This window comes from Oncorhynchus mykiss, chromosome 2 (assembly GCF_057628025.1).
Source record: "Oncorhynchus mykiss isolate SJ-2025 chromosome 2, ASM5762802v1, whole genome shotgun sequence".
NCBI lineage: Eukaryota > Metazoa > Chordata > Actinopteri > Salmoniformes > Salmonidae > Oncorhynchus > Oncorhynchus mykiss.
Genome location: NC_143023.1, coordinates 37,304,155 through 37,448,333, shown reverse-complemented (window position 1 = coordinate 37,448,333; position 144,179 = coordinate 37,304,155). Strand labels below are relative to the sequence as shown.

General features: G+C 41.8%; 2 protein-coding genes, 3 long non-coding RNA genes and 4 pseudogenes across 8 annotated transcripts; 8 read left to right on the top strand and 1 right to left on the bottom strand.

Annotated features, from left to right (window-relative positions):
• Positions 1-3,286: 3,286 nt before the first annotated feature.
• Positions 3,287-4,366, bottom strand: LOC149985094 (uncharacterized; annotated as a pseudogene).
• Positions 4,367-19,204: 14,838 nt separating this feature from the next.
• On the top strand, positions 19,205-19,659 carry LOC110489123 (uncharacterized). 2 transcript variants are annotated; one of them, XR_016490380.1, is made up of 3 exons: positions 19,205-19,311; positions 19,386-19,451; positions 19,545-19,659. It is a non-coding gene; the product is annotated as an uncharacterized LOC110489123 (long non-coding RNA). The 2 variants fall into 2 exon arrangements; XR_016490379.1 differs by having other exon boundaries at positions 19,386-19,444; positions 19,545-19,585.
• A 12,624-nt stretch (positions 19,660-32,283) lies between these two features.
• LOC149985093 (uncharacterized) lies at positions 32,284-35,467 on the top strand. Its single transcript, XR_016490966.1, has 2 exons — positions 32,284-33,778; positions 33,896-35,467. It is a non-coding gene; the product is annotated as an uncharacterized LOC149985093 (long non-coding RNA).
• Positions 35,468-38,648: 3,181 nt separating this feature from the next.
• On the top strand, positions 38,649-42,192 carry LOC149985092 (granulocyte colony-stimulating factor receptor-like; annotated as a pseudogene).
• Positions 42,193-47,714: 5,522 nt separating this feature from the next.
• LOC110489095 (small ribosomal subunit protein uS15m-like) lies at positions 47,715-58,956 on the top strand (annotated as a pseudogene). The gene is made up of 8 exons (XR_016490452.1): positions 47,715-47,865; positions 53,294-53,359; positions 53,443-53,518; positions 55,302-55,350; positions 55,546-55,630; positions 55,739-55,797; positions 57,967-58,159; positions 58,447-58,956. The product of XR_016490452.1 is annotated as a small ribosomal subunit protein uS15m-like (transcript).
• A 159-nt stretch (positions 58,957-59,115) lies between these two features.
• LOC110489105 (PLAC8-like protein 1) lies at positions 59,116-61,135 on the top strand. Its single transcript, XM_021561685.2, has 5 exons — positions 59,116-59,334; positions 59,447-59,517; positions 60,120-60,260; positions 60,415-60,551; positions 60,821-61,135. Exons 3-5 carry the CDS (start codon positions 60,149-60,151, stop codon positions 60,917-60,919), a joined length of 348 nt encoding a protein of 115 aa, XP_021417360.1. The 5' UTR covers positions 59,116-59,334; positions 59,447-59,517; positions 60,120-60,148; the 3' UTR covers positions 60,920-61,135.
• Positions 61,136-61,397: 262 nt separating this feature from the next.
• Positions 61,398-72,377, top strand: LOC110501529 (protein OSCP1-like; annotated as a pseudogene).
• A 6,582-nt stretch (positions 72,378-78,959) lies between these two features.
• On the top strand, positions 78,960-105,394 carry LOC110489088 (serine/threonine-protein kinase 40). Its single transcript, XM_021561660.3, has 11 exons — positions 78,960-79,299; positions 83,297-83,423; positions 83,792-83,877; positions 84,762-84,905; positions 86,029-86,259; positions 86,910-86,962; positions 96,387-96,502; positions 98,530-98,674; positions 99,193-99,312; positions 99,553-99,637; positions 100,919-105,394. The coding sequence occupies exons 2-11, from the start codon at positions 83,306-83,308 to the stop codon at positions 101,138-101,140; spliced, it is 1,320 nt and encodes a 439-aa protein (XP_021417335.1). The 5' UTR covers positions 78,960-79,299; positions 83,297-83,305; the 3' UTR covers positions 101,141-105,394.
• Positions 105,395-107,884: 2,490 nt separating this feature from the next.
• On the top strand, positions 107,885-138,206 carry LOC149985091 (uncharacterized). 2 transcript variants are annotated; one of them, XR_016486379.1, is made up of 3 exons: positions 107,885-108,270; positions 108,414-108,559; positions 137,636-138,206. It is a non-coding gene; the product is annotated as an uncharacterized LOC149985091 (long non-coding RNA). The 2 variants fall into 2 exon arrangements; XR_016486380.1 differs by lacking the exon at positions 137,636-138,206 and adding an exon at positions 110,327-110,642.
• The last annotated feature ends 5,973 nt before the right edge of the window (positions 138,207-144,179 follow it).

The following is a 144,179-nucleotide window of genomic DNA, read 5'->3' as shown; positions in this document are numbered from 1 at the left end:
ACATCTATACCCAAGTCAGTCATCTTCTCCGATGGACAGCTGTGTGGCTGCTGCCGCTGCTCTGGATTAATGGTGGTCCCTTCCATAGATGCCTCCTACACACAACAAACTGCAGACACCATCTGGCCCTGCCCTCTGGACACAAATATATTTTAAAAAACAGGGTTTTAGAGGAAGTCATGGCTACAGTGCATTCGGAAAGTATTCAAACCCCTTGACTTTTTCTACATTTTGTTATGTTACAGCCTTATTCTAAAATTGATCATATCATTTTTTCCCCTCATCAATCTACACACAATTCCCAATAAATGTTTGCATATCTATTAACATTTTTAAACTGAAATCTTGCATTTACCTATGTATTCAGACCCTTTACTCATTACTTTGTTGAAGCACCTTTGACAGCGATTACAGCCTCGAGTCTTCTGTACGGCTGTGCCACTCAAGTAAATTCAGAGACTTCCCTCAAAGCCACTCCTGCATTGTCTTGGCTGTGTGCTTAGGGTCGTTGTCCTGTTAGAAGGTGCACCTTCGCCCCAGTCTGAGGTCTTGAGCACTCTGGAAGAGGTTTTCATCAAGGATCACTCTGTACTTTGCTCCGTTCATCAGTCCCTCGATCCTGATTAGTCTCCCAGTTCCTCCCAGTTCCTGCCGCAGAAAAACATGATGCCAGGTTTCCTCCAGACGTGACGCTTGGCAATCGGCTCAAGAACATCAACCAGCTCTCTAAAAAAACACCCTTAACTAACATCTCTCATAAGTGACTGGCAGAGGGGCAAGCCAGCCATCCTCATACAGTAAATACATTTACATTTGATACCTTCCAAAGAAAATGTTTTTTTTTGTCTCGACCTCTCAACTTTCACACTTTTTTTGATGTGATGCCTAGATTGTGGTGGATGAACAAACCGTCTTCAACCACAATCCACAAAGCTTGAATTACATATGGTTGAACCACAGCAATGGGAATAGGTTGACATGAGCAGTTTGTTTGACAAATGCAATTTAGTCTAACAAAGAAAAAGATCAGCAGTTGTGCACAACATCCATTTTTGAACACAACTGAGGTAATATTTTTCTGAGATTGTGTAGTTAGTTGTGTGATTATCAATCTGTTCATAAAAAAATTGGCCGTATGACTCCACAGGCTGGGACGGGACATATTCTGTAATTAGTTCCTCTCCAGCAAGTTTTACAGAAGCTGTGAGGTGAAGAGGTAGAGGTTTTCCAAGAGTTTTGAGGGAGCCCGATATTTTTTCTCCTTTCAGTCTCCTGCCTGCAAGCTTTGTAAGGAATATACCAAACTCTGACTCTGACTAAAACACTAAGGCGTTCGGGAATGTCTCACCAAAGAAGGAAAAGCTGGCAAATTTGTTGTGGAACACACTGCATCCCATGGAAAAGAGATTTCAAACTTCCATTGTTACCCTCAAAGGTAAAAGATGACGTTGCCCATAGAGACCCCCAGTACAGTACACTATCAGTAAGGTGGATTAGCTGATGACAATTGAAAGAGAAATGTTCTTGTCTATATAATTCTTCCATTTTCTTGACAAAGAGGACTAAAGAAATGTGAGCTAATCTAAGGTTACGCTGTGAAAAAAAGATCCTTGAAGCAAAATATGCATGCTGAATGTACAGTGCCTTGCGAAAGTATTCGGCCCCCTTGAACTTTGCGACCTTTTGACACATTTCAGGCTTCAAACATAAAGATATAAAACGATATTTTTTTGTGAAGAATCAACAACAAGTGGGACACAATCATGAAGTGGAACGACATTTATTGGATATTTCAAACTTTTTTATCAAATCAAAAACTGAAAAATTGGGCGTGCAAAATTATTCAGCCCCTTTACTTTCAGTGCAGCAAACTCTCTCCAGAAGTTCAGTGAGGATCTCTGAATGATCCAATGTTGACCTAAATGACTAATGATGATAAATACAATCCACCTGTGTGTAATCAAGTCTCTGTATAAATGCACCTGCCCTGTGATAGTCTCAGAGGTCCGTTAAAAGCGCAGAGAGCATCATGAAGAACAAGGAACACACCAGGCAGGTCCGAGATACTGTTGTGAAGAAGTTTAAAGCCGGATTTGGATACAAAAAGATTTCCCAAGCTTTAAACATCCCAAGGAGCACTGTGCAAGCGATAATATTGAAATGGAAGGAGTATCAGACCACTGCAAATCTACCAAGACCTGGCCGTCCCTCTAAACTTTCAGCTCATACAAGGAGAAGACTGATCAGAGATGCAGCCAAGAGGCCCATGATCACTCTGGATGAACTGCAGAGATCTACAGCTGAGGTGGGAGACTCTGTCCATAGGACAACAATCAGTCGTATATTGCACAAATCTGGCCTTTATGGAAGAGTGGCAAGAAGAAAGCCATTTCTTAAAGATATCCATAAAAAGTGTTGTTTAAAGTTTGCCACAAGCCACCTGGGAGACACACCAAACATGTGGAAGAGGGTGCTCTGGTCAGATGAAACCAAAATTGAACTTTTTGGCAACAATGCAAAACGTTATGTTTGGCGTAAAAGCAACACAGCTGAACACACCATCCCCACTGTCAAACATGGTGGTGGCAGCATCATGGTTTGGGCCTGCTTTTCTTCAGCAGGGACAGGGAAGATGGTTAAAATTGATGGGAAGATGGATGGAGCCAAATACAGGACCATTCTGGAAGAAAACCTGATGGAGTCTGCAAAAGACCTGAGACTGGGACAGAGATTTGTCTTCCAACAAGACAATGATCCAAAACATAAAGCAAAATCTACAATGTAATGGTTCAAAAATAAACATATCCAGGTGTTAGAATGGCCAAGTCAAAGTCCAGACCTGAATCCAATCGAGAATCTGTGGAAAGAACTGAAAACTGCTGTTCACAAATGCTCTCCATCCAACTTCACTGAGCTCGAGCTGTTTTGCAAGGAGGAATGTGAAAAAATGTCAGTCTCTCGATGTGCAAAACTGATAGAGACATACCCCAAGCGACTTACAGCTGTAATCGCAGCAAAAGGTGGCGCTACAAAGTATTAACTTAAGGGGGCTGAATAATTTTGCACGCCCAATTTTTCAGTTTTTGATTTGTTAAAAAAAAGTTTGAAATATCCAATAAATGTCGTTCCACTTCATGATTGTGTCCCACTTGTTGTTGATTCTTCACAAAAAAATACAGTTTTATATCTTTATGTTTGAAGCCTGAAATGTGGCAAAAGGTCGCAAAGTTCAAGGGGGCCGAATACTTTCGCAAGGCACTGTAAGTAGGATTTTTGGGGGTAGAAATGGAGCCAGAAGGATGCTAGGCAGAAGACTGATTGAATAAAACAAGAAAAGCACAACACTCCGATGCTTTCCAACATTTTCTAATATGCAGTGATCGCAGAATTCTTGTGATTTCCTTTGGTGGCTTGAGATTTCGCAGTCGAGAGTCTAATTCTGTAATTTGTCAACCTATGTACCATGGATTCAAACAGTGTCCAACCAAAGAGACAGAAGTTGTAGAGATGCCGAGGAGAACAGAATGCATGTAGTCAAGCACAAAACCAAACACAATGTTGAACAATGGAAGCAAAAACAGTGTTAACAACCCCTTTACACCATTTGGCAGAATGTCGAGTAGTGTGAATGCATTATCCTCAAATTGATTGTGTGATCTTTTTTTGCAGTTGTTGACTGTAAGGATAGGATCTTACATATCCTCTGCCTTTGGGGACAACTTTAGCAGGGTGCAAGCACCAGCCATAACCATATTCACCGTTGAATTTCTTACAGTAACAAAGGATTGGCCGGGCAATTGCATCTGAGGAACAAATCAAAGAGAAGACCTTTGTCCTCTTCAGAATCCCACTCTATCTATCCAAAGTAATGGGTTTTGGGCTAAATTGCAAAATTCATCAATAAAAGGTTTTAAAAAGCTATCCATTCTGAGTTTTTCTGGGCCAAACCATCACATTTTCTTTCCGATGTATGTAAGGCAGTTCATTTATGGTAAATTGAAGGGGACAAACAGAGTAATTTGAGGAGTTAAAAATGGGTACTCCATCACAGTTCCAGGTTAATGTTAAATCATCAGCAGATAGCCTATTCTCTTTCAGTAATGTGGTACATCTTTCCATCCATGACATCCTCGATTTCATATTCTTCTTCCTTCACTGTTTTCCTCAAAATATATATTCCATGGTTCTCCAGCGTATCTCGCAGAAGGTCCCTGAAAGGTGTTGACAAAAATAAAAGTTTTGTTTCTCTGATGGACGTTCCACAATGTGAGCAATTTGTGTCTTCTGGTTGCTTTCCTAAGAAATTTTGGCATTCATAACAAAATAATTGAGAGACAGCTGTCAGGGCTGGATTACCCAAAAACATTTTAACAAGATATTTAGATGTTGGAACCAAGTTGGGGACAAGCAAATTCAGCAAGGCAGGTAGGTATTTCAGGGCAGTTCCAGTCAGGTGATGACGCAGAAAAAAGAGCATTATTGCTATAAGGCATTGGCCCTTTATTACTGATGCCCCAGGGTAAATCCTTCCTTCGTTTTGAAAAGACTTAGAGGAAAGGTATATTTAGACATTTGTTTAAGCCAGAAGGAAATGTATAATAAATCTGCAAAGGTAGAACAGACTGCTAAGGCCTGAGCTTTGTGTGTGTTTGTGCATTGACACTAACCATCTCAGGGGCATCATCAAGGTCTAAATCATCAGAGCCAGGTCGATTGGGGTGTGCCAGGGGGTAAATTAGGAATACATGGAAAAAACCAACACAGAACATTATCTAACTAAAGTATTTGGTAGAATACATAACATTGACTTCACAAGGGTGAGGCTAAGAAACTGTGTGTGTGTGTGTGTGTGTGTGTGTGTGTGTGTGTGTCTGTGTGTGTGTGTGTGTGTGTGTCTCTGTGTGTGTGTGTGTGTATGTGTGTGTGTGTGTTTGATGATGTCCCCACATGTATAAACAGCTTGACAAAATGGACCTCATGGGGACATTTGACAAGTCCCCATGAGGTGAATTGTGATTTTTGGCTCAGGGGTTAAGTTTAGGGGAAAACGTACAGTTGGGCATGGTGTTAGAATGGGGGTTACTATTATGTTAGGCATTACGGGTTAAGTTTAGAGTTAGGCATTAGGGCCAGGTGAATTTTAGGCTTAATATTTAGGTTATTGAGGTTAAGATTATGGTTAGCGTTAAGAAAGGGTGTGGTTAATAAATCTTCTTTGGGATAGGGGGTGGTATTTTGACGTCCGGATGAAAAGTGTGCACAATGTAAACTGCCTGCTACTCAGGCCCAAAAGCTAGGATATGCATATAATTGGTAGTTTTGGATACAAAACACTCTGAAGTTTCCATAACTGTTAGAATCGTTGCTCCCATATTGGCTGTAATGTTTCCAAGCGCATGGCTGAGACAGCACGTTATTTTTGTTAATCTCCGGTAAAGACAATAACGATTATCCGTCTTAAATTGTATTGTTTATTTGCGTATAAAGGTACCTAACGTTTGATTATAAACGTTGATTGACTTGTTTGGATAAGTTTATTGGTAACGTTTGGAATTCATTTTGTATGCATTTTGAAGGAGGGAAAACGAGTGGATTATTGACTGAAGCGCACCAGCTAAACTGAGTTTTTATGGATATAAAGAAGAACATTATCGAACAAAATGACCATTTGTAATGTAACTGGGACCTTTTGGAGTGCCAACAGAAGGAAATCTTCAAAGGTAAGGCATATATTATATCGCTATTTCTGACTTTCGTGTCGCAACTCCCTGGTTGAAAATGATTTGTTATGCATTTGTGTGCTGGGCGCTGTCCTAAGAAAATCAAATGGTTTGCTTTTGCCGTAAAGCCTTTTTGAAATCTGACACCTTGGCTGGATTAACAACAAGTTCAGTTTTAGTTTGATGTGTTGCACTTGTGATTTCATGAAAGTTTAATATTTATAGTAATTTAATTTTAATTTGGCGCTCGGCCATTTCACTGGATGTTGGCCAGGTGGGACGCTACAATGTACCATCTAGCTAGCATGTTAACCAGCTACTGTATCTAGCTAGCAGATATATAGCTAGTGTATACATACCAGTAACAGCATAGCATAAGCAGTTGAAAACCCCAAGCAGTAATATGGTTGTAGCTAAATCTAGTTTTCTAGAGCTCACACATAGCTAAGGCAATATAACAACAACAATACCTTAATATTCCTGCTTGACCTGGTCTGTCTTGGAAAAGGGAAGTTTTCATCACGCATCCATTTTTTATATGGTCCCATTATCACTCAGACTGGAGGCATTTCTTACAAGGGTAATCAAATTAGCTAATTGTTGAAAACTGCTCGCATCATGTCAACTGCTAATGAAACTGATTCCATAGCTATCTATAAAAAAAAACTTTGCGGCAAAGCATAAAAGGCGCCAAGCTCTACGTAACTAAATTAAGCGCATGGGCGAAAGTTAAAAAACAGTGTGATCAAATAAAATAACAGTTCTCAGTTTGCACTTTGCAGCACAAGCAAAATATCACCAAACATGTGTGGATTTTTTTTAAGGGAGGACATCTGTAAATTGTTCCAGATTAAAACATTGAAGAGTTAGATGGGACGTGCAACAATTTGAAATAATGTACTGTTAAAACCTCTTAGGGATAGTGAGACGCTAGCGTCTCAAGTGGCCAATAGCCTCGGGAAATGCATAGCGCCAAATTCAAATAAAACGCGATAAAACTCAAACTTTCATTAAATCACACATGCAGGGTACTCAATTAAAGCTACACTCGTTGTGAATCCAGCCAACATGTCAGATTTTAAAAATGCTTTTCGGCGAAAGCATGAGCAGCTATTATCTGATAGCATGCACCCCCCCTGAACCACCTGAACGAGTTGTAAACAAAAGAATTAGCGTAGCCGGCGCTACACAAAACGCTGAAATAAAATATAAAACATGCATTACCTTTGACGAGCTTCTTTGTTGGCACTCCAATATGTGAAAATAAAAGAGAGCCGCACACTCTAGGAGCTCAGATGCAAAAATGTAATACCAACGTTTCGACAGCCAAGCTGTCTTCATCATGGTATCAGGGCACTCCAATATGTCCCATATACATCACAATTGGTCCTTTTTTTAAAAATTAATTCCATCCATGTATACCCAAAATGTCCATTTATAAAGCAGGTTTGATCCGGAAAAAAACAGCTTTCCAAAACACAACGTCACTACAAAACATTTCAAAAGTTGCCTATAAACTTTGCCAAAATATTTCAAACTACTTTTGTAATACAACTTGTAATAGGTATTTTTAAACGTTAATACTCGATCAAATTGTAGACAGGGCAAACTGTATTCAATAGAGAAAGTAGACAAAACATGCCCCTGTTTCCCTCTTGCGTAACTATCAACAGTGTAACGTTGTTCCAGGAAGTTAACTTCAACCTAATTCCAAAGACTGGTGACATCCTGTGGAAGTCGTAGGAACTGTAAAATGGCCGCTATCTAATTTCCCTTGGCAAAGACAACTGAGGGAACTGTCAGAGGAAAAAAATGTTTTTATTCTGAACAGTTTTTCCTTGGGGTTTTGCCTGCTACATAAGTTCTGTTAAAGTCACAGACATGATTGAACCAGTTTTAGAAACTTCAGAGTGTTTTCTATCCACACCTACTAATCATATGCATATATATATTCCTGGCATGAGTAGCAGGAAGTTGAAATTGTGCACGCTATTTATCAAAAAGTGGAAATGCTGCCCCCTATCTCTAAGAAGTTAATTGGCAGCGCATGGGGAACAGATATCCTACCTATAAAACAATAACAACTAATGTGGCTAACGTTAGCGAGCTAAGGAGCTAGTTATATAACTTTGGTTCACAAGTATGTGTAGGTAGCACTGGCTAGTTATCTGTTCTCTTCAACACAACCAAATACCTTTAAAAAATAGTTCTGGGGTTAATAATTATGTCTGGAACACCTCCAAACATTGAGACTAAAAAACACCACAAATAGTTTCAATTGGTGAATTTGTCTTTAACAAATATGTCCCGTATTCATGTCTAAATTTGTAACTTTGTCCTTCCAGGCCAGAATTCAGTGACACGAAGATGATTAGAAGTTGGAAGGGGGTGGTTGAATGAATCTGTATTCACTTTCTCTAACTGTCTGTCATATTGTGTGTTCCCAGACATCATGGCTAGTGGATCCACACCCATCTCCAAAATTCACAATGGTGAGAGATGAAAAACAGTTTCTAACGGTGTGTGTGTTCAGTTTAAAACCTCTCTAGGCTAGGGGGTGGTATTTTCACGTCCGGATGAAAAGTGTGCCCAAAGTAAACTGCCTGCGACTTTAGCCCAGAAGCTAGGATATGCATGTTATTAGTAGATTTGGAGTTTCTAAAACTATTTGAATGATTTTCTGTGAGTATAACAGAGCTTATTTGGCAGGCAAAACCCAGAGGACAAACCATCCAGGAAAAATACTCTCTTTTCAATGGATTTTCTATGTGAATCTAGATTTCTAAGGCACTTGCTTGCAGTTCTTATCACTTCCACTAGATGTCAACAGTCTTTAGAAATTGGTTGATGTTTTTCCTTTGAGAAATGAAGAAGTAGGGCTGTTCAGAACGAGGGTCGAGTCTAGTGTGCTGTTGTGGTTGGGGCGCGTGACCTGAAAGCACGCTCCACTTTGTTTTTATCCGCTATTGAACGCAGTTTATCCCAACTTAAATTTTATCGATTATTTACGTTAAAAATACCTAAAGTTGTATTAGGAAAGTTGTTTGAAATGTTTGGACAAAGATTACAGGTAATTTGTTAAATATTTTGTAGTCATGTTGCGCGAGTTGGAACCGGTGTTTTTCTGGATCAAACGATATAACGATGGAATTAATCGAACAAAAGGACCATGTGTGATGTTTATGGGACATATTGGAGTGCCAACAGAAGAAGTTCTCCAAAGGTAAGGCATGAATTATATTGTTATTTCTGAGTTTTGTGTCGTGCCTGGTGGGATGAAATATGATTGTCTGTGTTTGTTTGATGGGGTGCTGTCCTCAGATAATCGCATGGTTTGCTTTCGCCATAAAGCCTTTTTGAAATCTGAAAACGTGGCTGGATTAACAAGAAGTTAAGCTTTATTTTGACATATTGCATGTGTATTTTCAAGAATGTTAAATATTTACAATTCTGTAGTTTGAATTTGGAGCCCTGCACTTTCACTGGATGTTGGTCTGATGGGACGGTAGAGTCCCATCTAGCCTAGAGAGGTTTTTAAGCATGATTATCAGAATATGAGGAGTAGAGATTGAGAGTAAGAAATAGGATTAGAAATTGGAAGGAGGTGGTTGAATGAATCTGTATTCACTTTCTCTAACTGTCTGTCATACTATGTTCCCAGACATCACGGCTGGTGAATCCACACCCTTCCTCCAACCCCCAAAAGCAGCACCCCGAGACATAGCCGTCACAATCCTACCAGACAACGTGGTAGGGTGACTTCAAACCTTGAGCTGTAAAGCGGGGATGCAAACTAGTCACAATTTGAATACAAAAGCAGGTGCATTAACATTGTAACAATACAGCAAGCAGAAAAAGAATGTATGCATGTGCAGTTTTGCTTAATTTAACGTAAATGTTTTAATGCATATTGTAGTACAATGATAATTTGTTTTATACGTGTTTTAACTTCTAGAGCGCCATATAGGACTATGCAAAAAATATTCACAAAACTACTAAATCTATCTATAGGAGTACAGCAAGCAAACAACTTCAGTCATGGCAGAAAGGACTACGAGAATGGTTTTATAATTCAAATACATTTACTTACTTAAAGTGGTGGTTCATCGAAAATACTTTTAACCTCATTACAACATTTGCCTAGGCATTAGCCTTTACCAGAGACAGTTTTTAGATTAGTTGGATCAGTATTTAGACTTCTGAAATTATATTTCAAAATGCAACATTTACGATTTTTATCTAGAATGTATGAAAAACTGTATGTATTTATCCTCACTTTATGCAACAAATGTTGTCTCGTCATTGTATTGCCCAAAAACAATCTGTTTTGCTTTAAAACATGTTACTGAAATCAACCTACTAGAGCTATGTTTTCTTCCGTTTGTGTCATCTGGTTGATACTCTTCCTCTTGGTTCAAAGATTTGTAAGTAAGTTCTGACTCTGACCCAAGTCATGGCTCGGCGCGAATTAATCGAAAATTACTTCCTGGATTTGAATGAAAACATTACTGTTATCATTGGGAAATATAAGGCTAGGTAAATATTTGAGCAAAGTAATCTTATCGAGATTTTAACTACAAGGGCTATTACTGTGATTGGAGGCACCGGTGGTGTCTTTCGGAGGTATTTATGATAAACCTTGACATTAAATGGGGTTTCTATGGGAGAGCTAATCTCAATAATGAGCGAGACTAAATATTTAACCAACCAACCGAAAAACTGTCTCTGGGGAAGGCTAATGCCTAGGAAAATGTTCTAGTGAGAAAAACATGTTTTTTAATGAGCTACCCCTTTACATAGTTGATGAAAACATTAAACAAGGTAATACAACCATTAACATTTCAAGATAATATTTTACGACCAAAGCATTTATCTAAACATGAATCTGAGAGGTAGGCAGAGAACATATGCTTGACTAAGTCCAAAACTCATATCTAATATACTGTGCTTAGAATTGGGCGAGAAAGATAGAAGGGGAGAGTGACAGTGAGGGAGACAGAGAGAGAAAGAAGGAGATAAGAGTTGTATAGTTACCACTAGTGCTGGGGGATAGGGCTACATCCATCATCAATGGCGATGATATGACAATGTCAAAAACAATGTTTTGTTAAATTTGTAGTCGACTCGAGAAATTCTGTTTTCAGAAACTTTTTACAATCACGGATAATGATGTTAATTAATAATCTATTCATATTTGTGTTCTGCAAAGTCCTAATATCGGTAACAATTATGGTTTTGTCCGAATACCCGGCACACCCCTATTAAAGACAAACTAACAAGCCAAGGGGTTTTTAGAACCGGTGCACACAAACTGGAAGTCAGAGCAAATCCTAATATTAAAATACTGTATTGATTTCGAATATACTTTTTAAAAAATATTCCAATATCATGCAAAAACAAAGTTTCTGTCCATCACAAAGGAAATAATGAATACATTGTTGATAACTACTACAGTATTGTACAAAGACAAAAATGTTGACCGCAGCTTCTAAAGGCCCAAAATCATGCGTAACAGGTTTATTTTTTTTTCTGTCTTTGATTAAAGTTCTTGTTTTATGATGTTTTACAGGTGCAACTGGCAGATGGTGTTAAACTCCAGGCGAACATTATCACTCGACTGAGCAAAGAACCATCAAAGTGTAACGGGTGTCGTCGTCGGATGAAGAGGAATCAGCGTGGTAAGTGTTCATGACTTTTTATTGAAACTGAACACTAAACAAAAATAACAAAGTGACTAACCGAAAACCGAAACAGTCCTCTCAGGTGCAAAACACTAAACAGAAAACAACTACCCACAAAAATCATGTGGGAAAGAGCTACTTAAGAATGGTTCCTAATCAGAGACAACGATAGACAGCTGTCCCTGATTGAGAACCATACCCCGCCAAAACAAAGAAATACAAAAACATAGAAAAAAAAACATATAGAATGCTCACCCAAATCACACCCTGACCAAACCAAAATAGAGACATAAAAAGCTCTCTAAGGTCAGGGCGTGACACAAAGTGCATTTCTGAGCTCAAGACAGCTCTTTTTCCCAGAGAGGTGATGGCCATCTCTTCATTGACAGGAAAAAAACGCATTCCGGGACCAGGAGGTAAAGAAACAGCTGTGCCCAACCAAAGTGTCTGCCATTCGAAGTAAGTTGATTAGTTATTTTTTACTATAAATACTGTACAACAACATGTAGAATTATGAAAGACTTTTACTTCAAAATACAGCAGAACTACTAGTACTGCAAATGGCCAAAAAGGGGTTTTGTAGTTTATTTTATTATTTATTACAAGAGTGTGAATGTGTGTGTGTAACCTGATCTCAGGTCTATTAGTTTGTGCCAAGACTGTTGATTAATTTGGGTTAGGCAGGCTATTCTGTACTCAAAACAAATTTGTTAAAACACTCTTTACTTTTTCTCCACAGCCTTTTTAATTAGGCGAAACCAGATGGAGGAGAAGGTTGGCTTAAAAACAATTAGATCAAAGCTCAACAGTGAGTCGAAATTGCTTAAGAAGTCCAAGATTTAGGTTTAAAACTGCTATTTTTTACTTAAAGGGAGTAACTTGGAGGATAAGACCTAGCTTTTTGATTTGTTAAGTAAGTGAAAATGTATTAAATTGATAATTTTTCAAAAACGATGTCTTCGTATCTATATTACTTATTGTTATAGTATAACTATAAGAATATGTTATAGTATTCCTTTAAGATTACTATAGTCATACTATAGTATGTCTGAGTTTCCCACAAGAATACTATAGAACTTTAAAAAAGTTTCTGTGATATTTCTATAATATTTTTTCTATGGTAATCTTATAGGATCACTAAAATAATGCTATAGTTATTGCTATCATTTTACTATAAGACTACAGTTATTCTATAGTATGTCAGAATTTACTACTGTTTTTTAATGATATTTGTATAATACTCTTTTATAGGTAATCCTATAGTGCTTTTTCGTGAGGGCAGCAATGAGACACGAGAAATTATGGAGAAAAAAGGCAGTAAACAAAGGATGCTTCACCTCCAAGTTACATCTTTAGGCAATAGATAGCTAGCTAGCTAGTTCATCTGATCGAGCTAACATGAGCTAGCTAGCCAACATGCATTGTTTCTGATACATGCCAAGATCATGCTTTCTTTACATCTGACAGATATGTAATAATGGTTTATGATAATTGCAGTTTAGTTCATTATCTAGTTATCTAGCTAGCTAGCAAGCTAAGTGTAAACTGCAACTAGCTAGCAAGCTAGGTAAATGACAACCCTCTTAATTATATTAGAAAATATGCTTCACCTCCAAGTTACATCTGTAGGCAATAGCTAGCTAGCTAACCAAATAGGCAGTTTTGAAGACACTCACTCCGTAGCTTACCATGCTTTTCTGACCAACTCGACATACTTCACACCAATCTCAGCCTACTCCTTCTTGCCTACTCCTGTCTCTCTGTCTTCTTCTAGGTTCAAATATATGGCTTTAGTCCGGTGCTTCATTGACATTGTCAAAAGAAACACGCTTGCACACAGTCATCCGGTGCAGCCAGGCAGTCAAATGACTCAACGTTCAACAGTCTTCAATCTACAGTACCAGTCAAAAGAATGGACACTCATTCAAGGGTTTTATTTATTTTAGCTATTTTCTACATTGTAGAATAATAGTGAAGACATCAAATCTATGATATAACACATATGGAATCATGTGGTAACCAAAAAAGTAAGAAATAAATCAAAATATATTTTATATTTGATATTCTTCAAAGTAGCCACCCTTTGCCTTGATGACAGCTTTGCACACCTTTGGAATTATTTCAACCAGCTTCATGAGGTAGTCAACTGTAGGGCATTTCATTTTAAAAGTTAATTTGTGGAATTTCTTTCCATCTTAATCCGTTTGAGCAAATCAGCTGTGTTGTGACAAGGTAGCGGTGGTATACAGAAGATAGCCCTATTTGGTAAAAGACCCAAGTCCATATTATGTCAAGAACAGCTCAAGCAAGCAAAGATAAACAACAGTCCATCATTACTTTAAATCATGAAGGTCAGTCATTCAGGAAGATTTCAAGAACTTTCAATATTTTATTCAAGTCACGAAAACCATCACGCGCTATGATGAAACTGGCTCTCATTAGGACCGCCACAGGGAAGGAAGACCCAGAGTTGACTCTGCCGCAGAGGATAAGTTCATCAGAGTTACCAGCCTCAGAAATTGCAGCCCAAATAAATGAGTTCAAGTAACAGACACATCTCAGCAGACACATCTCAGCAGACACATCTCAGCATCAAGTGTTCAGAGGAGACTGCGTGAATTCCTTTTATTTTTTATTTCAGGCCTTCATGGTCGAATTGCTGCAAAGAAACCACTACTAAAGAACACCAATGAGAAGAAGACACTTGCTTTGACTAAGACACACAATCAGTGTACATTAGACCAGGGGAAAACTGTCCTTTGCTCTGATGAGTCCAAATTTGAGATTTTTGGTTCCAACCGTCATGACTTTGTGAGACGCAGAGTAGGTGATATTGTTCACCTACTCTGCGTCTCACAAAGACATGACGGTTGGAACCAAAAATCTCAAATTTGGACTCATCAGACCAAAGGACAGATTTCCACCGGTGGTTCACACCATGAAGCATGGAGGAGGAGGTGTGATGGTGTGGGGATGCTTTGCTGGTGACACTGTCTGTGATTTTTTTCAAATTCAAGGCACTCTTAACCAACATGGCTACCACAGCATTCTGCAGCAATACGCCATCCCATCTGGTTTGCGCTTAGTGGGACATTTGTTTTTCAACAGGACAATAACCCAACGCACCTCCAGGTTGTGTAAGGGCTATTTGACCAAGATGTAGAGTGATGGAGTGCTGCGTCAGATGACCTGGCCTCCATAATTACCTGATCTCAACCCAATTGAGATGGTTTGGGATGAGTTGGACCGCAGACTGAAGGAAAAGCAGCCAACAAGTGGTCAGCATATGTGGGAAACATGGCCTTTAACATTTTGAAAGAATCCATGTGTCCTGGCTAAATTCCCAATCTGGCCTTCATACCATCATGGCCACCTAATCATCTCCAGTTAACAATTGTCTCATTCATCCCCCTCCTCTCCCCTGTAACTATTCTCCGGGTCGTTGCTGTAAATGAGAAAGTCTTCTCAGTCAACTTACCTGATAATATAAGGGTTAAATAAATCAAATATAATAAATGTTACACAGAACAAAAATATACCCAAATTATCTAACCTGGACTTTTTAAGGTAATAGATTGAACATCATTTTGACAGATGATGAGTTAATTTGAGTTGTTACATAACCTCATAGCATTTACCAATATTCAGTCGCCTGCTGTAGCCGTGCATCTAGAGAATTATCCTGATATTTTCTTAGACGGCAGTAATACAGCAAAGAACACAAGACAACGTTGTTCATTAATGATTATTTGTTTATATGCCTCTTGCTTGAGTCTCATGCCCTCTGTATAGAGCAGCCATAACTAATTAGTCCCTGAATGCAAAGTTATGCTGGGGGAGGGTGGAGGAGGATGGGGGAAGGTAGGACATTGCAGATGTGGAATTCACAGCATCTAAATTTGGCCTGACAGGTGACTGCATCCCTGCTGCACCCTGGCTCAATGGCGGGATATTTGTTTTGGGATATCATTGGTGATATTTGACGACAAGTTTTCTTCCCTAATTGGGACAGAATATAAAGGAGCCATCACATTGTCACTGTTAATTATCACTGTGTGTTGTCGCTATGCCGTGTCTCAACACCGTTCTTTGCCAGTACAGGGATGACGACAGATTGTGTCCCGACAGTCATTGTTCAGTCGGTTTAGAGAAGGGTAGAAAATAAGATTTCCAAATGAATTGTTGTGCGAGACTCTGCTGGCCCGATATCTTGCTTTTCACTTTAATGAATGTTGTTTGAGCACAGGATGAATTGGATGACTTGGTAATGTGGTAGTGCAAAGACTAAATAGATTATTCTCTCTCAAACTCACCCACCCACAAACACTCTCTCTCGCTCTCTCATACTTTGCCACCATTCCTCTCTCCAATACCATCTATTTCTATTTTATTCTATCTCTATTCATCTTCCCCTCCCTCTCTTTTCCCTCCCTCCTTCTGCTGATTGAAATTCATGCTGTGGGCTAGCTTCAGCCCTAGAGCCTCCAAGAGCCTGGTGTCTGGTGACCATACCGTCAGGCAGCAAAGGTAGTGGGAGGAGGAGGGGGGAAAAATGTGAAGACGAGTTCAAGAGAGGCTATCCTGCCTTTGAAATAAAGATGATGACCACACCGCCATGCACTTCGGGCAGTGGGATGAAGAGGAAGAGGAGGGGGGAGGAGGAGGATGAACAGGATGAGGATGGGGCGAAGATGTGAATACAAGTTCAAGATTCAGGCTACCCTGCCTCTGAAACAAGAGGGTAATAATGAGTAATCTGCCAGAAGGCCAGTGGTTACGTGGAGTTGCCAAGGGTAGTAAGGGGGGTACTAGGCTAGGCAATGTTAAAACTCCAATACCTCCTCAGGCCTTCTAACTCAGTGGGCAGCGATGGAGTGAGCAAGGCAAAACAATTTACACACACACACACACACACACACAAATCCACTGCAAAAGACACGCCTGGGCAAATATTGTTTACTGATTTGGGGATTTGGGCTTAAGAGGGCAATGTTCAGCATTTCAATCTACACAGTAAACACTCATAATTGGATTGTGTGCATATGGGCTTTGATGTGTTTCAAACCTCGGAGGACAGCATATTATAAGGCCTGATTTTCATACATATTAGCATGGGTTTAGGAAAATTAGCCGAAAACAAACCTCTGGTAGAGAGTTGTAATTATTTGTCTAATTGTGAGTTTAAGGTTTTACTTGGTGCACTGTACAACCCAGTTACAGTCCTTTATTTTTTTATTTCCATAATAGATGTGGTTGGTTGTCGACTGGTGGTTAACCAGAGAAGTGTGGGTCTAAGTGTCTTCCAGGGCCAATCCTGTGGAGGTGACATCGAATACCCCCGGCTAGCTACAAATTGGTCCCCAGAGGCGAGACAGAGGCCAGGGGGGCCAGAGTGAGGGGACCAGCTTCGACCCTCCACGGCTGACACTGTATCCCCGAAGGGCTCAGCCAAGCTCAGGCAGGAATGTCGGTGAAATAAGCCCACTCGCTATACCTCCACTTGGGATATGAATTGTGTTAACACAGTCCACCAATCACAGGCTTGAGGGAAAGAAGGGAAAGCAGTCTGAAGGTAAAACAATTTAACTATTTTACTTTCTTTTTTTTCTTCTCCTTCACGAAGATAATTACATTAGAAGTCAGTTTGGGCTATACTTTTGGACACATTTATTTATCCTTTATTTAACCAGGCAAGTTCATTGAGAACAGGTCAATTAAAGGGATACTTCAGGATTTTGGCAATGAAATCCTTTATCTATCTACTTCCCTAGCGTCAGATGAACTCATGGATACCATTTCTATGTCTCTGCATCCAGCATGAAGGAAATTAGAGGTAGTTTGGCAAGCCAATGCTAACTAGCGTTAGCACAATGGTTGGACGTTTATGGTATCTACTTGCATGCTATCAGTTACTATAGACTTCCAGTCATTGTGCTAATGCTAGTTTGCAATTGTGCAAACACTAGTAAGAAACTTCCTTAAACTGCACGCCGAGACATAAAAAATGGTATACAGATGTGCATCTGACTGGGGAAGTAGATAAAGGGCTTTCTTGCCAAAATCCTGTACTATCTGTTGAAGAACATATGCTTATTAACACAGAGTAATGTAGGTACAGTCGATCTAACCTATGACAATGTAAATATGCTTTCTGATTATAAAGGAACAATAGTGTAGGCTGTCCTTGGTCCCTCGAAAGGTTGCACCATTACATTTGGCTACAGTACTTCCCCAGTGACACTCCGGCCAGGAGAAATGTGAGCTCCTTGGCTTAGTAAGCATTCACATCCTTGGTTTCACATCACCTTCAATTTGAATTCCATTACCTGCGGTGCCACTTTTCAAATAATGGTATTACTATTTCCCATTTACCTAAAGATTGTAACCTTCCACATTCAAAAGACCTATTCAATTCATACTTTACAGCTTACTTGCATGCAACAAAAATTGTCAAAAATGGTGGCAGTGTAGCCTAGTGGTTAGAGCGTTGGACTAGCAACCGGGAGGTTGCAAGTTGAAAACCCCGAGCTGACAAGGTACAAATCTCTCGTTCTGCCCCTGAACAGGCAGTTAACCCACTGTTCCTAGGCCATAATTGAAAATAAGAATTTGTTCTTAACTGACTTGCCTAGTTAAATAAAGGTAAAATAAAAATAATTAATTACCAAGGTATGGGTCCAGGGTAAAGGTGAAAGTGCAATTACCGAATTAAATCAAGCTGCCATTTAGCTTGTCAGTCCTGACAGAAATAATTTGGGTGAATTATTAAATGCCTCTGCTGGTCTCCTTAACTTTAACGTCAGACATCCCCACACTGCACGAGTCAAAGCAAAGTATTTTTTCCCTTTAATGAAGCAAAATTATGAATCATGTTGTTTTTTTCTCACACTAGCTTGATAGTCTTCCAAAGACTGAAGTAACCCCAAAACAAGACTTTACTGTGACTCCTATTTGTATTTTTACTGACATGCTGTTACCAAATATATCTTGCTAGAAGGGGGGGATCTGTCGTTCATTTCATCTGAGGCAATTATGGATTTTTAAGTCTAATATTTCCAAATTGCAGATTGTTATCATGATTTTCTGTCCATTTAATTGAAAAATGCAATTACTGCATACTACCATATGAAAGCAGTGCCTTGGTAACAAAAAAAATGGGAGAAATTGTGTATATTTGGGAATTATTGTGCGCACCTATGATTACTCAGCTTTTTACCTCATTCTTATCAATTTTAATATGAAAGTCAGGCCCCGTATTCACATGATTTATTATGAAATAAAAAGCCAAACTGATCCTAGTTCAGCTGAGACGCTTTGGCTGTGGTTAGACAGGCAGCCCAATTCTTATATTTTGTTCCACTAATTGTTATTTTGACCAATCAGATAAGCTCTGAAAAAGATCTTATGTGAAAAGAGCTGATATGATTGGTCAAAAGACCAATTAGTGGAAAAAAGCCATAGTCTGTAATAATGATAATTTTTATCGGATTATTTATATCATTTTTTCCCATCTACCTAAAGATTGTAACCTTCCACATTCAAAAGACCTATTCAATTCATACTTTACAGCTTACTTGCACGCAACAAAAATGGACGGTTAAACCACATATATAGAACACTGTTTAATATTGATGGGTTAAACCACCACAATACTGCCGCTGAGCAGACATTTCTATCTAATCAGCTCGTGTAATAAAGCAATTTGCCTAATGGTTGAGTAAATTAAATGTTTGGGTTTGGTTTCCATGGCAACCAGCTGTCCGTAATTAGTTAATCAGGACAGGCAAGGGTTGAGGCTCAGAGTGGCTACATATGTCAAGAGGTTGTAAGGTACTTGAATCATTTGGTCATCAGGTAGTTTGTGTCCATACCACAGAAACAATGCATCGAGCTCTGCCCATATATCTAAGGTAAAACTTGTGGCTCTTGAAAAATGTTTATCTTATTAGATCATGTATTTCTATTGAATTTCTTTCTCTTGCAGTGTCTTTTTGATTAGCTCTGTCTTTGCTGGAGGTTCCTGGTGTGCCAACACGGCAAGAGGTACTCTGTGCGTGTCCTAAATGTTGTCGCTTAATGCCATATTTTGGCTTAAGATACATAAACTAACATTTTCTGTTTTGTTGCTGTCTTTTCACTTTAGCCCGAGCAGCTGCCCTGGGTTTGGACCTCCCTAGGACCCAGTTTGTCCCTTACCATCTTCGACCAACACGCCATAGAAGTTTTGATCCCATAAAAACTCACTATGAAAATAATTATGGCCCCAAAGAGGCTGAGTTTGAGCCTATCCTTCCGCACAACGGTGAAATCCAAGGGGATGGATATCCAAATGACTGGGCCTATGGACAAGTCTTCCCCAGAGGCTTTCAACCCAAACCGTCTACACTAAACCATCACGGTTCTGATCTCAGTTTGGCTGACTCCTCTGTCAGCCATTCTGTCTACACTCAAAAGGGACAATTTGTTAGCAGCCACAAGCTCAACTTTGAGCAGGTCAAGAATTCTGTGCCTCGATCAAATGTAATGGTAGCCCCTAGTCAGTTTGAGTACTCAGAGAAAGTGGACAATCGAGGCTACTATAAGCCTGTTGTCGTTCAGCCTGTCACCAGCAGACGTACAACAGCCCAGAGTGTGGTTTCACGACACCAGAGCAGAGGTGCTGTACCGTATGGAAAAAGTATCCTGTGGTCATGGCCACAGTAGACTTTTCCTCTAAATCTGCTCCACCATCCCAGAGTGGACTCATCAGCCGTCGAGCTAAGAAAATTCTGATCCCAGGGCATGGTGCTGTCCATTCTGTGATCAAAGAGCTGAAATATGAAGCAGTGTAAGTGTCAGAAAAAACAGGGATCCGGTTGGTTAAGATCCTAACGGACAAACTTTCCTTTGCAAACTACCTTTGTCTGAGGAGCCAACCATACCATTGGTGAGCAAATCGGTGACCTTGTGCACTTTTTAAGGGCAAAACATGTAAGTTGTGTTTGTAATCCAGTACATTTACTTATCTATGACCTCACTGTCCCCCCCCCCCCCCCCCCCCCACTGTCCAGTGTTTATCTTTCAAATAAAATGTCCATTATGTTTTGAGATATGTTTTTTTTTATTACTAGGAAAAATTTAACTGCTAGACCAAGTAAAGACTAACAATTTGCTACATTTATAGAAGTTTGGTGTAAGACAAATTATCCAGCAGTAAGCGATGCACCAGAAGTGTAGTTTAAAATATACACTTTGAACAGAAATAAGATGTCCTTTTGAAAAATTGTTCAGTTTGCTTGTGAGCTTCAACTTTTGATCACCTTAAGTGATTGTGTCCCTGTAAACCAATAGAAACTCAACCAGAGATCATATCCAATCCTAAATACCTACTCCAAAGATGGTGGATAAATTAAATTGGTTAACTCAAGCTGTTTAAAAATATTCCTCTAAGTGGGTGTTCCCTCTCTCGTGTGAGCATGCTTTCCTATGTGAGCTTACAGTTTCTCCATATCAGAGCCCCACAGTGGAGGTGGCATAAGACCCATGTATATCTCTGTTGGACAAGGTGACTTTTATCAATCTATTCGGCTCTATTTAATTATTTGATCATGCTAATTAGCATCAAAGTAGACATGCAAAACTACAAGTCCCTGCAAGCTCATGCACGTCATCTCTAGCTGACATCTTTGCTAACAGCTATTGTTTCAATTTAAAACTTGCACAATACAGTTCATAGAATTGTCCATTTAAAGAAATGTAGCCAATTTATTCTTTACTACATTTAGATACAATGGTGTAAAAATACTATAAAGTACTACTTAAGTTGTGTTTTGGGGAATCTGTACTTTATATTTTTGACAATTTATTTTATTTCATTACATTCCTGACGAAAATAATGTACTTTTTACTCCATACATTTTCCCTGACATCCAAAAGTACTCATTCGATTTTGAATGCTTAGCAGGACTGGAAAATGGTCCAATTCATGCACTTCTTCTAATCTGGTCGCCTCACTATACACATATGCTTCATTTGTAAATTGTGTTTAAGTGTGTTAGAGTGCCCCCGGCTATCCATACATTTTAAAAAAAATCTAATACTGTGGTGTCTGGTTTGCTTAATATAAGGAATTTGAAATGATTTTTACTTTTGATACTTAAGTATATTTAAGTAATTACATATACTTTTAATACTTAAGTATATTTAAAACCAAATACTTTGACTTTTACTCAAGTAGTATTTTACTGGGTAGGCTTTTACTTGAGTAATTTTCTATTAAGGTATCTTTACTTTTACTCAAGTATGGAAACTGGGTACTTTTTCCACCACTGATTAAATAGTTAATCCAGAGATTCTTACCTTTTCCTCGATTTGGCAGTCTCGTGTAAATCATCAATGCATTTGTAGTTCTTTCTGATAGCGTATTAGCAGCTAATTAGCATTATCTTTTGGGGGGATAAACGCAGGTGAATAAATTGCTAAAAGTCACCTTGTCCTAAACTTATAGAGATTTACATGGTTATCAAAATGTCACGGCCAGGGTAAGCCTACACTAAACACAGCTTTTATTTTAAGTGTTTCTAAAATCCCCTATGGGAAAATTGAATGTTGGAAAAACGATTGGAACCATTTCCCTATTTGACCGCTAGGTTTTATGGTTAATATGACTCATACTGTACTACTCTATATCTGGCATGCTCACATGAGCGAGGGAACAGCTGGCTCTGGTCTACTTATTGTCCCCAAAGTTGCCAGGATATCATGTGCATCACAGTATATCTGTACACTCGTAACAAGCCAAGCAGTACAAAACTTCTATTAGATCAAATAAGTGACACTTATCAAAATATAAATATTTTTATCTTGACTAAATTCAACTCTCATTTCCCCCCATACAAAAAACTCCTCACTTGCTTAATAATTAATGATCTGCTTAATGTGGGCAGAATTTGAGCAGAGTACATCCTCTCTCTTAGCCTCTTCCTCTCTGCCTACACTTCATTAATCTCAAATGTATTTGCTGTAGGACTCACATCTACTGTTAAATGTGTCCAACCTTACTGATCTCAGAATGCTCGATGCTACCAGAGTGCCATCTATTGGTGCAAGCAAGCTGGTGTCATATTCGATTACACTGCTGTCCAACCAGTACTGTGAATCAAACATATTACCCTTGGCAAATACCATAATGTCAGTCTCTTGCTTTACCAACAGGATTGTGATGTTAATTTCACCAAGTAGACTTGATCTTTCAAAGGCTCAAGGTTTGTTTTCTGACTTTTAACATTTGAACAAAGGCATACATTAATTTGCTTTACAGAGTTCTTCAGAAATATCTTATGGGATTTCAAGATGTTTGGATTCACTGCATAGGCATTTTACAAGATGTTAAAGGGACATGACACTCCAAAATCAAACCTTGCCACTTTTTTTCAGACCTTAAATGTGTACTTCTGTTAATATAAGTCCACTTCCCACTGGCCATATGTTTAGTAGATCCAGGACAGTATAGTGACATTAAGGACAATATACAGTATGAACATTTATTTCTGCCATTTTGAATGGAGAGCAGGCATGAGAAACACAATTGAATTTGCCATTGGTGTGATTAATTAAAGCAAGACTTTCATTCCCTTTGCCTTCAGTGAAAGGACCTCACACATCACTCCCAGCTTTCATCTCTCCCTGAAAAGCAGTTTGAGGAGTGCAAAGAAGGAGAGACAGATAAGGTTACACTGAACGCGCCATAAATCAATCTCAGGCGCGCAAAGAGAGCCAGCTATGAACACTCGTCCAGAACGCAAATAGGAAAGTAAGTGACAGAACAAAGTGAAGCAATTAACTGGGTTTTTAAAGGAGGGGTGGGCAGGAGAGTGTGGTCATACATCATTTGTCAAATGGGTGGTGTGTGGGCAGGTGTGAAGGGGTGAGGGACCTGTCATCCACTAGGTGGGATGACTAAGTGAAAAACACCTGGTGAAGGTTCACCTGGCTTGGAGTTATCAAATATAATGCATTTGTATAGCCCTTCTTACATCAGCTGATATCTCAAAGTGCTGTACAGAAACCCAGCCTAAAACCCCAAATAGCAAGTAATGCAGGTGTAGAAGCACGGTGGCTAGGAAAAACTCCCTAGAAAGGCCAAACACCTAGGAAGAAAACTAGTGAGGAACCAGGCTATGAGGGGTGACCAGTCCTCTTCTGGCTGTGCCAGCTGGAGATTATAACAGAACATGGCCAAGATGTTCAAATGTTCATAAATGACCAGCATGGTCGAATAATAATAATCACAGTAGTTGTCGAGGGTGCAGCAAGTCAGCACCTCAGGAGTAAATGTAAGTTGGCTTTTCATAGCCGATCATTAAGAGTATCTCTACCACTCCTGCTGTCTCTAGAGAGTTGAAAACAGCAGGTCTGGGACAGGTAGCACGTCCGGTGAACAGGTCAGGGTAACATAGCCGCAGGCAGAACAGTTGAAACTGGAGCAGCAGCACGGCCAGGTGGACTGGGGACAGCAAGTAGTCATCATGCCAGGTAGTCCTGAGGCATGGTCCTAGGGCTCAGGTCCTCAGAGAGAGAGAGAAAGAGAGAATTAGAGAGAGCATACTTACATCCTTTATCATCTCTGCACCCAGAGCCAAATATTTTGTGAGCTGGCCAGTTACTCCATGTTAAGGCTCTCCTGGGAGACTATGTTCTTAATTGTACCGACAATATTTAGACGGGTAATTTGGTTGTCACTCACAATATTATCTCACCAAACTTCTGTACCTGTACCTTTCATGTAATCTTAACCTATCATACATGTTGGTTCATAGACTTCACTTTCTCTAAGAAAATGAATCATCAACTACTAATTGTCTAATCTCACAGCGAAATTAGTGCCACACAGTATCTACTATATGACACCACCAGTATGCTTCTGTTTCTTCTCAATCAATGAATTAATGACCCGGTTCCTTCATACAGCACAGGGAGAGACTACATTGGGGCTGTTGGAGCCAACCTCTGCCTAACCTGAGTGAGGCTAATTAAGCACACTTGTTTCACAAACACGACAAACACTCTTTTATTAGTACTGTGACTCACTCTCAAACACCATGTGACTCATGCTTCAGGGGAGCCCTCAGTGTGTGTGTGTGTGTGCTTCAAGGTGTGTTTGTGTGTGTGCTTCAAGGTGTGTTTGTGTGTATGTATTTCCAGGAAGGTAGCAGGCTCTCCAAGCCCTCCAGTGGAGCACCTCTCATCCCCATAACTAGGGAAAGGAAAGGACAACATTATAGACGGAGCTTGTTATGTAAAGGATGTTGTTTATTTACTCTGGGCAGGCACACGAGTGGACATAGCCTGAGAGATGGAGGCTGCGTCCCAAATGGTATCCTCTTCCTTATGAAGTGAAATACTTTTGACCAGAGCCTCATGGGACCTGGTCAAAAGTACTGCGTTATATCGAAAATCAGGTGCCATTTGGACACTGGCGGAATTTATATGGGCCATATACACTGAGTATACCAAACAACTAGGAACACCTTCCTAATATTGAGTTGCAGCCCCTCCCCCACTCACATCTCCCCCTTTTGCCCTCAGAACAGCCTCAATTCGCCGGGGCATGGACTCTACAAGGTGTTGAAAGCATTGCACAGGGATAATGGCTCATTTTGACTAACGCTTACCACAGTTGTGTCAACTTGGCTGGATGTCGTTTAGGTGGTGGACCATTCTTGATACACACGTGAAACTGTTGAGAGTGAAGAACTCAGCAGCATTGCAGTTCTTGACACACACTGGTGCACCTGGCACCTTCTACCATACCCCATTCAAATGCACTTACATTTTATGTCCAGCCCATTCACCCTCTTAATGGCACACATATACAATCCATGTCTCAATTGTCTCAAGGCTTAAATATCCTTCTTTAACCTGTCTCCTTCATCTACACTGATTGAAGTGGATTTAACAAGTGACATCAATAAGGGAAAATAGCTTTCACCTGGATTCACCTGCTCAGTCTGTCATGGAAAGAGCAGGTGTTCTTAATGTTTTGTATACTCAGTATATCATTATATTCCAGCTACCCTCTTCAAGTTGTTGGTCTCTACTCATCATTTTGAAGAGAGCGGTCCAGTTTGAAGCTGGGAAAGTGAAGTTCAGGTCTGGCACATTGTCAGCATTGGTGTACTCATCAAGAGGTGAAAGCTCAAGTGTGTGTGTGTGTGTGTGTGTGTGTCCAACCATCCATCCCTGTGTGCGTGCAAGCATTACTTTATACAGTATGTGGTCTATATCAGGCCTTTTGTTCACCTATAGGTACACAACTGGGAGCCAAGGTGAGACTGTGAGATGGAGAAATGCTGAAACAATGAGATGGAGGTGTGATGTGCCACACCCAGTATAAATCTGGTTCGCCCCTAGTTTCTTCACCCTCCTCCTCTATACAGCAAAAATACAATTTGGCCTGTTTCTATTTCCATGTTTTTTATCTGAACATTTGAAGTCAGTTTTGCATTGTAATCAGTCATTGTTGCTCTGGTTTTGGGCAACATTCTCTAACATAGTTGACTCTTTGAATGCGCCTTGTCTTTCCTGGAACATGTCGACAAACCCTCAAACACCTCTTCAAACGTAATTATCTTCTTAACACGCAATCCCAGGAGGCACAGTGTGGTTAATAAGACTGTGGTTATCCCCTCTATCCCCAATCCATCCCTCACTCCCTACCTCCCTCGTCCCTTCTTTCCTCTTGTCCTCCCTCCCACAGCAGCCTCTCTCTGTGAGCCCAATAGGCTGCCAGCGCCACTGACCTGTGGTAAGGGGGAAATCAATAGTCAATTCCATTTTGCGGCCCAGCGTTTGACAGGTACTAGATACGAGTGGATTGGATGCATGTAAGGAGCAGGACCGTGAGTCTGAGCCTGTCTGACCCTCCCTCCCTCTCTCTCACCCTCCCCTATGAAGTGCATGCAGCCACAGTCCTGTTTCCTCTAACTACTGCCAGTTCAAAAACACTATGCCAGCCAAGCAGCAGGGGGCGGGGGGACAAAATATGTTTTGATGTCAAACAAGTGAATCACATATTGTAGTTGTTGGATAGTAAAAATGTATAGGTAAATCCATGAGGGGAGCTTCACATGTGTATGGGTTTATCTTGAATACATTATGGGTTCATTACCCGTTGCAATAAGAGCTTTGATGTACATGTATCTATTTGGGCTCCCGAGTGGCACAGCGGTCTAAGGCACTGCATCTCAGTGCAAGAGGTATCACTGCAGTCCCTGGTTTGTATCCAGGCTGTATCACATCCGATCGGGAGTACCATAAGGCGGCGCACAATTGCCCCGGGGTAGGTTGTCATTGTAAATAAGATTTTTTCTTAATTGACTTGCCTAGTTAAGTAAAGTATAAATACAAATAAATGAAAACCAATATACACTGAGTGTACAAAACATTAGGAACACTGTCCTAATATTGAGTTGGACCCCCTTCTGCCCTCAGAACAGCCTCAATTCATTGGGGCATGGACTCTACAAGGTGTCGAAAGCATTGCACGGGGATGTGTTGTACACTCCATGTATTTCACCAGAAAAGGGTCCTGGAAAATATACGGTGCCGAATATTTCCCCTGCAATGTCTAATTTGTTAATTTGCGTAAGACGCTAAAGGGGAGAGACAGTCAGTGAACAGTAAAATACAGTACATACACAGGAACCCCAATCAAGCGAGGACGGTTCATCCTCAGCCCGTGTTCACTCAGGGCCCCAAGCTAATTTTACTGCTCACTGAGATGTAACATGTAATACCCAATAGATTGAGAGCACTCCGTTCATTAACGCTGATTAAAGAAAATGATCAAGCAAAATATGTCAACTGCACGATAATCAGTTAATGCATTTTTAATTAGTGTCTACGTTTCTTCTCTCTGTTGATTTTCACCCAATGACTTGGTTATGCATTCCTGCAATTCTCTCTCTGGTGCCCTCTGATTAACAGTTAGGTTTCATTATGGTTTGTGAGGACGCAGGAGAGCGGGAGAGTGGGGATATGGTAGTTAGATGAAAAGTTGAGTGGGTAAGCCTCTATATTTGAAACCGAGGCCACTGAAACAAAATAATTAAAAAATGTAATAAGCTAATAAACATGACACAGTGACTTGCTCCGAGTGCCCATGAGGGTCAAGGCACAGTTTACAATCATATTTAAGAGCTGTTTCTATTAACAAAGCAAGAAAAGGTTAGACAGAGAGAGGGACCACTACACATTGGAGAAGACAGTGGTGTATTTGACACTTAATGGAGGAAACTCAAGAATAGGAGTTCATATTAAACTCTTATGTTGTTCCTAGATAAGGGAACTGTAGATATGCAACATAGTCTCATGCTGAACATGTTCCATTTTAATGTTTTTTCTAAATAGTTAAATATGGAAAATGTGTTTTTTGGTTTCCAATAAAACTTTGCATATGAACGGATTGAGATTTGTGTTCTGTACAATATTACTGGAATCTGAAGCCATGTTTCTTTATGAAAAATATTGTTTTTAATGTGACAAAGAGGAAGAGCGAATGCCTTTAATGGCCAGTCAATAGTTCTTGTCACGCCCTGGCCTTAGTATTCTGTGTTTTCTTTATTATGTTGGTTAGGCTAGGGTATGACATGGGTGATTTATGAGTCTTGTTTTGTCTAGGGGTTTTGTAGTCTATGGGGTTGTGTTCAGTTGAGTGTTCTAGGTAAGTCTATGGTTGCCTGGAGTGGTTCTCAATCAGAGGCAGGTGTTTATCTTTGTCTCTGATTGGGAACCATATTTAGGCAGCCATATTCTTTAGGTATCTTGTGGGTGATTGTTCCTGTTTCTTGCACCAGTTAGGACTGTTTCGGTTTTTCCACGGTTTCTTATTTTGTATAGTGTTCACGGTTTCATCTTTCATTAAAGATGTTTATAAATAACTACGCTGCATTTTGGTCCTCTCCTTCCCAGGAAGAAAACCGTTACACTTCTTATACCTCGTTTCTCTTTGGGAGCAAATATAGCAGCCTTTGTCAAGGCCATACCAGAGAGGAAGAGGCAAAGCGAGAGGAGGCTTATACTGTAGCGTTAAGAAGACCAAGAGAGAAGTTATTGTATGGGGGGCAATGAGAGGGTGTCAAATTTGATAAAGTGTCAATGATGTGCGTACTGGGAGTGGAGTCAGATGCAGGAGAGCAGAGAGTTGTGAACAGGCGCACACTTTCTTTAGGCAGGAGAAACCAACAGACGGACGCCACTGCGTTGAAACCTCCATCCAATTGGCAAAAGTGCAAACGTACAAACAAATAAACATACCTCGTGAAATAAAACACAAAATAAACGCATACCAGTATAGCACGTCAATATAGACACGTAACACAAAACAATCTCACACAAATACATGAGGGGGAACAGAAGAATAAATACATGTAGTGTATTGAAAACCAGGTGTGCAGGGAACAAGACAGCAAATGGATAAATGAAAAATGGAGCGGCGATGGCTAGAAAGCCGGTGACAACGAGAGGAGCAGACTTCGGCGAAAGTCGTGACATAAAGTTAAAAATGAATTGCTATTTTGATAGGTGAGGCTTATTTGATCAAATATAAGTTTTGTAATGCTTATGCTTATCTCAGTTTACATTGGCGTGTTATGTGCAGTAATGTTTTGATTCCAAAACATCCGGTGATTTTGCAGATTGCCACATCACATCCCAGAAATACTCATAATAAACATTGATAAAAGATGAAGATGAAATGTCAAAATAGACTTCTTAATGTATCCGCTGTGTCAGATTTTTAAAAAACTTTACGGAAAAAAGCATAATCTGAGTACGGTGCTCAGAGCCCAATCCAGCCCCAAAAATATCTGCCATGTTGGAGTCAACAGAAGTTAGAAATAACATAAATATTCGCTTGCCTTTAATGATCTTCATCAAAGTGCACTCCCAGGAATCCAAGTTTGACAATAAGTGACTGATTTGTTCCATAAAGTCCATCATTTATGTCCAAATAGCCACTTGTTGTTAGCGTGTTCAGCCCAGTAATCCATCTTCATGAGGCGAGAGCACTACGTCCAGACAAAAACTTGAAAAGTTCCGTTACAGGTCATAGAAACATGTCAAACGATGTATGGAATCAATCTTTAGGATGTTTTTAACATAAAACTTCAATAATGTTCCAACTGGAGAATTCCATTGTCTGTAGAAAAGCACTGGAACGAGTGCTAACTCTGTCGGGACCGCGCGTCACGAGCGTGAGACACTTTGCCAGACACCTGACTCATTCAGCTCCCATTCCCCCCTCCTTTATAGCAGAAGCCTGAAACAAGTTTCTAAAGACGGTTGACATCTAGTGGATGCCTTAGGAAGTGCAACTTGACCCCATAGACACTTGGTAGGCCAAGCTTTAAAAAACTACAAACCTCAGATTTCCGACATCCTGGTTGGATGTTTCTCAGGTTCTCACCTGCCATATGAGTTTTGTTATACTCACATACATCATTCAAACAGTTTTAGAAACTTCAGAGTGTTTTCTATCCAATACTAATAATAATATGCATATATTAGCATCTGGGACTGAGTAGGCAGCAGTTTACTCTGGGAACGCATTTCATCCAAAAGAGAAAATGCTGCCCCCTATCCCAAACAGGTTAAAAAACAAAGCAGGTTTTGGCCTCTTACATGTTAATGTCAGAAGTCTACTTCCAAAATAAGACATGATTAGAATATGTGCCAAAGCGACAAATGCAGACGTAATGGTTTTCTCAGAAACGTGGCTAAAGAAAACTGTGTCAAATAACTTGATTTATATTGATGGGTACATGTTTTTTTAGAACGGATCGCATGAGTAAAGGAGGGGGAGTTGCAATTTATGTGAAATCCGAGTTGAACTCCTCTGAAATTCTCTGGATTGCCAAACATTTTCAATTGCTTGCGGTTAAAGTGAACATGTATAAGGACCCCTGCATCACTATAGTCGGCTGCTACATACCGCCCTCGGCTTCGGGAAAAGCACTTAACTCTCTGATGTCCTCCACAAGCTAAATGCTATTTTTGGAGATTTGAACTGGGACAGACTTACGTCTGTATCGGACTCTTTTAAAGAACTGAGTGACTCTCTGAATCTCGTTCAATTAATTAATGAGCCTACAAGACTGAATAGCAGAGCACCTAACAAATCAACGCTATTGGACATTATTCTAACGAATACCCCTCACAAATACACATCGATTGGGATATTCTGTAATGATGTCAGTGATCACTGTGCAATTGCTTCTGTTAGAAATACAAAAATGACCAAAGCCAAGCCCCATTATATTAAAAAAAAAAACAACATTTTAGACAGTTTGATGAGCAAGCGTTCTTACATGATCTGTACCATAATATTGACAGAGTAAGTCTGATTCCCGATGTTGACACTGCCTGGGACAATATTTACATGAAATTTGTGTCGATTTGTGATAAGCATGCCCCTGTGAAGAAATTTTGAATAAGTGGAAGGGACAATCCCTGGTTTTCAGATAACTTGGCAGAATTAATTAGAACGAGATATCTCTTAGGCTCAAGCTAGACATACAAATGTTCAATAAAATTGATCTGGTGTGTTAGAAATGCCGGGGACGATTCTGTTCTCAGTCCGCCACTGCATTTAATTAAGCACATAGTTTTGTCATTTGAATACACAACGGAAAACAATCACTTTAGGCTTAGGAAGGCATGTTCAATATGATGCTTGGAGTCTGAACAACATCTCTCCAAACACTCAGAATATACTGCAAACAAAATACATTATTGAAGTGGCATAACTTAATAAAGCAAATATTTTGTAATATTGTCAAACTTAGATAAACAAACATTGATACAGATGAACAAACATACCTTCTCACAACACTCGACCACACCCCAAACATTTCTTCAAAAAGACTGCATGGTCCCCAAAATGGTTGCCTTCAGAGAAATCTTTAAGAGGTGCTTTTATATGCCTACATTTGACAGAATGTTCTATGAAAGAGCTCAAAACAAAACCATTTCAAGTAATGCATGGATATCTATAGATAACATAATAATCAATAATATATATTTGACAGTCTTTACTTTCCAGCTCTAAAATGTACATTTTGTCCTCCACAAGAGTTGGATTAGCTTGTCCTTTCTTTGAAGAGGACAGTGACAATTGACACCTATGATCCTCCAAATGTGAAATACTTAAAATATAATAATAATCTTTATTTCAAATAGTTTGACAAATGTATTCATCTCTTGTGGACAAACGCACTGTCACGTTCTGACCTTTATTTCCTTTGTTTTGTATTTATTTAGTATGGTCACGGCGTGAGTTGGGTGGGCAGTCTATGTTTGTTTTTCTATGTTTTGGGGCATTTCTATGTTTCGGCCTAGTATGGTTCTCAATCAGAGGCAGGTGTCATTAGTTGTCTCTGATTGAGAATCATACCTAGGTAGCCTGGGTTGTACTGTTTGTTTGTAGGTGATTGTCTATGTTGATGGCTTGTTTCAGCGCAGCTCGCATTAGCTTCACGGTTGTCATTTTGTTTACTGGTTTTGTATAGTTTTCAGTGTTCAGTACTTTCTTGATTAAAGATTGACCATGGACACTTACCACGCCGCATATTGGTCCTCTGATCCTTTTCGCCTCTCCTCTTCAGATGAGGAGGACGACCGTGACACGCACTGAACATCAAGCATCTGACTAAATTACGTGAGATTTTCCTTCTGGGTTTCCAAGATAACTTAATGAGCAATCTCAAGACGTTTAACTTGACTTCCCTATCTCTACTGTTATGGGCCCCACCACCCCACGTCATGTTATCTTTCTGTATATGGTGAATTCAAAATAAGGATGTGGCTGGCTGTTCAACTCAAGTGGCCCTGGAACCTGAGCTCCATTCTGCCACTGTTCCATCTGATCCTGTCTACACCAGAGTCGGATGACAGTCTTTCTGGGTGCCGGGGCTGTGTGGTGAGGGGTGTTGCTCTCTAATTGATTTTCTTTATCACTGAATCACTCTACCCACCAAGCCTTTCCTTCTGATTCACCTGCATCTAACAGAAGAGAGGGGGGAATAGATCACAATATCTGTTGTTGGTGAGTGAGTTTGAGAAGCTCCAATTAGGAAATTGAATCTCCCTGTTCAACTTTGTGGATATGTCAAATGATTGAATATGATTTAGTGTATATCATCAGTATTTGTATCTAATTTGAAATGTTTTGAATCCAAACTGATGCCATGACCTCTGACAATTATACAACAATTTTGGCACTACTAGCTGATCTGCCCTCATACCACTTATACTCTTTTGGAATATTAATGGGAAAAAACTATATCTCATTCTGGGACAGGTATAACATGTTTATGTGCTGTGAATATACGCTAAAGACGATGTGAAAGAGATTATTTTCCTCTTTCTGACCTTTTGTTTTTATGACAAATTATTACTGATTGTGAGGTCTACTGTCTCAGGTCACGTTCCAGCAGAGAATATACCTCTAATGGAAAATTAAAGGACAGATTGTCAAATAAGGATTTGTACATATCTCTCTGTTCACCACATTAACTAAAAGTACAATTGAAGATTTGCAGAGAAATAGTCATAGCTTTAACTTTGTTACCCTGTTAGAGGTTATTGCCTAATTGAGAAAGAGGTACTGTTGTAACATTTACCACAATGGCTTAAGAGAAGAACATGCTTAAGGAGAGACAGAGGAACAAGGTATAGAACATGTTGAGATGTTGTTCTTGACTCCATTCTATCTTTATCACACATCCATTACACAACAACGGGTGTCAAAATCACTGAAACAGTAAGATGCTTTTGTGAGAATGTGCCAGTATAGGTAGTTTGGGAAACAACCTTTTAGGTCACAAAAGTCCACCTCATAAATGACATAAAATCCAAAATCCAATCAAATCCAAAATCCATGGTTATAGGCATTCCATAGAATAACCATGGCATCTAAAGGTACTCAAACATTTACATAAATTAAGCTTGTTTATTGAACATTCTGACATTTGTATTACACTGATAAGTTAGCCTATAGATGGAAAATATATCATAACCCTGCTTTCCTTTAATGGAAAATAGGAAAATGGCATTCTCATTTGCGTTCAAATGTAATAACTTTTTTCTGTCCATCTTGCTCTAGGTCTCTCGTTCTCCCACACTCTGTCTGTCACTCTCTCTCTCTCTCTCTGTCACTTTCTCTTTCTCTCAAGGCAGCAAGGCACATTTAGGAGCCGAAGGCAATTAGCACCCTGCAATAATAATTAGGCGAAATACTGCAAAGGAGGAAGAGCGAAGTGGAGGCCTTTATGCAGACAGCTGATAAGCAGTAAATAGAAGAAGACTTCAATGGCCTCGCATCATGCATCCACTACATAGGTGCGTCCCAAATGTAGAGTGTACCTGAATACAATCCAGCAGCCCCCAGTCAACTCCCAGAAGGGGACAGTCCCACATGACAGACAGGAAATAACCATCCTCTCTTTTTCCTCACAGAACATATGTAAGAACATACACAAGCATGACCTGAGGGAATCAGCTGATGGCCACCTTGCCATTGGTGACTGGTGCACTCATCTTTAGACTTTAGAATCAAAGTCTTTAAGTAATTAACACATTTCCTATGACTGTGGAATTGTGAGTATCCCAGTGTTTGCTTGCTTGTTTGTTATAGACAGCTGTCTAATCTTTTTTTTTCCCTCGTAATTTCCGTGTCAGTTGTGTATGATGCATCTTCTCTCATGTCAGCTTGTAGTGTCAAACAGTATGTTCAACAGTATAGTCATTATTGTTTCCATTGCTATTTATACACTGTTGTCCATCAATAACAGCCCCGGAATTTCAAATGTTGTTTTGATTCCATTGAATGCAATGTACTTTCACCCTTCTTCAAAATCAGTCATTTCACATCTTCCCCTCTCACAGGTTTGTATCGCCATGGCATCAGCCTGGATTACAATGTTTGCTACGCTGCTGCTGGCATTTGTGAATGGAGCGAAAGATGTGTGTGCCGTCTTTGTAATAAATAACCTTCTCTAAATGGCAACACCTTGCCAGCAGTAGCAAAGACAATAGAATAGACACTTCACATCCCAATGTATTAAAAATGTTGTTTTGAAATGTAAATCTTGAAAATATCAATGTAATTTGAGTTTCACTGAGACATGGGAATATAGGCAAGAAATATGGAGCTGTATCTCACAATAAGTAATTTATTTGGTGGCTTAAAGAGCCCTTTTTCCACCTCCCTCAATGTTGCTGATGAATTGATCTGCTCTTGGCTCTCTTTCCTTTCCTGACAGAGGTTCACACATCTCCATCTGTGCGGGTACACACTTCCACCCCTGTGGTGGCCTTGGGGTCACCAGTGACTGCCTCTTGCGTCATCAGAGATGACTGCCCCCTCATAAAGGGACAAGCCGTTCACACTGTCTGGCACCTCAACCAACTCTTTATTCCCAGCAGTTCTGCAGCAGCCAATGAGAGTGGTCGGATCTCCACAGTTTTATATTCTGTGGCCAATCAGTGGCTGGAACTCAAGTGTTTATACCTAGCTTCACGGACACCAGTGGATATCTCACGTGCTGTGTCCTCCACACCTTCCCGTGCCAGATCGTAGGAGCAGTGGAGATAAAAGCTGGATGTGAGAGATTTTTTTCTTTCTTTTTTTCTTTCTTTGTTTATCCCTGTTCAGTGGTGTGCTGTATGTATAGTCTACCATAACTCCATTATCATTCAGAGTAAGTGTCACGTTCTGACCTGTATTTCCTTTGTTTTGTATTTATTTAGTATGGTCAGGGCGTGAGTTGGGTGGGCAGTCTGTTTGATTTTCTATGATTTGGGGGTTTCTATGTTTCGGCCTAGTATGGTTCTCAATCAGAGGCAGGTGTCATTAGTTGTCTCTGATTGAGAATCATACTTAGGTAGCCTGGGTTTCACTGTGTGTTTGTGGGTGATTGTTCCTGTCTCTGTGTTTGCACCAGATAGGACTGTTTTTGGTTTTCGCACATTTATTGTTTTGTTAGTTATTTCATGTATAGTTCCTTCATTAAAGAACATGAATAACCACCATGCTGCATTTTGGTCCGCCTCTACTTCACCACAAGAAAGCCGTTACAGAATCACCCACCACAACAGGACCAAGCGGCGTGGTAACGGGCAACAGCAGCGAAAAGAGGAATGGACATGGGAGGACGTTTTGGACGGCAAGAGTATGGACTATACTACGTGGGAGGAGATAGACAGGTGGGCGGTCAACCCAGGGAGAGTGCCGGAGCCCGCCTGGGATTCGCTGGAGCAGTGCGAAGAGGGGTATAGGAGAATGGAGTTGGAGAGACAAGCACTGCGGCGCGGAAGGAAGCCCGAGAGTCAGCCCCAAAAATGTCTTGGGGGGAGGCACACAGGGAGTGTGGCGAAGCCAGGTAGGAGACCTGCGCCAACTTCCTGTGCTTACCGGGGGGCTAGAGAGACCGGACAGGCACAGTGTTATGCTGTGAAGCGCACGTGCGGTACATTCCAGCTCCGCGTATCGGCCGGGCTAGAGTGAGCATTGAGCCAAGTGCCATGAAGCCGGCTCTACGCAGCTGGTCTCCAGTGCGTCTCCTTGGGCCGGCTTACATGGCACCAGCCTTGCGCGTGGTGTCCCCGGTTCGCCTGCATAGCCCAGTGTGGGCTATTCCACCTCGCCGCACTGGCAGGGCGACCGGGAGCATGCAACCAGGTAGGGTTGGGCAGGCTCGGTGCTCAAGAGCTCCAGTGCGCCTGCACGGTCCGGTCTATCCGTCACCACCTCCACGCACCAGCCCTCCGGTGGCAGCCCCCCGCACCAGGCTGTCTCTCCGGCTCATCCTTACAGGGGCTCCCGCCTGTTCAGCGCTGCCGGAGCCTTCCTCCTCTCCAGCGCTGCCGGAGCCTTCCTCCTCTCCAGCGCTGTCGGAGTCTCCCGCCACTCCAGCGCTGCCAGAGCCTTCCTCCTCTCCAGCGCAGCCGGAGTCTCCCGCCTGTTCGGCGCTACCAGAGCTACTCAGTCCAGCGCTGCCAGAGCCTTCCTCTCCAGCGTTGCCGGAGCTTCCCGTCTGCCCAGCGCCATCTGAGCCACCCGTCTGTAGGGGGCCGCCAGTCAGCTGCCAGTCAGCCAGGGGCCGCCAGTCAGCCAGGGGCCGCCAGTCAGCCAGGGGCCGCCAGTGCCGCCAGTCAGCCAGGGGCCGCCAGTGCCGCCAGTCAGCCAGAGCCCCTCTGCCCAGAGGAGCCAGAGCCCCTAAGCCCAGAGGCGCCAGAGCCCCTAAGCCCAGAGGCGCCAGAGCCCCTAAGCCCAGAGGCGCCAGAGCCCCTCAGCCCAGAGGCGCCAGAGCCCCTCAGCCCAGAGGCGCCAGAGCCCCTCAGCCCAGAGGCGCCAGAGCCCCTGCCCCTCTGCCCCGAGCAGCCGCCCCTCTGCCCCGAGCAGCCGCCCCTCTGCCCCGAGCAGCCGCCCCTCTGTCCCGAGCTGCCCCTCAGTCCATTGAAGGGTCGCCATGGTTAGAGAGCCACGGAAGCGGACAATAAGTCAGACTAAGACTATGGTGAAGTGGGGGCCACGTCCAGCACCAGAGCCGCCACCGCGGACAGACGCCCGCCCAGACCATCCCCTATAGGTTAAGGTTTTACGGGGTACTGTCACGTTCTGACCTGTGTTTCCTTTGTTTTGTATTTATTTAGTATGGTCAGGGCGTGAGTTGGGTGGGCAGTCTATGTTTGATTTTCTATGATTTGGGGATTTCTATGTTTCGGCCTGGTATGGTTCTCAATCAGAGGCAGGTGTCATTAGTTGTCTCTGATTGAGAATCATACTTAGGTAGCCTGGGTTTCACTGTGTGTTTGTGGGTGATTGTTCCTGTCTCTGTGTTTGCACCAGATAGGACTGTTTTTGGTTTTCGCACATTTATTGTTTTGTTAGTTATTTCATGTATAGTTCCTTCATTAAAGAACATGAATAACCACCACGCTGCATTTTGGTCCGCCTCTACTTCACCACAAGAAAGCCGTTACAGTAAGGGATATCCCTTACCCCACATAAAGATATTACAGATGGGGACCATGGTAAAGACTGACATTTCTTTATTTTATCCCCCAAAAATGTAAATGTTGGAATGAAAAAATGCAGGTCTGTCTTGCAGTGCCACACCTCCCTGAGAAATCTAAGTATACTGAACATAAAATGAGAATAAATTCAAATGTTTTTAAAGGTAGACTCAGCGGCTATTGAGATGAGCGCGCGATGCAAGACTTCGCTCTCACACGGTCACACACAGTATCTGCGCATGTGCACGGGTTCGCCTCACGCTGCTACAGCGTGGTAGCCACAGGACCAAAACAGCTGTGAAGTTGAGCCTCTTAGTTATTGCAGAAATTGACCCACAATGCTGTTTACTTTCTGCATCTACTTCATGTCGCTGAGTCTACCTTTACATGTTTTAAACATACGCTTCACCTCAGATAAAGAATAAAAACCTGAACTGATAAAAACAGTTCTGAAGATTTTATCATTTGCTGTTCCAAAATCAAATTAAATGTCATTTTAAAGCTCTTTTTACATCAGCAGATGTCACAAAGTGCTTCTACAGAAACCCATTCTAAAACCCCAAAACAGCATGCAATAAGATGTAGAAGCATGGTGGCTAAGAAAAACTCCCTAGAAAGACAGGAACCCCCCAGGCTCTGAGGGGGTGAGCGCTAACTAACTTTAACATTGTTGTGCTCAACCCAATAATTGTTATTTCTATAGTTCCAGCACCATAAAACCTTAGCTGCCTGACTAACCTTACCAAACTGGAAACACTCTCATGCCAATGGGACCCAGGACAGAACACCCACCTGCCCACACAGTACACTCTTTACACTGAGATCAGGTAACAAGTGGCTATTGGTAGAGAACAAGTGAATATGTTGTATTTTTTAAATATACATTTAAATGTCAAATGTATATTGTAATTAGGATGCTATTTATTAAATGCTTTCTTGGACAATCTAGCTACTTTGCCCCTTAGGGCCACTGTACTATAAACGCCTGCATGTGTGTGGTGGTTATCCGAAGAGAACCTGTTTAGATGTTACTTCAAAGATACTTTCTGTGGCAACCTACTAATATCACTATGCATAGGTGTGGAGGTTATCCAAAGAACTTAAAGTGGAAGATGCATAACTGTTATTTGCTCAAGAAGTTGTATTATTTCTTCATCTAAACAGGGATTTACCAGAGAGCAACACTTACGTGATGCCGCCAGGGGTACATCACTACAGTATACCACGTACTGGTTTTGTTCTCTTCTCAGAGATAGAAATATATGTCAAGGTGGTGAATGCCTTAGGTCAAGCCACCTCAACACCTTTGCTTCTGGAGCCAATGGAGTCAGGTAAGAAAGTAATGATTTGGGCTGTGATTTACAGGATATGGTGTCCATATTAGGACAGCCTCAGTCACACGGACTTGTTGTCACTTGTGACTCTGAAGCTGTCTTAATACAGACACTGTAAAGACAGTTATTCTGAAGCTCACTGTATTCTTTAAACCTAAAAGACAGAACCTTATGTACAAGTACTTTGTGGCATTGTATTGAGATGAAGCTATTCACATCATAGGAGTTCTAATATAACTCTCATATTGCAGCCAAGTTTGACCCTCCAAAAGTTCTGAAGGTCCAAGCAGAGCCAAACAGATATGGCTGCCTAAGGCACAGCTGGGGTCTCTCTGAACAGCAAGCGTGGGTGACCATTGTGACCTTGGAGGTGCGACTGAAAACAGCAAACAGCAAGCAGTGGAGTGAAGAACCAGTAAGGGAATGTCCATTTCCTAAGTGTCCACATACTGCAAGCGTTTGAACAAAAATGATTTGGATTAAACAACATTAACAATAAATGATCATACCAACTGTACTAGGTAACCATAAAAATGATTACATTACTGTGTGTGTGTGTGTGTGTGTGTGTGTGTGTGTGTGTGTGTGTGCGTGTTAGGTCCCAGTGCCCCGCTTAATGCGCCAGAGACCCATGGAGGTGTGTCGTCTGCTCCACGGGACAGAAACAGCAATACTGCAGTCACGCTTGAGAGGGGTATGTCCTGCATCAGTTCTGTTTAATGTAATGTCATTTATCACTCCCATGGTACAAATCTTTTTATCTATTTCTTATTCTTCCATTCATTGGGCTTGCTTTTCACTCTATGCTAATGAAATGACCCACATTTTCTAGACCACTTTTTACAGCTCTGGTAGAATGTATGTATTGACTATGTATTTTACTAGCTCTTTGGTAGTGAATTTCTAGCCCACACCTGTCGAGTCTGGAAGAATTCTCCTCTTCTCCTCACACAACTGAGAGGCACAGACATTTGATGAGTTTCAAAATGGCCACTTCTGCTTCTTTTCAGCTCCCACCGGACCACGCGACTCTTGGATGACGGTATCTAGGGAACAGAGGCAAAAACATCTCGGGGTATACTTGTTTTGGAAGGTAAGAACAACACACAGAACACACTCAAACTTGACACGTCACAAACGTGAATATTTCCTGTGATAGTGGTACACAACTTGCCTTTCCTCCTTCATCTCCTTTCTTCCTTTTGTAGCCATCGAAGCAGTTCCATGCCAGTGGCAAGATCCTGTTTTGTGTTGTCTCGCGCCAGAGAGACATATCTCTTTATACACAATCTTTTAGCATTTTGTTCATTAGTCCCCTGTCCACTGTAAAATCCCAATAGCATGTCAGCAGTAAACTAAATATCCCTGTTGCTGAATTCCAAATCAACCCCTACACCCTAGGCACTCCTGTAGATCTGAGAGGATTGCATATATATCAGCATTATGGTAATAGCTTCATCTGATTGGCTGGGTAGAAATATTTCATCCACCTATGCAATCCTCTGATCTAGGCTAGGGGTCAATTCAGAAATTAGAATTTAGGTGGTGTTCTGTGTGTTATGTCAGCATCCCAAACACCCTATTCCCTATATAGTGCACTACTTTTGAGTCTTATGTGCACTATACAGGGAATATGATGTCATTTGGGACTCAATCTGTGTCTTTAAGCTTACCTGTGACATATTGTGTGGTAAATGTCTGCATCTGTCCCCAGTTCTGGCAGCAGTCTCTGACGTCAATGTCCTTCCTCATGATGAGAGATCACTACTGGTCCAGTGGACAAGCATACATTCATCCAGTGTCACAGGCTATGTGGTGGAGTGGAGGCCATTGTGGAAAATGGACCCTTCCCTCATCTTGTTTGACCACATTGACAGGAATCAATCCAGCACTCTAATATTAGGTATGGTTTATGTCAGTTATAAGGTATACATACATATACTGTGGTTTCATTCACCTGTCATGTCTCTAGTTCTGTGTTAGAAGTTTGTTGGAGGACTATGCACTTATTTTATATGCAATTCTCCTGGCTGCACAATTAATTTATCTGCAGGGACAATGACGTTTTAATTGAATTGCATCTACGGTATCAGCTTGTGAGTGTGTTCTCTAGTTTGTTGTTTGGGTTGATTTGTGCAGACCTTTTCTTTGCAGGATTTGTCCACATGCTATGAGCTTAAGGACTTGGATCCACTCTTATCTCTTTCTTCTTGTCTACAGAGAGCATCGAGCCATACAATCCCTATGGGATCTCTGTCTATCCTAGGTATAAGGACGGAATTGGCCTTCCTCAAACCGTCGAGGGTAAACACTAACCCTTACACCTTGGACTTTGTACGATCTTTACAATATCAAAAGAGGTGTTGCAGGCTTCCTTTGAGTCAATGAGGTGCGAATCAGCTGCAAAACATACTGATGAAAGGTGGCACAATGCTTCCCTCTACTGGAGACATAGAGCAAATTACACCTCTGCATTCTGCTTCCACCATTTACTATAAGCTTAATATATTCTATTTATATCAAACACCTACATTGTAGCTCTTTGTCAGCATGACAATACCAACAAATCAGAACACTATTAGGTTTATGGCATTATGTAATTGATATGGTAATCGCCACTTTTTTTCTTGCCATTTAATCCATATAGTCCTCAATGTTCTCTATTGTTTCTGGAAGCCCCATCTGCCGCCCCAAATCTGAGGGTGCGGGAGACGTTGCATTCTCGTATTGAGCTTACCTGGGAGGAAACTCCGCTATGCCAGAGGAATGGGATCGTGCGGAGCTCCCAGGTCTTCTACTGGGATGAGCAGGAAAACACCAAAGGTGGAAAGATGCTTATTGCGATGCTGTTGATGATACAGCTATAGATGATGACTGACAGTTCATGCAAAAGCCTTATTTTGCCAGGCTGTCATTGTAAATAAGTATTTAGGTCACACTGTATATGGATACTCTAGATGCTCTACAGATGGTCATACGATCAACAAACTTGCTGTTGATAAGCAACTGCTTTCTAAGGTTGTGGTTAGGTTTAGAATAAGGGTTAGGGTAAGGGCTACATTTAGGGTTAGGATAATGGTTAAGGTTAGTGTTAGAGCTAGAGCTAGGTTTGAGGTTAGATAGTTAGCGGAGCATCTACAGATGGACTATCCAAATAAAGTGTTTCCAGAGTTTATTCCCAACTGACTCGCCTGGTTAAATAAATAAACATGTCACCTCAAACTGCAGTTGCTGTGTCCCTCTTTCACAGTTGTGACTGCTGAGCTGGGAAAGAGGAGGGTGGTTCTAAGAGAGCTCGACCCTTCCTCCTCATACAAAGCCTTTATTATGGTTAGCACAGGTGGCGGGAGTCTGAACGGGTCAGAGGTTACCCTCAAAGCTGAACCAATGGGTTGGTATTAGAATTTTGTCAATAAGAGTAAAGTGCTTTTAAATGCAAGTCATATGCAGTGTTATTTGAGGACTAGTCTCGCTTGCCAAACTCATGGCGCTCCACCCTATGTGAGGTCAGATACTGTATCAGGAAATTGTCTGAAACATATGTCCTAAATCTAAATGCATATATTTTCAGATGCCTTTGCTATCATCTTGATAGTTATTTCCTCGGGTGGTGAGCTCTCATTGCTCATCATTATCTCAGTTCTGGCCTGCTTCTCAACACATGAACGGTGAGAACTCAACATTGACTTCATGTCAGTAAATACTTGTGTGTTTGTGCTATTTAAAAACAATACAAGTTTCTGTTCCTATCGGAATGTTGAAAATGTGCTTTTGGCCCAAGATCCACATGGAGCTGATGTTCTGGTGTTTTTACAGTCTTATGTCCAACAATGAAAATGCAACAAAAAAATATATATTATTATATTATGTCTAAGCTTCTAAGGCAGGGATCCCCCAACTGTGCCAAATTTGGGCCACGGTTGGTTTTATTTGACTCCCCAAGTTTGAGCAAAAAAATAAAAAAATACATTTAATTTTTTTGCATTTTCATTGTTGGACATGAGACTGTAAAAACACCAGAACATCAGCTCCATGTGATTTTAATTTGGAAATCTTTTCCCAAGTATTCCCGTGCACAGGGGTGCAACTTTCACTGGGGACAGGAGGGTCATGTCCCCCCCACATTCTGAAATATCAATTTGGTCCCCCCCAATTCTATCATTGCAATGTGGTACAAAAGAGTGGCTGCGGTGGACTTTAGGACCATGCAGATTCCTCTGAGCAGTTGGGAAGACAAGTTTTTTTCAGTGCAATGTGAGGTTTTTTTTTGTTTGGCAATGAAACGTCACTGATCTGTCAGTTTCCCTAGCTAATTATCTACTTTTCACACTGACACAGTAACAAACAGCTTATGCTTTAAATGCTTCACTGTCATGGTGCACAGTAGAGGTCTGTGGGAACGATCTCGTCATCCCACTCCCACCTGTACCTGCTGGCTTTCTGTCCAACTCCCACCCCCTACCAGAAGAACTGGTCCCAAACCCAGCCATGGTCTCAGCAATTTTGCGACCTTTCGGCAATATCAAATGAGCAAAAATAACTTAAGATAAAGGTTAAATTCACAGAAGTTCTCACATGGCCCTTATATTGTATTACAGGGCTAAATCAGCCAATATACTAGATGAGGTTTGAAGAGAGCAGAGTTGGAGAGACTTACACTTTCTCTTGAGCTATTTATAAAGCCTACCTTTTAGGAGTGGGAAGATTTTCAGACAAAGAAATATGGGAAATAAATATTTAGGCCTATTTCTAGGAAATGTAGTAAACTATAGCCTATTCATAGGCCTATTTAGGAGGTACATTTCCTTGGAAAGATAACTGCTCTGTGCTTATCCCCTCATGCATAGGCTATAGCCTACTCTATTTGAGACCAAACGCGCACCTGATCTCGTAGGTATGGCTACTGAACTGAAAGCAGCAAGAATGACTGACAGCAACACTTGCTACGTTTTGCATAGGTCTATTGGAAATTGCCTATCTTTTAGGAGGCCGATTTGCAGGCAAAGACAAATAAATAGGTAATGAATGTTTATTGAAAATGAAAAGGCACAAAGCTCGCTCCTCATACTAGCCTAACCTATATGCACCTTGTGCTCTTTCCTTTTCAATGAGGATTACTTTGTTGTTATTGTACTTCGACTCACATTGGCTGAGCGCCCTCCACACCGTTCCATTAGCAATATTTATTTACTCTCACTGTGGTAGACTACAGTCTAATTGGATTTAAGTACATTTCATATTCAAGTTAACTGCCACGTGATTCTCCTGCCATGTAGGCAGCCTACTCTATTTCAGTTAGACCACACATACGAGGCACACTTGAACTCTCATGCCCAACTAGAAGAGGCAGGCTACTGAAGTTGAAGCAGCGAACACCGAGTGTGTGAGTAATGCAAAAAAACATGTCCTTTTCATACAGTAGGTAGACTAACATTTCCAAATAAGCTTTGGGAGAACAACAATATTTTCATCCCAAAGTCATCTGTCTGACCGCCCGCTCCTGTCCGCAGCATGAAAAATGCTGACCACGCAGCAATGATCTCTGTCGGGACCGCAGTTCCCAGTGGGATGTAGCCCTCTAGTGCAGTCAGTACACAACACTAACCTCATCATATCTAAGCAGGATCAGACAGCCAGGGAAGACCCGTCTACGGAGCTCAGGAGAATTTCGCAGCATATTAACAATATCAGTGAACGATACAAAGTTCCATCTGGAATTGATGGGTAGACCTACAGTAGCTACAGAACAGCATTTAAAGCTTAAAGCTACACTCTGGGATCTGGTCATTTCAATTATTGAAACATTGATTCTATTCTTGGATAATATCATGTATAAATGTACACCAAGGTCATTCTTTGTCATGCCTCATTTTAAGAAGATCAGATGGTGACAGTGGACTCAGCAGGGTCAGGCAGCCAGGGAAGACCAGTATGTGACAGAGGTGAGGTACATTTTTGCAGATACAACATGTGCAACAAACACTGGACAAGCCAGATGCTATTTTAAGGCAGTCTAACAAACCTCCAACGTTGATTTCTAAACTGTATCAAGGGTTGATAGAGGCTTTTCTCAATGACACAAAACATGTAAAACAAAGATGTGAGGGAAACCTGGTAGAAACTATTGATGATGATGAATGGATACAGATATGTTTGAATGCCCAATCATGTCCGTATCATCTCAGACATAAATTGCTGCGGTTAACGAATGTACTGTACGTCGGTGAAACTGAATTACATGCACTAAGATATGTCATTTGACTGCTGGAGGTGTAAAACACAAAAGGGGACATATTGAACCAGCCTTCTATATAGGTATGTGTATGTATATATGTGTATATGTATGCATATGTATATGGATATACTGTATCCATTTAACAAAAAAAGATATGGGGTATTGGAAATGATGCAGACAATTACATTGATGGAAGTAACAAGGCTGGCTGCATTCTGGCAAAGAGTATGTTATTTTATCTCAGCATGTCTACAGATTGTCCCTTATTGTTTTTGTTTGCTTGGAAATGTTGATTCTGATGCAAAAGTCTTGTGAAGGCTGGCTGAATTCTGGCAAAGAGTATGTTATTTTATCTCAGCATGTCTACAGATTGTCATTTCTCCTTGTTTTTGTTTGCTTGGAAATGTTTATTCTGTAAACTGTTATCTGAAGGAACTGTGCAACCAAGCATTTATAGCGGCTAAGAAACGCAATAATGAATGTTTCACTAAGATCCTAAAGCTGAGTGGGGTGTGTTGGGTTGGGGCGCTGCAGGGCAGTGGACCCTTAGGGACAGGATGGGGCGACCCTGCTATATTGTGTGCAAGTAAAAATAGTTATTCAGTACTATTAGTCCTATGAGATGAATTATATGGAAGATTTGCTGATTATGTGTTTGAATGTATAGTTGAGGTATGTGTTTTTTTTGTTCTTGTTTCCAAACCTTTCCCTTGGGAATGGAAAAAAATTTAAGGAGTGAACTGTGGAGGAAATTGTGTTGGGAGAGAGTTGCGTTATTGACTAGACAGGCTGCCCGGGCAGGCTGGTTGAAATTTGATATAGAGGATAACAAAGACATTTATTGTATTTTTTCAAGAGTTGTTCATTTGTTAGGCTATTGGTTAAAGGTGCAACACAATATTTATTATTGAATGACCTTTGATCTCATTCAGTCTTATTCATCACGTAACCTTTTCATGTGTGAGTTCCAAATATCTCTAACGGTCGCCCCAGCGTGAGTTGTTTTGTGCACGTGATGTCAGAATGCAGTCACTGTTCCAAAATGTGATAGTTTCGCACAGGACAATTATCCCGCGCTGCCTGCTAATTATTTATAGGCTGTTTCAACTTGTGAATTTCAATTTTTTTTCTAACAAGTTGTATTTTCTGAACAACAGTATGAATTGAGGTGTGTTCCGCCTACTTATTACTATACATAGAAGTAGCCCATTTCACTGTTGCAGGCAATTTATGTTTGAGGCTTTACTGAGCCGGACAAACTTCTCTCTTCAGGAGAGCCCAAGGCCAAGCACTTTCCCAGTGTTTCTGCAGATCAAGCATGCAGACATTTGCGCAGTCTTGCACTAACTTTTTCCCTGTGGCATATTCTCTGGCTGGCGCTCGCATTGTTTGCTGTTTTCCTTACAAATAATAACTTTGGATATGTGTGCATTCCTATCAAAGTAGGTACCTTATTTTCTGTATATCGTGTTGTTTCTACTCTAGCATACTGTATATATGTATAGAGCATATAAAACAGACGAAACTCATCTTGTCTCCTCTTATTATCTTTGGTTGACTCTAAGAAAAAAAAACATAGTGGCTTGCACCAACTACACATCTGCGGATTACTACAATTTTTAGAATGTGTTTTATTCAATTATTTTGATAAATGGTGAGCTCACCCGTGATGTGATGAATTGTAAATAGTAATTGCTATTAGATCATTCATATTGTTGTTTCTGTCAGCTGAGAGTTAGCTAAATATGACCGCTTGTCAATCTTAGCTCAGTTATCTCTAGGACGAACGTAGCCTACATTTTCCGGTTTGGATGATTGTGTGATACTACTGCTACTTCAGTGAAAGTCTGAACGTTGCACCCAAAAATTAACTGGTTACTTTCAGGACAACTTAATAAAGTGCAAGCTATCAAAGGAGGTGGTCACCACTCCTCCGCTAATTAGTGAACCTCCACCCATAAAAGGATTGATCTCTGAACTCAGCAGCGATACCAACCCTAATTATGCCATTAGCGAAAAAACAGCCAAAATTGCGAACGCTCTCCAAAATCAACCATCAAACACAGGCTTTGTGACGGTTCTCCCCAATTTTGCACTGATGTGTCAACATAGAAATGTGGCATAGGTCCAATACCACAGTGCACAGCTGAAGCACGTGCCAGACATGGCTAACATGAGGGGACAGGTGGAGAGAACTGAGCAACTTCTGACAAAAGCAGGAAATGAAAACATTCTGCTAGTCGAGGAACTGCGTCTGAAATCTGAACAATTTAAAGTAATTGCAAATTCTTATGACGATAAACGAGCACAAGCTCTTCAACAAAATCGTTGACTCCAGGAACAACTCGATTTAGCCAAAACTAGATATGAGGTAGTCCACTCCAAACTAGATAAATCTGTTGAGTTATCTAAAAATAGGAGTGCACAATTTGATAACATGCAGGCAGTTTTGTTGAACGTTACTCAGAGTAACACGGTTCTATTCAAAATTCTGCAGACCAAAGACAATCAATTAGTGAACACAATGACTAAGTTGGATGACAAATCAGCAGAACTCATTGAAGTCGCTGACCAAATGAATGATGAGAGAACTCGGGTGATGAAGATGGAAATCTTGATTTCTAAGCAAGAGTAAGAAATCTCATCACTGAATCTTTCGCTCCGTACTCAAGACCTCTATCTGCAAACCATGACAGATAAGTTTGAGACTGAAAGGAGCAAGTGTGACACTCACGTGTCCAAAATCAGTACTCTAAGCGCTCAAGTGGACTCTGCAATGCAGCAGAATACCACCCTTAGGTACCATCTGGAGGAAATCCAGAATGGTCACGCTCCACAGCGTGACTACCCATCCAAGCAACTGGAACCCTGCACTCAAAGGAGTGAAGATGATAGGTTTCAGACATTGCCTCCATTAAGTGTCCCTCAATCTTCTCCTCTTGGCCATTCGGCACTGAGTAGTATGGCGCCTCTTGGCCAACAAAGCCAAAGCTTGGCTTCTCCTCTTGGCCTACTTTGGCCTACTCACTGAAACAGGCATGGAAGACATGTTACCATTTAAACAAATGTTCCTGTCGAACATGTATCTTACCTTCATTACCTACGTGAGCCCTGCAGCCCACATTGGCTTGCCTATCTTACAACTCAAGGAGCTTGCAAGCACAGCTTTTGAGGCATCAAAAGCTCGCAACACTAAGAGCCCTGAGTACTCGGTTTTGAAGTTTGACCAGGAGCACTCACTCCAGTTAGAGGGTGCATTATCAGGTATTGGAGCTTTAAGAGATGACGCACAACAACAGTTTCTACCACGAAACTATGATTCCAATAACCTCCGCGGTCGAAATAACTGTAAAGTACATCGCCATCAAAACGACTACCGCTACAATCGACCTGTTCATTACGTTCCTGCACCCAACCCACACAAAGTGTCAGAGCACAAGGGTAACAAAGGGTTGAAGGATGATAAAAACGTAGACCAAAGTTCCACTACATGAAGAACTAAAGCGAGAAACATTTGAGAAAAGGGTAAAAGATAAGTCACAAGGACTAGACAGGGAATTACCGGACACCAGGTCCGCAGGAAATAACACCCATAGCAAGGACGTTAAAATTAAATTCTCACTCAAGACCCTATCCAGGGCCCGCTTGATCAAGAAACAAGCCCACGGGCTTTGTCTATAGACTCTGATACAAAGGTTGCGAAGAAAAAGGTCAAACGCTTTGTTAAAGCGAAGCCCACTCAAAATCGGAAAAGTCGATCTGCTTCCACCTTGAACAGAATTGACACAACACGTCGTTGCGAACGACCACTCCACTTTGTGGGGAATATGTCCACTAAACACGAATCGAAACGCCCATACATGGAAACAGTCCTGGAGGACTGCTTAACTTGTCATGCGCTAATTGATTCGGGTGCGACAATATCACTCATCTCTCAAACATTGTTTGATGATCTAAAAAGGGCTTTGAAGCCAACTAAACGTTGGTTAAAAGTGGAACGATGCAACACTATACTTCGAGGGGTCACTCAGACTACCTCGCCTCTTACCTCGCCTCTCACATTGAGAGTCATGCTGAAACTACACTTCCAGGACGTATCGCTCGTCCACCCTCCATTCATAATAATAAATAGAACCCTCCATTCAGGAGAAAAGTTATTAGAGTCATGAACCACGATGACACCACGTACGACTGGTCTAATACTTAGAGTACTTTCGTCATGAGGTTAGCTCATCCGTGGATAACATAGTTATGAAGTAGACTTCTTCATACCTACCGCCACTACAATAGTGGAAGACAGTGACTGGTAGTAAAACTATTACAGACTCCCTCGACACTAATTCTGACTGACATCCAGGCATTGACCTGAAAATTACCTGACTACGTCAGACTCATTCTGCACACGTTGTAATCTGCCAGGATACTTGGTTTCCTTCCCTTGACATGTGTGCTTGCGTATGCATAAACTCACATGCACAACGGAACATCCAATTAGGATTTAAGCTAGGATCACTTAAAGGTCCGAGCAAAATACCAGCCTTATAAAAGTTGAACATTTATTTTGAGGCCTTTAACTCTACAGTTACAGCACTCACCAGTTTTCTTCTCAGAAGTCCATAGGTCATCCCTGTAGACTGACCAAAACTAGTGCCTTACAGCTGTAGACTTATCATATAGTTATCAACTTAGGATAGTACCCTAAGCAACACCCTGCAAATTAGGAAAGCCCTAGATATGACATTAGACAATGCCATGATTGGGTCATTTTGCCAAGACCATGGACGTAGATAGAATACAGTCCAATTAGATGATTAAGGGGGCATAACTATATTTTGTTTTGTTTATGCTTTCATTCATTTTGTTTCATTTTCTTCAGTACGTATAAAGTGATAGAGCCATAAACAACTTCCCCATACAACCATCAGTTAGTGCCACAACGTGATAATAAAGTGGCTCGGGGAACAAAACATCAATATTTTGGGTCCATGGCCAGGAAACTCCCCAGACTGTAATCCCATTTGAGAACTTGTGGTCAATCCTCAAGAGGAGGGTGGACAAACAAAACCACACAAATTCTGACAAACTCCAAGCATTGATTATGCAAGAATGGGCTGCCATCAGTCAGGATGTGGCCCAGAAGTTAATTGGCAGCATGCCAGGGTGGATTGCAGCGGTCTTGAAAAAGAAGGGTCAATTGACTCTTTGCATCAACTTCATGTAATTGTCAATAAAAGCCTTTGACACTTATGAAAGGCTTGTAATTATACTTCAGTATTCCAGAGTAACATCTGACAGAAATATCTAAAGACATTGAAGCAGCAAACTTTGTGGAAATTAATATTTGTGTCATTCTCAAAACTTTTGGCCACGACTGTACACTGGAAGCTATGAGTACAATAGGGTTAATCCAAGTGTTCTGACCTCACATAGGTCGTCAAGCACCCAAACTAACTGGCTAAAGTTTGCTACTTCGATACACAAACGAGAGAACACCTCACTCTGACCATTTTACTCCCCCTAGCAGAGCTGGTTGGTCTATTTTCATATTATGTAGAGTGTTGGTGACTAACTGTGCTGCTGGCAACAAATGAATTGTGTTTTTTTTTACTACGTTTACTGATAACGGTCATATTCAACGGGTGTTATGCGTTCGTAAATTCATCAGTTATTCTGCACTCTGGCAAACTCAGATGAGAGTGCTCTGAAATCGGAGTAGATAACCAGAGTGAATTTACAAACGCACCCAAAGAGTGTAAACTTTTCAACACATTCTTTCCTCTACCTGACACCCTAGACCCACTCCAATTTGCTTACCGCCCCAATAGGTCCACAGACGACGCAATCGCAACCACACTGCACACTGCCCTAACCCATTTGGACAAGAGGAATACCTATGTGAGAATGCTGTTCATCGACTACAGCGCAGCATTTAACACCATAGTACCCTCCAAACTCGTCATCAAGCTCGAGACCCTGAGTCTCGACCCCGCCCTGTGCAACTGGGTACTGGACTTCCTGACGGGCCGCCCCCAGGTGGTGAGGGTAGGTAACAACATCTCCACCCCGCTGATCCTCAACACTGGGGCCCCACAAGGGTGCGTTCTGAGCCCTCTCCTGTACTCCCTGTTTACCCACAACTGCGTGGCCATGCACGCCTCCAACTCAATCATCAAGTTTGCGGACGACACTACAGTGGTAGGCTTGATTACCAACAGCGACGAGACAGCCTACAGGGAGGAGGTGAGGGCCCTCGGAGTGTGGTGTCAGGAAAATAACCTTCACACTCAAAGTCAACAAAACAAAGGAGACGATTGTGGACTTCAGGAAACAACAGAGGGAGCACCCCCCTATCCACATCGACGGGAGAGGGTAATAAGTTTTAAGTTCCTCGGCGGACAAACTGAATTGGTCCACCCACACAGACAGCGTTGTGAAGAAGGCGCAGCAGCGCCTCTTCAACCTCAGGAGGCTGAAGAAATTCACCTTGTCACCAAAAGCACTCACAAACTTCTACAGATGCACAATCGAGAGCACCCTGTCGGGCTGTCTCACCGCCTGGTACGGCAACTGCTCCGCCTACAACCGTAAGGCTCTCCGGAGGGTAGAGGGTAGCAGTGTGAAATTAATAAAAACAAAAATGTAAAGAGATGCCATGGTGGCCACGGTGAAATTTAGAAGTAGCCCAAAACCTGCAACCCGCGACCAATACATTTTCACCCGCATCAGTTTTCAAAGTTGCCCCATTCGGGAAAACTGCAGACATGGCAACCCTGCTCACTCAGCCTGTTCTTTCAGGCTTCCTGATAGTTTGAGATGAGAGATGATGAGATGATTTTTACTAGGGAAATACGGTGAGTGTGCAGGACCTTGAAAGATTTCAAAAACCCACAAAAACCCCAAGCATAAAAACCCACTTATCATCATCATAACACCTCGTAAACATTTTTTTTTTTTCAATAGTCATGTAACGAGTACTTCCTTGGGTAGGCCAGGAGAGGGCACTGCAGCAATTATCTAGGATATCTAGTGTACAGATAGCTAATCACAACAACAACAACAACATTTATGGACAGGTACACAAGAGTTATTCTCTTTGTGTACACAGTGACACGGGCTTTGTATAGGGACATCAAGCACTACTCCATTGTCCTTATCATCCTGTGTATACTAACTAGGCTAAATACATGGTTTCATAAAAATAGATGACATAAAAATAGATCATTATTGTATACTAATGTAGTGATAACTTTAGCTAGTCTAAACAGCTGAAATGAAAGGAATAATTTGTAACCAGACTGGTGCGAAGCTAATGCCATTTTAACCCAGACATATGACTAATCCATTTCTCATCATGTAATCAGTCAGTCTGCTAGTAAGTGGTTTTTATGAAGAGGATGTGGGAACCAGAGTTATTTTCCCCACAGGCCCCCTGCAATGTGTGCAGCAGCTTTTCTCACTCCACCACTCTTGATCATGTATGCAGAACGTGACACTCAACTCTTGTTTCTATGATCTCTGCACGACAGTTCACAAAATGTAGGCCTACATCAAACAAGTACTACTACAGTAAGACATCCTAACTCTTACTGCAAACCATGTTGCTGCTTAACATGCTTACGGACACTTTCTCATGCAGGCACATACACCGAATGTACAAAACATTAAGAACCTCGTCCTAATATTGAGCTGCACTACCCACGCCCCTTTTGCCCTTTTGCCCAATTCGTTTGGGGGCATAGACTGTGTCGAAAAGCGTTCCACAGGAATGCTGGCCCATGTTGAGTCCAATGCTTCCCACAGTTGTGTCAAGTTGTCTGGATGTTCTAGGGGTGGTGGACCGTTCTACACACAGAAAACTGTTGAGCATGAAAAACCCAGCAGCATTGAAGTTCTTGACACAAACCGTTGCACCTAGCACATACTACCATACCCCATTCAAAGGCACTCAAATATTTTGTTTTGCCCATTCACCCTCCGAATGGTACACATACACAGTCCATGTCTCAATCGTTTCAAGGCTTACAAATATTTTCTTTAACCTGTCTCCTCCCCTTCATCTACACTGATTGAATTGAATTTAACAAGTGACATCAATAAGGGATCGTAGCGTTCACCTTGTCAGTCTATGCCATGGAAAGAGTAGGTGTTCTTAATGTTTCGTGCGCTCAGTGTAGTTGCAGGCATAAATCTGGCACTGTCCTATGGTTCATAGAGCAATGGACTAAGAGTCATTATGTATTGTTTGATAATTTGTTTAATTCTTACCAGGTATTGGGAATTTCACCATTCAGCCTGTGAGAAACTATACCCGTGCCATAAGAAAGAAGAAGCCAGGTATGGAGGACCTAATACCAACTATACCAACTATTTGACCACTTGGATGTTTGATATTTACTGTCTAAGTTTTTTTCCATCAGTGATGCAAAGTCAGTTGAGTGATCTTCCTCAGACAATGCTGAAAATGGAATATGCCGCTGTTCCACTCGCTCAAACGTATGTACATTTCATTTGTCCAGACTTAAACAAAGTGTATTTTATGTCATGCAGACATGGCTCATGTATGTTCAACTCTCCCATGTCCAAACAACTACAGCAATGAGATGATGCTGTTTAAAATAGTTATTCTATGTCTTTATTTGTACAATATATAGGCACACTCAGCGGTTGTACTATACCTCTACTATACAGTACAGTGGGGCAAAAAAGTATTTAGTCAGCCACCAATTGTGCAAGTTCTCCCACTTAAAAAGATGAGAGAGGCCTGTCATTTTCATCATAGGTACACTTCAACAATGACAGACAAAATGAGAAAAAAAATCCAGAAAATCACATTGTAGGATTTTTAATGAATGTATTTGCAAATTATGGTGGAAATAAGTATTTGGTCAATAACAAAAGTTTATCTCGATACTTTGTTATATACCCTTTGTTGGCAATGACAGAGGTCAAACGTTTTCTGTAAGTCTTCACAAGGTTTTCACACACTGTTGCTGGTATTTTGGCCCATTCCTCCATGCAGATCTCCTCTAGAACAGTGATGTTTTGGGGCTGTTGCTGGGCAACACGGACTTTCAACTCCCTCCAAAGATTTTCTTTGGGGTTGAGATCTGGAAACTGGCTAGGCCACTCCAGGACCTTAAAATGCTTCTTACGAAGCCACTGCTTCATTGCCCAGGCGGTGTGTTTGGGATCATTGTCATGCTGAAAGACTCAGACACGTTTAATCTTCAATGCCCTTCCTGATGGAAGGAGGTTTTCACTCAAAATCTCACGATACATGGCCCCATTCATTCTTTCCTTTACACGGATCAGTCGTCCTGGTCCCTTTGCAGAAAAACAGCCCCAAAGCATGATGTTTCCACCCCCATGCTCAGCATTCTTTGTCCTCCAAACACGACGAGTTTAGTTTTTACCAAAAAGTTATATTTTGGTTTCATCTAACCATATGACATTCTCCCAATCTTCTTCTGGATCATCCAAATGCTCTCTAGAAAACCTTAGACGGGCCTGGACATGTACTGGCTTAAGCAGGGGGACACGTCTGGCACTGCAGGATTTGAGTCCCTGGCGACGTAGTCTGTTACTGATGGTAGGCTTTGTTACTTTGGTCCCAGCTCTCTGCAGGTCATTCACTAGGTCCCCCCGTGTGGTTCTGGGATTTTTGCTCACCGTTCTTGTGATCATTTTGACCCCACGGGGTGAGATCTTGCATGGAGCCCCAGATCGAGGGAGATTATCAGTGGTCTTGTATGTCTTCCATTTCCTAATAATTGCTCCCACAGTTGATTTCTTCAAACCAAGCTGCTTACCTATTGCAGATTCAGTCTTCCCAGCCTGGTGCAAGTCTACAATTTTGTTTCTGGTGTCCTTTGACAGCTCTTTGGTCTTGGCCATAGTGGAGTTTGGAGTGTGACTGTTTGAGGTTGTGGACAGGTGTCTTTTATACTGATAACAAGTTCAAACAGGTGCCATTAATACAGGTAACGAGTGGAGGACAGAGGAGCCTCTTAAAGAAGAAGTTACAGGTCTGTGAGAGCCAGAAATCTTGCTTGTTAGTAGGTGACCAAATACTTATTTTCCACCATAATTTGCAAATAAATTCATAAAAAATCCTACAATGTGATTTTCTGGAAAAAAAATTTTTCTCATTTTGTCTGTCATAGTTGAAATTACAGGCCTCTCTCATCTTTTTAAGTGGGAGAACTTTCACAATTGGTGGCTGACTAAATACTTTTTTGCCCCACTGTACATCTCTTCTGTTATCATGTGTTTACAGAGCTGATGACCTGGTCAAAAGACTTCTGACACTGGAACTAGCAAGCCATGTATGTTCTTTTCACCTTGTTACTATATTCTATTCATCTAGTCTTTCTCATTGTGCTCATAAGAATAACTACATAAGAGTAACTACAGTTTGTGTATACCTCTGTTGGTTGCTATAGTTCACATTACGATAAGACCATTTTTCTACACCTATGCTGGATATTGCATAATCAAACCACCATGTTTCGTGTCACCAGAGCGAAAAGTTGAAATTGAAAACAGAGCAGCTGATTGCAAAAGTCTGGAGGGATGAAGCTGACCGCAGCTCTACAGAAGTCAAGGGTAGGTTCCCGTTTTGGACCTAGTGAACAACCGTGCTTTTCCTCTGAGGAACCACCTTATTTCAGCAATCGTTTGTTCACTTCTTAACCCATTTCTTGACCTTCTCAGTGGCCATTTTGACCTCCAAAATCCGAAACTATCAGGAGCACCTGCACAAACATAATAAGGTGGGTATGGTTGAAGGCTAAATGCAAGACTGTGTCATTTTAAGTCCCTATAGTAACCATGACGTGAATGCATATTATTTCCACACGTTTAATTTCCGATCCCCTCCCTGTCTGGTGTGAGGTTTGTCAACAGGATTTCCTGTGTAGTGCGTACACCCACTATGACATTTGATCGAGTAGTAGTGGTGCTGCTGCATGCTGGGAATGTACTGTCACAACGTATACACGTAACATTGTATCCAACATTTTTGCAGACATATTGCAAAATATAACTATCCTTTAGCACAGCTAAAATGTTGAAGCCAAGGTTTGGCAGTCTGTCACTATACTGTATCTCACTTTTAGACCGTTTGGATTTGACAGTCTCAAAATCACTGCTATTTTTAATAAGAAAAGCAACTCCTCTATTATGTAAAATACATGTTCCCAGACTAGGGGTTAGATTCAATCTGTAGTCTTGAAGAGCTGCGTTACAGCACAATAGAAATGTAAAGGCAATGTTCCCGTCTTCGCAGAGACTTCATTCACAGTGAACACTGCATTAGTCAGCTCAATCGGAAATTACCTTTACATTTCAATCGCCCTACAGTGCAGCTCTTCAGCCCCACGGTTTGAATCAAGCCTTAACCTTTCTGATCTCCCCATCCCGGATCCGGGTTCGTGAATACAGACTCAAGCTCATTACCATAACGCAACGTTAACTATTCATGAAAATCGCAAATGAAATGAAATAAATATGCTAGCTCTCAAGCTTAGCCTTTTGTTAACAACACTGTCATCTCAGATTTTCAAAATATGCTTCTCAACCATTGCAAAACAAGCATTTGTGTAACAGTATTGATGGCTAACGTAGCATTTAGCATTAGCATTCAGCTGGCAACATTTACACAAAAAAACAGAAAAGCATTCAAAAAAATAATTTACCTTTGAAGAACTTCAGATGTTTTCAATGAGGAGACTCTCAGATAGCAAATGTTCAGTTTTTCCTGAAAGATTATTTGTTTAGGACAAATCGCTCCGTTTTCTGCGTCACGTTTAGCTATGAAAAAACCCCTGTATCCAGGATTGTGTAAATCTATCAGCAAGCTCATTAGCATAACACAACGTTAACTATTTATGAAAATCGCAAATGAAATGAAATAAATATGCCATCTCTCAAGCTTAGCCTTTTGTAAACAACACTGTCATCTCAGATTTTCAAAATATGCTTCTCAACCATAGGAAAACAATCATTTGTGTAAAAGTAGCTAGCTAGAGTTAGCATTTCGCGTTAGCATTTAGCGTTAGCATTAGCATCCAGCACGCAACATTAACAAAAACATAAAAGCCTTCAAATAAAATCATTTACCTTTGAAGAACTTCTGATGTTTTCAATGAGGATACTCTCAGTTAGATAGCAGATGCTCAGTTTTTCCAAAAAGATTCCTTGTGTATTAGAAATAGCTCCGTTTTATACATCACATTTGGCTACCAAAAAAAATCCATAAATTCAGTCCTCAAAACGCAAACTTTTTTCCAAATTAACTCCATAATATCGACTGAAAACATGGCAAACGTTGTTTAGAATCAATCCTCAAGGTGTTTTTCACATATCTCTTCATTGATACATCGTTCTTGGACACATGCTTTCTCTCCTGAATCCCAGGAGAAAATGCCCGCACCTGAAGATTACGCACAAATTTAGACAAAGGACACCGGGCGGACCTCTGGAAAATGTAGTCTCTTATGGCCAATCTTCCAATGATATGCCTACAAATATGTCACAATGCTGCTAAGACCTTGGGCGAACGACAGAAAGTGTAGGCTCATTCCTTGCGCAATCACAGCCATATAAGGAGAGAATGGAAAACAGAGCTTCAGAAATTCTGCTAATTCCTGGGTGATGCATCATCTTGGTTTCGCCTGTAGAATGAGTTCTGGGGCACTTACAGACAAAATCTTTGCAGATTCTGAAACTTCAGAGTGTTTTCTTTCCAAAACTGTCAAGAATATGCATAGTCGAGCATCTTTTCGTGACAAAATATCGCGCTTAAAACGGGAACGTTTTTTATCCAAAAATGAAATAGCGCCCCTAGAGCTCTAAGAGGTTAAATATTGTTTTTGCTTTACGCATATTTTTTTTCTCCATTTGACCTCTGACTGTGTTTTGGCCCCCCATCTTTGTATCAGGACAAAGCGAACAAGCGATGGATGCTCATGGCCATTGACCCGCAGAAAAAAGCTGCTCAAGCACCTCAGGGTGACGCACTATGACGCCTTTGAACATGTCTGCCAGCAGCTGGGCATCACCTACACTTTCCCCCCGGAGTACTACAGACATGCCACCCGACGCTGGCTGGCCAAGAAGGCCCTGTGCATAAAGGTACACAACAAAACTCCATTCACTTTACTTAGTGCAATTTTCTAGCTTGGTCCCAGAGTAGTTTGTACTGTATGGTTGGCAAGATGGCACAAACAGATCTGGGACCAGACTAGCAATTGTCTTGTTAATCTTTCTGCTATATGCAGGGTGTTGAACCATGGCTTTTACCAATAGTCTAATGCATGACTTAATGTAAAAGTCAAGGCAAAGTTGAAGACTTTTATCATTTTGTTGTCATTGTTGTTGGCCTTCTTGATGTAGGTTTATATGACTGTGTCCTTTCTTAGGTATTCAAAGAGGTGCAGAAACAGAAACTGGAGCAAAGGAAGAAAATTAAGCAGACCCCTCCCCCCAAACTGGCAGAACCAGCCAAAACAGCAGCTACAGGAACCCAATAAACTACTACAGTATCCAATGTCTGTCTTACTCGATGCATTCAGTCTTGCACTCAATGGGCAAATTAGTTTTGCATGGCACAGTGCCTCAGGTGGGTGGCGTTTGCTCCTTTTTGACTATTCCATTTGTCCTAAGGAGAAATCTCCACCCACCAATGCCACCAGGCCATGTAAAATACATTTTCCCATGTATTGCTATACTGTAATAAGAAACATTAATAACGTATTGTTTGTAGTACACTAAGTCTTCATTCTTCCTGTCCCCAATGCATGTTGATGCATCATCAAACCACATTTGGCCCAATAAATGCAGTGACGCAGATATGTGGTTTTGGTGTGGGCAATATCTATGTGCTCAGCATATGTGATCTGAGACGATCAAATAAACCCACAATTAATCATTGAATTTAATAAAAATAGATTATACAATACATTTGTTTGCTCTCTTTTTTTTGTTTGTTGCGTGTTTCACTTTGATCACGTGTAGTCACTTGTATGGTGAAGTGTAACTACCCCAATTGAAAGAGATAAAACACTACTTGATGCTGATTAAAATACTAATGAAAGATATGAGAAATAAGAACATTACGCCCTGTGGTTGAAACTGAAGTGCAAGATTAATCATATGATGACTTCCCTGAACATAGCTTGCAATCGTGTTTACGAGAACTAAAAGAACATCAGATATTGGGTGTTTATCGACCTCATATGTTAAACCAAGGTTATATTCACAATCTGTCACCTGTGAATTGACCTTGAAACCTATAATTCTGAGGAATGGTGAGGTTATTAATCAGCTTAACTGTTCTACTGTGAATTTTTGTGTTTGCACTACTGTTGAGAGTTGTCTTGAGAAACATAGTAGGAGTGTGTAACCAGCGCTTGTTCACAGGTTTAGTATCACAACTTCCTGTTAAAGTGTTTCGACTCAGATCTGGAGAAGCTCAGCCGCAGACAAGATAGGTGAGTGACATGCTCTTTCCTCTGCTCTCAAGTATGTAGAAAAAGCTACAATAGAGTAACTACTTATCAATAAACTACATAAAATGTTCAGGTTTACATCTTTCTGCGAAAAAGTACAAATTGATCATCTACAACATTTGGCATATTTGTACACCAGAGTATAAAGTATTTGAAGTAGTTTCTCAGAGTCTTAACGTCTTGTCCTTGTACAATTTTGATGATGCATAACAGTGATATAACAGTTATTATTAGTCTTTAATGAAATGCCAATACAACAACGTCTCATTTTACATATGCAATTATATTAAAACCTATTGCAATACATAAGAGGGTTGCAGTATATGAAGTAAGATGGTGGTTCAGGGTATGAATGGACCTGTGTATAAACTTGAGTACCAAAAAAATAATAACTTGAGTACCAGTGTATGGAACTTTTATGTGAACTTTCCTATATGCAATTATCTCGAAGGAAGGAAAAAACACCAATGAACATTTCCCATCCCACAACAGTTTACATACTGCTAGTTTTGTTTTATTGCTGTATTGGGGAAATGATCAAACTTCAACCACTGTGCTCACTGTTGGACGTGGTTCATTTTTAGGTGACTGAAGCTGACCCCATTTGATTGACATGTCGAACCCAGTCATCACCCACCAGCCAGGAGCAGGCTCTTATGGGACAAATGTGCAGACTGGCGAGTGGAGCACTGGGCTGTGCTCCTGCTGCAGTGACATCCTAGTCTGTGAGTATCGAGACAAATAATAAGACCTTAAATATCATCACTAAGTAGGCCTACCTGGTTCCATACCATAGGGTTTAATGGTTGTCAAGTGTTTCAAGTAAAAAGTGTTTCCTGTTTTTTGGATTTTACAATAAGGTAAAATGTTGTCATACAGGTGCCATGGGCTTCATCTGCCCACTAGCATTGAGTTGCTACACAGCTAACAAGTATGGTGAGAACGCATGCCTGGCCTGTGTTCCAGGAGGCATGACAGCCATGAGGACACACATGAGATTGACCTATGGGATTCAGGTATGTTACCAATAGGAGCATAAAGAAATTAGGAATGGTGAGGCATTCATGCATTCAGTATGTCATTTTAATGCACACTAGTAGGAAATGCAACTCATTCCTGTCCCAGCCAGTCTAACCCTTTTATTATGAAAGACAGGAAGGGACCATTTCATCAGTACACATATTGACAAATTAGTCTAGTGGTTTTCCCTAGCTTGCGGAACTTGAACTGTCAAATATTTGGTTGATTCATTCTCATCATATTTGATTGTCATATTTTCTTACAGGGGACGATATGCAACGATGCGTTGATGACCTGTTGCTGTGGATTCTTTGAGATGTGCAGGATGGCCCGTGAAATTCGCATCAGGAATGGCGACGTTTGACTTGTACAGTCAATTGAAGACATTTTCAAGTGGAAGTTAAATTAACCTCATGTCACATATTGTTGATACAAATCGTCATTGTTATACTATGTACATTTTAACTTTTGTATTGATTAAATTTGACCCCCTACTCTCAAACAGTACTGCGCAAAGAATTCATAGCACCATGTATGAACCAAAGATGTACAATAAAGTTTTGTTTTTTCTTGTTTCCAATGGCATGTTGTCCTTTTCAGGATCATTTACAGGCTGATGTATCAGGGACGTTCATAACACTGAGATTTAAATTATCATGAACGGTTACGTCTCAATTTCTGAGGTGAACAAAAACAAATCAAATATTTGCACGTTTGCTTACATTCTACCTGATTGGTCCTTTTTCTTCATGACCTGGCAACCAAGTGGAAGCTTACATACGCTTAAACAAGACAGAATGGGGATATTTTGCTAGCTAGCTATCCAGCACAGTACGACAAATATGTCTTTGAGGATGCTACCCCTGCTTTTTATTAATCTCAGTGGAGAAATGCTCTACATCTTGGAGCTCAGAATATTCCAGCTGACAAAGCCAAGAAAGGTAACATTATAGTTAGCTAGTTTAGCTGTCTGGTTGTACCTGACCAACAGGTGACCAACAGGTGAATCACTGACTTTGTCATGCTCACAAACTGTTGTGTTCACAAACTGGTTGCCATTCTTTGGAGTACATTCATTTGTCTCCCTGCCTGTGTTTTAACCTGCAAATTCTTCATTGTACTTGTAGCTGATTGGATAGAGAATGACAGAAGGAGAGGTATTTTGATGTTTCACATGCAATGCATCTCTAGGCCTACATGCTCTGCTTTGAGGCCTTCAAGGAAACCAACAGAGTATTGCATTGGTAGAACAATCTGGATGAAATCTTTGCCCAGCGATATTCATTCCCTCTGCCCCCAAGATCAAATAACCCCAAACAAATAACTTTGCAAGCTGCTGATGGTTTAAAAGGCTGTTGCTTTCTTCGGTCAATTGGGAATAGGTGGACGTTAAACCTTGCCTATAGAATGCACATCTGCTTGCTTAAAGGTAGACTCTGCCAGGTGTGTAATCATTACGCCGATTCTATTGCAAAACGTTTTGCAACAGAAACCACTTACTCCTAACAGAAAACGCAAACGAGAGTTTCTATGGGTGGGTATAATTTGTGGAACGTTCCAACAGGAATCTGTTCCAAGAACGTCATAACAAGGTTGCCAACAAACAAAGCATACAACGTTGTAGGGAGTGGGCTATTTAATTACGTTTTTCGGCAGCTAATTAGCTAGGTGAACTGATCATGCTGCTTTGTATGCGTTTGTTTGTTGGCAAACCATGTACTTTCCAAAGTTTTTGGAACAGATTCCTGTTGGAACGTTCCACAAATTACACCCACCCAGTTTCTATTGGACAAATTCAGGTAGGTCCCTCCCCGTTCCATTCTGTTTGCTCAGTTTGCTTCTGTTTGGTTCTTTAACGGTTTCCGTATTGAATACACCCCAGTTGTCATAATCAAAAACAAGGGGGCGACTTCACATCTACAAACAACAGTTAAATCCAGGGCTCGGAATCATAATACATCTGAGTAGGAGTGCTGATCCAGGATCCGTTTTGCCTTTTAGATTATAATTAATGGACAGGGTGACCTAATCCTAGATCAGTACTCTTACTCAGAGACACTTGTTGAACATGGACCCAGTTCTATCAAGACGGTGTTATATCATGGGCTCTTTCCAATTTGCACGCCTACGTTAGGAAGAGCCAATAATGACAGTCTTGGCAGATTTGTGAAACAAAAAAATCTAAAGTATTTAAGTTGGAAAGACCTCCTAATGTTTATGTTGATGATGCCATCTTGATGAGTCTAACTTTACAGACCGACATTATTCCAGTTCCCTAATTGTGACCTGACCTCAACCTTGTGCCCTCACTCTGCCAGTTATGAATGACATCATCACCACCGTTCAATAAAACGTTTTTGGAGGAGCTGTTCAAGCCACAGGAGCTGTGTTTGACCGACTGGCCCATGCCTCCATCATGAGACTCAACTAGGCCAGCATGGACAAGGTATGGATGGAATCGTGTCACCTGGTTCATGTTCAGGACACGCTGTAGCAAAACATTTCAAAAGGTTTTACAATAGAAAACAAAAATAGGTGTTCCTTATTGGACAAGGATGTGTAATCTGTCTTTTTTCATCCAATTCATCCATGATTAAAAGGACCCTTTATCGGAAGTGAAAGGCCATCGAGTTGTTATCCTCTTTCTGAGGAAGGGATTTATCTAACAACATCTAACTATCATTCACCTCATTTTGAAGTCAGCTGAGTAGCTGTCATGACGACATTATCATTTTTATCATTACATTCTCAGAATCACTTCCTCTGTACCCAGTGACGCTTTAATTGTCTTACTTCTAGGTACTTGGGGAAATTGCCCAAGTCACTTAAAACCCCATGTAGACCTATATTTTTTTTAAGCTTTCCTCTTTTATTGCACCATCATTGCTTGACTATTTTGAAGAGTTCTATCTGTTGTTTATAAAGTTTTATATAGGCTATCAAACAGAATATCTTCAGCATTTTGAAGTATTAATGCTGGTTATAAGCCTAAATGTTGCATAAATCCACCTGCAGAGCATGATCCTAGTTTGTTCAAGTATGCTGAGGGCTCCATCTGGTGTACATTATGAACTGGCAGCAGATATTTTGGAGCATAACAGTAACCCATCATCATCCATATGACTGTTGTTCATGCACACAGCTGTATGACTTGATGACCATGGCCTTCAAGTACCAGGTGCTCCTCTGCCCGCGGGCCAAAGATATCCTCCTTGTGTCCTTCAACCATCAAGGATTTTGTGAAGGACACCGCAAGCGTTCTCAGCCAGGTTGACGAGACATACAGACATAGAGGTACAATAAACTTCCCTTCAATTGCTCAAACCTCCGCTGAGTGTTCAGTATGATCTCTTATTCACTGCATGTTTTGTGTTCTTATTTATAGATGTACACACCCTTGTCTAGTGGCGAATTTCAGCTCATCCGGCAAACGCTCCTCATCTTCTTTCAAGACATGCACATAAGGGTGAGTTCATGATCTCGCAGAAGTTTGTCTAACTTTTTCAACAGAGGATGAGTGTGTTGCGAAGGGGGAGTGTGGCATCTTTTCATGGGTTTCAGAGATTAAAAATGTTAATTGTACCATGACTTTGTTTCAACTGCTAAAATGTTAGCATTTGAAAACAGTGCTAAACCAGGAAGCTAAACCAAATGATAAATTGCTGTAATAAGCTGTCTATAGACTGCTTACAAAGTAAGGAAACCAGTATTTCATTTTGTAATTTGGGTGAACTATCCCTTTACAATGCATTATAACCCCATCATAATGACTTATACACAGTGTAATCTCGGTTAACCCTGAACTAAATTCTTGCCTAACACCTGCGAAATCTTGATTTGTCAAAAGCACCTGAACTAATGCTGCTCGTTATCTCACGCATCCCATTGTATTAGGACAGAACTATGGTATAATTTATGTTTGTCTGTCCATGAGAGAGTATACAAAGATTATCACTATGTTTTGCTCACCAAATGCAGGTGTCCATCTTCCTCAAAGACAAAGTGCAGAATTCCAACAAACGTTTTGTCCTCCCGATCTCAGGTCCTGTGCCCCATGGAACACACATCCCAGGTTCCACAGCTATAATTGTCCACACCCAAATGACATGGAATCCAACAAAGCCAAGTTTGTTGCAATAGAGCAAAATCTACATTTTATTAGATGCATTGAATATGTCTGTATCCATTGTTGTTGTTTTTTACTGTGTTTTGTGCTTTTTGGTGGCATCTATTTGCTTTCCTTTCGCAGACGTTGTCAGCTTAATTTAGACCTGCATATCTGCAGCTAATTGCATTACTGAGGGTGTTGAATGAGTAGCTGTCTAAATTTAGAAAAGCTTGCTTTTAGCACAGCTCTATTTGCCAAGGGATTGAGTGCAGCTGTGCTTAAGTTTCTAAAACACAATAAATGAGTTAAGCTTTGAGATTGAACAATGTGAAAGTGTAGACAGATGATGTCAGTGTTACGATTTTCTTCTGGTGAAGGAGAGGCGGACCAAAACGCAGCGTGGTTATTTATAAACATCTTTAATAAAGATGATGACGTGAACAATATACTTATACAAAGAACCGTGAAAAACCGAAAACAGTCCTAACTGGTGCAACAAACACAGAGACAGGAATAATCACCCACGAAATACCTAAAGAATATGGCTGCCTAAATATGGTTCCCAATCAGAGACAATGATAAACACCTGCCTCTGATTGAGAACCACTCCAGGCAACCATAGACTTTCCTGGACTACTTCACTAACCACAATCCCATAACCTACAAAAAAAACATAGACAAAACACACCACATAAATACCCATGTCACACCCTCGCCTGACCAAAATAATAAAGAAAACACAAAATACTAAGGCAAGGGCGTAACAGTAACCCCCCCCCCCCCCCCCCCCCAAAAGATGCGGACTCCCGGCCGCACACCTAAACCCACTGGGTGGCGGCTCTGGCGCGGGACGTGGACCCCACTCCAACATAGTCTTAGTCCGCTTACTCCGCGTCCTTAGATTGGCGACCCTCGCCGCCGACCTTGGCCTAGTAACCCTAACAAAGGGCCCCACTGGACTGAGGGACAGCTCGGGACTGAGGTAGCTCGGGACTGAGGGGTAGCTCGGGACTGAGGGCTAGCTCGGGACTGAGGGGTAGTTCTAGACTGAGAGGAAGCTCAGGATTGAGAGGAAGATCAGGACTGAGAGGAAGCTCAGGCAGGTTGATGGCTCTGGCAGATCCTGGCTGACTGGTGGTTCTGGAAAATCCTGGCTGACTGGCGGCTCTGGCAGATCCTTGCTGACTGGCGGATCCTGGCTGAATGGCGGATCCTGGCGGATCCTGGCAGACTGGCGGCTCTGGCGGATCCTGGCGGCTCTGGTGGATCCTGGCAGACTGGCGCATCCTGGCAGACTGGCGGATCCTGGCAGACTGGCGGCTCTGGCGGATCCTGGCAGACTGGCGGCTCTGGCGGATCCTGGCTGACTGGCGGCTCTGGCGGATCCTGGCTGACTGGCGGATCCTGGCTGAATGGCGGATCCTGGCAGACTGGCGGCTCTGGTGGATCCTGGCGGCTCTGGCGGATCCTGGCAGACTGGCGGATCCTGGCAGACTGGCGGATCATGGCAGACTGGCTGACTGGCGACTCTGACTGCTCCATGCTGACTGGCGACTCTGGCTGCTCCATGCTGACTGGCGACTCTGGCTGCTCCATGCTGACTGGCGACTCTGGCTACTCCATGCTGACTGGCGACTCTGGCTGCTCCATGCTGACAGGCGGGAGACTCTGGCGGCTCATGACAGGCGGGAGACTCTGGCGGCTCATGACAGGCGGGAGACTCTCATGAGACTCTCATGACAGGCGGGAGACCCCGGCGGCTCATGACAGGTGAGAGACTCCGGCGGCTCATGACAGGCGGGAGACTCTGGCAGTTCATGACAGGTGGGAGATTCCGGCGGCGCTGGACAGGAGAAAAGCTCCGGCAGTGCTGGACAGGTGGGAGACTCCGACAGCGCTGGCGAGGAGGAAGGCTCCGGCAGCGCTGGACAGGCGGGAGACTCCGGCAGCGCTGGAGAGGAGGAAGGCTCTGGCAGCGCTGGACAGGCGAGGCGCACTGTAGGCCTGATGCGTGGTGCTGGCACTGGTGGTACTGGGTTGAGGACACGCACAGGATGCCTGGTGCGGGGAGCTGCCACCGGAGGGCTGGTGTGTGGAGGTGGTACTGGATAGACCGGACCGTGCAGGCGCACTGGAGCTCTTGAGCACCGAGCCTGCCCAACCTTACCTGGTTGAATGCTCCCGGTCGCCCTGCCAGTGCGGCGAGGTGGAATAGCCCGCACTGGGCTATGCAGGCGAACCGGGGTCACCGTGCGCAAGGCTGGTGCCATGTAAGCCAGCCCAAGGAGACGCACTGGAGACCAGATGCGTAGAGCCGGCTTCGATGGCTCGATGCCCACTCTAGCACGGCCGATATGAGGAGCTGGTATGTACCGCACCGGGCTATGCACCCGCACTGGAGACACCGTGCGCTCCACAGCATAACACGGTGCCTGCCCGGTCTCTCTAGCCCCCCGGTAAGCACAGGAAGTTCGCGCAGGTCTCCTACCTGGCTTCGCCATACTCCCTGTGTGCCTCCCCAATACATTTTTGGGGCTGACTCTCGGGCTTCCATCTGCGTCGCCGTGCTGCCTCCTCATACCAGCGCCTCTCCGCCTTCGCCGCCTCCAGCTCTTCTTTGGGGCGGCGATATTCTCCTGGCTGTGCCCAGGGTCCTTTACCGTCCAATATTTCCTCCCATGGCCAGAAATCTGGATTTCGCTGCTCCTGCTGCCGCTGCCTGTCACCACGCCGCTTGGTCCTGTTGTGGTGGGTGATTCTGTTCACGGTGTTCTTCTGGTGAAGAAGAGGCGGACCAAAACGCAGCGTGGTTATTTATAAACATCTTTAATAAAGATGATGACGTGAACAATATACTTATACAAAGAACCGTGAAAAACCGAAAACAGTCCTAACTGGTGCAACAAACACAGAGACAGGAACAATCACCCACGAAATACTTAAAGAATATGGCTGCCTAAATATGGTTCCCAATCAGAGACAACGATAAACACCAGTATTTTTGCTGAATATTTTGCGCGTCTGTATTTTTTTGCTACCATCAGAATGTTCAGCTGCAATGGCGAAGAGGTGAAGAGACTGCAGTTCCGTAACGGTGGGAACTACACCAGTGTTCTCCGCGAGGGATGATTTGAGATGTTTGGAGAGAGGGTCATCAAGCTGGGCACTAACATGTATGTGCTGCTCCACACTGTATTGACAACCATTGACGTTCCTGGACTTACCCCCACGGAGACTACTAAATTCTCTACTATTTCCTCTACTGTGGTCAATGGTCAAATACTGTAGGCCTAAATCAACATGGTAGCTCAAAGTCACTGCAAATTGTTTTGTGAATAATTTACACAGAGACAGGTTTATTTGCCTCCCCCGTGATGCTACATTGTATTTCAGCTTGTCAAGTGCTTGGCTTCTGTTTACCCACAGGTACAGTGTAAGCCATCCGGTAGAAACACACATGTCAGGGACATCCAAAAACTCTGCGTTGGAATTATGCTTAATCACTATGCTGTATTTATTTTCTTACAGGCATTTATCCTGCAAGGCCTTGCATTTTTGTTCATAAATGTAATTTTACTTTATGTCCTACAATATAATATTTTGACAAAGGGTCAAAATAGTATTGATATCTGTGTTATTTCATCGTTGATTAGGCTACAGTAAGGACAATTTGTCCAAGTCAGACTAAGCTTAACCTGATGACGGGTTAGGGTTCCCTTTTGGGAACGACCCCTCCCACGTTCAGCTGGAACGTGGCGCATGGAACGCAAAAATATTCTTAGAAATATTTAACCTCCACACATTAACAAGTCCAATACCTGAAAATGAAAGATAAACACCTTGTTCATCTACCCAGCATGTCAGATTTTTTAAATGTTTTACGGCGAAAACACACCACATATTTATATTAGACCACCACCGAAACGAAGACAAGAGGCAGCCATTTTGTCCCAGAAAATATAAAATTATAAAAGCAGGATTAAAAAATAAATCATTCACTAACCTTTTGAAAATCTTCATCAGATGACAGTAATAGGACATGTTACACAGTACATTTTTTTTTCAGTAATATGCCATTTATATCCATAAATGTCCATTTACATTGAATTCATGTTCAGAAAATACTGAAAAATGTCCGCAGAAAATATAGGTAGCGCCGCAATATAACGTAAATAGACATCATAAACTTTGACTAAATATACATGTTCTACATACAGTTAGAAAGATACCCTGCTTCTTAATGCAATCGCTTTGTTACATTTATTTTTAACGTTACAGAAATCGCTCACTATTCTATATTCTGAGACGGCGCTCAGATATAAGCAATATTTCTCCGCTATGTTGGAGTCAACAGAAACACACAATTTCAGCATAAATATTCCCTTACCTTTGATGGTCTTCATTCAGAATGTACTGGAAGGGTTCATACTTACCCAAAACATTGTTTGGTTTCAAGTCTTGTGTCTTAGTATTAGCATCTGCTAACAATATGAGCTGAAATGCACCCAAAATGTCCTCTGGTCAAAACTTCAAAATTACATATTTTATGTCGACTAAACAGGTCAAACTAAGTGCAGAATCAAGCTTTAGGATGTTCTAAACGTACAAAACAATTTTCAATTCAACCGGTCATTGTTAGTTCTCCTCCGGAGTGCTGGAACAAAGGAATGGATGGGACCAATTCGCGCCCTAACGCACAGGTATTTTCTCGCGGCACTCACTCAATTCACTCCCATAAGGCCAAAACTTGCGGGATTTGAACGATTAAACGCTCTACTGAATGAGGACATCTAGTGGAAGACATATAAAGTGTCCCCAGATCCATAGCTGGTTGGGAAGGGTGGGGGCGATCACGTCAAAGTTGCCCCAACTTTCATGATCACAAAACTAGTTTGGAAGAATGCCTGCCCTGTGAGTTCTGCGATACTTACAGACATAATTCCAACGGTTTTAGAAGCTTTAGAGTGTTTTCTATCCAATAATTATTATTATATGCATATATTAGAAATTTTGGACAGATTTTTTTTCAGTTTACTATGGGCACGCAATTCCTCCAAAGGGGGCAGTATTCTGCCTAGCCTTCTGTAATTAAGCCTTAATTGTAATGGAAACCAGCCTTAAATTCAATGGGAAATGCCCTAAACAGCTAAATCATGCAATTCATTGGATGCAACTGGCCTACAGGTCAAGCGAGCAGTGTGTCAAGAAGCAGTGCGGCTTGGTGAGTTGTTATTTCGGAGGATGCATGGCTCTCGACCTTCGCCTCTCCCGATTCTGTATGGGAGTTGCAGCAATGGGACAAGACTGTAACTACCAATTGGGTGTCATGAAATTAGGGGGTAAGGGGTAAATAAAAAAACATTCAAAAAGGAATTACAACAGTACTCCTCACAACATGATGAAACGAACTGAACCGGATTTTTGAATTATGATAAGTTAGACTAGTGTTAAAAATCAGTATCAGTGTTAAAGGTCCAGTGTAGCAGTTTTCATCTCAATTTCAAATTATTTCTGGCTTACAATTAAGTACTTTACTGTGAGTGTTTCCAATAAAAATTGTCAAAAAGAAACAAAACTAGCTTCTTAGCAGAGCAAATTCTCAACCTAGAATTGTGCTAGGACTGTCTGGGAGTGGTCTGAGTGGGGAGGGGAAACTGAAAACGAGCTATTATTGGCAGAGAGGTTATGAACTGTCTTTCTTATTGGGCTATTAACTAATTTACGCTTGGTGATGTCACCAGGCAATCCAAAACTCTATCCCACCAAAACAGGCTGATATTTCAGCCAGTCTTTTCAAATGGCTCTGCCACTAAAAGGGCATTATTGTAATTTTTACAGTATTACTGTGGAAATGTATACAAATGTATGTGGACCCCCTTCAAATTTGTGGATTCGGCTATTTCAGCCACACCCATTGCTGACGAGTACAAAATCGAGCACACAGCCATGCAATCTCCATAGACAATCATTGGCAATAGAATGGCCTTACTGAAGAGCTCAGTGACTTTTAAAGTAGCACCATCATAGGATGCCACCTTTCTAACAACTCAGTTCGTCACATTTCTGCCCTGCTAAAGCTGCCCCGGTTAACTGTAAGTGCTGTTATTGTGAAGTGGAAATATCTAGGAGCAGAAATGATTCTGCCACGAAGTAGTAGGCAACACAATCTCACAGAACAGCACCGCCAAGTGCTAAAGCGCTTAGTGTGTAAAAATAGTTTGTCCTCAGTCGCAACACTCAATACCGAGATCCAAACTGCTTCTGGAAGCAACGTCAGCACAAGAACTGTTCTTCGGGAGCTTCATGAAACGGGTTTCCTTGGCCAAGCAGCCGCACACAAACCTAATTTCACCATACGCGATACCAAGCGTCAGCAGGAGTGGTTCAAAGCTTGCCGCCATTGGACTCTGAAGCAGTGGAAACGTGTTCCTTACTGATGAGTCACGCTTCACAATCTGGCAGTCTGAAGGACGAATTTGGGTTTGGCGGATGCCAGGAGAATGCTACCTGCCCCAATGCATAGTGCCAACTGTAAAGTTTGGTGAACTGGGAATAATGGTCTGGGGCTGTTTTTCATTCGGGCTAGGCCCCTTAGTTCCAGTGAAGAGAAATCTTAACGCTACAGCATACAATGACATTCTAGCCGATTCTGTGCTTCAAACTTTGGCAACAGTTTGGGGAAGGCCCTTTCCTGTTTCAGCATGACAATGCCCCCGTCCGTGCACAAAGCGAGGTCCATACAGAAATGGTTTGTTGTGATCGGTGTGGAAGAACTTGACTGGCCTGCACAGAGTCCTGATGTCAACCCCATCGAACACCTTTGTGGTGAATTAGAATGCCGGCTGCGAGCCAGGACTAATCGCCCATCATCAGTGCCCGACCTCAGTGACCCGCTGCAATGTTCCAACATCTAGTGGAAAGCCTTCCCATAAGACTGTTATAGCAGCAAAGGGGGGACAAACTCCATATTATTGCCCATGATTTTGGAAGGAGATGTTAGATGAGCAGGTGGCCATGTATGTTAGGTCATGTAGTGTGTAAAACACAGGGAAAAAATCACGTTTTCACTGCACTGGGCCTTTAACAATAATGTTGATTTGTCTTCCTCTCAGGGAGGCCTTGATATCGAGACCAGACGAGTTTGCATATGATGTCATAAAAATCCAAGCGACTAAGGTAAAGTTAATTCTAACCTGTATTCTTTCTGTCACAGAGGCTAGATAAATATTCAACTATATAACATGCTTTTATGTAACTTGAAGGGATGATATGGAAGCATTTCATAGATTGAGACTGTCCTACTGTACATGCTGTGGTGTAACTGTCAAAATGGTCCCCCATGAAAACCTGTCACAGGAGACTTACTCCCTCCGTGCGGTCATCTCTTACCACTTACGAACAACCCATGATCAGACCTGCTGCCCAGTTTGAATAGCTTCTGTAATTGACAGGCTAAGGATTGTAAGTTATCTGACATGCACTAGGATCATGATGGGCCAGTCGAACAAGATGTACCGTAATCGAACATAAGCCCCTCCCCAAACGAGACCTTTCAGATCTGCCATTTGTGGCTTGCCTTCTCTGTCAGAACCATCAAGCCAATGCAGAGCTGGTCAAGATCATGGGGGACTTTACGGAGCAGGCTGGCGAACCGTGCCCATTGAGTGCCAGCAGTAAAGGGGATGACCTTCTGGCCATGATGGATGGGCTGTGACAGTTACCATGGTGACCAGAATCCGAGGGCAGGGCTCAAGGCTGAGTTGGTTAGGAACGGTGTGTTCTACTGTAGGACAGTGTCTTGTCTGCTCTGCTGTGCTGTGCTGTGCCGTCTGTCTCACTCTGCAAATATGGCAGCTGTCTAACAAAAGCACACACAACACAAACCTCATCTTTGTTTGTCTGTCGAGCTTTTCGATGCTGATGTGACGTGAGCAGGTCACTTAATTTGTTCAGCAAGGACCAACTGTAAACTGTCTGCAAGACTGTGCATTTTGCAAAAGAGAGAGTGAGGAAACTTCATAAGCTTGAATATACACTCAGTGGACAGTTTTCTTTTGGGTACACCCATCTTGTACCGGGTTGGACCCCTCAGTAGCCATGAAGTGATGCACCTGTTTAGCAACAATGTTTAGATATGCTCTGGCATTCAAATGTTGATCAACTGGTATCAAGAGACCTAACTTGTGCCAACTTGTGCCAGGAAAATATTACCCACACCATTACACCACCGCCACCGCCCTGTACCGTTGACACCAGGCAGGATGGGGCCATGGACTCATGCTGCTTATGCCAAATCCTGACTCTGCCATCAGTATGACGCAACAGGAAACGCGATTCGGCGGACCAGCCAACGTTTTTCCACTCCTCAGTTGTCCAGTGTTGGTGATCGCGTGCCCACTGGAGCCGCTGCTTCTTTTTGTTTTCAGCTTATAGGAGTGGAACCCGGTGTTGTCTGCTGCAATAGCCCATCCCTGACAAGGATCGACATGTTGTGCACAGAGATGTCGTTCGGCGTTCAGAGATGCCCTTCGCCACGTAACTGTTGTACTGCTCTGTTATAAGTCTGTTTGTGGCCCACCTGTTACCTTGAACAATTCTTGCCATTCTCCTTTGACCCCTCTCATCAGCGAGCTGTTTTTCACCCGCAGGACTGCTGTTTTTAGTTTGTTGCCCCATTCTTGGTAAACCCTAGACACTGTCACGCATGAAAAGCCCAGGAGGGCGGGCGTTTCTGAGATCCTGGATACGGCAAACATGGCACCAATGATCATACCACGCTCAAAGTCGCTTAGGTCACTCGTTTTGCCCATTCTAACGTTCAATTGAACAGTAACCTGATGCCTGTCTGTCTGCTTTATATAGCAGGCCATCAGACTCACTGTCTGTAAGAATGATCCATTTTTTTGTGAACTGGGTGGTGTACCTAATAAACTGCTTTTATGGTGGTAATCTCAAGTTGTTGTTTTTTAAGTTACAGATAGTACAGAACTGTTGAATTTGGTCACACTGAAACATCAAATGGAGTCGTTGGGACATATTTGTTCCAATTCAATCAATGGTTTTGGCTCTGCTGATCCTGCTTCAATCAATGTATTTAAAGTTGACATTCCGTGGATGTCACGTTAAACAATATTTCTTGTTACTTTTCCTCCCAGATAAATGGCAACTTTCTCTTCGGGGCGGCAGGTAGCCTAGTGGTTAGAGTGTTGGGCCAGTAACCGAAAGGTTGCTAGATCGAATCCCCGAGCTGATTTTTTTTATGTTTTTATTTTTTTATTTCACCTTTATTTAACCAGGTAGGCTAGTTGAGAACAAGTTCTCATTTGCAACTGCGACCTGGCCAAGATAAAGCATAGCAGTGTGAACAGACAACACAGAGTTACACATAGAGTAAACAATTAACAAGTCAATAGCACAGTAGAAAAAAAAGGTAAACATCTGTGGTTCTGCCCCTGAACAAGGCAGTTAACCCACTGTTCCTAGGCAGTCATTGTAAATAAGAATTTGTTCTTAACTGACTTGCTAGTTAAATAAAAAATACATTTAATTTATTATCACCTCATGATGTTAATATAATGCTGTTTTCTCTATCACATATCTGCTGTAATACAGTATTTACAATTTTGCTAATCTGATTTACTCTGTCTGACTGAGTAATTAAATAATGAACACGACCTAAACTAGAGGGTGTCAAACTCAATTCCTGGAGTGCCTTGTATCTGCGGGTTTTCGCTCCTCTCATCTAGTTCTCTAGGCCTTAATTTGACACACATTGAAAGAAAATTACAAAAAACAGCAAACACACAACCTTCCAGGGATTTAGTTTGACACCCCTGACCTAAAGAGACTGGTGGAACTGAAAGAAACTCAAGTGCACTTGTCATTGTAATTCAAAACCATGGATCCCATAACATATTTTGAGAAACTTCTACTGTACCTGGATTTTTTTTGTGTATGGGATAAATATATACAGTATGTTTAGGGTGACCTTTAGTGTCTTCAAATAACGGAAGACAAATTATTTGTAAATATATTGTATGTGAATTATTACAATATGTCACCATCAAATGGGATGCTATAGGTTAATGGAGTAAGTGTGACACAACACTAATGTAACCACAATGTATCGAAACAGCTGATTCTTTAATGCAGTATGACAGATGGACCAAGATGTATATTTATGGAATTATTTACTTATTTATCATGAGGTGTACTTTTGTATTTTTTTTCAGGTGAAATATTAAACATAAAATAAAAAAAAAGATATGTACAGTTTAATTCTGAAGTTTACAAACACTTCGTTTTTCAACCACTCCACAAATTTCTTGTTAACAAACTATAGTTTTGGCAAGTTGGTTAGGACATCTACTTTGTGCATGACACAAGTAATTTTTCCAACAATTGTTTACAGACAGATTATTTCACTTATAATTCACTGTATCACAATTCCAGTGGGTTAGAAGTTCACATCCACTAAGTTGACTGTGCCTTTAAACAGCTTGGAAAATTCCAGAAAATGATGTCAGGCTTTAGAAGATTCTGATAATTGACATAATTTGAGTCAATTGGAGGTGTACCTGTGTATTGGAGGTGTACTTGTGGATGTATTTCAAGGCCTACCTTCAAACTCAGTGCCTCTTTGCTTGACATCATGAGAAAACCAAAAGAAATCAGGCAAGACCTCAGAAAAAAAACATGTAGACATCCCCAAGTCTGGTTCATCCTTGGGAGCAATTTTGAAACACCTGAAGGTACCACGTTCATCTGTACAAACAATAGTACACAAGTATAAACACCATGGGACCACGCAGCCGTCATATCGCTCAGGAAGGAGGCGCGTTCTGTCTCCTAGAGATGAACGTACTTTTGGTGCAAAAAGTGCAAATCAATCCCAGAACAACAGCAAAGCACCTTGTGAAGATGCTGGAGGAAACTGGTACAAACGTATCTATATCCACAGTAAAATGAGTCCTATATCGACATAACCTGAAAGGCCGCTCAGCAAGGAAGAAGCCACTGCTCCAAACCCTCCATAAAAAAGCCAGACTACGGTTTGCAACTGCACATGGGGACAAAGATTGTACTTTTTGGAGAAATGTCCTCTGGTCTGATGAAACAAAAATAGAACTGTTTGGTCATAATGACCATCGTTATGTTTGAAGGAGAAAGGGGGAAGCTTGCAACCTGAAGAACACCATCCCATGGGGGTGGCAGCATCATGTTGTGTGCGTGCTTTGCTGCAGGAGGGACTGGTGCACTTCACAAAATAGATGGCATCATGAGGGAGGGAAATTATGTGGATCGATTGAAGCAACATCTCATTTTTACTATTAATAAATGTCAGCAATTGTGAAAAACTGAGTTTAAATGTATTTGTCTAAGGTGTATGTAATCTTCCGACTTCAACTGTATGTTATTATAATATATATATATGAGAGAGAAATTTCAAAATACATAGATTGAAAAATAAATAAATAAATATGAAACTCATTAGCTTTGTTTAATTTATGTACTGTGTTCATTTATATTTAAAGGTGGGGTGCCTGCTTTGGTATTGTTTCAATTGTGGATTGGCCCTTTTATGTGCCCTTGATGATGCAATAGAGTGCTTCTTTACAGCTGATTGGGCACTAATGGGGCTCCCGAGTAGCGCAGCGGTGTAAAGCACTGCATCTCAGTGCTAGAGGCGTCACTACAGACACCCTGGCTCAAATCCAGGCTGTGTCATAACCGGCGGCTATTAGCGACGCACAATTGGCCCAGGGTCGTCCGTGTTTGGCCGTCATTGTAAATAAGAATTAGTTAAATAAAGGTTACATTTGTTGTTGTTGTAGTAGAGGAGTCCTGTCGCTAGAGGGAGCTGTTGCTTTATAACTTTTTGCATTTAGTCATGTCTATACTGCTTGACTAGCAGTATGCGAGTGCAGAAAGTCATTTTTTTCAGGAGTTTTCGTTACCTTCAGAGTACAAACAGAACAATGATTCAGCACATTAATTCAATCCCTCCATGTAATTTTCAAGGCAAGAGAGAGGATAATATTGCTCCTCATTTCTTGTCATCTAGTTTATTCTCGCCCACAATGTGACCTTGCCCACACACTGCTGATACATTTAGTTTTTAATTTGTTTTGAATCGAGCAATACTGAAAAAGTTGTTCTCGTTACAGGGGTGACAAGTCCACTCCCACTCCCTGGTTTGTGACTTTATCACTCATTTACCTTTGCATAAAGACACCCACATTGCCCATCTAAAGTCAGTCAACTCATAATATTGGCACCCAGAAACAAATCTGTCACGAAAGACTGTAGTCAACTCATATCTATAAAAACATCACAGGATTATATGGAACATGGGATTAGCCATCATAACATATAAACCTAATATTGTCCAAAACAAACACTGTCCAAATCTCACCCATCCCAAATTTGGCCTCAACTCCCTCCTTGTCTGCACCTACAATTAAGATTGCAATAGAAACAGCACAATGCTGTACCTGCATGGGTTTGGGTTATTTGAGTGCCTCCACAAATCAAGTCAAAGAGAAACGGATAGTCTGGGCATGTCTCTGAAGAACCCTCTCCCTCAGTCAACTACTCACCCACACATTCTCTCTTTCAATCACTCACTCACACACACACACACACACACACACACACACACACACACACACACACACACACACACACACACACACACACACACACACACACACACACACACACACACACACACACACACACACACACACACACACACACACACACACACACACACACACACACACACACACACACACACACACACACACACACACACACACACACACACACATACATACATACATACATACATACATACATACATACATACATACATACATACATACATACAGAGAGAGCGACACAAGATCAGTGCATACCAAGCAGTCAAAACATGCTGAGACATGGCTGTGCTGAATGGACCTGAGGGTGGGGGATTCAGGTGAGGCCTTCCTTACAGTCTGCTGGGGAGAGAGAGAGACGTCAGCCTTACCCAAGGGCATGGTTTCTTTGGAAAACAAAGTCACTGAAGCACTCCCTCTCCTCTGCTACTCATCTCCAGGTTGTTCCTGTGTTCTCAGTCTGATTATTTTCTTAAACAAGGGTTAAATAACAAACAAACCAAGAAAAATATACATTATATTCCTAAACCAATCATTCATTATGTTTCATGTTTTAATTAAAGCATGTAAAGAGAGAATGTGCAATATCCATGGATGCAAATTGCAGACTATTACAAGGCTGGGTGACTTCCCACATAATTCAATAGAACACTAGAATGACATGGTATGTCCCTCTCTACCTCTAAGCTCACCTTTGGTATGATTCACAGTTTCCTCATCAAAAGCTGTGGGCTGGACACTGTTAACCACACAGGCTGACAAGTGTTTCATGTGGCCAGGGGCATACGCTGTGCTGAGTCAACACACGAAGACTAGTGCAGCCCAAATCACTTTGTGCCCTTTATATCCCCCTATACCCACCCACTGGATCGAAACTAGTAGGTGGGGGAGGGATTATTGTTCCAAAAGAGGGATGCTAAATTTGGATCAGCATGGGAGGATCTGCTTGTAGAAAGGATTCATTTTTTGGGGGCCAAAGGAAATGTTAGCATAACAGGTCAGGGAGGAAAGGGAGCACATTTCAGACACATGGAACTACTCTTTTTTCAGAGTGGATCTACACCTATCATTTATGCTTCTAAGATTGCTAATCAATCAAATACATGTACTGTATGTATAATTGTGTAATACTCAAATTATCTCGTACATTATGTACGATACGTACGATAGGCATGGATTACAATGAAGGTGTAGATATGTTTGGGAGTTAAACCAAAAGCATGCTATCCATCTGAGTAGAGATGAGGATAATGAAATGAGTATAAAGTTATTGTAGCCTATTCCATTCTCAAGGGACATTCCTCTCCCTTGCTAGATCCTTTCTCATGAATGGAGGAATTGTTAGCAATCAAGGATATAAGGTTAGAATTCCACTAAGGCACCGAGATATCACAGCATGTGAATGGAGTGTAATGCTGGACTTTTTTGTTGCCACTGATTAGTTATGAATGGATACAATATTTGCCTCCTAGCTCACAATTTACTTTTTCATTTGTGTAAAACAAAGTTGTGAAACCATGTGTGCATTTTGAAACTATATCGAATTTGAATTTGACACATAGTTGAACACTGAACCACTGCTCAACGTCATGTCATTCCTAGCAATATTATCAAACACATTTCATCAGACGCTCAATCAATCAGTTGCATCTGCTAGACAACACTACTAAATCAAATTATGTTTTTATTTTTATTGGCCGGGCAAGTCTGTCAGTCATGCAATTTGCGTCATTTCCGTTGTCAGGTGGCGCTGCTATGGAAAGATGCGATCAGAAAGCTGACGAATGGAAGCTGTTCCCGAGTGGTCATTTCGGTAATAGTGGCTAAAACAAACATTGCGCGATATCAACCCTCCATATACGGTCTCCTTTGGTTGGGGGCGACAAACTGCGTATGCACCGAACAAATACTTTTAAAGAAATGTCCATGCTGTAGCATTACAACGCAGACTTTCCTCGGCGTTTTCAGCTCGAGGTAAGTTGTTAAAGAAAAAAAGACCTGAGTGAGCGAGGTGGCGAACGTTAGTAGTAGCTAGCATGTACTTTGTTTAAATGGACTCCCCGTTCTGCACAATGTGTATTTTTTTTTTTAGCAGACAATGGGTAAATTGAAAACCGAAAATATGAATTAACACACATACATGCACATTTGTCATTGGGGTCGTTCCGATGTGTGAACGGTGTGCATTGTTGTAATTCGGGCTAGCTTTGGGTTGCTCGTGCCGAATGGAATTTAGCAGATTTAGCTAACGTTAGTTAGGCTACCTAACAGTTTCGCTGACGCCGAGTATCGTACATTATTTTGTAATTAACAACCACTGTTCCCATGCACTGTATATGCGCTGTGTTTTACTCATTTGTATTCGTTTTGAGAACTTATTTTGCCACAACATTGCGTTCGGGCGTGGGGCTCGTTTGTAAACGCTCGTGGGTTGTCGGTCAGTCGGTACTATAAATGGTACCTAGTTAGATTTTACTCAAGTCATGACACAAGATCAGGATGACTCAATGGCTTGTGGACAAATGGTGATTGTTGGCACTCGTGTCCGTTGTAGGAGTCAAAAGGGGGTCGTGTACACTACACTTGGGGGATTGCATCCCTGCGATGCGTGCTCCTTTTCATTCGTTTCAAATGATCGCCTGATACAATGTTGCAACTGACACCCCCTTGCAACATGCTGTCGTCGTTCCTATGTCTCTAGTTATTTTTTGGTGACCTTGTATGGCCAAGTGCATTCAAAATGTAACAATAGGCAGCCAGCTGCAAGATGATAGGTAACCATAAGCGCGCAGAAGGCAGTTGAGGTTTCATCCAGGTACATCAACATGCCCATTACGAGCTAGCTAGGTATATTTATCATGATGTCCAATATAGTTAGAGGGTGATTGACTTGTGCAACCTCAAGTCAAGAAATCCTTTGTTCAACATCGACCACACGTGATTTGTATGAATCATCTCCTCTGACAACATTGTGATAGCTTGGACTATTATTTTTCAATTATTTATCAGGATATAGCCTAGGTTCCAGGTATGAACGTGTAAAAATGATATTTGGTTCTATTAGATTTATTTAGAGATGGCTTCTTTAGCTAGTGCTTTAGCGAATTATTTTATTTTGCAACAGAGCACGCTGTGAAATGCTTGATTCATGCTGCTATAATAGGACGTGAGTGGATCTCCAGTCATCTATGGTGGCCGTGTGTGCTCTCTCTAGCTATTTAAAGAGCGCATGTTCAGCGTGGGAGATTCTCTCTGGTGCCTTGTGTCTGATATGATTCAGTAGGCTATGTTCCTACTCTCTCTCAGTACAGTCAGCATCAGATAAAACTGCATCTTGCGCTGAATATCATTGTGCTTTCTTCGGGTGGTTTGACCTTTTGGTTCTTGAACTATTGGTAGTTGGCTTACATTCATCAAATGCCAAACTAATCTGAAGTCATGTTGTGAGCTGCCCATTTCAGGCAAGCCTAAGGTGCATGCGTTACAGTAAGGTAATTGTTTTGTCAAATGGTTTTAGGGCAGTACAGTGCTCTTGTGGAAATGCACATCACAACCTGTCGGCTCTGATTCAGTTAATAATAGTTCTTGTTGGACAGTCATTTTAGCAGCATACCCTGTGTACCATTCCATCTTTGCAAATTGCAATGGCTAACATTTAGTTTAGCCGACTCGTGTAAATAAATGGTATGTTGATTGATATAATATGCTGCTCTCCTACAGTTGCACATGTGACTGGGAGTCATGAAAAGCACTGTTCATAAGCCTCCCTGGGTGATTGATGACTGGTTGAGATGGTGAAAGACATGATTACGACAGTCTGCTCTTTGGTATCTGAAGAAATCCTCATAGAAGTGAGAATTTGTGTAGGCCCACTTTGACTGCTGCAAACTGTCCTGTCCTCACCGGAGCCAAACTGTGGCCCATGGTGGAACAGTTTCAAAATGGAAAGATGTCTTGTTTTCCGTGGCTTTGCTGTGTTGGCTAATGTGTGAGCATTTTGACTAGTTTTGCCAGTAATGCATTGAGTTTTTTGGGTGTGTGTCAGTTTCCAATGTCTACTCATGCAGGTAATTCAAATGAATTGTTATTGCCCTCTATGCTCCCACTTTGATCAGCCCGATTCTTCTCGCTCTGGAACATCTGTAGTTGGGTTGAACTTGTACTGGCATGTGTCCACTAAAGATCTACTGTCACCACAATCCTGTCTTTAGACACATTGACCTATCACCTTTGTGCTGCAGTTTCACTACAGGAAGTCGCACATTGTTTTCACTCTGAAACGATGCCTCCTTTTTACACTCTAGAACATGTCAGTTTGCACTCTTATTGGTGTCATTCCTCTGACATTTTAGCGTTTTTTACTAAACCTACTCCATGATAACCCTGGGGTGACTGAACTGAGTGATTCACCCCCCCCCCCCCCCCCCCCCCCCCCCCCACAGTTGGTTCTTAGCATTACTTTCCTGTTATGGGAACCAGTGCGTGTTTTATCACTTAGGAACTCATTTTAGACAGGCAGCAAAAAAGCAAATACCTCTCAAAGATAGAATACCGTAGGTCCTATAGAGGTAGGTATGTTACTGTAAATAGATATCACAATGTGTCACACACAGGTTCCCCTGGCATGTGCCTTTAGTACCTTATCGGAAATGGTAGGGTTGGTATTTATTTTTCTGTCATGAAAAAAGCTATGAGCCCAACCTTTTATGGGAAACTGTCTTCTGAGAGGAAGTCGTATCCTTTTACTGTCAATGATTATAACTCACCACATAGCCGAGGCCACAGATTTAGAGAACCGCAAACCAGTGCAGATTAAGTTTCAAGTTTTAATGTCACGTGCACTAGTATAGTGAAATGCCTTTCTTGCAAGCTCCAAACCAACAATGCAGTTATCAATGTAGTACTAAAAATGTCATAGAGAGAAGCTATATAGAGTCAGTTCCAATCAGGATATATCAGTAACAGAGTAGCAGCAGCATAAATGCTGAGTGCATGTGTGTGGTGTCAGTATAAATATGTATGTTGGAGAGTCCTGTGGGTGTGTGTATAGACAGTGCAAAAATAAAAGGGTTAACCCAGTCAGTCCTCGTAGCCATTCTGTTAGCTATTTAGCAGTCTTGTGGCTTGGGTATATAAGCTGTTCAGGATCCTGTTGGTGTCAGACTTGATGCACCGGTACCACTTGCTGTGTGGAAGCAGAGAGAACAATCTATAGCTTGGGTGGCTGGAGTCTAACAATTTTCCGTGTCTTCCTTTCACACCGCTTGTGTGAAAGAGCTACAGCAGGATTTTCAGAAAGTAATTGCAAAGGATAAAATGAAAAAGCATGTATGCACAAAATAGCATTCAGCCTAGCCCTATTACATGTTTTGCCATCTTTAGCATTTCACCAGAATTCCACCCTTGCAGGATTTGCTGTTGCAGTAATCCTACTGCGTTCTGCATCGAGGCATTTGTCATTCAATGTCAGTACATGGATGTTTTGTTTGCTTGCCACATTGTGAGGATTTAAAGCTGAGGTGTCATCTCTCTCACCAGAGACGACATCTGAATGAACCTATAATGGCTAGCCATTCACACTGTGTTAGTAAACTTGTGGGAGCGGTTTTCTAACGTGGTTGGGCGGGATTAAACCCTCCTCTCTCATACCACAAGACCGTCTGCTGCATTAGCCAAGTCAATAGAGAACTTCTGGAGAGACCCAGGTATAGTCATGCAGTTTCAGGGATGATTGAGAACTAACATATTTTCTACTGTATGACACATTGACAGAATTTTGGTCAGAATCTTAGTGTTGGAATTATGCAACTCAAGATGTATTTTTTTCTAGTGGCCTGGAAGAACATCAAGACCGTATCAGTTTGAGAGTTTTGCTTCCCTATGGTCACATTTCTGTCCCAACACCACTTAATGTGCCTACCTTGATCTGATGTTATCTGATTAGCTTTTTGTCTCTGTGTTCTTCCTGCAGAGCTCCAGCATGTCTAAGCGGCGCTCATTGGAGAGGGGGGCCGGAGAGACCTCGGGCAGGGCCAGCAAGCTCCTCTGTCCTGGAATTGCTGGAAGCAACGCCAAGAGGGCAGGTCCCTTTGTCCTGGGTAAGAGATGGGGTTTACGCAGGGGCAGAAAAGGGGAACGGTTGGCCTCTTACAACTGTGTGCGCAGGAAACTAGGAAAGAGGTGGGGGGGATTCAGTTAGCTTGAGGCAAGAATGTGAAGAATTTTTAACATTGGGTAGATGGCTCAGAATCTATTAAGCAAAGTTGATGTTTCTTCAATCTTTTCAGAAAATGTAAACTTAACTTTGTTAAACGTTAGCATAAGTTCTCCTGCTGTCTGCTAGATGACGTGTAAAAGAATGTTATGTTAGCAGGGGGTTGAAGTTTGCATGCCTCCTAATGGTTTGCATTAGGACACACACTCCTTACCTTTTGGTCATGCAGCTGTTGCCACTTCTTCCTTACAGGGCCTCGTTTGGGGAACTCGCCCGTGCCAAGCATAGTGCAGTGTCTGGCCAGGAAGGATGGGACGGATGACTTCTACCAGCTAAAGGTGAGTGGACACACAGACTGTTTCTTTTGAATGATTTATTTTCACTGTTTGGTGGAGACTAATTAGTGTCTTCAAACAATAGCTAGTTAGCTACAGTGTCCCAATAGCCTTTTGAAACTTTGACCTTCCTAAACAGACATCTTTGTTAGTGTTGAGTTATTTCTTTACGGCCCTATTTGAGTGCAGCAGCCTGCTCGTGCTTGGGCGGAAGACAAACTGTAGAGGCAATTTGTTTATTGGGGCAATCCAATAATCTGTTTTACACACAAGGTGTTTTAGGAGGAGGAGCGAGAAAGTGGCCTGCCTCCTGAGTGTGTTGACCGTAGTATGTAGGGACGTGTTTTTGCGCTGGATAAAATGAAACCAGCATGAAAAAACATTCGTTTATTTTAGTAAATACTTAATTATCATTAAAAAAAAGTTTTCTTAACTGCATTGTTGTTTAAGGGCTTGTAAGTAAGAGTTTCACTGTAAGGTGAAACACCTGTTGTATTTGGCACATGTGACAAATAAAATTTGATTTGATGTGCCAAATATGCAGGCCTGTTTTGTCCCCTCTGGCTCTTAACCCCCTCTTCCTAAGTTCTTTCCCAAGGCCTAGATCAGCTGCTGGGGTCAGCTGTTATGGTACTTTAGGCATTGTTGTGGGGTGACGACTTCATGTGGTTCATTGTTCAGGGATTTCTCCCCAGTCCCAGAGCGTCTGTGCTCGTGACCTCGGGGTCAAATTCATTAGGGGACACAGTAGTAAGATGTTTTGCAATGGGAAACCAAAAACCAAGTGTTTCTTATTGGACAATTCTAGGTAGACCCTCCCTGTTTCAGTCAGTTTTCTTCCTTTTAGTTCCTAATGAACACGACCTTGCTGCTGCTTTCTGTTGTAGATCCTGACGCTGGAGGAGCGGGGAGACGCGACCGGGGAGACCCAGGAGGAGAGGCAGGGGAAGATGCTGCTGCACACCGAGTACTCCCTCCTCTCGCTGCTCCATAACCAGGATGGAGTGGTGCACCACCATGGCCTGTTCCAGGTAAATAGCAAGAGTTTACTTGGTGCACCACAGACTTTCAGTTACATCGCTTGCCGCTGCAGCCAATTGTAATGTCTTTCAATGTTGAGAACTTCACAGACCTGTACTGAATTACTGTGATTGTACATTATTCTTTCTGATGAGAGACTTGCATAATTTTCTACCAACGACCCAAAGACACCCCTTCAGGGAAAAACATTCTATTCGCACCCCCTCCCTACCAACCGCACTGCACGATCCAAGTCCAGTGGAGCTTAGAGATACTTCTGTAGAGATATTGAAACACTTTTTTTTTTCTATCATTCACTTTCCCAGCCATCCACTCTCACAGTGACTCAGCCCTCCCGCCCTTCCCATATCTTTATAACTTTGTTATTGTTCCATCTGTCGCCTCTCTTTCACAACCCTATTCCTCAACACGCTCTTACTAAAATAGCTACATTGAGCCGTGAGGCTGCGGCGTGATTCATTCAAGGCTTCAACAACGGTATTGATTGGTTTATTATAGTTCCGCCTCCAAGCGGACCAGTTAATAATGATTTGTCTCAGAAAGCCTTTAGAGGCCCAGCCATTTAAATCTGGACAAACCAATACCATTGGGGACGGGGACAGTGGTTCGCTCTGAGGTGAATAGAGAAGAATGACCTTTGTTTTTCATCTAAACCCCCCCCCCCCCCCCAGACTGTTCTATTCACATTGGAGATGGGATGGTTGTACACATCACTGAGCCCTGTCATCTCCTCCTCCACTGTTCTCTCTCTCTCTCTCATAGCTGATTGAAGCCAGAGTGGAATTTCACTCGGCAATGGAAGAGGTGATGGCTTATGACACATACGATTTGGATGCCGTTCAATTGTCATGTCTTTTGTCAGAATCCATATTATTTCTTACATGCTTCTAAAGAGATGCCTCAGAGTTATATTGTTCATGGCACACCGTAGCAAAATGTTTTGCAATAGAAAACCAACGTTTTATTGGACAACATTTTATTCTGTTTCGTGGCTTTTTGTTTTGTGCTTACTGAACACTACCCATATCAACAGATTGTAACACGCACAGATAAAGGATACAGTCTCCTCTCTAATCACCCTAACCAACCCGCTCTCTTCCCTGTCCACTTTAGGACCGGGCATACGAGATTGTGGAGGACCCGGAGGCCAACAATGGCAAGGTGCGCCGACTGAAGAAGCGGATCTGCCTGGTGCTGGACTGCCTCTGTGCGCACGACTTCAGCGACAAGACTGCGGACCTCATCAACCTGCAGCACTACGTCATCAAGGAGAAGCGGCTGAGCGAGCGCGAGGCCATCGTCATCTTCTACGACGTGGTGCGCGTGGTGGAGGCCCTGCACAAGGTGAGACCGACCAACAAAACACGTACAGCACGTTTGAGGGGATCAGTTTGAGGAAGATGAGACGCAGAATCGCTAATCATGATCACAATGCGTATGCCTAATTATTTGGAATGTGAGGGGATTTGTAGATCAGTGATTCAACTCAGTCCGACTACAATGTAGCTGTTTTGAACGTTCCATCTGCTTCTTGACTAGGGTTCAGTCTGCTATGTACTTTGCAGATTTCGCAGACTTTTCATTATCTGATGGCCAGTTGTTTTGGAAGTTTAATGATTTGTAGATCAGATTATCAGGTCAGTGCCTATTGCCTTCACAGGCTGACCTTCATGATCAAGTAATTGGTCACTGACTTGACTGTATAGTCATTGAGAGCCAAGATGACGCATAGCTTTGACAATTTGTTTTTGAAAGATGTATTATGTAAGTGTGTTTTCTTTACGGTCTCCAACTTAAGTCTTGGGCATGTTCAGACAAGTCAAAATGTTGTTACATTTTTGTTATGTAGCCCCTTCGATGAGTCATCATCCAAGCTAAACCGCTCCTATAGAGCAGTAACAGCATTGACTTGAGTTGCTTTTGTACCAGTGCTTCATTCAACAGCAGTCTGATAGTGACATATCTGATCTGTCTCTACCTCTTTCACCCTGCAGAAAAACATTGTGCACCGAGACCTGAAGCTTGGAAACATGGTGCTGAACAAACGGTAAGGACTCAGTCACACTTTCATATTTGGTTCAGCCATGCGAGATGCCCCATCCAGTGTGCAACTGGCCTTCAACCCGAGCAGGGTCAAGTCCTCGCAGCCTCAAGGAAGAGCGAGATATCCCAGCCCAGTCCCCCTTCACCCCTCTTTCTTTCTCTTGCTCTCTACATTCCCCCCCCCCCCCTCTCACGTACGAGTCAGTGACTCATTCCCTGTGGTCGGGTTTTGGAAGGCAGTGATGGGAACCTAGCGAGGAAAAAGAGGGTGCGAAGAACGTGCCCTCTTACTTTGTTCTCTCTGGAAGAGAGGGGGGGTGGAACTGCACATGGTTGGAACTCTGGCTCGAGTGCACATCAGGTCACAGTGTTGTGCTGCCGGGATCTAATAGACCCTGCAGAATGCAGCCAGTTCCTTATCCATAAAGCCCCCTTACCAACCCCCCCCCCCCCCTTCGGTCTTATGTCCCAAAATCGGAGGTTGTGTTTTACATTGAATAAAAGTACAGACTCTGGGATTCAAAATGGTACATCATACACTGTAGTTGGAGAAGTAAACATATCCCCTTTAGGAGAAGGGCATTCAAACATTTAGCTGCGATTCTTCACGTGCTCCACATTAATCCTTGGAAAACATATATTTAGAAAAGGAATACTTTCACCGAATTGCCAAATGAATTCTCTGTACATTATCTCACCAAGTTTCCTAATTAGGCAAACCATTAACAGTATTAAATTGCCTATTGTTGTAATTAAAAAAAACTTTCACATTGAACTACATTGAACTACAGTGCTGTTTTGTTTTACACCCGCTAAGCCTTAAGGCCCAACCAAGAATTCACGTCAACACGTGACTGAAAATATTTCAAGATTAAAATACTTTATTAACTTCCAAGTGCTAAAGGTAGTAGCCTAAAATTAGAGAACTTAACACAAGGGCTTAGGTAAAACAGTATCTAGGCTTTTATCATGAGATCGTTTGAGTGACTTTTTTTCAAGTTATGTTATGAACAAACTGAACAAATTTATGTCTTGCTCTTTGGAGCAGGACGTGTATTTGTCTATGGCCTTTTCATTGCAAAAGTCCTGATCTTCTCAAAAATATGTTTTGCCTGGTTGTGTCCAGTCCAGGGGATGCTTGCTCATCTCTGGGAGGAAGGACATCATTGTTGCGCAGCAGCGGAAACCTAGTTCCATCAGAGTGAAAGCTCCGTGGCCACAACACCAGGCTCCAGACAATTTTAAGCTGTAAAGGATAAAGGCAGGCACAAATAGATGAGGCATTAAAACCTTGCATACCAGCAATAACATTCTTTGAACCCCAAGCAATAAGATCAAGTACAAAGAAAAAATACCTGAAGTGCTGCTTGTTCGTCTCCTTACACTGCTGAAAGACAAATTCCAGAACAATAGGTAAAAAAAAAAAAGAATTAATTCACCTCCTATAGCCTGTTACTAAAATGCCCTATACACACACAACCGGCTTCCAGCCAAACAATGGCATTGCAGACATTACAAGACAATTAGCAGTAGGCTGGTATTCATCTTGCCTAAACAGACTTACCATGGTTAATCCATGGATTTTTTTGTCTGACTGAAGTCGCCCTAAAAAACAATGCAATTCTCTACAAGCCAGAATGTTGAATGAAATTATATTTACACTTTTACCGGTTGTATATGCTGTTGATAGGAGTTTGACTTTTTGCTGTGCCGGTAGTTTCTGTTACTTGCATTTTCAATCTCTTGACGCGATACACTATGTAAACAATATTTTTATATTTTTTTTATTTCACCTTTATTTAACCAGGTAGGCTAGTTGAGAACAAGTTCTCATTTGCAACTGCGACCTGGCCAAGATAAGGCATAGCAGTGTGAACAGACAACACAGAGTTACACATGGAGTAAACAATTAACAAGTCAATAACACAGTAGAAAAAAGGGGAGTCTATATATACATTGTGTGCAAAAGGCATGAGAAGGTAGGCAAATAATTACAATTATGCAGATTAACACTGGAGTGATAAATGATCAGATGGTTATGTACAGGTAGAGATATGATATGATATTGGTGTGCAAAAGAGCAGAAAAATAAATAAATAAAAACAGTATGGGGATGAGGTAGGTGAAAATGGGTGGGCTATTTACCAAATAATAACCAAATGTGACCCGGAATGTTGTCCTCTTGACACGTTCCCTCACAATCAGCTGGATGTGTTTGTGTTTCATGTGCGAATTGCATCGGTTTTGAAAATACCAACTGAAAAAACAGACAGCATACTAAAGGTTGGGTTGATAACACTTCCCTGTGGATATTTTGCATCAAATATCCCTCTGACATAGGGACAACATCGGTGGACAACCGGTAAAGTAAATTGAAATAAAGTTTGTTCATCATTCTGACTTTTTAATGGGACTATTCGGGAATGCTGAGCCTACACGTTAGAGACGAGTAACTATTTCACTCTCGAATTCTAAACGAGGCTAGTATTAAGCTAGTTGAACATGTGTAGATAGCTAGTTATTTAGCCATTTAATGTGTCCCTGTCACTTAACTTGGGGTTTGATTAGCTTGCTAGTCGATTAGCATTCGCACCACAGTGGCTATTTTCGGTAGCTAGCTAGTTAAACATAATAAACTGACACGCATATTATCGTCATGGCTTTGCACATCAGCAATCGACTAACTGCAGAATGCAACTGGCCATCTCAGCTAGCTAGCCGCCTATTACGTTACCTGTATGCAACTGTCTAGCTAGCTAACAATGTAAATTACTTTTTTTATACAGTTGAGACTAACTCTTGGTTTTAACTGTTAGAATATGATTCATGACAGACATAAAAAAATATATATATATCCTTCCCACTCTGTTTTAAAGTAGACTTTTGCCACAGAAGAAAGAGCTGTGTCGAGACCAGCAGCTGTATTCAGGACCACTCTGTTATTTAAAGCTGTAGCTACACTTTGCATGTCATTGATGAAAATGAGTTAATCCAAAGGAGTTTACAAATATCTGCGGTAGCAGAGAGGACGTGCCATGTGACAGGGAAGCCTCGAGTGACAGAATTGCTCTTTCTTGGGAATGACCCACACCCTTTATCTCAACCAATCATGGCTAGGCAATATTCTGTATTTTCTCCAGGGCGAAAACGCTTTGTGATTTTACAGGTTACGTACAAGTTTCTTATTAAGAAAGTTCACATTTTCAAAAAGGCATTTCTGCAACAACAAATGCATGTAGAAGAGAAAATTGATTTTTTTTTTTTTTTTTTACTTTTGAATGCCTTGTGTGATCGGGGCACATATGCGCGGAGTGTGTGTGTGAACGGAGTGCATGCTAGTGAGGACGGTGGGGGGTTGTGCACTAGTGATCTGGGAACAAATCAATAGTTGCATATCGAAGACACATTTCAGTTGAACCCCCTTTCCATATCAAAATATTTGACAGTAATTGTATCATTTTGACCGTGGCAATATTGTTTTCTTGCTAGTTTGCTGTACCTGCACCAAAACTGAATCATTTTTCCTTCATAGCTAGTTCTCCTTTTTGTGAATAGGGAGACTATTTATTTTCAGCACTTATTTCCATGGCTGATCAGAACTTGTTTACTCATCCTCTCGCTTGTCCCTCTGTAGCAAATATGTTTGGAGCATTGAATCACAATAAAATCGCTGTATTGACTCGCAATACATATCGTATCGGCACCTAAATATCGTATTGTGAGGTCCCTGTCAAATCCCAGCCTTATTGTGCACCCAGAGCCTCTCAAAACCCTGCTGGATTTCTTTATTTTTGTTGTATGTTTTTAAAGACACAGGTTTCTTTCTTTTTTTTTTTTTTTTTTTTACAGTGAATGTGTTTTTAGCTGTTATCTTGGGCCCATGAAATGTAGGAGTATGCTAGTGACTGTTTTGTAACTGATCAACAGAGTGCAGGCTTTTTCAATTCCTCCTCTTGGCTCCATGTGCCCATAGTATGTCTATGTGTAGACTATTAAACAATTGAGAATGTGGCATATTCATGGGTCTAAATGGGTTTCATTCATGCATATACATTCATATCTAAATACTAGTGCCCATACATCACCTAAAATCATATTAGCCACTGCAAGGAAGTGTTTACTACCTCAATTCCTTCTCTTTCTCTTTCCCCCCCATTACACACGAACATACTGTGCAGCAGTGCATCTCAATCCGGGTCAATTTAAGGCTTGATGATTTGTTGAATTAAGCCAAAACAAAAGTGGTCAACCTTTTGGATCCTCAGGACCAGGACTGGGAAACACTGCTGTACACACTGGGAACTGAGCCGGCCTGTGCCCGTAATGGTGAGCGCTGCAAAAAAATCAAAGTGCAATTTTTGTACCATATATTGCTATTTTATTTGAGCTGTATAGATCAAAACACTTGGCTCTGCTGTTGGCATCACACAATTTAGAATGACCATACTATTTATGTGGTTGGAATACAGTGGGCACTTGGAATGCAGTTTTGTTTGGTATGAAACTAATGGGAAAAGGGGAGGAGTTGGTATGACAGTAGGAACCAAAGTGTTGGTCAGGGTTTCCCATGGGACCCTAATTAGATTTCAATAGGTACATTCACAAAGAATTTAATATTCTTTATCTTTTCTTCTCTGATTTTAAGAACAAGCTGTTGTATAACCAATGCTGATCTACTCCCACTGGTATCAAGCTGTATTAGAGCAAAAGTTTGCTAGCAAGATTTGGAGTTAGCTAAATTCAGCAGCTTGGTAAGACCAACAAATAGTGTTTTGCAGAGAGCAAGTTACACAAATGAATAATAGAAAGTGTGGATTTTTATGTAAGTGAATAGCTACATCGTTCATGTTTGGACAAATCTGTTGAGAGCTTTCTGTTCAGTCAATGCATGCATAGATTGGTTGGTTGTTTAGCAACAAAATAAAGGCGTGCGCAACTAAGGAGGGGGGAATAGAAGGGGTTGGCTTGGGAATGACAACATGTAAGCTATATTTCATCTGTTTATTAACATTTGCACCATGAGCAATTGTCTCTCAAATACATTGTTAGTTATTGGTTAGCTAGCTAGTGATTATTTTTTATTTTTTACCATATTAGCATTAACATGAAATCAGTCAAAACACCTCCAAAAACAAGATGAAACAAGCCACTTACGATTCCCCACATGGCCGTTTCTTATTATTTCTAGCAATCTGGCCATCCAGAATTTCAACAACACGCTGACTTCTGCACTATGGAGGCGTGCACTTCGTTTTCGTGACGTTGTCAGCTAACCCATCTATAGTGAATCTAGAACGATATCGCAGCCTCTTGCGACTTGGATGTCAATATCGCAATGTTATATTAATCGTGCATCCCTAGTGAGCACCAATTCGGCAGCTGTAGTGGTGATGAAACAAAGTGTTTTGTTCTGGCCGGTGGGGCTGCTGAACAGAGCAGACGAGTGGAACACTGTCCCAGCTGGAGACAAAAGGAGAGGCCTGCCAAAGGCCTTCCATAGCTCAGGGCTGACTCACCATGGACACACACGTCTCTCACTCACTCACTCTCTCTCTCACACACACACCCAGCCCTCTATTTACTTTCCCTCCCTCTGTCTGTCAGAAGCGTTTTTTTTCTCACACACTCTGCTCGTTACTCCTTTTTCTGTTTTTCACGATTCCTTTCTTCCATTCCTTGTCATTGTCTTCCTTTTTTGTCTTTCGCCTTTGCTCTGCGTGTTTCACGTGTCCTCGCTGAGTGTGCATGCATACAGTATGGGGGCTGGATGGATAGAGATGTATGGAGGAAGGCCTCACCCAGATTTGGGATATGCGACAAACCATTTTACACCAGACACTTGTACATGTGTGAAACAGGACAAATGTAAGCACCTCCTATTTGATCTTGGATCACTGTGCACTTTTACCACCCTGTGAAGTTCATAACTTATTTCAGCTGTTGCCTAATAAACTCCATGCTTTCCCCAGTCCTAGTGGTAGGACGACACAACATAGCCTATCATCGTGTGAATCCAAGTTTACATTGATATGATTGCTATCATATAAATATTTGTGCGTAAAAGCTGGCATTTCTCGCATAATACATTTTAGACACAAAAAAGAACCAACCTTGTCGAACAAACAAATTGCATGCCAACATTTAATGTACCTGCATTTCCTGTTTCCATCAGGAAATGCAGTTCAGGTAATTTATCTGCTTGAAATGGATGGATGGAATGAGGCTGTTATTGTATCTTGCCAGCAAGTTATTTTAAATAGCTGGTGTTTTGTAGGCTAGTAATTTTTAAATGAACTGTTACATTGCGGGTGTACTTTAGGTTTGTAAGATGTTTGGTTGATTGCAAACTAGTATCTAGAGGCTGCACTTGTCAGGTCATCTCTCTCTCTCTCTCGCCCGTCTCTGCACAGTCTTTAGACTGAGTTGCGAATAGTGCTTGTTTGTCAGTATGCAGTCAGTCAGCTGACACTTGACGATGACATCAACATCTCTGCATATATTCCCACTGACTGTGCTGAAGATCAGTTTACACCTGTACAATCTTCTTCCCTCCACCAACTTCTCCCCGTCCTGCAAAGCTCAGTGTGCAGTTTCATTGTCAGGAATTTGCTTATGCTGGAAATAAACTTTGCAAATCAAATTTTTAAAAGGGTTTGGTTGATGGTGCCGGGTTCACAAATAAGTAAAAAAGCAACGTTACAAAAATAGGAACATCTTTTAGTAGATTTTCGAAGTCCATCTGTGTTTAAAACTGGAAAGCGAAGTTGACTTTTTTTATAATGTAAATTGTGTTTGATGGGACAAAAGTCATGCACAGGTAAATCCCCAAAATGTTTGAGAGAAGTCCTTGACCTCACAACTGTTCTGTTTTTCTGAAAATTAAATCTCAAATATGGCTTCAATTGAGGGACACTTGCTGAATTTATTTATTTTATTTTTTTGTGCAATTTGTTGAGCTTCGTGTGGAGCCAACGGATGCCATATTCAACCCCTTTCCCATCAGTCAAGTTATTTTGGGCAGGATGGGGGGAGTCACTGGGGATGTGGAGGTTTCTGGTTTCCTGTCTCCTGGGATCACATGACCAGAAAGTGGAGACGGTGTGGTTCTTTTGGTCCCTCCAGTCCTAAGGGTCCCTCTCACGAGGCGAACACGCTATCTCATTCATGGAGAGGATACAGAGTAAGAATAGCAACCGCAGTTGTGTGATGCATGCAGGCAAAAGAAAGGCCCCCTTCATAAAGTAGCTTTATCGAGAGCCCTTCAAGCGTCACCTCCTGTCATTGTGAATTCATTATAGACGGCTCATTTTCACAAATCATTTTGAACAGCCTCAGATGGTAGACTGTAGACAAAGGTTTCCTCTTCAAAAATGTTTTTACAATGTGGCATTTTCTTCACAGCAATTAACCTTAGCCCAAATGTGGCCTTCTGTCTTAGTGAGCAGAATGTGAACTGCATACAGTGTGCAAGTGAGAGAGAATAGGGGAAGCTGCATTGACCTCGGTCCTTGGAGAAACGGGATGTGGGTGAGACCATGATCTTGAGTAGACCATGGTGCTAAATTGCAGTTGTGATTGTGTAGCCTGTGCGTGCTTGCGTGTGTGGGTGGACTTAAGCCTGTGTGTGCACTTTTCCTTATGTGCTTTGCATACACATTCGTCAACCCTATGGCATGCAGGATTAGTCATCGAGATAATTATCCCAAACCACAGGTTGACTCACATGTTTGTCAGTGTAGCCTTTTTTAAATTTCCTCTCTCTCCATGTTCTGGAAAGGACAGATACTGTATGAAGGCCTACCATTAAACCCTGCATGCCCCCCCCCCCCCCCCCCCCCCACACACACACACACACAAACAGTTTATCTACGATGACTCATGCAAACATCTGATAGGCCTATGATGTTTCCACAGAAACCAATATGATGTCCCTAGCAACAGTGCTTGAGCGCCAGACTGTCTGGAGTTTACCCTAGCAACGGTGCTTGAGCGCCAGACTGTCTGTCTGGAGTTATCACTGTCCTCCTGGTTTGGAGTTGTCCCTTCAACTGGTGGTGGTGGTCGTATTGTCTTGTTTCTTTTAAACTTCCTTAGGTTTCTTTTAAGATGATGCAAAAGAGTCCATAATGCTATGGTCATAACTGTGATGGTCAAATTAAGCAGTGAGTGAACTCAGCCAGCATCTGTTGAATTATTTCATGAAGCACCCTTTGTCTCCCAGGCCTACCTAACACTTATTTTTTTGTGTGATGATGAGGCAAACTTTAACAATCAGGAAGTGAAGTGGTTTCCTGGGTCATATAAGGGCAGTGGTTCCCAAACTTATAGTCCTCTACCCCTTCAAACATTCAACCTCCAGCTGCCTACCCCCTCTAGCACCAGGGTCAACGCACTCTCAAATGTTGTTTTTTTTGCCGTCATTGTAAGCCAAATTGTGAATGACTCGCCACAGGTTAATGAGAAGGGTGTGCTTGAAAGGATGCACATAACTGCAATATTGGGTTTTTGGAGAGTCTTAAATCATTTTCCACAGTCTGTAGCATGAAAACTAAATACAGGCAGTGAGGGCTGAGAATCCAATCCAAACTCCCAGGGCTTATTTTTCAAATGGTTGTTTTGTTTCTAAATGTCTGCGCACGAGTGAATGTTTCATGTTGTGAGAGTACTTTTGCGTATACTGTACAGTCACACTGTGGCTGAGGAAGGGCACTACTCCCAATATAAGTGAACCCCAAATCAATGTAGTTCTCATATTTGCGCCTTTTTAATGGTCCAATGTCCCCGTCTGTTCGGTGGAGGAATTGATGCAGCTCGGCTACATCAGATTCGCAACTGTCGGTGTCCATGCTAGCTGGGCTAACAACAAATGTAGAATTACTGATGCTAGCATTGGATGTGCTCATGGAAGCAGAACAACTTGTTGTCGACAGGTGTAATACTGCTTGTAGTAGCAGTACTACCATTAGAGCTGGTGGACGCGGGCCTTACATTTTTTTTTATTTTATTTTATTTTTTTACCATTTTATAAATTTTCGCAAACAGAATGAACAGCAGCTACTTTTGGCTACATACGGACTGTTAGTGGAATTCCTGCGAGAGAGTGACTGTTTAATGTGATAGGATGTTAATTATTTGACTAGACTACATGTTTTTGACATTGTTATTTCGCTGAATACTAGATGGTTTTATTTTGGACAGTGAAACGATGCTATTCAGGCTGTTTAAATGGACTGTTTGAAAATGTGAAGAGAATTTTTTTATTTTTGTTTATAAAAAAATATAAAATGTGAATCATATTTTTATTTGGCGTGCCCTTGACGGCATTGCGGGTACTTGTACTCCTGTTTGGGAATACCTGCATTAGGGCATACTGTTTCATTCATCTACTGAATATGACCCTGCTGTGTGTTGGTGTCTCTGTACCCTAGAACTCATCGGATTACCATCACCAACTTCTGCCTGGGCAAGCACCTGGTGAGTGAGGACGACCTGCTGAAGGACCAGCGAGGAAGTCCAGCCTACATCAGTCCTGACGTACTGAGTGGTGAGAGGACACACACACACACACACACACACACACACACACACACACACACACACACACACACACACACACACACACACACACACACACAGATGGCATGTGAAGGGGAAAGGAGAAGGAAGTTCTCTGTAAGTCTGTCACGAATGCTACTGACTGACTGCCAAACACAATCGCATAACAGTTCAATTGAAACTTTCATATTTCCATGCTTACTTTATGTAACGAGAGGATGCAAATCACGTAGGCCTATTGATTTCCAAGGGTAATTCACATGTTATTTTTGTAATGTGGTTTGACTGATAAGCTCCTGTTATATATTTTACTGTTCGGTTGAAAATAAGGGTCATTCTAGTTTAATCTGGGTCGAGCTGGGAATCTGCGAGTCAGTCAGGAGGCTTGCGTAATGTTTGGCAGTCCGCTGTTGGTTTTTCCGGTTATTAGGCAACACCGCCTATTTTGCAAATTTGGAACATTTAGTGCAGGCTGACAGTGGCTGAAAGTATCTCCAGGCTTTTATTTTTTATTTTTTCATTTATTGACTTGATCATCTGTTGCATGATGTTCTCTCGTGATAAGCCATGTATTATGGTATGTGTTGTTGATTTGTTTGGTTTTTATTGCAAACATGTATACTGTGCTACATTTTGCTATTTAGTTTAATCGCTTGCTGCAGAGACGGCACACAATATTCCATCACTCGGTAGTTTGTGCAGGAACGTCATGCATACACTGAGGTTCTAACCATTTGCAAAGTTATTCTCAGCCCTTCGGTCTAGACACAATTGGCGGGAAATGTGTGAAAAGAGCAGATTTGTCTGGTGTTTGCTTCCCTCTCTCCATTAAAACACAATAACCTCGGCATATATGAGCGGAACATTGACAAGTTGAAAACAGAACAATGAAACTGACCTCTAGTGAGTCACACTGATGACTCACCGAGAGGGAAACTACTCCAAATCCCTCCCCCCTGTGTTTGTGTGTGTGTGTCAACTGCATTACCTTTATTGCCCCATGGGCGGAGGGAGGGAAGCAACTGCCGCCACCTCTTTATAACAACACTTGCCTCTGCTCTTAAAGCAGAGCACCATGCTCATTGCTCCTCCCTTACCATCACTGGCTTCTGACTCATCATGCTTTTACTGTTTCATAGGTTTAAGAATAATGGCGGTATGGTATTGCCAGATGTGGTTGGGAATTTTTTGGGGAAAGATAAGCCTAGACCTGCAGTTGGAGAGTGGTAGTCACATTGTCTTCTGTTTGTGTTCCATTGGTTAATCATTCGTTATGTGGTTGATGATGAGATATTCTGGGTATTACGTATGGTTTTAGAGGAGGATAGTGGGTTGAGGAGTAACAACAAACGATGTTTGTGGTTGAATTAAGATTCGAGTGTGATTGTACTGGTGCATGTATGTACATGCACCATACTGTTACATGATATGTAAGCCTATATGCAAAACATGTTTTTAAGGAAGCGTCATTTTCTCAGTTGCAAAACGTCAAACATTAACCAGGTTTCCATCCAAACTTTTTATGTAAGAACATGTGACACTTTGTGTCTGACAACAGGCCTGATGGAAACGGTAAACTTTCCAATTGTCGACAAAACAAAAAATACATTTTTTTTTAAATTGTCAGGAAAATTAATTATGTGAGATGCTGGTTGAAATTATTTTATGCTCATTAATATAATAACATATTGATAACTTGGACTCAGGCGACGATGTTGTTTGGTCCCACTGACTTCCCACAATGACTGCACGCAAAAGCATGCAGTTTATTAGGCTACAGATGAAATAAATGATTAACTTCACAGGATGGTGAAAGTGTATAATGTGCTTGATGCTCCTTTCCAATAAATATCAAGGGTCTTATTCTCGTGTCAATATTGTCGATGCTTGGCTGCCGTTTGACAAAAAAATGTTTTTGTTGTTGTTCAGAACAGTAATCTCATGTAGGCTGTCGCCAATTGAAAAGAGACCGAGCTCGTGAAACATTTTAAATTAATCCAGCGTCTTCCTTTGCAGGCCGGCCATACCACGGAAAGCCCAGTGACATGTGGGCCCTTGGCGTGGTGCTGTTCACCATGCTCTACGGCCAGTTCCCCTTCTACGACAGCATACCTCAGGAGCTATTCCGCAAGATCAAGGCTGCAGAGTACTCCATCCCAGAGTAGGTCAACATACAACCCCCCCCCCCCCCAATGAAGTACCACATCCCATACAAAACCACACAAGCATTATTGTTCCATGCACCCCCATACAGTGTTGCGTGCTACATGTCATACGACACCTTCCATTCCATACAGCGCCACACAGGCATTGCTCAAGGACCCTTTTTATACTGCGTTGGTGTGAATTGGAAGACGCTGCAATGATGCTTATGACAGTTGGTCTACTCAAGGACTTTGGCAGACTTGCGTAAAAGTTCTGAACTAATAGTAATATATGCCATTTAGCAGATGCTTTTATCCAAAGTGACATTTTACGTACAGTTGGTCCTGGGAATTCGAACCCACTATACTGGCGTTGCAAACGCTACGCTATACCAACTGAGCTACAGAGGACCATGCGTTTGTTGGTTCCTCCTATGTATTATTCAACAGTTTCTCCTTCTGGAACTGAAGACTATAAATATAACCCTTCCCCCCTTTTCACTCTCTTTCTTCCTTTTCCTCCCTCTCCCCTCAGGGACGGGCGTGTGTCGGAGAACACTGTGGGTCTTATACGGAAGCTGCTGGTGCTAGACCCCCAGCAGAGGCTGACCGCTGCCGAGGTCCTGGAGTCTCTCAGCGGCATTATTGCCTCATGGTGAGTCACGGCCTCCTGGTGGACAGGGAGAGAACTGTAAATATTGGCAGTAGTGGTTTGTGGTTGAAAAAGTACTTAACAATATACTCTCATCTGGTGTGAGAATATCATCTATAATGCCATCAAGATGTTTATTTTGGTGCAACATAGCGTAATAGGTTAATTTAAACGCTGCACAATAGAATCACCAGTCAACCCTTGCTGTGTCGATAAACTGTCTTTTGTGTGTGTGCTTTGTAGGCAGTCGGTATCCTCTTTGACTGGTCCTCTTCAGGTTGTACCGGACATCGATGACCAGGTCAGCCACCCAGAGCATCTCCAGGAGGTGAGATCCCTGTGGTCAACAACCCCCTGACCCTCCTTCAACCTTTAGCATTAGTGCATGGCTAATCCTCAGAACTTCAGCTCACCCAAAGCCTTCTGGGGAACAGAGCCAAATGCTCCTCCCTTACTGACTGGTGCCTTGGTGTTTGTTCTCTCAGTGCCACCATGAGGCAAGCACTTTCATCACATTTGAATCCAGTCTTTTTAAATCTAAAGGTGTTGTAAGAAATACAAAAGTGTGTACAGGTGTGGCTTGACAAACATTCTCAGTCATAAAGCTGTATTTTCAAATCACAATCGAATTTTATTTGTCACACGTGCCGAATACAGCAGGTATACCTTACAGTGAAATGCTTACAAGCCCTAACCAACAATGCAGACATTTTTTAAATATATAATAATAAATAAAAGTAACAAATAATTAAAAGGGCAGTTGTAAAATAACAATAGCTAGGCTATATACAGTTGGCACCGGTGCGGGGACACCGGTTAGTTGAGGTAATATGTACATGTAGGTAGAGTTAAAGTGACTATGCATAGATAATAACAGAGTAGCACCAGTGTAATAGTCTGGGTAACCATTTGATTAGATGTTCTAATAAAGAAGTCTTATGGCTTGGGGGTAGATGATGTTTAGAAGCCTCTTGGACCTAGACTTAGTGCTCTGGTACCGCTTGCCTTGCGGTAGCAGAGAGAACAGTCTATGACTAGGGTGGCTGGAGTCTTTGACAATTTAGGGCCTTCCTCTGACACCGCCTGGTATAGAGGGCCATGTTAGTTTGTTGGTGACATGGACACCAAGGAACTGGAAGCTCTCAACCTGCTCCACTACAGCCCCGTCGATGAGGATGGTGGCGTAAGTTAATCAGCTCTGTTTTGACAAGGATGCTGATCTCTTGATCATTAACCAGGCTCTCTAACTTGTGTTTATTGTGTAACAGTATCTCTGTGTAACAGCAGGGTCGTGTTCAGTGGGCACCAAACAGAAGACGACTAACAAACTGGGAAGGGACTACCTGGACTTGGTAGACCTGGTCCAACCTGTTGGAATGTCTTAAGACATTTTCCATGTCCTCTAATGCAGGGGTTTTCAAACCTCTCCTCAGGGACACCCAGCCATTCCATGTGTTTGAGCTATACCAGATCTAGTACACCTGATTAAACTAATCAATAACAAAATTGTAAAATGTCTGGGGGTCACTGAAGAGTTTTGAAAACCACTGCCCTGATGAACACGACCCAGTGTGTAACTAACTAATAAGCATTTGTCTCTCTATCCCAGGTGAAAATGACGGAGGAGTCGTCACAGTACGAGTTTGAGAACTACATGCGCCAGCAGCTGCTGCTGGCCGAGGAGAAGAACACTATTCACGAGGCCAAGGCCAGTTTCCTCGCCAAGCGCCAGTTCAGCTCCATCCCGCCCGTGCGGCGCCTGGGCCACGATGCCACACCCGTCAGCCCTCTGGACGCAGCCATCCTGGCCCAGCGCTTCCTCCGGAAGTAGCCCCTTCACCCATCACCTTGCCCTCTGGGGGACAAGTGGGGTGGGGGACAAGGGTTGGGTCGGGAAGGTACCCTGAAACTAGTATCTATGGGAGCTTAGCCCGACCCTCCCTTGGGTAGAGGGATCCCTAGCTGTGGAGAGTTAGGTAGGTGGAGTGGGAGCAGATGGGTTTCACACTTCAAGTCTGGGTGTCGGGGGTGTGCACAGGAATGACATGGCTGGAGAATCTGAAGATCTCAACCAAAGGCTCCCACTGTACCCTCAGCCAGCCAGCTAGCTATGGGCACATATGGACTCAGCCAGCCAGCTATGGGCACATATGGACTCAGCCAGCCAGCTATGGGCACATATGGACTCAGCCAGCCAGCTATGGGCACATATGGACTCAGCCAGCCAGCTATGGGCACATATGGACTCAGCCAGCCAGCTATGGGCACATATGGACTCAGCCAGCCAGCTATGGGCACATATGGACTCAGCCAGCCAGTTATGGGCACATATGGACTCAGCCAGCCAGCTATGGGAACATATGGACCCAGCCAGCCAGCTATGGGCACATATGGACCCAGCCAGCCAGCCAGCTATGGGCACATATGGACTCAGCCAGCCAGCCAGCTATGGGCACATATGGACCCAGCCAGCCAGCTATGGGCACATATGGACTCAGCCAGCCAGCTATGGGCACATATGGACTCAGCCAGCCAGCCAGCTATGGGCACATATGGACTCAGCCAGCCAGCCAGCTATGGGCACATATGGACTCAGCCAGCCAGCCAGCTATGGGCACATATGGACTCAGCCAGCCAGCCAGCTATGGGCACATATGGACTCAGCCAGCCAGCCAGCTATGGGCACATATGGACTCAGCCAGCCAGCCAGCTATGGGCACATATGGACTCGTACAGGCCAGGGGGATACCAGACACGCATGTGTGTGTTTGGACATAGAACCCCCCCCCCCCACCATTTGTTTCTCTCTGCTGAGACCTGGTCATCGCCCTCCTACCTACCCCCATTTATTCTTGAAAACCCTGAGCAATACAGGGCCAGAAGGACCATGTAGCAACCTTCCTCTAACCTCCCTCTCCTCAACTCTCCAAACTAAGATCACTTGATCATGGATGTAATTCACTCTCTTTAGTTTCCTCATAACCAAAATTATCTGGACTAGTCCCGTCTCTAAGCTGAAGACTTCAAATCTACCTCTCTCAATCTTTACTTTTATTTTTTTGTGTGCATTTTAAACCATGTCCACCATTCTCGGAAAACAAGGAATTGTCGGGGTAGTGTTGTCACCGTAGACAGAAAGCATTACTATGTTTTGGTGCATAATGGTTTGGAATGTGGGATATGAATAAGCTTTTTTCCTAATGACTAATAAGTAGCATTTTACCCTTCTATCTATTCTACATTGAAAATGCTAACTATCAAAGGGTGGCCAAATCGACTACTTCTGTCTTTAACTCTAGCAGATGATATTGTTTTCTTGCTTTTGCTCTCACCCCCATTTTTTTTGCATTTAGGTGTCAAGTACCTGGAAGAGCTGGATGGGGCGACGTTTATTAGATGTTTAATGTTGATCCTCTTCTGTTAATGCTCTTCTAATTGGCATCTTTGGTTAATAATCACGACGTGGACACTATCATTTTTGGGGGGTGGTGAAATCATGGCGCGTCTTAACTGATTGTTAGCCAAGGAAATTATACCTCCCCCTCGTTCACCACTGAACAACTTCCAGGTATTCAACTTCCCGGTTTATCCTGTGACATCATCATTGTGAGACAGGTATTGGGCATGAATTTGAATGAATGGTAATGCCAGTGATTGTCATTGTGTAGATAAGTGTGATTCGGGCCAGGGGTGTATTAGACTAAGCCAGGGCCTTTTCAGTGGTAGGTGCCGACTAGAGCCACGTTATTGAAGCCCGGTGAGTCAGTGCAGATCCTTAAACTAACCATCCTTCCAAATCTGTTTATCTTGCCTGCCTCAGTTGCTCGCACACACTGAGAACATACAGGCTTTTCTAAGACTGTCTGGACTGCATGTGTCCGCTATGAAAGATGGGCATCCCTCATTTTGCCCCGGTCTTAGTCATGAATGCTCTAGTGCGTAGCCAAGTTTAAAATCAAACGAAACCGTGATGATCATAGTAGCTCTCCCTTTTAGCTGTTGTAAGTTATAATGTAGTAGCTGAGCATGAAAGACTTACTATGGTGTTGATAGTGATAATTGAATAGTGTAATATTTCATAGAGAAACTCAACAGTGAGGTTGTCTGTCGCGTTGTGCACATTCTCAAGCCTCCCTCTGCTGGCGGTGCCGTAGTGGTGACAAACGTCGTGATCAATCCAATCATTCTGCACAGACGCTAACGGCTGTTTCGTCTAAAGTACACTAGTGTCCTTGAAATACGATGACATTGCTAAAGTAGGAAGATATTTAGTACGAAAAATGTTTGCCATTATGTCGGCAAATTTACTTTAGACAGATGGCAATGTTGTCATTTGTTAGCAAAGTTTGTCAAAAAATAGCTGCCAATGTTGCTAAGCTACTAACTCGTGAACAATATTAGTCATCTGTTCACATAAGCTTGCCCATCTTTATGAGTATTTGCATTGCTTAGACCTTCACCCTATTTATATCCAAATTGATCACGAGTAGAAACTTGAGTCAGTTTTGTCCTATTTCATTGTAAATTGTCTTTTTCCTCAATTTCATGTATGTTAATTTTGTTATTTATTCACTGTCCATTTTCAGGCATCAAATCCATTTTCCATTTTTAGCTTTAAGCAAGAAGTGTTCTGGTTTCATTTGTTTCTCCAAACATTCAAACTTGAGCTGCCATTGCAGTTTTTTCTCTCCATCAGCCATGTTCATTAAAGATCTCTTTTTATATTTTATTTTACCATTGCCACACACTTGTGGTCGATTTAAGCTACACTAATAATGAGACTGACTCTGCATAGTTCTATTTTTTACACAAATAATCGTGCATTATGATGATTTATGGTAGTGATCTGTTTATTACCCGGATCCCAGTTCTGTTTGTGCAGACTTGCCAACTCCTGTTTCCTTGACAATGACCAGCACAAACAGATCTGGGACCAGGCCAACTGTTTATCGCCCCATACCAGACTTTTGGTCAGTATGTAAATATAATACCATCATTACAGCGACAACACCAGTAGAGCTTCCATCTAGTGGAACGATACCAGTTCTGATCAGGGGTACATTCAGTAAGGTGATATGTTGCAGATAGGAATGTGATGAATAGAACTGACATGATTCCAAATTCAACATGACAGGAAATCATATCTTCATCTGAATGTTTTGTAACATTGCACACTCTTGAACAGCCCTGCTTTAACACAAATTATATATAGACATGCATTAGATGCAATGCTAGCCACCACCTTTTGAGAAAAATAAATAGATACATGTAATGAGATGTTAGCTTTTTTCCCACCTCAATGTGAATTTCTGGGTATAAAGCAGTATTGTAGTTGATAGTGTGTCAGTAGTTCATGAGAAAAGGATATTTTGTGAACTCCACAGCCCTTGCTGAAGTTGAAGGCAAATTTGTGATCCCATCTTACTTGAGGGTGACCATAACCCACTATTGGATATAAATATGCAGGTTTATTAGGTAAGACCCTTGAAAGTAATGTATTATCTGAAGCATTATCAAGATAGTGTTCACATTTGGCTGTTGGACTTGTCCCAGTTGTCTATGAAAGTTGTCCCCTTCATAGATTTTCTGTGGACTGAAAGCACCATACGAAGCATGATCTTGAGCTCTTTGTAAAATGTGATTTTGCATGATTTTTATTTTTTACTTTCAAGGTGGTCCCACAATTATAATTGCCTGAAATCAACCAACCAGGGAGAATTGGAAATTTGAGTCTTACAGAAAAACCTAATGTTTTTCATAATACAACTGATTTTTCATTTAATGAACATTCAACTTAAGTTTTCATTTTTACTATAATTCAAAAATATTGGAAATATCTGTCAGTTTAACGATGTATTTGATTTGCTGAATATTACAACTGGAAAATAGATGGTGTATGATGTGGTGGTAAAAAATGGTTGAAAACCAGCAGGATTTGTTGTAAGCTGCTTTGTTGGATATGAGCACCTAATACAAAAACCTGGCTAATTGTACAGAGATGAAAAAAAAGTTTGTATAAAAGACATATTTTTGTACTTCATCAAATCTCTACATGCATGTCAGCAATAAACTTTGATATGGAAAAGTACGCTATTCCTACCATTTTATTTTATGTGAAACGTTGAATGTTGACAATACTTCCTGTCATTGCCAGTAGGTGGAGTACTTTCTCAAAGAATATAAATATATTTGATCTATCTATAACCAAGAACACCAGATATTGTGTGATAACCCCAAGTGTTGAATCCTAAATCATCAATGAAACCCTATGTATTCAGTTCACAAAATGGAAAGGAATGGTTATCTTCCTGTAGTTATTACTCTTCAGTCTGTCTCATGCCGTTACAGAATGTGTATCGACTCCCTGCAGAGAGAGGTATGTATGTATGTGTGAAATACTCAATTGAAACAGTGTCTTTTCTCTCTGAGGGAGTTTTGGACCATGGGCCAAGGTAGATTTGCTCCAACAGGAAGGCCCCTGCTGGTCCCCCTGCACCGCGGTTATGTGCCCCTACTCCGCTGCCTCACCTCAGCCCTTTAAACACATCCTAGCGGGCGATTAATTTCTTTACACTTCTTTCCATTTGCTAATGCACACAAGTTCCTGATCGGTCCTGTAACATGGATTCCGGTGAGATAATTTAGTTATGGATGGGCCTTATTTTTTTCTTATTTATAGTGCTGAGCTGGACTCTCTGGGATAGGCCGCAAGCTGTGGCCAAAGACTCCAGTGACAAAATATTTTTACTACCTTATGTCCCCACGAGATGAAAAGGACTAAAGTAAATTATTATTACACTGATTGGATAGCTTATGTTTTTCAGTTCCTGTCTGTACAAGAACTCCGCCGTGAGGCTGCTTTGCTTTCAACTTGCTCTGATGACGTCCGAGGGATTTGAAACAGAGGTCACCTAAGCTCTTGCCAAACCTCGCATCACTCCATGACCTAGCAGTCTCTCAGCAACGGCACAATGTATGTGTGGACAGACGAGGGGTTTGACACGCTACAGAGCCTTGCCCATCCCTCAGAGACCCCTAAAACTAGAGTATGTCATGGTTGGCTGGGCCTTGGCCACTGGAGGCTTGGCTGTACCCCACCCTTTTTTCCTTAGCTGGGGGAGAAGGGGGGTCTCCACGAGGGTCGGCTCAATAGCTCCGAGCTGCCAACCATATTAATATAATTAATTGAATGGACGTCCCCGTTCAAGCGGACCTTCTGAGGGTGCAGCCAAATTTGTTGAATGAAGATCTTTTATCCCTCCATTCTAGTAATTAATTTGTTATGTTTCACTATGCAGATGCGTTTCAATTGAAGTGGGTGCGTTTCAGCTGTCGATCCTGTTGGGCTGATGCATTCTCTGGCAGGCTCCGAACAAAAGGCATTACGCTTTGGCTTCGCCATTGTCATGATGTCCTGATTTAGCTCATAAGGGTTTGGCTTTCATGGCACTCCAACGTCAACAAAGATGATCTCATTTTGCGGAGTCTTAAAGATGCCACAACTGATCATGTTGAAGTCTATTGTTAACACTTCAGTGTCCAAGGTTGGAAATCAACCGTCAGGTAGTTTAGATTAAAATGATTGACTTAACTGACTACAGGGTCCTATTGATTAGGGCACACCGTTGAAAACTAAAACAAACGTTTCTTATTGGACAAATTCAGGTAGTCCCAACCTGTTTCAGGACATTTTCTTCCGTTTACATCCCAGTTTTGATGTGTCCTGTGTGTCACCCACTCATCTCATAGTCAGTGTTTTGATGACTTTCCTCTGAGCATCTACTTTGTTTTGCGGAGGTTCTGTTGCTGCTCGAGGCATCTCTTCTTCGTTCAGGATGTGCATAACGTTTCCATGTGAGCGGCCAGGGAAAACACTTGGAGAAAACATTCCTGCCCTTCATTTGTTGTTCAAACAACTATCCCTCTAGTTTCATATATTTCTGTCATTTTTTTGTTGCCTCACTCTAGTAAATACAGGAAATAAACCCAAAGATCTAAAACTGGATTAAGATGCAATAAACTGAAGGATTCATTGTCCACAGGGGAGTTTAGCTGTACAGTCACTGCTGTGACTGAGTGACTATGTACGAATGAGTTTTTATTTGTTTAGTGATGCAGTTTATAGCCACAGAATGACATCTTCCTGTTGATTTAATCAGACCTAGAGGGATGGACACAGATCAAGTCATCATTGCTGAAGTTGATACCACTAATGGTGTTCTGAATTCCACATTAAATAGGACCTATAAATCCAGCTGGGTCTCTCATCCAAACCACAAGGGCTTTTCTCTCCCCACATTAAAGGGGACAGACAAATCCAACGATGGTTACTGACTTTCGACACATTTGTAAAGCTGGTGCCAGCTAAAATAAATAATTTGTGGCATTGGAGTCAGTTATGGGATGTAGATATAGGGAGTGTCCAATCGAAATGAATGAAGACAACTGCATAGGCCAGTATTCACCACACATCACTGCTCTCAGTGGAAGACTTGTTCTGCACAAGACAAGTAAACATGACATGTAAAAGTGTTTTTTTTTCATTGCCTGGCTCCACAAACTCCTTGCTCCGATCACACCACGCTAGTTCCTTTTCCGCAATGAGTTTGGATCTGAGTACCTCCCCACCGATTTTCTAGAACGCAAACAGAATATTCTAACTATTCTGATTGATCCATGAAATCAATGGGTTCGGCAAGAGCCAGAACATACGTGGGTAAAGCAGCGTTTTGAAAATTCAACATTTTGGCTTTGATACTCTGATTGGTTAGAGATGATCCAATCGCCGATTACTTTGTTTTGTACAACACCCCTCATTTTGATGTCACCACAAACGACTTCAACAATGACAGTCTCCGAATGAAGTGTGTAGCAAACAGAGCAGAGGAAGAATTCAGTTTGAGTTGTCAGGCAATTGTTTTGAAGGTGAATTCCTAGGATTTGACATGGTCTGTATCCAGAGTGAGTTTTTACCTATTCCACCCCTGATTACAACTGACTGTCTCAATAACTGTGTAATTGACGTAATGTGATACAACGTTTTAAATAGGAGAATGTCCAGAGAATATCGAGTGTAATCAATCCAAATTTCCGATCTGTTTTAGCCGCTCATGTCCAATCACAGGCTGATCTTCTCTTCCTGACACATGAGTCCAGCATCATCCCCACCACCCACCTCTGACTGAGACCAGGGTTGTGATTACGGGCACGAAATGAAGGAAAATTGTCTGAAACGGAGTGATGCGGCAAGGTACTGTTTGAACATGCTCGTTTTCCGTTGTAGCGTTTTGTTATTGTGTGCCCTCATGAACTCTAGGGATTTTAGAGGCAATTTTTACTAAACCTACACATGGTGTACCTGCAACATAAGCACTAAGTCAGCATGAAACACATCAGTAACGGCCTCTTCCCATGACAGATGATTGCTTTCAGCTGCCCCTTCCTGCTCTCTTACACTCTCTCTTTCCCATTGTATTTTTCTGTCTGTTTCTCGCTCATTATTTTGCTCTCTCACACTGCAGTGTAGCTATTGCAGCGGCCCAGTCTTTGGCCAACTCGGCACTTGTTCTTGTCTGTTTGGAGTGGGCATTAATGTTTCTTTCTCATCCCCTTTTGTGCAGCACAGGCACACAGTGTTCGTGTTTGACATGTTGCAGGGCAATGGGGGATGGATGTCCTTTCCTTTCATATTTCTCTCTGGACTCCACTCTGCTCCACGTGAGAGATGAGCCAACTGAACTGGGCCCGCTCTAGGAATTAGGATAAACAACATGTTTGATTCTTCAAAGAATGGCACATCGGAGTCTGGTCACTGTGCTAGAGAGGATTGGAATTTGGGCAATAAAGAGACAAGTTTTATTTAGAGTCCTCTGAAGGGGTGAAGATTTTTCGTAACTCGTGCATTCTACCGGTCACTCCTCTGTACCATAGAGATTCATAGATGTCAATTCACTTGTCGATTTCTGCATACAGCAATGTAAGGTAACTTAACACGTGCCACTTAGTGAGTGCATACGTTTTTAGTATGTCTATGGGATCCCTGTGGGAATTGAACCCTTGACATTGCTAGCGCCACCAACTGAGTCGCACAAGACGATCCCATCCATTTAGCATGTGTGGTATGCATGGTTTCTCTTCCTCCTTTGCCTCTCTCCCTCTGCCCATGCCATGTCACAGGGTATTTGGGATATCTAAAATGGCGTGTGAGCGTATCTGTCATTGTCAAACTGCCTGCTAACTGTGAACATCTGCCAGGGGGGGAGGAGAAGAGGGAACTTTTCAATGGGAGTCCTTATCCGCGCTGTCAACGCAGGATACCGGCCCACCACAAGCTGAACAAGGAGGTGTGTGTGGCAGTGTGTGCGCACGCTCTGGCTGCCTGCCCGTGTGTGTGTGTGTGTGTGTGCAAATGCGTGTGTGTGTTTGTGTCCCTGTGCGAACATGCAAGCATGTGTGCACAAAACACGTACAAGAGTATGCATGTTTGAGTTTCTATACATGTATAGGGACACTGTGCAGAACAGTATTGAGTATGTTCATGTGTACATTTGTGGAGTGGTGTTTTGTTGGTGTTTGCACTTTTACTAATAGTATGTCTTAGGACTGGTGAAGTTAATCATACAGGTGTGGGCATGCTAAAGTTTACCTGCAGTTCAGAAATGTATTTAACTGCATAGGTTATTGCTAGATGTTCGCTGATGAAGTTGCTGCTTGGCGTCACCCAGCAAGAGAGTTTGTCACAGTAACATTGGACCGTTGCTGCAACAGACATTTTGAAAAGGAACCTTTTTAATATCCACAACTGTACTACATAACGTTGGTGTCTTGTCTCACTTTTGCTCCTCCTACCATACTGGGGTCGGGTTTATTGGGGCACACCGTAGCAAAACGCTATGCAACGGGAAATGATAACAAGTGTTTCTTATTAGACAAGTTCAGATAGTGCCCTCCCTGTTTGGGTCTGTTTTATCCCATTTGGTGCCTTCTGAATATGACCCAGTTTTCTGTTTCACTTCAGGAATGTCTATCCTTGCCATTACAGGAAGCCAGTGCGATGGTTCCCAACTGTAATGTAATGTATGAAGCCTCACAAATGCAAGCACCATTCAAATCTACTTTTCTTATTACAAACACACGTTCATGGATAGAGTTACCTGTACCCACTCACATATTTAACCTGCTGAATTCAAACTGAGGCACATTTTGTGATGACTTGAAATATGTATTTGTTGAAAATAACTTTGCTTGAGTTTTCATTTGGAATGAGACACCCAAGCCGATAGAAAGTGAACTAAATTAATTGAGTCTGACATTAAATAAGTGTTTTGAACAAATGGGCCGTTGATGTTTTTCAAATACCAAATGTTGAAATATGATGGTATTACATCCAAACTTTCTGTTGTTTTGAAAATGATTTTTTTTTTTGGTGCCATTTAGTCAATATCACTCTTACTCAAATACTCTAGCGGTCTCGCTGGATGATAGACCCAAGTGCAGCCCAACTTAATGGATATAGACACACACACACACATACTTCCACACGGTCACATATACACACACACACACGCCCTCACCTATCCCACAGAGGTCTAGCTACAACCAAATGTGTGGAATGTCTTGGGAAGGCTTCAGAAAAGGCCTCGGAACACTCAGTGATTACGACTCTAACAGCTGGCCCCATTCACACCGTCAGCACACACACACACTGCTCCCAGGGAATGAGGAAACATCGGGCTGTGCTTCACTTTGGTTCCAGCCAGGAGCATTGGGAAAGAAACTCGGCTGTCTTTCTTTCCACACTTTCCCTTCCTAATGATGTGTAGAAAGCATACTCCCTCAACCTCTCACTTCTTGCTCACAAATTAGATGAAACGGACAATTCAATTACTGTACATTCACCTCGTTCGCCAGCGAAATATGTGATGTTTTCATGATGTTGCCGAGCTTCAACATTTTGAATGATGACGTCAATGGTTGCCTACGCTTGGTCCAGTCTTGTTTTGGTGATGGCTGTACATTGCTTGACGTGAATGGTACTGGGCTTGTTCAACAGAAAGCCTGAAACAATTGACTGCTAAAACAGATTTAACACCTTTTTATTTAGTTATTTTATGCAAGTGCTCTCTTTGTCTTGGGGCTCATACTTTTCATTTTCATACTCTGTCGTAGAACAGTTCTATTCACATGAACCTAATTTACAGGCACCAAATTTAAGGAAAACTGATATGGGTCTGTTGAATAGATTGAGCACTTTGAGGTGCATTCGGCTCACAGTAGCTTAGCCTACCGTGTTACCTTTTCACCTTGGGTGACTGTCAGAAACAAAAGGGGAATGGCGACCCATATCACAAGTGATTTACTTTGAAGTATATACGTTGCTTTATTACTTTCACTGGGATGAACATATTCAGTGCCTTGCGAAAGTATTCGGCCCCCTTGAACTTTGCGACCTTTTGCCACATTTCAGGCTTCAAACATAAAGATATAAAACTGTATTTTTTTTGTGAAGAATCAACAACAAGTGGGACACAATCATGAAGTGGAACAACATTTATTGGATATTTCAAACTTTTTTAACAAATTTAAAAACTGAAAAATTGGGCGTGCAAAATTATTCAGCCCCTTTACTTTCAGTGCAGAAAACTCTCTCCAGAAGGTCAGTGAGGATCTCTGAATGATCCAATGTTGACCTAAATGACTAATGATGATAAATACAATCCACCTGTGTGTAATCAAGTCTCCGTATAAATGCACCTGCACTGTGATAGTCTCAGAGGTCCGTTAAAAGCGCAGAGAGCATCATGAAGAACAAGGAACACACCAGGCAGGTCCGAGATACTGTTGTGAAGAAGTTTAAAGCCGGATTTGGATACAAAAATATTTCCCAAGCTTTAAACATCCCAAGGAGCACTGTGCAAGCGATAATATTGAAATGGAAGGAGTATCAGACCACTGCACATCTACCAAGACCTGGCCGTCCCTCTAAACTTTCAGCTCATACAAGGAGAAGACTGATCAGAGATGCAGCCAAGAGGCCCATGATCACTCTGGATGAACTGCAGAGATCTACAGCTGAGGTGGGAGACTGTCCATAGGACAATCAGTCGTATATTGCACAAATCTGGCCTTTATGGAAGAGTGGCAAGAAGAAAGCCATTTCTTAAAGATATCCATAAAAAGTGTTATTTAAAGTTTGCCACAAGCCACCTGGGAGACACACCAAACATGTGGAAGAAGGTGCTCTGGTCAGATGAAACCAAAATTGAACTTTTTGGCAACAATGCAAAACGTTATGTTTGGCGTAAAAGCAACACAGCTGAATACACCATCCCCACTGTCAAACATGGTGGTGGCAGCATCATGGTTTGGGCCTGCTTTTCTTCAGCAGGGACAGGGAAGATGGTTAAAATTGATGGGAAGATGGGTGGAGCCAAATACAGGACCATTCTGGAAGAACCTGATGGAGTCTGCAAAAGACCTGAGACTGGGATGGAGATTTGTCTTCCAACAAGACAATGATCCAAAACATAAAGCAAAATCTACAATGGAATGGTTAAAAAATAAACATATCCAGGTGTTAGAATGGCCAAGTCAAAGTCCAGACCTGAATCCAATCGAGAATCTGTGGAAAGAACTGAAAACTGCTGTTCACAAATGCTCTCCATCCAACCTCACTGAGCTCGAGCTGTTTTGCAAGGAGGAATGGGAAAAAATGTCAGTCTCTCGATGTGCAAAACTGATAGAGACATACCCCAAGCGACTTACAGCTGTAATCGCAGCAAAAGGTGGCGCTACAAAGTATTAACTTAAGGGGGCTGAATAATTTTGCACGCCCAATTTTTCAGTTTTTGATTTATTAAAAAAGTTTGAAATATCCAATAGATGTCGTTCCACTTCATGATTGTGTCCCACTTGTTGTTGATTCTTCACAAAAAAAATACAGTTTTATATCTTTATGGTTGAAGCCTGAAATGTGGCAAAAGGTCGCAAAGTTCAAGGGGGCCGAATACTTTTGCAAGGCACTGTATCATTAGCAGCAGAAAACTGAAGGTGCATGGCTTTTCCAACTGTGCTGTTGAGGCTTTCCAGGGCTATGGATGATGGAGTCAGTACAAACATAACCAGGGGTGGAATTGGAAGGACAGAGTTATACGACATATAAAAAGTGTTTTTCCTAGGATGTTGCATTGGGAGTTTCATGGAGTGATTCCACCCCCCCCCCCCCCCCTAATTCCACTCCTCTTAAACCAACCTCCTTTTCTTCCCCTCTGTCTAGTGATGGGAAATAGCCCTTGTACTTCCTCTGTCTCAATCTGCCCCTTCAAAAGGAGGCTTTGGTGTGGGTGGGAGGTGGTAGGAGCACATCTCCCTGTAACATGCAGTAAATAGTCTCTAATTAAAGCCCCCAAACTTCAGAGCCCAGCTTAATCTGTTAAAGCCCATCGCTACAGCTCTCGTCAAAGAACAGGATGAGCTTGGCACAGGACTGTGTACGTGAGTTAGTGTGTGTGGCCAGCTGGCTGCGTATGTGTATGATTTTGGGAGGTACTTTTTACTGCAACTCAGTTGGCCTACATAGTGTGACTATTAATAAGTTACATATTTACCATACATCAACCTACAGTGGTTCCTCCTTTGAAAGTTGCAAGCTCATGCTGTGGGACTTAGAGGTCATTTGTGGTTTAGTACGGTACCCTGCGTCACCACTTCGTTGCTCCAGACCAGCACAAGAGGGGAGTTAGAGAACTGATTATGCTTTTGAGTCCTACTGTGTCTCTAACTGACAATGAATGGGTGACATAAACCTAAATAGAAACTGATATTTGTACACGACTTCAGTATTACTTACTAAAACTGTTGTTACACTAAGGGTTTTCTTATTTTATGATTATTTTGCTCTTACTGTAGTACTGTAGGCCTCTCCCGACCAGTGTTGTACAGTGCCTGAGTGGTGCAATGGTCTGAGCCACCACAAGCTGTGTTGCTACAGATCCTGGTTCAGTGCTGGCCAGTGCTGGCCTCGACTGGGAGACACATGAAATGACTGTAGGGTTTTGATTTTTCTCCCTCTAAAAACATCATAAATGAATCATTCTAAATAACAAACTGGCTTTATTTACAAATTAGTAACGATGTCTTACCCCATGTTCAATAATGGCCTTTTTCTCACTCGTTTTACATTATTTGAAAACGAAATCTCCAAAATATTTAAAGGGGATTGCACTAATAATGGAGCTGACTCGGAAAAGTTCCCGCTGTTCTGTTCTTAGTGCCAGTCTGCACTTTGTTTTAGTTTCAATGTAACTAATAATGGAGCTGACTCTGAAAAGTTCCCGCTGTTCTGTTCTTAGTGCCAGTCTGCACTTTGTTTTAGTTTCAATGTAACTAATAATGGAGCTGACTCGGGGAAACGTTCCCGCTGTTCTGTTCTTTAGTGCCAGTCTGCACTTTGTTTTAGTTTCAATGTAACTAATAATGGAGCTGACTCGGGGAAACGTTCCCGCTGTTCTGTTCTTAGTGCCAGTCTGCACTTTGTTTTAGTTTCAATGTAACTAATAATGGAGCTGACTCGGGGAAACGTTCCCGCTGTTCTGTTCTTAGTGCCAGTCTGCACTTTGTTTTAGTTTCAATGTAACTAATAATGGCATCTTTATGCTTTCATTAAAAAAAATAATGATACAAATTCTCTTTCAAAATGCCGATGTTTATTTAGTTATGGATCCATAAATAATTACTATGGGAATAAATATCACTAAATTACAGAAATATCCTCTATGTAATTATTGGCGGAGAGTCGCGTCATATTTTTCGATTATACTGTAGGCCTACCGTAGTCAACATGAGTCTCACTAGTGTTGAGTAATGTGCTGTTAAAAGTGGTGTAGGTCATATTTATTTAAAGGAAATATTGAAGTTAGAAGCAATAGCCTACAACTATTTTAGCACCGTTTTGCCCTGCTCTGAAACAAGCATGGGGACTGGTCTTGATAAATCGATGAGATTTTTTATTTTAATTTCGTCTCCGTTTTGGGTATTGGTTAGACTAGAATAAAAAAAATAGGGTGTAGAAATACTATGCTCTTAGTGTAACCTTTATTTAACTAGGCAAGTCAGTTAAGAGCAAATTCTTATTTTCAAGGACAGCCTACTCCTTAAGCCCATCAGGGAATTGAACCCTGGTCTCCCGCGTGCCCGCATTCTCTAGTACAGCCATTATTGAGGGTACTTGAGGTCACCGAGAAAGTCTGGACATGGCCTGCTCTCCCTTATGTAAGGAATTCTACACTTTCCCATGTTTACTACAGTATGTATTGTAGGCTATGTTTACTTGTCAGGCTGCACAGTAGCCTAATAAACAAATGCAGGTGGCTTATATCTTCAAAATGCTTTATCCAAATATAAAAGCATATACTGTACACTACTGCATTTCTTCATCAGCATCTTTATGCTTTTGTTAATAAAATAATGATAAAAATACTCTTTCAAAATGCAGATGTTGATTTAGTTATGGATCCATAACGAATTACTATGGGAATAATTATCACTGAATTACAAAACATATTGGAACAAATTGTTGCTTACTGGAAAGTACTCTTTCAAACACAGATCACATTGTACAGCATCATCATGGCTATTAGCAGGGCTATATTTTGGCCTTTATAAATTTATTATTTTGGCCTTTATTCAGATTACAATCGCTCACTGTCGTTTTAAAGAAAATTAAATTAAAAAACGTTATGCAGTATATAGCCTTCCCGCTGTGGATGTCTATTTCAGCAACATTTCGTGCTGCTCTCAGACAAGCATGGAGAAACTCAAATGTTCAATGATATTCCATCATGTTCATAAGATTACAGTTGAAGTCGGAAGTTTACATACACCTTGGCCCAATACATTTAAACCAAGTTTTTCACAATTCCTGACATTTAATCCTAGTTAAAAGTCCCTGTCTTAGTGCAGTTAGGATCACTACTTCATTTTAAGAATGTGAAATGTCAGAATAGGAATAGTGATTTATTTCAGCTTTTATTTCTTTCATCACGTTCCCAGTGGGTCAGAAGTTTACATACACTCAATTACTATTTGGTAGCATTGCCTTTAAATTGTTTAACTTGGATGAAACGTTTCGGGTAGCCTTCCACAAGCTTTCCACAATAAGTTGGGTGAATTTTGGCCCATTCCTCCTGACAGAGCTGGTATAACTGAGTCAGGTTTGTAGGCCTCCTTGCTCACACACGCTTTTTCAGCTCTGCCCACACATTTTCTATAGGCCACTCCAATACCTTGACTTTGTTGTCCTTGAGCCATTTTGCCACAACTTTGGAAGTATGCTTGGGGTCATTGTCCATTTGGAAGACCCATTTGCGACCAAGCTTTAACTTCCTGACTGATGTTTTGAGATGTTGCCTAAATTATGTGGATATATTGTCCCTCCTCATGTTGCCATCTATATTGTGAAGTGCACCAGTCCCTCCTGCAGCAAAGCACCCCCACAACATGATGCTGCCACCCCGTGCATAACGGTTGGGATGGTGTTCTTCGGCTTGCAAGCCTCACCCTTTTTCCTCCAAACATAACGATGTATGGCCAAACAATTCTATTTTTGTTTAATCAGACCAGAGGACATTTCTACAAAAAGTACCATCTTTGTCCCTATGTGCAGTTGCAAACCGTAGTCTGGCTTTTTTATGGTGGTTTTGTAGCAGTGGCTTCTTTCAGGTTGTGTCGATATAGGACTTGTTTTACTGTGGATATAGATACTTTTGTACCTGTTTCCTCCAGCATCTTCACAAGGTCCTTTGCTGTTGTTATGGGATTGATTTGCACTTTTTGCACCAAAGTACGTTCATCTCTAGGAGACAGGAATGCGTCTCCTTCCTGAGCGGTATGACGGCTGCGTGGTCTCATGGTATTTATACTTGCGTACTATTGTTTGTACAGATGAACATGGTACCTTCAGGCGTTTGGAAATGTCTCCCAAGGAAGAACCAGGTTTACAATTTTGTTTCTGAGGTCTTGGCTGATTTCTTTTGGTTTTCTCATGATGTCAAGCAAAGAGGCACTGAGTTTGAAGGTAGGCCTTGAAATACATCCACAGTTACACCTCCAATTGACTCAAATTATGTCAATTAGCCTATCAGAAGCTTCTAAAGCCATGACCTTTTCTGGAATTATCCATGCTTTTTAAAGGCACAGTCAACTTAGTGTATGTAAACTTCTGACCCACTGGAATTGTGATGGGAGTGAAATAATCTGTCTGTAACCAATTGTTGGAAAAATTACTTGTCAAGCACAAAGTAGATGTCCTAACCTTCTTGCCAAAACTATAGTTTGTTAACAAGAAATTTGTGGAGTGGTTTAAAAACGAGTTTTAATAACTCCAACCTAAGTGTATGTAAACTTCCGATTTCAACTGTATGTGTTGACTGAATATAAGCAAGTGATGTCTGCTAAATAATCAAGTTACGTTTCTCCAGAAATAAATCATTCTAATAACAAACTGGCTTTATTTACAAATGAGAGAGAAAGTCTCACCCCATGTTCAAGAATTGCCTTTTTCTCACTCACTCCAGGTTAAATGAAAACGAAATCTCCAAAATATGTTACTTTTTAAACAAAGCATTATTGTTTTATTGTATTTATTTATTTTGAGGAGAGAACCAGGGGAGTGAGGGAAGAACAACCAATGGAACTCTGTGGCTGGAATAGCTACTATCCAGACCGTGTTGTGGGAGTCACCTGGTGCAGTATATGGTCTGTTATGAGGTCAAGCCGTCGCTGTCAATCATTTTAAAGATTTGGCTGAGGAGAAAGGGCTCGGTCTGGGCGAAATCATTACAACCCAGCTACCACAGTGGATCTGGGCCGATTCTGGCTGAGAGTCAGACTCGGCTGAAGTCATGTGGCCCGAGGCTGGGCTGCCTTCGGCAGTATTACTTATGGCTAGGATGCGGGGATTGAGCTTGGGCCGATTCCGGTGAGAGCTTCTGGCCCAAATATATTACTTGGGGCTCAGGCCGATTGGGGCTACTCTCTGGCAGATGATTACACAGGCTGCTTTATATAATTCATATTTAATTATTTATTTTTCCATATTTTGTCATTGTTTCCGTGATAATTGTATTTTTTTTTTTTACATTTAATTTAAATTATTTAAGAGTGGTGTGTAGTATTTTGATACTTTGTGCAATACTTTGTGCAAGGCAATTGATAAGCATTAAAAACTTTGTGGATGGAGCTTCCCGAGTGGCACAGCGGTCTAAGACACTGCATCGTAGTGCAAACTGTGTTGCTGCAGATGCTGGTTTGAGACACGTGCCGGCCGGGAGACCCAGGAGGCGACGCACAATTGTCAGAGTTAGGGGAGGGTTTGGCCGGCCGGGATGTCCTTGTCTCATCGCGCTGTAGCGACTCCTGTGGCGGGCCAGGCGCATGCACACTGACACGGTCACCAGGTAGGTGTACGGTGTTTCCTCTGACACAAAATGTAAAATATTTAAAATGACTTTTGGGTAATTTTGTCTACATTTATTTACATTTGCATGTGGCCGCTTCTGGGGAGATTCTGGTAAGATGCCGGCAAAGTCGGAAGAATTCCGGTAGACGGAAACGGCCCGATGTACTTTGGCCGATTCTGGACAGTCATTCATTTTGATTCCGGGCCGAGTCCGACACCCGATTCCGGGTCGATTCAATCAGTTCATGCCCCCCGGAAGAGGGGCGCTTCTGGGCCGATTACTCATTGCTAGCTGGGATGCCTCCTCAACAGTGTCATCACCTCTCTAGCCAAAGTAAAGAAGTGTGTTTATGTTTTGATCCAGGCGTGTGTAAAGGATGGTGTCTCTGTAGTGTAAAATATGTGCTGTCTTACTTTGCTGAACGGCACTATACCATTGTCCATATACTCTATATATCATAGCTTTCCACATAACCTAGGGTCTAACTATGGAAGCATATAGGAAATCTTCCAAATACAATCCCAAATAGTTTTAATTTAGATAATTAATCTGTAAATGTTCAGTCTATATCCAATGAGGAGTTGCAAAGTGATCCAACTTCCTGATAGCAGTATATCACAGTACATGGGTGGTGTGCCACGGACCTTTGTCAGATTTGGAAAATAAAAACCTTGGAGTTTGATTTAGACATTCTAAGAGCAGTAGAGTTTTATTTTACATTTTGGGGATTTTTTTTTTAGGCTGTCGCTTTTGAATTCCTGACAGTCTATAATTTGTTTGCATTTGAAAAACGTGGTGGAAAGGTCATAACTTTATACTTTCTCTGGGTGGTGACGCAGTCTCAGACCGTTCCATGTTAAGAAACACTGAAATAACAAGGAGAAATTAACTGTTTCAGTCAGAAGCCCAGAATATTACGCCAATAAAATATCTTCCTGCGTTAATTGAATTCAGCTACCAAAGAGGGTATTTCAGCTTCAGCAAACATGAAACCCGATGGGTTTCTTTCTGTTTGATTTGAATGTGATTGAACTGAATTAAAACCCAAATCAGACATTTGATCAACCAAAGAATGGTGTAAGCCAAGCCATGTACGCAAAACGACTAGTCAACACATTCTCAAACAAGTTCTGCACATGAAAGAAACTCAAACCTAGGATTTGAGGCGCTTCACATCTCTCCAAACGGTAATAAAATAAGCCTGTACGCCTGGGCAGTATATCTATCTTCCGTCTGTGGAAATGCTTTGGATATCTTGGCACTGGGGCGAGATTGTATTTTGTGCTGTAGTGCTTTTGTTGAAAAATGAGAACCCCATTGTAAAATGGAGCTTTAAAGGCAGAGCAGGGTGCTTCTGTTATTTATTAGGCTCCTCCACCAATCACCCTCCATCATCCACACGGTCACCTCTGTCCTCCATCACTGAGGTGTGTGTGTGTGTGTGCTCATTACGGGAAGTTACGTGGACACCCTCATTCAAAACATCTGGTCCATCCACACCTGCTGATAAACATTGCAGCACAGTAGGCCTGCAGACAGTGGACGACGTGGAAGGCTCTGCAGGAGAGAGAGGGGAGGAGAATGAGGCACTGTGGTTTACTGCAAGACCTTCAATTCTCTATCAGGCACATACAAGAGGGTGGAGCATACCTGTGAATGGACTGTGTGTGTGCATGTGCCGGTCTTCATATGTGTTTCTTTGTGTGTGTGTGTGTGTGTGTCTTCATATGTGTTTCTTCGTAGGTCTGTGTGTGTCTTCATATGTGTTTCTTCGTAGGTCTGTGTGTGTGTGTGTCTTCATATGTGTTTCTTCGTAGGTCTGTGTGTGTGTGTGTCTTTATATGTGTTTCTTCGTAGGTCTGTGTGGGTGTCTTCATATGTGTTTCTTCGTAGGTGTGTGTGTGTGTGTGTCTTCATATGTGTTTCTTCGTAGGTCTGTGTGTGTGTGTGTGTGTGTCTTCATATATGTTTATTCGTAGGTCTGTGTGTGTGTGTGTCTTCATATGTGTTTATTCGTAGGTCTGTGTGTGTGTCTTCATATGTGTTTCTTCGTAGGTGTGTGTGTGTGTGTGTGTGTGTCCATATGTGTTTCTTCGTAGGTCTGTGTGTGTGTCTTCATATGCGTTTCTTCGTAGGTCTGTGTGTGTGTCTTCATATGTGTTTCTTCGTAGGTCTGTGTGTGTGTGTGTGTGTGTGTGTGTCTTCATATGTGTTTATTCGTAGGTCTGTGTGTGTGTGTCTTCATATGTGTTTCTTCGTAGGTCTGTGTGTGTGTCTTCATATGTGTTTCTTCGTAGGTGTGTGTGTGTGTGTGTTTCTTCATATGTGTTTCTTCGTAGGTCTGTGTGTGTGTCTTATGTGTTTCTTCGTAGGTCTGTGTGTGTCTCTTATGTGTTTCTTCGTAGGTCTGTGTGTGTGTGTGTGTGTGTGTCTTCATATGTGTTTCTTCGTAGGTCTGTGTGTGTCTTCATACGCCTGTGTGTGCGTGCGTGCGTGCGTGCATGCACATCCATCCTTGAGGATTTTCAGGTTGTTTACAGTGAACCCTGCCAGAGCAGGTGTCAGCTGTGTTTATGCTCTGGCATAAAACTCAGGCAAACCCACCTGGGGAGGAAAGACTTGAAGCTTTACTTATTGCCCCAACAAACAGCTTTTAGTTTCCAGGGAATTATTTGTGAGGCCGTTTTCTTTGTCTGTGTCCTGGAGTGAACTCACCATGTCCACATTTCCAGGCTACGCGTCTGACCCTACATACTTTTATTTTTGGTTAGAGATAGAACAACAATGATTTCAATGTGACAAACCCTTTGAGACACAGTGATACTGTTTTGAATGGTTTGAGAACTGAGAGTTTTGTCTGACAACTTCTAAATATGGATGCTGTACAACTCATTTCCACAGAACATATTGGTGGTTTGTCTGAAAATCTAATTTGTTTCAATTCTAGGCCTGATCATTTTAGGATGAGCAAAGCTTAGTTTAAATTAAGGAGACACGGGACCGACAGTCCCAGACTATCGGGAATGACAGTGCAAGATCTGACCTGGCAACTGGAGGGCTGCTAGGCTTAGATCCTGACATTGTTTTCCTGAAAAAAATATATAAATAATAATGTAAAAAAGCTATTTTGGGGGGTGGGGTCTCAATTTACTGTTGAGAATGAGAATAGTAGAATACACAAGGTGCAATTTCAAAATGTGGATGTGCATCAGCAGTTTCTCTTGTTATGTCAGTCACTTTTAATATTAAAAAAATCTGCACATTTTCCCACCAGAGATGTTTCCATCTAATTGACTTGTTGAGGATAAAAATATGTGCATTATGACATTATGCACATAATGACTTTTGCAGGTTAAATTCCCATTTACCCAATAAAAAATACAAGTGCTAATGGTTTTGTCAACAAATATTTGTTATATTTTTGGTCTTGGTCCATGCACTCTAGCCAACAGCTCACAGATACAGTGTGTGTAGGTTTTCCTACATGAGATTATTATGGACAAAATTATTTTTCTTTGTCAAAAGGAATCCAAGCATTGATCATCATGTCACCAGAATAAGAATTTAATGTCCTCAGTATTTATTGGAAAGGAGCATCAAGCTCATTAAAGGTGCACTTTCACCACCCTGTGAAGCTCTAATATACTTTATGCTTTCCCGAGTCGTCGTGGGAGGACAACACAACGATTGAATCCAAGCTTACTTCGATACGATGATTATTATATCAATATTTGCTCATAAAGGTTTTTTTAAGCCACCATTTCTTGCATAATTAAGTTGACGGCTATCTGAACTTGTAGTTATCCTGGTCGAATTACCGACCAGGGGGACCCCAATGATCTTGTCAGTCACTCGCACTCCGATATATTAAAAACTGCAAAAACGTATCTCAACCCTATGGCAAAATGTGTAGAATTGCAGGAAATTAGCTGTAAAACTTTAATTCTTTCTCTAAGACCCATGGCAAAATTTGTAGCAGTGCATGAAATTTGCTATAAAATTGCTAAATCTTCTCTCCGCCCCATGGCAAAATGTATAGAATTGCAGCAAAATTCCTTTAGAACTGCAACAAAGTTTTGCTCAGGGCCCCCAAAAGGCTACAGACGGCTCGACTCTGACTGCATGTGTGGGAATGGATGTGGGTACGCAGACCCGCAAGCCACTGGGCCCCTGAGGATTAGTTTAGATTTTTTGTGGTCCCCACCCTCATAAAAAATTGACCATTAGCTGGCCAGGGAATGATCCCCATCTTTACTGATCTCAGACGTGAAATAAAAACTACTGTGACCAGTCTGTAATACTTATTTTTTAAATGTTCATAATAATATAATATAATCATGTCATTGAGTGTCCAAGCTGTAGGCTGGCCTTTAAATCAAGAATCAAGATTCCATAGACAAATGTAATCCGGGAGTGATGTTTGGTTTGGACTCTGGTTTGCCGCTTAGGGTCACCGTACTACGATACATTCTTAACCTACCAAGCATTAATCCTGGACTAATTCTCAAATCACATCTTGGCATTTCCACCCAATTTTCCATTTGATGGTTTAGTCCAACTTAAAGGACCAGTGCAGACGTTTTTATCTCATTATCAACACATTTCTGGGGAACAATTAAATACCTTACTGTGATTGTTTTCAAATAAAATGTTCAAAAATAAGAAAAAAATGCTTCGTAGCAAAGAGCAATATCTCAAGGAAGAGTTTTGCTAGGACTGTGAGTGGGGAGGGGAAAACTGAGAATTAGTTGTTGTTGGCAGAGCTATTTGGAACTGTTTCTTGTTGGTCTATTAACTCATTTACTTAATGGTGATGTCACCATGTAAGGCCGAAACTCCATTCCAGCAAAACAGACTGAAATTTCAGGCTTTTCAAACAGCTCTTACATTAAAATGGCATTATCATAATGTCCACAATTTCATGGTATTATTACAACCTCATTGTGTGGAAATATATATAAAACACAGGAAATCACATTTTTGACTGCACTGGGCCTTTAATGATCTATATCCAATATAAATATCACCCTATAGCACCCTTGAGAAATATGGTGTTTAAGTGATGGGGACATATGGACTTGTGTTACGTGCTGTTTCGGAAGGTGAAACCTCTACGAGCAGACCTAGGTTAAAAAACGATTCAAAGTCATTAAGTGTTTCCTTTGACCTGCCTTGGATGGCAGATGGAAGGGTTTTGCACTTTCCATGACTGTTCTATTGGTTCCATTGGGCCAGGCAAGCTCAATCAAGCCCAGCTAAAGTGTTTGAAATTATTTGAAATAGTATATGAACCCAGGTCTGTTCGTGAAACTGAGGCACATATGCATCACTAAAGCCAGGCCTGCTTTGTAGATGGTGGCTACAGCTGCACGGATGGAATGCATGTGCTGTAACAAGAGATGTTTATTACATTTCACCCATTGGAGCAAAAGGATATTTCCATGGATTGTGTGACTGAATGAATGCCATAGGGTTCATTGTACTGTATGCAGAGAGCAGACAAAGCACCCTGGAGGTTCTGCATTCTTTAATAGTAAAGAATCAAGGTGTTTCATAGCCCATGCACAGCCCTCTCAAGACTCCATCTCACTTTTGAAAGGATAGAACTATACTGAACAAAAATATAAAGCCAACATGTAACAATTTCAACGATTTTACTGAATTACAGTTCGTAGAAGGAAATCGGTCAATTTAAATTGATTTATTAGGCCCTAATCTATGGATTTCACATGACTGGGCAGGGGCGCAGCCATGGATGGACCTAGGAGGCCATTAGGCCTACCCACTAGGGAGCCAGGCCCAGCCAATCAGAATAAGTTTTTCCCCACAAAAGGGCTTTATTACAGACAGAAATTCTCCTCAGTTTCATCAGCTGTCCGGGTGGCTAATCTCAGACGATCCAGCAGGTGAAGAAGCCAGATGTAGAAGTCCTGGGCTGGTGTGCGGTTGTGAGGCTGGTTGGACGTATTGCCAAATTCTCTAAAATGACATTTGAGGTGACTTGTGGTAGAGAAATGAACATTGCATTCTCTTGTAACAGCTCTGGTGGACATTCCTGCAGTCAGCATGCCAGTTGCAAGCTCACTCAAAACTTGAGACATTTGTAGCATTGTGTTGTGTGACAAAACTGCACATTTTAGAGTGGCCTTTTATTGTCCCCAGCCCAAGGTGCACCTGTGTAATGGTCATGCTGTTTAATCAGCTTCTTGATATGCCACAACTGTCAGGTGGATGGACTATCTTGGCAAAGGAGAAATGCTCACTAACCAGGATGTAAACAAAATTGTTTGAGAGAAATAAGCGTGTGTATGGAACATTTCTGGGATCTTTTATTTCTGATCATGAATCATGGGACCATCACTTTACATGTTGGGTTGATATTTTTGGTCAGTATAGATGTGACATGCTAATTGCTCAAGTAACAATTTCGTATTTTATCTTCATTTAATGTATTTATTTTCTTGTTCTTTTTTAAAATGAATTACAATGTATCACTCTATGAAATCATAATATATTTGGTTATGTGTTCACATTTCCATCTACTATTGTAGATTTCATCTGATGCCATAAATGATATGGATTGGCAGTTAAAGTCTGATGTATGTTGACCCTCCACAGCAGTTAGAGGTGCCTATTAACACCACCATGTTTCTGGGCAGAGCTCTCTGGCTTGACCCTAAACATGAAGTAATTGCTGATAAGCAACACACAGCATAGTTAGGGTGAATAACCTATTTGCCAGCATGCGTGTGTGTGTGTGTGTGTGTGTGTGTGTCTTCATACGCAGTGGTGTAAAGTACTTAAGTACAAATATTTTAAGTACTAATTAAGTCGTTTTTCGGGGTATCGGTACTTTACGATTTATATTTTTGATTACTTTTACTTCACTACATTCCTAAAGAAAATAATGTAAAAGTACTCTTTGAATGCTTAGCAGGACAGGAAAATGGCCCAATTCACACACTTATCAAGAGAACTTCCATGGTCATCTCTTCTGCCTCTGATCTGGCGGACTCACTAAACACAAATGTTTGTTTGTAAATTATGTCTGAGTGTTGGACTGTGCAATCTATAAAGAAATAAAAAAAGTCAAGAAAATAGTGCCGTCTGGTTTGCTTAATATAAGGAATTTGAAATTATTTATATTTTTACGTTTACTTTTGATAGTATAGCAATTACATTTACATTCAATACTTAAGTATATTTAAAACCAAATACTTTTAGACTTTTACTCAAGTAGTATTTTACTGGGTGACTTTCACTTTTACTTGGTTCATTTTCTATGAAGGCATCTTTAATTTTACTCAAACATGACAATTGGGTACTTTTTCCACCACCGTACATACGCATGTGTGTATCTTCATTGGTCTGTGTGTATGTGCGTGCATGTGTCTGTATGTGCGTGTGCTCTCTGTGTGTGTCTTCATACGTCCTGTGTGGAAATTGATTCATGGTGGAGTCTGAGGGTTTTTCAAACTGCTCGGTCTCACTGTAAACACTCTGACACGGCACAAGCCGATTACAAGTGAAGCAGATGGTTGGACTTCTAGGGAGTTGTGTTTTTGCATTCCACTGTCACGAGAGAGCTGAGAAATGCAATGTAAACCAATCCCCCCACACACACACACACTCATGCACCCCTACACAGTGCAGAAAATATGGCCTTCACGTACTGTACTCCGAACTGGTACTCAGTTGATGTATTTGGTGTGCACAAGGGAAGCCTATATCTATCTGAGTTATGGAATTATAGTTGTGCATTCCCATTCACAGCATGGGCTGTGAATAAGGCCTCTTAATATCTTATAAGGCCAATACTATCATTGCATGGACCCTCTGAACTCCCTAAATTTCAGCCCTCCCTCCTAATAAGGACACCGTATGAATACATTCAGTTAGACAACTGACTAGGTATCCCCCTTTCCCTTTATTGGACAGTAATCAGTGGAGGCGGGTCCAGGTAGAGGAGGGAAAGGAGATCCCTTGTAAATGTGATGGACAGTAATGAATAGGCAGTGTCTATTCTCAGCAGGAAGAAGAGCCTATTCTAGAGTAGGCGCCATGCTTCGACATGGGCTAACTGTACACAAAGGGATGAGTGGGTGGAGCAGAGGAGATACTGATTAAGTCATTTTGGTATTAAGGCATCCTTTGAGGTCTATGCATTGATGATAAAGGTTCAAACAAGATGTGGCTATGATGGTGATGTGTACATGGCACTGTCAACCCCAATGTGCTGTCAAAACTTTTGAGGAAGCTCGTTGCACTTAATATATCCGAGTACAGTTACTTAAAGTGATTTTGTAGTCTGCCCTGCAGAGTCACTGTGACCCTGTAGGGCAGAGGTGTCAAACTCTTTCTGTGGAAGGCCTAATGTTTGCAGATTTATGGATTTTCCTTTCAATTAAGCCCTGAATTTTATTTTATTTTCGTTTCACCTTTATTTAACCAAGTAGGCTAGTTGAGAACAAGTTTTCATTTACAACTGTGATCTGGCCAAGATAAAGCAAAGCAGTTCGACACATACAACAACACAGAGTTACACATGGAATAAACCAACATACAGTAGAAAAGGTCTATATACAATATGTGCAAATGAGGTAGGATAAGGGAAGAAAGCCAATAAATAGGCCATGGTGGTGAAGTAATTACAATATAGCAATTAAACACTGGAATGGCAGATGTGCAGAAGATGAATGTGCAGTAGAGATACTGGGGTGCAAAGGAGCAAGAAAAATCTGAAGATCTGTGAGCTGCTCTGACCGCTGGTGCTTAAAGCTAGTGAGGGAGATATGAGTCTCCAGCTTCAGTGATTTTTGCAGTTTGTTCCAGTCATTGGCAGCAGAGAACTGGAAGTAAAGGCAGCCAAAGGAAGAATTGGCTTTGGGGGTGACCAGTGAGATATACCTGCTGGAGCGCGTGCTACAAGTGGGTGCTGCTATGGTGACCAGTGAGCTGAGATAAGGCGGGGCTTTACCTAGCAGAGACTTGTAGATGACCTGGAGCCAGTGGGTTTGGCGACGAGTAAGAAGCAAGGGCCAGCTAACGAGAGCGTACAGGTCGCAGTGGTGGGTAGTACATGGGGCTTTGGTGACAAAACGGATGCCACTGTGAAGACTGCATTCAATTTGCTGTGAGTAGAGTGTTGGAGGCTATTTTGTAAATGACATAGTCATAGTCATAGTCATCCAAAGTCAAGGATTGGTAGGATGGTAAGTTTTACAGGGGTATGTTTGGCAGCATGAGTGAAGGATGCTTTGTTGCAAAATAGGAAGCTGATTCTAGATTTAATTTTGGATTGGGGATGCTTAATGTGAGTCTGGAAGGAGAGTATACAGTCTAACCAGACACCTAGGTATTTGTAGTTGTCCACATATTCTAAGTCAGAACAGTCCAGAGTGGTGATGCTGGACGGGTGGGCAGGTGCGGGCAGTGATTGGTTGAAGAGCATGTGTTTAGTTTTACTAGCATTTAAGAGCAGTTGGAGGCCACGGAAGGAGAGTTGTATGGCATTGAAGCTCATCTGGAGGTTAGTTATCACAGTGTCCAAAGATGGGCCAGAGGTAGACAGAATGGTGTCGTCTGCGTCGAGATGGATCAGAGAATCACCAGCAGCAAGAGCGACATCAGAAGAGAGTCTGCCCGAGGATTGACCACTGTGGCTCCCCCATAGAGACTGCCAGAGGTCCAGACAACAGGCCCTCCTATTTGACACACTGAACTCTATCAGAGAAGTAGTTGGTAAACCAGGCAAGGCATTAATTTGAGAAACCAAGGCTGTTGAGTCTGCCGATAAGACTGTGGTGATTGACAGAGTCGAAAGCCTTGGCCAGGTCGATGAATACGGCTGCACAGTAATGTCTCTGTCGAAGACCTTAGAAAGGCAAGTTAGGATATATATATAGGTCTGTAGCAGTTTGGCTCCCCCTTTGAAGAGGGGAATGACCGCGGCAGCTTTCCAATCTTTGGAAATCTCAGACGATACGAGAGAGAGGTTGAACAGGCTAGTAATAGGGGTTGCAACAATTTCGGCAGATAATTTTAGAAAGAGAGGGTCCAGATTGTCTAGCCCGGCTGATTTGTAGGGATCCAGATTTTGCTGCTCTTTCAGAACATCAGCTATCTGGATTTGGGTGAAGGAGAAACAGGGGAGGCTTGGGCGGGTTGCTGTGGGGGGTGCAGGGCTCTTGACCGGGGTAGGGGTAGCCAAGTGGAAAGCATGGCCAGCCGTAGAAAAATGCTTATTGATAGTATTATTATATTATAGTAGATAATTAGGTGTGGGGAGTTCCTTACTAATTATTGTCCTTAATCCATCAATCAAGGACATGGAAGGAGTGGAAACCCACAGACACTCGGCCCTCCTTGGAATGAGTTTGAAACCTGTGCTGTAGCGGAGCCAAATTTGAGTTGTCAGCTTGAAAAGCCTCTCCTCCAATATCATTTATTTTTCGAGTGAATTGTAGAGTTGCCACCCATGACTGAATTTGTTAGTGGCCTTCACCATGTGAGTTCCAAAGTGAATACTATCATTATAATTGAACTTGTTATGTCAGTACATTACATATTGTATCTCATAAGGACTTATTTTGAGGCCTATCTTCATCCTAATACAGTGGCCACATCAGGCCTGCAAGTAGGGTTGCATAATTCCACTAATTTTCCCAAAATTCCCAGATGTAAAAAAAAAAATCCTGGTTGGAGGATTTCCAGGAATCTTTCAACTGGGTTTTCTGGAAACCCTGGGAAATTTACCCGAATTTTGCAAATTACATTAAGCTGCCTTACAAGGTGATGTGTAATTCCTATTGGAATCCAGCCAGAGTTAGGATAACCAACAGGTGGAATTTTTATTCACCTGGAAACTACATTCATAATGACTAACAGGATTAGGAACAGTGTGAGTGACTATAGACCAGGGGTGTCAAAGTCAAATGGACGGAGGGCCAAATAAAAAAATCAGCTACAAGACGAGGGCCGGACTGTTCGAATGTTCATTGAAAAAATTTTAAATGACGCATATAGTCTAGTGAACCTAATTGAACCTACTGAAAACCTAACAAATATATTACAATATGATCAGATAAATAAAGCAATATTTTCTTATGGCTCTGTCAGTAATCTTTAATTTTCAACAGACACAAAAGACAAATTTCCTTTATATAAATATCCCCATAACATGAACATTAAATGAAAGAAACCGGTATTCAAGGCACCATCAGTAGACTATATTTTCTATTTTAGCAAAAGTGGGCTAAATTTACTTCAAAGAAAAAACAATAATAGCAATTTTCTATCATCCACTCAACTGAAATATTTTTAAAATATAATTGGATTGAAATACAAAAAAATAAAGTGCAAAAATCTATTAATCAAAAACAACACTTTGTTTAAGGAGAAGTAACATGCAGTGAAAACAAATATTAAATTTTAACTTTTAAACTTGAACTGAGTAAAAACTCTAAATATGTGATTGCACAGTAATGTTCACTTGTTTGAGGTTGAGGGTGATACTTGGTGGTGTCCCATCTTTTCCACAAGTTCATCAATGTTCGGGGTAAGGCTCTGAGCTGAAGAAATCCTCAGAATTGAGTGGAGGTGTTCAGCAGTAAGTCGACTTCTGTGTGATGTTTTGTTCAGGTTCATCAAAGAAAACAGTTGTTCACACAGGTATGTGCTGCCAAACATAGACAACGTTTGAGCAGCCTGGATGCGCAGCTGGGGCATTGTGCCGGGGAGGAAACGGGCGAACTCCGCAGCACCCACTGCCGCATATTTTGCCCTCAGTGCATCATTGCATTGGAGGTCAATCAACTCCATTTGGAGGTTTGGTGGTGAGCTTTCCACGTCAACAGCAAATGGGTTACCGAGCAGTTCCAACCTGCTTTTTTGTGCTTCAAAGTCAGCAAATCGGCGTCGAAAGTCAGCGGCAAGCATACCTATTTTATCAGCCAACTGTGTGCTCGGGAACGCACTGGTAGAGAGCTTCTCTTTCATGGTCTGGCAGCTGGGAAAGTGGCTCAAATTTTCTTTCCGCATCTGCGTCTCCCACAGAGTCAGTTTGGTTTTAAATGCCTTCACTGTACTGTACATATCAGAGATGACACGATCCCGACCCTGCAGCTGCAAGTTTATTGCATTCAGATGACTCGTAATGTCACACAGAAAAGCCATTTCACACAGAAACATTTCGTCTCGGAGTTGTGTTGTGTCTTTCCCTTTGCTGTCCAAGAACAGACAAATCTCCTCACGAAGCTCGAAACATCTTTGAAGCACCTTTCCCTGGCTTAGCCATCGCACCTCTGTGTGATAAGGCAAATCACCATGCTCCGTTTCTAACTCCGTCAGAAATGCCTTGAACTGGCGGTGATTCAAACCTTTGGCTCTGATAAAGTTAACTGTGCGCGTGATGATGCTCATTACATGCTCCATTTTCAAGGCTTTACCGCACAACGCTTCCTGGTGTATGATACAATGATAAGCTGTCAGCTCACCTGTCGCGTTTTCCTCTTGCATCTTTTCCCGTATCTTCGCCACCAGTCCGCTCCTGTGTCCACACATCGCAGGTGCTCCGTCGGTTGTCAAACCCACGAGTTTTTCCCAAGGCAGCTCCATCTCATTTACACATCTTGACACCTCTTCATACAAATCATGCCCCGTAGTTGTGCCATGCATAGGACGTAAAGCCAAAAACTCCTCTGTCACGCTTAGGTTGGAGTCCACTCCGCGGATGAAAATTGACAACTGGGCAATGTCAGAAATGTCGGTGCTCTCATCCACAGCCAAGGAATATGCAATAAAATCTTTTCCCTTTTTCACAAGCTGCTCTTTTAGATTGATGGACAACTGGTCTACTCTCTCGGCAATGGTGTTTCTGCTCAGACTCACATTTAAAAAGAGTTGCCTTTTTTCTGGGCAAACTTCGTCACAAACTTTAATCATGCAGTTTTTGATGAAATCCCCCTCCGTAAATGGCCGGGCTGATTTAGCGATCTCTTCTGCCAAAATAAAACTGGCCTTGACAGCAGCCTGGCCTTGTGATTTGGCTTTTTTGAACAGAGCCTGTCGAGATTTGAGGCCTCGTTTTAATTCCTCTGCCTTTTGTAGCCTTTGTTCCATGTCCATATTCTTGTTTTTGTCCGCGTGTTTCGTTTCATAATGTCGTCTCAGATTATACTCTTTCAGTACCGCCACACTTTCTCCACACAGAAGACACACAGGTTTTCCAGCTACCTTCGTGAACATATACTCCGACTCCCACCTTGTTTGAAACCCCCGGTTCTCAGTATCCACCTTCCGTTTTGCCATTTTTGATGGGTATCTGAAAGTTAATTTTACTGTGATGCTGACGACTGCTGTGCCAATAAATATTGAAATGAAGCAGCCTACTGCTCGGTGCGTCACCTTTGCATTGTGGGAAATGTAGTATTGGTGCGTGTAAAAGATCTGCGGGCTGCCGGCTTGCTGCGGGCCGGTTCTAATAATAAATCAAGATCATCCCAGGGGCCGTAAAAAACCTTCTTGCGGGCCGGATGTGGCCCGCGGGCCTTGACTCTGACATATGTGCTATAGACAATGGGCCTGATTGGAAAGCTCAGAGCTTCTGCTCTTGTCTGTCTGTAAAAACAAATAGATGAGTGGAACAAGCAAGGTAGGCCAGGAGCAAGGAAGGAGGGTTTGATCAATCAAGGCAAGGAATATGTTGAAGGCTAGCTGCATTGGGTGCAGATGACTGAACTGCTCACTTTGGTGTCTCTGTCTGCAGGTGTACAGATGAGGAGGCATACAAAGGTATGTCAATTCGTATTGGTGTGTGATGCAGATCACATGCACCATCCTCCTCCTTTACTTCTTCAATGACAATCCCATAGGCCTCTATATTAGGGACAAGGTACTGTTTCTGTATGATAAGCATGATCAAAACAGTTATTTTTTTATTCACATTTACCACAAATCAATGAATGGAAACTGTTGTGTGAAAGTTTTGTTAAACGTCTGTATAATAACTATTCTTTGGATTCCCTCCCTACATCTGTGATGAATATAACAGGAAACCTGTTCGATCACCATGCACTACAAAATAATTCTGGCAATGGATACAGAGAACATCAACACATTAACGTCAACACGCCAGAGGATATACCCATTGGGGCTCTGCAGGGAGTTTTGTCACACCTGCTCCAGAGTGCCAGGCTGCCCATCATTACGCACACCGGTCACCTTCGTTACGCGGATCAGCGCTTCATTGGACTCACCTGTACTCCTTCACGTTTTGATTGCCTTCTCTATATTTGTCTGTTCCTCTATTTCATCCCCGTGTCAGCATTATTGTTGTTTATGTTTTCCCTGTCCACACGCTGTCCGTGGTCTGTTTTGTGCCCGTTGTTTAGTAAGTGTTCACTCCCTGTACTGGCTTCTCGTCTCCCAGCATCTGTCCTCACAAGTTTACCTCATATTTGGATTTCTTTATTCTGTTTTGCCACTAAAATCATAATAAACACTGACAGCGAAATTATTGTGTTATTGTTATGGGTATTATTAATAATAATAATAATAATAGGGGACGGGGGTAGCACCCCAAAAGGTTCTTGTGAGTATCCATTAAAAGGAGTTCTTTGAAGAACTTATAGGGGTTCCCCTACAGTTCAAATTTGAAGAATCCGTAAAGGATACTCCAGGAACATTTTCTTTTTTACAGTGTGTATATGTGGGTAGGGGTAAAAGTGACCAGGCAATCAGGATATAGAATAAACAGAGTAGCAGAAGCATATGTAAAGTGTGTCTATGAGTCAGTGCAAAAACAATTAAGATGAATAAATAATAAAGAGGTCAATGGAAATTGTCAGAGAAACCATTTGATTAACTGTTCAGCAGTCTTATGGTTCGGGGGGTATAAACTATTCAAGAGCCTTTTGGTCACAGACTTGGTGCTCTGGTACCGCTTGCCAGGCGATAGCAGAGAGAACAGTCTATGTCTTGCTGCACTTCTAACATCCAGGCCAGTGTCATATACATCCAAATGAACTCTTGATCTGTGAACATTGGAGGGTTGGAGTTAAAAATCAAAATGAATGGGGGATTAGCCATTGTGGGTGACAATCTGGCACTTGAAGAAAGAGGAAATTAGGAATATATGTGTAATTATTTAACTACAGGTACTGAAGATGTGAGTGAAATAGCTGTAAGTAGCAGTGGAAGATTTGTCCTTTAGTTTAGTCCAATTAGGGTAGGGATGGTACGGGGGAAAAAACTATTTAGAGAAAATATAAATTGGGATCAATAATGATGTAAACAATTAAATTGATAGATCGTAGGTTCTATCTGCAATATTAAAGCTGATCTAACATCCATGTAAAAAAAGGAGACAATTGGTCCATAGGATTTTAGACTGTGTTTTATCTATAAACTACCATGGTGACAGAGTAAAATACGACATTTGCGTATCCTTACTACAGCCATGTGTAACTAAAACCCATGGTTCTTTGTTTGCAGTACGTTTGCCTTAAAACCCCATTTGAATTACAGTATGTTGCTCATTGGAATATGCCGTCTCTTCACCCATTTCTAAGAGGCCAGACTCCTTTCGCACTTGCCGTATGTCTAAACCCCACTGATGAATGTGGAGTGTCAATCTTTGCCTTGTCGATGGACTGTGATGAAAAGCAGTGCTTCCTGTTGTCATTAGTGCTGGTGTCCTTTGAGCAGCACTCCAGGGTCGTTGAACCAGTGGAGGCCAAATGACCGAGCAGCCACCATGCAGTAATGACTCCAGCCCAGGAGGATGCCACTAACTCAGTCTGTTTATTTTAATTAACTCTGAGTCAACAGTTACCGGCAGAGGGAGGAAGGGGAGGGTCACAGTGACGAGGGATTGCATGGGGTTTGAGTTAGCCAGCAGCCATCTGAAGTTGAAAGGAACAGTAAGAGGGAATCTGAGTGATTCAGAAAACAAAAATGCTTGAGTGTTTCAAATAATTTGGGGATGGAGACAGTTCAGGTTAAATATCTCAAAATGTCTGGACTTGTTTATACAGTATGAATATTGAAATATCACACCGAAAAATGTGCATATTGTCTGTCTAGCATGTAGATGTGTGGAATACAACTATTGTAGACTACAGTGTGTGTGTGTGAGAGATACAGACAGACAGAACACAAAGTTGAGGAACATCAGGATGGGCATGTCCTCTCACTCCCCTCTCCTAGCCTGGGCTTGTTGGGTCCTGTGCTGGGGGAAGAATATGCAGTGAACCTGGTGATCAACTGCAGTAAATGTGCAGTGGGCCTGGTCTGTTAACCTGGCTCTGGTCTCCATTGCCTATCATCAGTATGTGTGTCACCCTGTCATTATCCTGATCATACTCCTCCTCTCTAGCACGCTCATGTTGGCTCCATCTTAATGAAAGGGAGAGCTCTGGTGCTAATGGATCTGTACTACGTCATCATAGACAGACAGACGCTCACGCACGCACGCACACAACAAATGCCCCAACAAGTGCCTCCAGCACACACACACACACACACACACACACAGTATAGTCTACATTAATGTATCTTATAAATGCTAGAATGTGTACACATTCTTTCTGTGTTATTTCAGTATTCATACTGTATACACTATGCACAAGTCCAGGCATTATTAAACTGTGGGAAGCGGATGACTGGAAACAGATTGTTTGTTATCGGAATCAAATTGTTGCTGCCAGTTAGTTTCCATGTCATTATGTGGAAGGCTGTGTTGTGATCGTTTGTCTCCTCGGCTGTGGCAAGGCATGGGTCTATCCCTTTATACAGTTTATAATCTGCAATGGGGGTATTCCTTTATACAGTCTATGGTCTAAACCGGCATCCTTATGATTCATGCAACCCTCATCCGATGCATATGATTGCCTTTGGTTAACATTTCACCTCTTCATCTCTTTCCCGTAACAGATGTGAGAAGCTCAGAAAGAATTAAGAGCTTGTAATTGTAGCTCACATCTGTGAGACAGTTCACAGAGTCACGGAGTTCCACAGGCTGTGAGTCTGTAAGTCTAGTTGTCTGTCTGTGTATATACAGTACAGTGTCTACGGGACCGGGTGAGGTGGTTATGTGTTTTCATAGAGAGGATGATGGTTGTGAGGACTTGAAACCTGCTGGGGCTCCAGGAAGTTTATCATTGGCGCATGGACACATTAGTGATGGGACAATGTGGATTTGTCTGGGACCTGATTGGCAGATTTTGTCCGAAGGGAGTGCTCATTGGTTGGGGTGGCCAAATGTGACAATACAGGGCCATTTCCACTATTTAAAAAGTGTCTATTTGATTGGCCAAGTTTTTTTATTGGCCTTGCTAAACAAGGGTTTCTCTCTTCCTGAGGCTTTTAGCTTTTTCCTCATAACAAGCCATTAGTCCTCATAAGCCATTCGTGTTTAGTAGTGAGAACTCCTTGACCAAAAGACACCCTGTTATAAATGAGCTCTATCAGCAAGGAAATCCTCCTTTGATAAACAAGGACGTTTGCCCCCAGGTGAACGAAACTCAAAGATTGCGCAAGGTTTCACAGCCTTAATGTCCTACTCTGATATTTACAGCCATTTTTTTTTTTAAACAATTGAATGAATGATACCCACTGATTATCATGTATAAACGCCTCATGATCTTACATCATAATCCCACTGTAGCCTTGAACAGGGTACTAGTAGACAGTTGAAAAACACTTTTTTTTTTGTGGTAATTCTTTTTTAACATCCTCCTTTTTCTTTCTTTGCCATAGACCAGGAATAGCTGGGAATAACTGGGAATCCGAAACATGCTTTGACTTGGTAGGCAGGAAGGCTTGTTTACGTGTTAACCAAATTGCAGCCCGGAGTGCCACAAGGCACCCGCATACCGTTCCTGGGGTTCCTGTCTGAGTGGAGGCAGTAGAGTAGAGGGACTCAAACTTGGTGACTCATATACTGTATAGGACATCAACTGAGAGGAGGGGGCTTGGGGGTCGACTTCGCCCGGTGCTGTATCCACTACTTCCTAGAGATCTACACAGCCTACTCCACATTTTCAAAGTGAAAGAAAGTTATAGAACATATTCTAAATTCTTAGGGCAACATACACTGAGAATACAAAACATTGAGAATATAGGGTGAATGGGCAAGACAAAAGATTGAAGTGCCTTTGAACGTGGTATGATAGCAGGTGCCAGGTGCACCGGTTTGTGTCAAGAACTGCAACATTGCTGGGTGTATCAAGAATGGTTCCACCACCCTAAGGACATCCAGCCAACTTGACACAACTGTGGGATGCATATGAGTCAACATGGACCAGCATCCCTGTGGAACACTTTCGACACCCTGTTGAGTTCATGCTGTGATGAATTGAGGCTGTTCAACTCAATATTAGGAAGGTGTTCCTTATGTTTGGTATTGCTCAAGCTCATTCAATTTGGTTGGGAATCATTGATGGACAGCATCACAGCCATGTTCAAACCAATATTCAAACCTACTCAACACCACTTGGAAAGCCATTCTGGTGTCTTTGGCATTAAAATGTCAGAAAAATAAAACTCAGGGTTGGTTTTCAGAAGACTGATCCCCCCTTTCCTCTAACATTTTACCTGAGCTTTGCTCCATTCATATTTATTTTGATCCTGACAAACTCCCCAATCCCTTAAAATACATGCATAACCATAATAACCAAATAAATAGAGGGGGTTTCACTCTGATTTATTGGAATTGACCCAACCATGTAGTTTTTTAATTTATGGCAAAAAGTTAATTTATTTGCTGTGTTGTCTTGCTTGTATTACTTAACAGCCTTTTTGCAAACGTAATGGATGATTTGGAGTGGATTATTTAACACAGGTTTCTTTCTTTTCACTTTTTCATACAGGCTGTCACGACTTCTGACGAAGTCGGTTCCTCTCCTTGTCTGGGCGGCGCTCGGCGGTCAATGTCGACGGTCTTCTAGCCATCGCCGATCCACTTTTCATTTTCCATTGGTTTTGTCTTTGTTTCCCACACACCTGGTTTTCATTTCCCAATTACTGGTCATGTATTTCGCCCTCTGTTTCCCCCATGTCTTTGTGTGTGATTGTTTATGGTTCAGGTCGGTACGTTTCCGGCTGGTTTTGTCCGGGTGCTGTTTTCACCCGTGTTTTGTGGCAACCGTTATTGTTCGCACATTGGTACTGTTACTTGTGCTATTTCTTAAGTAAAGTGCGTTGTTCACTCATCTCTGTTCTCCTGCGCCTGACTTCATGCACCAGCTACACCCACCGCCTGACACAGGCCAGTAATATGGAGTGAATGCAATATTGTTGATCCCTTTGTATTTTCAAGTATTGTGGTGGCAGCATCATGTTATGGGTATGCTTGTCACCGGCAGAGACGGGGGAGTTTGTTAGAATCAAAATAAATATAAAAGGAGCAAAACCCAGATAAAATGTATTCTGAAAACCTAACCCTGGCATATGGTTTTATTTTTCTGTGGGACAATTACACACATTGTTATGCAAAAGACACACCAAAATGACTTTCCAAGTGGTGTTGAGTGATCCCGAGTGGTCTAGTCTCAGCCCTGACTTAAATCTGCTTTAAAAATCGGAGACTAAGTTAGAATATGACTATCCATCAATGATTCCCAACCAAATTTACTGACCCTGAACAATTTTGACCAAAACTATGAATATATGTTGTCCTAAGAGTTGCAAAATTGGTAGAATGTTAATGAAAATGATAACACATCTGTAATGGCTGCTAAAGGTACTTCCAAGTATTAACTCAGCGGAGTGATGACTTATCCAATTATGATATTTCAGTTTTATTATGTTTTCTTAATTAATTTGGACAATTTTCACTTAGAAAATGTGGAGAAGGTTGTGTAGATCTATGGGATTTGTTTTTATTTAATCCCTTTTTAAATGTAATTTTAAGACAGCAAAATGTGAAAAAAAAGTTCAAAGGGGTGTAGACTTTCTATAGGCCCTGTATACATGTCACTAATATTATTTAGCTAGTAGAATATAGAAAAAGTAAATATATGGCGTTCAATGTCCGCAGGAATCAAATTAGCATAATACTTTCATTGACGTTTCGTTCATCGAAATCCATGACTTTAAGCTAGAGACTTCTGGTTGGGTTGCGTCTCAATCCACTGCATCCGCCATTGTGGGCCATTTGGTTCTGCGGTGGAAAACAGCTGACAACAGAGTTTGTGAGACGAGGAGACATCCCGGAAAAAGGTCTTCTCATGAAAACATCTGTAAAGTCTGAACAGTTCGAGATTGTAACTATTTTGATTCTATTTTGCCAGGCTAATGATCTGTTATGTCCCTGTCTTGTGAAATTAAGTGAGTTAAATGTGAGTTAGTTAAAGGCACCAGAGTTCAAAACACAGGTCAACACAGGCATGTGAGGCCCCCTCCCTCCCTTCCTCCCTGACTCCCTCTCTCTGTCTCCTTCTCTGCCTCTTTCTCTCTGTTTCCCTTGTGAGTTGAACACAGTATGCCTTTGAGAGATTCATTGTAGCCTCTTTTTTAAAGGGAAAGAACGCATCTGTCTAGAGTTTTGAGGGAGTCCATTTCTCAGCTGCAGTGTGAGTGCTATCTAGGAGACAAGGTTGAAGAGGAGGCGAGTAGGAGAGTTCAGGGAGGTGGTTTGGGGCGGAGGAGGTCGGACTGAGGGAAAAAGAAGCATAATGTTTTAGGTGGGAGGCGACTACAGACGGACTATGTCATTATCACAGGTCAGTCGCCAGTGTGGGGTGGGGGGAGGGAGGGTAGGAGAGTTAACTGGCTCCAGCTTGCTGGCCTGGTGCTTTGTCAAACCCAAACCACCACGCTTACTGTTTTTTGTGTTAACCTCAAACAATACATTTGGTATACAAATGTTATTGGCCATGGTTATGCTTAATATTCTCTATAATTTTTTTTTTTTTACATCTAATAAGAAAGATAATACGGTAGAACTTTTCGTATTGGTCAATTACAAGTTAACTGTAAAAATACCAATCTTATGTGGTACACATAAATATAAAATAGATAAACGTACTGGCTTATATTCTATATCTATGGTGGTAAACAAGATGACCACAAGTCAAAGACCTTAAAAATCTTAAAGTCCTTAAGAATATGGAGTTCGATATAAAAGGGCCATGTATAATGGACGTCGCCCAGAGGCATCTCACAAGGTTTAACAAGGAGGATGTACGTCAGACAGAGTGACCACGTGTCACACACCCAAGAAACAACACCCTAATACTCTTTCATCTGTGTGTCTGTGACCAATATAATGATGACTGTTTTCAAGGGCTCTTTGACTTAACTTTGATGATCATTTATGGCTAAACTGACGACAACTGATTTCAATGGTCAATTGTGTTCAGTTCAATGTTCCAGTTGTCATCATATCTCACATGTTTATCTAAATCACTGCTATGAACTTGTGTTTATGTGTCATACTGTATACAGAGCATAAAGTAGTCCAGCTAAACAGGGTTGGAAGATGTTTACTTACCAATGGTCCAGGTCATAGATTTCGGAATGTTTTACTGTTTCTCCTAAAAGACACAATCTGTGAATAGGCCTTGAGTTTATTATTAGCTGTAGGCTACAATGAGTGGTGCTGCAGGACAAATGTGGAAGTTAATTGTTTACTCCCTCAGTGTGGTTCACCAGGGGTGTTTTCATTAGCCGCGCTCAAGGTCCTAAATGATATCATAACCACCATCAATAAGAGACAATACTCTGCAGCCGTATTCATCAACCTGGCCAAGGCTTTCGACTCTGTCAATCACCACATTCTTATCGGCAGACTCAACAGCCTTGGTTTTTCAAAGGATTGCCTTGCCTGGTTCACCAACTACTTCTCTGATAGAGTTCAGTGTGTCAAATCGGAGGGCCTGTTGTCTGGACCTCTGGCAGTCTCTATGGGGGAGCCACAGGGTTCAATTCTCGGGCTGACTCTATCTGTATACATCACTGATGTCGCTCTTGCTGCTGGTGATTCTCTCATCCATCTCTACGCAGAAGACACCATTCTGTATACCTCTGGCCCTTCTTTGGACACTGTGTTAACTAACCTCCAGACGAGCTTCAATGCCATACAACTCTCCTTCCGTGGCCTCCAACTGCTCTTAGTAAAACTAAATGCATGCTCTTCAACCGATCGCTGCCCGCACCTGCCCGCCCATCCAGCATCACTACTCTGGACGGTTCTGACTTAGAATATGTGGACAACTACAAATACCTAGGTGTCTGGTTAGACTGTATACTCTCCTTCCAGACTCACATTAAGCATCTCCAATCCAAAATTAAATCTAGAATCAGCTTCCTATTTCGCAACAAAGCATCCTTCACTCATGCTGCCAAACATACCCTCGTAAAACTGACCATCCTACCGATCCTCGACTTCGGCGATGTCATTTACAAAATAGCCTCCAACACTCTACTCAGCAAATTGGATGCAGTCTATCACAGTGCCATCCGTTTTGCCACCAAAGCCCCATGTACTACCCACCACTGCGACCTGTATGCTCTCGTTGGCTGGCCCTCTCTTTGTACTCATCGCCAAACCCACTGGCTCCAGGTCATCTACAAGTCTCTGCTAGGTAAAGCCCCGCCTTATCTCAGCTCCCTGGTCACCATAGCAGCACCTACTTGTAGCACGCGCTCCAGCAGGTATATCTCACTGGTCACCCCCAAAGCCAATTTTTCATTTGACCGCCTTTCCTTCCAGTTCTCTGCTGCCAATGACTGGAATGAACTGCAAAAATGACTGAAGCTGGAGACTCTTATCTCCCTCACTAGCTTTAACCTCTTGAAGCAAGGGGGCAGTATTTTGATGTTTGGATAAAAAACATTCCCAAAGTAAACTGCCTATTTTTCAGGCCCAGAAGCTAGAATATGCATACAATTGGCAGATTAGAACAGAAAACACTCTAAAGTTTCCAAAACGGTCAAAATACTGTCTGTGAGTATAACAGAACTGATATTGCAGGCGAAAACCTGAGGAAAATGCAACCAGGAAGTGCTGTTTTTCTGAAACTACTCTGTTCCATTGCAAGCCTATCCTCCATTTAAAGGGATATCAACCAGATTCCTTTCCCTATTGCTTCCACAGGGTGTGAACAGTCTTTAGACATAGTTTCAGGCTTTTCTTCTGAAAAATGAGCGAGGATGATCACATCGCGTCAGTGGATAGCTAGGTGTCCCCAGATTTGTTAATGCGCGCGACACAGAAACGAGACCTTTTTTTCTGTCTTGTATTGAAAAGGCTACCGTCCGGTTGAAATATTATCAATGATTTATTGTAAAAACAACCTGAGGATTGATTATAAAAAAAAGTTTGATATGTTTCTACGAACTTTACGGATACTATTTGGAATTTTCGTCTGCCGGTCGTGACCTGCACAAGCCTGTGGATTACGCAACAAAACGCGCCAACCAAATGGAGGTTTTTGGATATAAAAATAATCTTTATCGAACAAAACAAACATTTATTGTATAACTGGGAGTCTCGTGAGTGCAAACATCTGAAGATCATCAAAGGTAACTATTAATTTTATTGCTTTTCTGACTTTTGTGACCAATCTACTTTGTTGCTAGCTGTTTGTAATGTTTTGTCTACTGAGAGCTATCCTCACATAAATACTTGGTTTGCTTTCGCTGTAAAGCTTTTTTTTACCTCCCTTATCCTCCCTCATTTGCACATACTGTATATAGATATAGATTCTTTCTACTGTATTATTGACTGTATGTTTATTTATTTCATGTGTAACTCTGTGTTGTTGTATGTGTCGAACTGCTTTGCTTTATCTTGGCCAAGTCGCAGTTGCAAATGAGAACTTGTTCTCAACTAGCCTGCCTGGTTAAATAAAGGTTAAATACAAATAAATAAAATGATGTGGAAAATGTTTTAAAACGTTTTGCAACGGAATACAAATAGTAGCATTGAGTTAAATATGGAACTTTCCAAACTGTGCACTGTGACTACTGGGTCAGATGAGAATGCGCTTGTGGAGAAAGATTGTGTTTAAAGACTTTGTAGTGAACAGTCAATGTTTAAAGAAATATGTATATAAAACACGACAAACAGGATTAGTGTGTGGCGGTCACTAAATTGCGTCAGCCAGTAATTATCAAGCAAATAACTGTCTCACGATAATTGACCGTTAATTAACATGAAGACATTTAGTATCTCCACACATACTGTAGCCTACAAGCCATTTTAAAAAGTCTAATAAATCCATGTAACATAGCCTACACCTTCACAATAAACCCATTATTTATTTTAGAAAGGTCTAAAGAAACATGATATGAAGAATATGTCGTCTTTTTCAGAAGAAAATAATAGCATACTCTGAGTTGTGCTTATGTTTGGTCCTGATGTGGCTATGCCAAATGGCTGTGGGCTACACTTGTTCATTTAGCAGACTTGGTTTGCTTATAATTCTGTGGCATTATTTTATAGCATGAAGAATACATTTGAACAAAGCTGAATATATAATCTTATAGGAGTACCAATTTCTTTGTTAACCACTCAACACAGAATAGCCTTGTGCGCAATATTAATGTAACCTTAGTTGTTCTACAAACGTTGAGCTGTACGTTTACATTTTTTAAAACATTTTAAGGCTGCATAATGATGATTTGTGTTTTTGCGCAGGCTGAACACACTCCAATAGTCTCTCATTCACAATTTGACCAGCACTTGATAATGCCTCGAACTTCACAGTGGCATCCCCGTTGTGGCCGTAATGCTCCCTAACAAAATCCCTGCCTTTTGCGGCCCAGAGTGCTGCATTGTGCCCTTCTCCCCGAGGGATTGTGTCTCTCACTCACACAGCTCTGCGTCAAGTGATCAGGTCTTTTCAAGGTGCATATTGAAAATATTGGAGGAACTGTCCACATTTACTTTTTGTCTGCTAACAAGATGAGCAGGCCTAACCAACAACAAAAGCACTAGCCTATGTCAATCTACTGTTCCCCATTGTACAAAAATCAACCTATTCTATTCTGTGAGATAAATAAATATTCCAAACAGTCTGGGACAGTTGTGGGATGCTGCGTTAGATCCCAAATTAATACAACCACTACTATTAAAAAACATGTTTTAAGCAATGTGGCTGACGCAACAGATCAGCAAGTTTAGCTTCAAATGTTGATAAAACTATTAGGCTATTTCTTCACATTATAAGCGCATCAATGCGCACATGGTAGAAGGCTATAAGCGGGAATGTTCCATCAGGGGAAACCACCATTATCAAAAGTGACTGCAAATGCAATTATGCATTTAATGATTATATTATGAAGGTGCATTTTTATGGTGAAAATGATATTCCTCCAAACTTGAAACTCACACGCTGCTTATATACTGTATGCCAGCTAGACTTTACACCACTTAATTAGTGTGCTTAATTTTAAGAAGTTATTTGG

Coding starts and splice junctions, on each gene's coding strand:
- LOC110489105 (XM_021561685.2), top strand. CDS start 60,149: ATGTCGAACCCAGTCATCACCCACCAGCCAGGAGCAGGCTCTTATGGG. Junction 60,261..60,414: donor CTGCAGTGACATCCTAGTCT/GTGAGTATCGAG, acceptor GTTGTCATACAG/GTGCCATGGGCTTCATCTGC. Junction 60,552..60,820: donor GATTGACCTATGGGATTCAG/GTATGTTACCAA, acceptor ATTTTCTTACAG/GGGACGATATGCAACGATGC.
- LOC110489088 (XM_021561660.3), top strand. CDS start 83,306: ATGTCTAAGCGGCGCTCATTGGAGAGGGGGGCCGGAGAGACCTCGGGC. Junction 83,424..83,791: donor GGCAGGTCCCTTTGTCCTGG/GTAAGAGATGGG, acceptor TCTTCCTTACAG/GGCCTCGTTTGGGGAACTCG. Junction 83,878..84,761: donor ATGACTTCTACCAGCTAAAG/GTGAGTGGACAC, acceptor TTTCTGTTGTAG/ATCCTGACGCTGGAGGAGCG.